A 144179-nucleotide genomic window follows, 5' to 3' on the forward strand; every position below is an offset into this window, starting at 1 on the left:
AGCCCTGTTTTGGAACTTTAGTTGAAATTGGGGTAAAAAGGAAAAAAAATCGTATTTGATATCATTTATATAAATAGCCCTTTAAAAATATTCTTAGAGTCTTGTTTTTTATTCTAAACTGACCTTTGTTCTAAACTTCTCAATGTTTCCCTCTTTCTTGCTGGACATGTTTGGACAGCTTAGTCAAACAGAAGTTTCCATTAATGTCTCAGACTTTACATTTTTCTTGATAGACTTGGGGACATGTTATTGGCTCAGTGAATTACTAAGAGAAAATAAATACTAAATATTTCCAAAAAGCCAGGGTATGTTCAATAAGAAATCATGGTAGACTGATCTCATTCTTTTTCCTGAAGAATTCTTAGTGGTTCAGGGTGATGTTAACATATTGTGAATATATACTGCAAGAAAATATTTAACAAATACTTTAATGAAATTCTTGTGAACATGGTGAAAGTATTGTCTTGGATACAGGAACAGTAGTGTCTAGATGATACATAAGATGTAGGTTAGTAACTAATGTGTAAATAGAAGAAAGTTTGAAATGGTGTTATCTATATATGCATGCATCTGAGTCTGTAATAGGGAAACACACATGGCTTTATAAAATTAACAGGATCAAATCAAATCAAATATGAAATTTAGCTTCTCAGTTTTTTTTTTTTTTTTTGGCCAGTCCTGGGGCTTAGACTCAGGGCCTGAGCACTGTCCCTGGCTTCTTCCAGCTCAAGGCTAGCACTCTGCAACTTGAGCCACAGCACTACTTCTGGATTTTTCTATATATGTGGTGCTGGGGAATTGAACCCAGGGCCTCATGTATATGATACAAGCACTCTTGCCACTAGGCCATATCCCCAGCCCAGCTCCTCAGTTTTTAGAGCCACATTTCAAATGCTCAGCAGCCAAGTGTGGCTAGAGATTGATTACTAAGTAGGAAGGACATGGCGCAGTGATAGAACATGTCCTCATTGCAGAAGGTTGGATTGCATTGGACAATGTTGATTTGGACTGCAGATGGGGTAATGTTTTCCTGCACTGCATTGCTTGCATTGCACCTAACATATAATTATCCTAAGGTAACACTTTTTTTTTTTTCTGTGCCAGTACTAGGGCTTGAATTCAGGGCTTGGATGCTGCCCCCCGAGCTTTTTTTGCTCAAGGCTAATATTCTACTGTTTGAGCCACACTTCCACTCTCGACTTTTTGGTGATTAATTGGAGATAAGAGTCTCATGGACGTGCCTGCTCAAGCTGGCTTTGAATCTCAGTTCTCAGATCTGAGCCTCCTGAGTGGCTAGGATTACAGGCATGAGCCACCAGCACCTTGCAGGTAAAACTTTTTTTTAAAGCACATATTGAAAGGACATAGACCAAATGGAGCATGTAAGATTAGAGGTCCTGGAGCCCGAATCGTGTCATATGAGGAGTGTTGAAGAAACAACATCATTATCTAGGACAGGAGACATCACCTCTTCCTGTGAAGCAAGGTTATTATGTGGAAGGGGAATTAGGTGCTCGGTGGACCTATTAGCTGACATTAGAGAAAGCAGGAATGATGGTGTGTAGACCAAATAGTTTAGAGGGCTTCTAGACCCAGACAGCTTGTGTTCAAATCCTATGCATACTGCTTCCTTGTTGGATGACTTTGGGCAAGTTACATCATCTCTCTAATATAGTGTCTTCCCGATAGAATTATCAAAGAGAATAAACACAAGTGTGTGTGTGTGTGCGTGTGTGTGTGTGTGTGTGTGTATAAATGCTTAACTGAAGTTAGTTAAGATGCTGCTATACTGTGGCTGAAGAAGAATGAGTTAAACATTGAATGAGTTGCTTTTGAGTTATTAAGTTCTCTTCACTAGAGGTAATTAAGACTTTTTGCCATGGAGTATAGAGGCTACAAGATCACTAAGAGGCTGAATTCAAAGCTGAAAGTTGCTTCCTATGTTAGAATTTGCTTCTCACATTAAGACCTGTGGTTATATTACTTTTATTTTGTTTCATTTCATGCTTGTTTTCTTATAAGCCTTGAACATTGCTTACTTGGTCAGATGACAGTTAACAGTCTCCTCCTTACCTTGAAGGAGGAGTCAGGAGGAACAAGAAGGAAGAGGGAAGAAGAGCGGTAGATTGCTGAAGCTCAGCCTCTTGTCCCTTGCCCAGTAATTAGCAGCTTTGTATACCTCAAAAAGAGACACAGATCAATTGCAAGGCCTATCCTCAGAGCGGTGAAGATCCTCTCACAAGAATGGAGTGGCCTCAGTGTTTTGTGATTTAGGGTTGCAAGTGCCATTCAGAGGTATATGAGCTGTCCTCTCATCATGTCTGATGATTGTGTGTGGACTTGGGACAGCTGACAACAGCCTGGGGTTTACACGGTCAGTGCTCTAAATCCCCCCTTTAACTGAATCATGGGGATTAAGGAATAAAGCACCTAAGAAAACTCTCATAGGTCAGCAGCTAAAAGATGGCATGAGAACCTATCTTGAAAACTGCTTTTCACAGAAGCTTGCAGAAAGAAGGGAATGAGAATGGGTGGGAAATGTACTAACTATATGATTCTTACATTTTTTGCCTACCTACACTGTTTTCCAAAACTGAAAACAGTACAATCTCCAAAACTTTTGTAGGAATAATAGCCTACCTCATCCCGCTTTATATATGATTTTTACCCTTGTAGTTAAAGAAATCTTTAATTCATTTATGAATGTTGCAGTCCACATTAACTACGAAGCTGATACTGCTTTGCTCAGGTCCCCTTGCTTGGCTTTCTTGTTCATGGCTGGTGCTCTAGTACTTGAGACATGGCTTTAGTCTCTCATTTGTTTCTGGTGAATTAGAGTTGGAATGACTCAGACTTTTCTGCCTGGGCTTAGTCTTATAAATAAGTAGGATTTCAGGTGTCAGCCACTGTCAGCCAGATTGCTTTCTGGCTTCTGTCTTTCATTTTTTGAATTATTATTAAAAAGGTGATATACAAATGGTTATCAGTTCATAATGCTGCTTTTTTTTCAGTCTGTTGTGGGGCTTGAATTCAGGACCTGGGCATTGTCCCTGAGCCTCTTTGTGTTCAAGACTAGTGTTCTACCACTTGAGCCACAGCACTATTTCCAATTTTTGAGTGGTTAATTGGAGATAAGAGTCTCATGGGACTTTTCTGCCTGGGCTGACTTTGAACCTCATTCCTTAGATCTCAGCCTCCTGAGTAGCTAGGATTACAGGCGAGAGCTGCCAGTGCTGGCTTAATGCTGCGTTCTTATGGTGTGGTTTTGCTCCTTTTCCTCTAGAAGAGCCATCACGCCTGTATAGTTACTTTGTATATATTAGGGTGGCAGTTGTGTAGAGTGGATGAAGCACTGGTGTCCCTCCACAGGGGACATTCTGCTGCTCACCTGCAAATGTATGACAAAATAAATGTGTGGCAAGTCCTTGACATAATAGGGTGGCCTTTATGTGTGCATGCACGCATGTGCGTACGTGCGTGCGTGTGTGTGTGTGTAGATATGCATACAGAAGTAAGGTCTTCTGATAGTAGACACTCAAAACACTAAAAAATATTGTCATTGTTAGAAGTATGTTTGCAAACAGTATAGTATATTTGTGAACAGAGGAGAATTTTCTGGGAAGATTTTCCAAGAGGCAGGGCAAGTAGATGTTGAGGGCATCTGTAAAACAATTTCTAGAACAAAATCCTAACTATGTTAGAAGATGCTTATTAAAATCGTATTGGTGAGCTAGGCACTGATGGCTCACACCTGTAATCCTAGCTACTCAGGATGTGAGGTCTGAGGATGGCAGTTTGAAGCCAGCCTGGGCAGGAAAGTCTATGAGACTCTTATCTCCAATTAAATCACTAAAATAGTCAGAAGTGGTGCTGTGGCTCAAGTGGTAGAGTTCTAGCTTTGAGCAAAAGAAGCTCAGGGACAGTGCCCAGGCCCATAGTTGAAGCCTCAGGACCAGAAAAGAAAGAAAGGGGGGTGGTGGTGGTGGTCAGGAAAAGAGGGAGAGGAAGGAAGGAAGGAAAACAAAACTCAGATCTCCTAAATTCTATTTTTGGGTTGTTCTCCTGTGGATTTCCTCGTGTTTTCCCACTGAGGGACTCAGCTGTTTGCTCTCTTTCTGCTGCTCTTTGGTGTAGATCATTCCCCCTTCAGAATCTCAGTGCTCATTATAGGGTAAGGAGTTAGTAATGGCAGTCCACGTTCCTTTGCCTGCCTGCCTGCCTGCCTGCCCAGTTCTCACTCAAATGGAATACAGCCTGGATCTGCCTGCAGTTGGTTTTTTTGGCGAGAGCAGAATACGTTTCCTGAGATCTTTTTCAGCCTGGTGGTGGTAAACAATCACTGAAGTTGGCAGAAGGGGAGGCCTACTTAATCGCTGTACAAAGGTGGTTTTCAGTCCCTCTGCTGGGCATGGAAGCCCTGACAGATGAAGTGGTGAGCAGGTCTGGGCTGGCGGCGCGCTGGCTACATCTCCAGTGGTTCAGTAGGTGGCACTGCTGTTCTCTCTGTGTTGAAGGTGGCAGCTTAGGGGCTCTGTGTTTGGGCAGGCAGGAATGCAAATCAGCAATACCAGAGTAGCCAGTAGCCTTTTTTGGGCAAGTAGCAGCACAAGCCCATTCTATATGTGGTAACAGCTGCTGTTGTCTGTCTCTGCTTGCAGGAAGTTCTAGAGGAAGGGCCTCAGTATCTGTCAGTGAGAGTGGGGTAGTCAGGATGCTAAGCCAGAGTTAAAAGAAGCCAGTTAGGAATCAGTTATCTGGTCCCCTCCATGCATGTTTCAGAGTAGCAGGAATACTGAGGGAAAGGTGGGCCTTTCCCTCCTATAACTGTTTGTTTTTGAAAGTTTGAATTAGGTTAATTTTTTCTGACAGTATTGGATTTGGACTCCATTGGTGCCTGACATATCTCTCTGGTCTTGAGGCTCTTAATCAAAATGGTCAGATCTTTAAAGCACATCTTGGAACCAAGGTAGAAAAAATGTATACTGTTTTGAATTGGTGATACCTATGATACCTTAGTACTGGCTTATCTTAGTCTTGGTTTCTTATGGTCTGTCTTTTTGTTGTTTTTGTTTTGTTTTCCCCGTTCCTGGATCTTGAACTTAGGGCCTGAGCGCTGTGTCTGAGCCCGTTCCTGCTCAAGGATCACACTCCACCACTGAGCCACACTCCCAGCCCCATTTTGTTTTCCAATACTTTAATTCATGAGTTGAATGTCTGACATGTTAGCAAATCCTTATTCACCTTGAAGAGAATAGCTGGGTGCCTTTAAAGTTGGAATGGATGCAAAACAAGTGTGTAGAATGGTGGGTTTGCTTGTGGCCGTCAGATATAGCTTGGCCGATGCCTGCCATACATAGGCCTGCCACCCTCTTCTAGGATGGGTATTTTTGTTTGTTTGTTTGGCATGGCACACTTTGGTACTGTACCAGTTGTGGCTTCAGAATCTTTGGAATATGGAATAAAGCTCACATGTTCAATCTTTGAGGTTTCTATTATATAGTATGTCATATAAAAGGCTAAAATCTTAGCTAAACAATGCATCAGAACCTTCAGTTCCTAAAAGTATCAGGAACTCAAAGAAGCCAATGTCATAAGGAATCACTTACATTTAGGGATCCAAAGAACTATGAGGAGTCACCAGAATCTCATGATGGTGAAATTATATGCGGAAAAGACAAAGCTGGAAGGGCCCTCAGCTTCTTTTCACACTTGCTTGGCAAGTATTCTAGAACTCTACTACTTGAGGCATGTCTCCAGCCCTTTTAGCTTTGCTTTGAAAAAAATTCAGGTTTTATAGTTTTGCCTGGGTTAGCCTAAGACTATAACCCTCCTATCTCTGCCTCTCAAGACACTGAAATTACATATATGCACCACCAATCCCAACTTGTTTGTTTAGATAGAGTCTTGATAGTTCTTTTTTGGCATGTGCTAGCCTTGAAATGCAACTTTCCTAGCTCTACCTCCCAAGTAGGTGGGATTACAGGAAAATTCTGCTTTATGAATAGGTATAATCAGTTGTTTCAGGGACATCTTTCAGCCACCAATAACTAGGAAAGCTTGATACAATGCATAGGCTGTCTATTTGAAGGTACTAGATAGTTCTGTAGAAAGAAAAATTTAAAGAGTCAAGAAAAGGACAAAGAAAACGAAGCAACAGCCAAAAATTGCAATGTCACTTTTCATTCACCAAGATAGAAAAATCAATCCAAAAATTCATACAAAACCATCAAAGACTCAGAATAGGCAGAGCTATTTGGGTACAAAGCTTTGGGTACAAAGCTCCAACACTAGAAGTATCATAACACCTGACTTGAAATTACTCCACAAAACAGCATGGGACTGGTATAAAAATAGATAGGTAGACCAACAGAATAGAATAGAATGGGATCCAGAAATAAACCCACATACCAACAGCCCACTGATTTTTGACAAAGGAGCTAAAAACATATGTTTGAGAAAAGACAGCCTAGCCTCTTCAGCAAACAGTGCTGGGAAAACTGGATATCTACATGTAGAAACCTAATACCAGATCTCTGTTTTTTTTTCCCTGTATGAAAATCAGTTCAAATACTTTATTCCTATACCTGAAACATTGAGTGCTACATAAAGCTACAAGGAAAATACTGGAAATCTTATGCACAGGCAACCACTTTTGAGTGGGATATCAATGACTCATCAAATAAGAGCAAGAATTGACAAATAAGATTGCATCAAGTTAAAAAAGCTTCTGTACAGCAAAAGGAACAGTTTTCAGGATTAAGAGACAACCCACAGAGTGGGAGAAAAATCTTTGTAAGCTATTTATCAGACTAAGTATTAATATCTAGAATAGACAAAGAGCTAATAGATTAAAAAACTAACCAATTAACTAACCATTTATCTGATTAATAAATGAACAGTCTCGAAAGAGGAAGTGCAAATGGCTAAATACATGAAAAATGATTAATGTCTTTAACCACAAAGGAAATGTGTGTCAAAACGACACTGAGATGCTATCTCAACCCAGTCAGAAGTCCTATTAGAAAAAATGGACAACAGCAAATACTGTTGAGGGTGTGGAGGTGTGGAGGAGGGGCAGGAGGAGATGGCAAGGAACCATCATGAACTGCTGGTAGGAATGTAAATTAGTCCAGACACTATGGAAATCAGTATGGAGAACCCTCAAGAAACTAAAAATAGAACTTCCACATGATCTTGCTATACTGCTTCTGGGCACACATCCAAGGGAATGTGAGTCAACATATAGTTGAGATTCTAAGCCATGTTTATAGCAACAGTATTTATAATGGCCATTATATGAAATGTGCCTAGGCTCCTGTCAACGGATAATTGGATAAAGATGTGGTACATATATACAAAGGGTATTATCCAGCAATAAAGAAGAATGAAATCACTTTGTTGGAAACAAAACAAGAGTAAAAAGCATCGTTGTAAAAGGGGGATTGTTGAGGAGGGCAGTGGGGTGAGGGGGAAGAACAATGAGGGTATTACAGAAGCATATTAAACATATATGTATATATGTGTGTGTGTGTATATATATATATATGTAAAAAAGAAACTGTCCATATGATGAGATAACATGAGATGAATGTTAAAAATAAAGTAATAGTAATTAAAACAATATGGTCTTGGTTGCAAGATTAAACATATATCAAACATAATAGAGAGCCTAGACAAAGACCACTCATACATGGCACTGAATTTATGACCAAGAATCCACTAAAATAGCATGGGGAATATGTTTTGTTTAAATAGATGAGGCTTAATCAATTACATTTCCAAATAGAAAAAAAGTTCATTTGATCTCTATGTCTCTCTAATTTCCAAAAACTTCTACACAGATCTAAATGTAAAAGGTAGAACACTAGATCTTCCAGAAGATAATATGAGAGACTAGCACCACAATTCAGGTATGCATATTTCAAAGGAGGGTATCCTTTTGGCCATTGATTATACGGAAACGTACTCAACATCTGTACTCACTAGGGAAAGGCGAAACTAGAAAACTATAGCAAATAATCGGGCACAACCCCAAATGGCTAACATTAAGACAACTTAACATTATGTGTTGGTGAGGACATGAAGCACCTAGAATTCTTGTACACTGGTAGTGAAATGATGGGTACAATCTCTCTAGAGAACTGTTGGATGGTATCTTCTGTAGCTGAGCAGACACCTGCCACATGCCCCTTGAATCCTTCCCTTCAGGGTAAACTTAGGAAATACCACAGAAACATTACTTGTAATATCCAATTATTCAAAACAACTTAAATATCTGCACTGAAATGAACAAATTATGGTATAGTCATGTAGTATATAGCAATAAAAAAGAATGAGTTACCAAGAGTCGAAGCATATACACATAATATACATGCAACAAATATACTTATATCATACATACACATGTAACTATACATGATATGTATGGTATGTATACTACATGTACATAGAATATACACAATACATAGATTAGATAATATACATATGCATATTATTTATATTGCTCATTTATAATAAATGGGCAATCATTTATGAAATACAAAAATTGCCTTCCCTCATATGCATATGTGTACAACAAACCTAGCTAGATTAGATTGGAAACTTTTTGGTCAGTTTGGGCACATTGGATTGGAAGGGTTTCAGGGCATGCAACAACCACCCATACCTTCCCTCTTCCCCTTCCCTCTCCCAGGTTATATCTCAGTAAAAACAGTGTGGTTGTCGGCAGGCAAACGTAACTTCATGATGAGTCAAAATAACCTCATAACTCTTTTTTAATTAGGCTCTATGGGGCTCTATGACTGACCCTCATCTAGATCACATATAAACCAGGCAATGAGCTTCCTTCAAGGAAGAGGTGCAGGCAGAAAAATATGTGTATATTAGTAGGGTGCCGATGGCTCATGCCTGTAATTCTAGGTACTCAGGGGGCTGAGATTTGAGTATCTCAGTTTGAAGTCATCTTCAACAGGAAAGGCCATGAGATTCTTATATTCAATTATCTACCAGAAAGCTACAAGAGAAGCTGTGGCTCAAGTGGTAGAGAGCTGATCTTGAACCAAAAAAAGAAAAAAAGAAAAAAGCTCAGGTTCTGTGCCTAAGCCCCTGGGTTCAAGCCCCAGGACCTGTACACACACACACACACACACACACACACACACACACACACACACACTATATGTATTCTTTTTTTTTTTTTTTTTTTTTTTTGCCAGTCCTGGGCCTTGGACTCATGGCCTGAGCACCTTCCCTGGCTTCTTCCCGCTCAAGGCTAGCACTCTGCCACCTGAGCCACAGCGCCCCTTCTGGCCGTTTTCCATATATGTGGTGCTGGGGAATCGAACCGAGAGCTTCATGTGTAGGAGGCAAGCACTCTTGCCACTAGGCCATATTCCCAGCCCCACACTATGTGTATTCTTTGCTAAATAATTTTTTAGTATAGTACATTAGAAAAAATAAAAAATCTGCTGCCAAATTGCTGCTTGAAAGAATTCCTATACATGAACAGATGGTTTCATACTGTCTCATCAGTTTATGAGTGTACCCGTTGGCTCTCATCCTTACTATTAATACTGTATTGTTACAATATTTAAACTTTTGTCAGTCTAATGAGCAAAAGTGATGGCATCTCATTGTTTAATTTATTTGGCTGATGCATTTTGGTCATTAGTCTTTCTTTTAGGAGCTTTCCATTGCATCTCATGGCGAGGTATACAACTGGGGGCATGGTGCACTGGAGTCTCCCCATCAGTAGTGAACTGACAAGGAGGACAACTTCTCATTGTTACTACTGAGAATCACAGTGTATGATGAATTAAAAGCAAACTGGCTGCTGGTTGTCAGCTTTATTACTGTTTTAATTCTCTGTAGACAGGTATCTGGGCCCTCAGTCTCTGCTTCCATCTGAGTTGTTTGCCTTTTCTCAATGCTTTGTACTGTTTTGGTTTGTGTTCTGGACATTACTGTTTTATTTATTGTGACTATTTCCTCTGTTCTTGTCTTTTTATTTGTGTGTACTTATTCTGCTCTCTCTAACTTTTGACCATCATCAGTTAGCTTGTATGGCTAGTGATTAATTTGTTATGAAAAGCTCTCACTCTCTTCCTTTGGGCATTGCTTTAAATTACTCCCAGACGGAATTGGAAGGTTTCTGGATGAGTTTCCTAATAACAGGCAAGGAGCAGCCAGATGGCCCAGCTCTGACAGCTCAGCTAGTCAATAGTAGATATTTTAGGAGATGAATTGTATCACAGCAAAAAAAAAAAAACAACAAAATAAAAAAAACAAAAACCTTTCTGCAAAAAAGAATGAGTCATAGGTGTAAGCAATTGCAATCAACTCTGGTTTACTACCTTCTAACCCACTAATGAAAGCAGAAATGGATTAAACACCAATGCTGTTTGGGTTTTAGTTCAGGAAACCATTCTTAATATTTTAGGGTTTGGCTTTAGTAGAGTGATAGCATGGCAAAGATAAGGAGACATATTCCTTCAGGAATGTTACCCCTGTAAGAGACAGAGACCATGTGAAGAGCTCCTTTCTCCCTTTGGAAGAGCAGAGACAACACAGCCTCATTGGTGTCAGTCTTGTGTTCTGTTCCTGCTGTGGGTCTGTGTGAGAAATAGCATGGAGAATTTCTCAAGCCATCCACATCCCTTCCTGGAGACAGGAGCTGTGAGTCAATGGTAGCTGTCATCTTGGGCTGGAAGTGTGTGGGATTATTTCAGGAACAGCTGCCACTGGGCTTGTAGCCTCACTCACCTGCCTGTTGATTCAGAAGGCAGATTGTCAGCCAGAAAAAGTAAGCTCTGTGACACTCACAACCAAAGAGGATTATCTGAAAAACAACAACACAGAATCCTTAACATAATGGGATCTTAAGAAAACCAGTGAGACACATGACTGATGTCACATTTACAATGTGACTTCAGACCTCAAACTCACCTACCTAACTATTTCTACTTACATAAGTCTACATCAACTTACACAAACTATAATCACATGTGAATTGGACACACATCCTAGCTACTCAGGAAACAGAGATTGGAGGATCGAGGTTCCAAACCCTGGGAAAGAAAGTCCATGAGACTCTTATCTCCAATGAATCATCCAAAAGTAGGAAGTGGGGCTGTGGCTCAAATGGTAGAGAACCAGCCTTAAAAAACAAAAAGAAAATAAAACCAAACAAACAAAAACTCAGGGATAGTGCCCAGGCCCTGAGTTCAGACCTCAGAATCTACCTCCCCCTGCCACACATACACACACACACGTACACATTATACCCATACACATACCCTGACACACAAGTATATGCTCACTATGTATTTATGTATATATGTGTATGTATATATATACACACATATATGTGTGTATATATAATGTGTGTATATGTATACACACACATATATATTCACACACAAATATCCACAGATGCTTCATAAAAATCTCATACGGAACCATGGACCTACACTTTTCCACTTTCAGATATTGGTATTAGTTATAATAAAAATGTTCCTAGAGGTATTGGTCTGCTTTGTAGTTTCTGAGCCCTGTAGAGTGAGGGGGTAGACCTTTGCTTGGCATGCAGCTCCCATTGCAGAGGATGGGAATCTTCAGGCTACAGCTTCAGCCAGATGTAGTCACAGTGGAAATAGAGATGATGCCTATTAACCTTTATTCCAGAGACTGGCCTAGAAAGTCACATACCTTTTAGTTGGATAAGTCTTTAAGCTTTCCTTTGTCTGATTGTTAGTTGAATGATTTCTTGTCTCCTTTCTTCGTCTGACTTGTAATATAAGCATCCAAGGCAGTGCAAAGATCTGGAATAGAAATTTCCTTGGAGAGTGGAAAATTCTCCCCTAACTTTATAACCTTGAGGATTTAATCTGAGACACTAAAATCTTCATATATATTCTAGGCCAAGGTTCTCATACAGATAAGTGAATCAAGGTCCAAATTGTTAGTGATTTCTCCAAAGTCACTTAGCTGAGGATTCAATAATCTGCTTCTTTGATTAGTGCTGGCCTGGATTAGATTTGGGTAGTTTTATTCCAGAAATAACTCTTTGATAACAATGCTAAGAAAGAAGTGAATTGAACATAATTTGTTTTTACTCAGAGTATGACAGTAGTCTTAACTGGGAGATTATGCTGGTTTGCATAAGGTATTTAGTATGTCATAATGAATCGGGTCTATGGTATCATACTGATAGCACTCCTATCTAACATATTCAGCCACAAGACTGTAGCAGTAGCAAAAGTATTCCTATTGTACTATTTCTATAAGCTTGAATTCTGGTTCTCAAATTTTCTTAGTATATGAAGTCCCTAAAATCTTAATAGTAACATCTGCATAGCAGATATATCAGAGCAAGCTCATATTCACAGATTCTTAGCCTTGCCTCACTTAACAGATGTGATATGGCTGGTACTGAGACTATCCCTTCACTAGAGTGAATCATCAATTTTGAAGAGCTTAGATTTACTTGTCTTAGAACTTTGACCTCTGGTTAGCTGATGCTGTAATTTGTGGTATTAGCTGTCTTGTCACATCATAAATAGGAGTCTGACTTTTTCTTTTGTTTGGTTGTTTATCTGCACTTTATTTGGGTCTGTCTAGAATTGGATTTTGATTTTTCTGAGCTATGTTGAGCTTGAGCATCTTATGCTGTTCTGTGTCCAGTACAAACTTGGATGTGTGGAATGGGAACTTGCGCGTATGGTGGACTGTTTCAATGCAATGCATTGTGTGCTGTTTACAAACAATGTATATGTATGTTATGCATTCGCATTTTCATAGTCATGTAGATAATAGGAGCTTGTGTATAAGCAAAAGGTCTAAAATTAAAAAAATTAAATATATAGTGTAAATACTCAAATCTGGCAATTATTAATAACTTACATTCTCATTTGAACTACCAAGTCCTGCCTAAAAGAAGAACTAATATAATATTAAACTTAATATAGATATTTTAAAATATGCTATCATTTAGTGAATACTAACCTTGGCTAAGTTAAGGTAACTTATTTTCTGTTTTTTTATGTGTATAGCAGCTTTATTTATAATTTCTTTTTAAAAATTTTGTTGTTATTGTAAAGGAGGTGAGCAGAGGGGTTACAGTTGCATAACCCAGGTAATGAGCACATTTCTTTTTGAGCGATGTCACCTCTTCCCTTGTTTTCACACAGTTTTTCCTTCCCAACTCCACCCCCTCAAAAGTTGTATAGTTCTTTTTCCACATAGTGTCTGGTGAGTATCACTGCTGTATTGGCTTACCCTTTGTCCCACCGTTTCTGTGTTCTGCCTTACCTTCCCCAAAGCAGATATACTTACACACAAGACAAAAGGCACAGAAAACAAAAACAGCGACAAAAGAAAGAGAAAAAAAGGCAAAATAGCACAAAACAAAACCCCCAAAACCTTGTTTCCATTTCTTGGAGTTCATTTTGGTAAACATCATTTTGTATGATCATATGCACATTGCTATTGAGCCTTTGTGATCGTCTCCTAAGAATATCCTCCTTTGGTTTTATAATTTCAAAGCCTGCTTGCAACCAAGTTACTCTCCAATAAGTAAATGGAAAAAAAATACCCATGTTGCATTTATACAATGAAATGCTATTGAGAAATATAAAGAAATGAGCTACGAAACCACCAAAAATTGGAGCCTTAAGTGCATGTTGTTCAGTTAAAAAAACAAACAGGTGATCTGAAAGGCCACCTAATATGAGTCAAACTACAAGACCTTCAGACAAGGCTAAACCAGAGACCATGAACAGATGAGGAGTGATTGTCAGGAAGGAAAAACAAAGGAGTGGAAGCTGAGGATGTCTAGGGAACATTTAGGGAAGTGATGATACTCCGTATGGTTCTACACAGGGGCCCCATGCCATTGTGTACTTGGCAGGGACAGCCAGATGTCCATGCCTACCATAAGCCGTAGACTTTGTGTGCTAGGTATGTGTCATTGCCGATCCATCAGCCCATGCAGCGCTGGGGAGTGGGAATTTCATGGTAGGGGTGGCTGGGCATGGGTATGGGCCAGTGGAAAATGTATTTTCTGTTTAGTTTTGCCATGATCTCAAACTACTCTAAAAATACAAAGCCTAATTTTACGAGGCAAGCACTCTTGCCACTAGGCCATATTCCCAGCCCCAAAGCCTAATTTTAAAAGTCCTCCCTCCCCCCAATTAGGCATCAAATTCTGGGTTAACATTTTTATTTTCAATTGTTTTTCAGTGGTCTTTTAAAAAATAATAACAATAATAATAATTATTATTATCTTCTATCCCTTCGTATCCCCAGAAGAAACCTTCACATACAAAATTCTAAGGATGCTCAAGACCTTTCTATAAAAATGGCAGCATCCAATGCCCAACGTATGATACTGTAACCTCTCTGTACATCAATTTGATAATAAAAATTTGAGAAAAAAATGGCAGCATTCATATATTGCCTATTTGTATCCCCTGTAGCATTTGAATCGTCTTTAGATGACATGTCCCTAATACAGAGTAATTGCTAGGTAAACCGTCATTGGTACCACATTGTGGAACAAGGAAGGGTGCAATCATTGTAGGCCTAAATCCATAGAACACAATCGAGTGAGACACAAGCAAGCAAGCTGTTCACACACATATGCTAGAGAGAAAAAGATGTGTGAACTGGCAGGAGACTGCATTAGGGTACGCGTACAACTTCACGTCCGTCCATGTTGTTTTCTAAAACTTTCTAGAACTTTTTGTTTCTTGAATATTTTTAAGCTCCGCTTAATTGCATGTACACATGCTATGAAGGCTGACTTTAGTTTGTGAATTTGCCTGTTAAAACTCTCGATTCTTTTTACTTTTAATGTGGATCAGTTGCACCAAGGGTATTCACCATGGAATTTTAGATGTGTATATATTTTATTTTGTGGAGTATCCTTCTCTGTTGTTTTTCCTTACTCTGCCTCCCCTCATCCCAGCTGACATTGCTTAGTGATCTATTTTTCTAGGTGTTTTATAATATAACTTTATTTTGACACAGGAATGAACATATTTATTATTTTTAAAAGGAAGACAAGAAGAAAGACAATGATGCAGCAACACTGAAAACCATGTTGATAAAAATTCCTCAGCTTGGGAGATACAGTATTGAAATGCACTGACATTATTATGGCTCTTGCCCTTCAGGGCCAGTCTGCCTCCATGAAAGGGCTCACCAATTTATACGATTTATATGCCTCTTCCCTTTATTGTTTCCAGTTGTCTTCGGGTCTTAACTTTTGTGTGTTCCTTTTGTGTTATATGATAGCTACCAGATTGAAAGTATTTTTTTTCTCTTTTTTCTTTACCTTCTCTTAACATAAGGTCTCTTTGCTTGTCTTCTGTGGTGGTTTTTAGTATTATTCAACATAAAGTGTCATCAATTGCCAATTTAGAAAGCATAAGTTTTTTTTTCCATTTATTGTCAAAGTGATGTACAGAGGAGTTACAGTTTCATACGTAAGGCAGAGAATACATTTCTTTATCAAACTTGTTACCTCCTCCCTCATTTTCCCCCTCCTCCCCTTCTCCATTTCTCTTTCCCCGCCATGAATTATACAGCTGGTTTATACCATATAGTTTTGTAAATATTGCGGTTGCATTGGTTTGGCTTTTTATCCTTTGTCTCTTGATTTTGGTATCCCTTTTTCTTCCCTAGTTCCAATACATGTATATACAATTTCCAGGGTACTAAAATCAGTTACAGTGATATCAGGGGTAAAACTATGGGAAAGAAAGACAAAAGAAAAAAAGCATAATTTCACATGGTATGTTGAAAATATCAACAACAATATACCACTTGTTTCCATAACTTGGAGTTTATTTCACTTAGCATCATCTTATGTGTTCATATGGACATAGCTATTGAACTATTGTGATCTTCTGCTAGGACTATCCTAGATGTGTATAATTATTCCCAATGAGGGAAACCATAGAGTCTATGTTTCTTTGGGTCTGGCTCACTTCACTTAGTATGATTTTTTCCAAGTCCTTCCATTTCCTTATGAATGGGGCAATGTCATGCTTTCTGATAGAGGCATAGAATTCCATTGTGTGTATGTACCACATTTTCTTGATCCACTCATGTACTGAGGGGGAAAATCATAAGTTTTCTATATAGACATGTTTAGTTATGAGGTAATTGACCATTACAATATATCATTGAAAGTGGGATAGTCGTTGGCAATGACAGAAATCTTAGGTTCTTCAATTTATCATGAGTACACATATATACAACATCGGGGGTACCAAAATCAGTTACAGTGACATCAGGGGTAAAGCTATGGGGAAGAAAGACAAAAGGAAAAGTCATAATTTCACATGGTATGTTGAAAATAATAACAACAATGATAAGCCACTTGTTTCCATACATGCATTTGGACTTAGCTGAGCTTGTGTGTGCTGTTGAAGTGATTTACTCATTGTATACTCTGGTAAATGAAACAGTTCCTGGGGGTAATTTATGTGCCATAGATCAATGAATTTATAGGCTTCTATTGCTAGCTAAGTGTTTCTATCAAATATCTTTAGTCACATAGGAAGTAATTGCTTTTTATAGTTTTTCCTTGACAGGGAAGATAATGTTAACAATCTTTTTTTTTTTTTTTTCAAATACCAGTGTCAAGCCTCACCTATAAGAACAGAAGTAAACAGAGGTCAAATTTAATGTCACACTTGTATGTTTGAGGTGTTTGTGCCCCGCTCACTTGCACATACAATAGAATTACTTCCCAAACACCACTGACCTGGATCTGAGGATTGCGATTCTGACACTGGAATTTGAGAAAACACATTCACACCATAGCACCGTGGCATTCTGTGTCTAGCCCTTTTGTCTCGTAAGCTCCAATGGTTTCTGACTGTAGCCTTATTGTGGAAGGACCTCTCTGTCATTGTGTTTTTCCTCTTTTCTCTGAACATGAGTTTCCCCCCTCCCCCCGCCATGTTTTCAGTATGTTGACTCCACATCCATTTTTCACAATGGTCAGTAATTCAGTTGACAATGAAAATGAAACCATAATTTTTGCTACGTGTTGTTGAAACACAGAAGTAACAGAAAGACAAGTGAAAAATTAATAAATAAAACTGCTTCTATAAAATTTGGGAAGAGAAGTACTTTTTTAATAGATACATAAATTATGTTGTTTAATTTATAATCCAGTAACTACTATTTCTAGAAAGTATATTTGGGCATCTCTAAAAATAGTTACACGAACTTAATGAAGAATAGAAACTTCTGCTTTTCAACCTTGTGAGTTATTGTTATAATTACTAAGGCCAAATGCGAATACAGAGGAGTGCAATAAAACATTTTTAAATATTAAAATAATTCTCCTAAAACTAATATTAACTTTTACAAATTTCAAGTAAGATACTGTGTCAGAAAATCTGTATACACAGCACTGAGTAATGTGTTGCCTTGAAAGCCTTTTGAATGAATATAATAAACTTTGGCTATGAGAATGTTTGATTTAGTGGTTGTTGGCCCAGCTGTCTGTTTCTCTTGTTAAACATTCAGACTGAGACTTCATTGTGATTATCTAATCTTATTCCATCTTTGGAAGTTGAACTTCTGTAAACAGAGGGAGAGGAGACCCTCTTGGATTATTATGGGTTGTGAATATTTGGTTCGGAGTGTTTAATTTCCAATAATGTTGAATTTGATTGTATATCCCTGTGGATATAGTATTTTAAACTTTTAAATATGTGTAAATTCTCAAATTAAAGTCATGGTTATTTTATTATTATTATTATTATTATTATTATTATTATTATTATTATTTTGGCCAGTCCTGGGGCTTTGACTCAGGGCCTGAGCACTGTCCCTGGCTTCTTTTTGCTCAAGGCTAGCACTCCGCCACTTGAGCCACAGCGCCACTTCTGGCCATTTTCTATATATGTGGTGCTGGGGAATTGAACCCAGGGCCTCATGTATACGAGGCACACACTCTACCACTAGGCCATATCCCCAGCCCCAAGTCATGGTTATTTCCTGGTTTTTTTCTTTCTCCACTGAGTAGCATTTTTGTTATCTCTCTCACTGTCTACTTTTTAAGCAGTTTACAATTCTTGTAACATATGGGTGCTTCTTTGTGTGCCCTGGCAATCAGCCACATCCAGCACTGAAGAATGATTTCTTGGCTGCATAACCGACAATCTTGCTTTTATTTATTTTTTCTCCATGGGCTCAATTTTTTTTTTTGTACTAGGGATTGAACTCATGGTGGAACACTTGCAAGCATTCTACTTGAACCATGCCCCCATATTTTTTTTACTATTTGTTTTTAATATCATTGATTTGATTAAAAGCTCATCTAATTTAACATTGAATAATGGTTATATTTGATGATCAGAATACATGAAAAGTTAGTAGTTGGTTCTGTTGGCTGGTGCCGTGCTTGGGTTTAACTATATTTTATTTATTTATTTATTTATTTATTTATTTATTTATTTATTTATTTATTTTTGGCCAGTCCTGGGGCTTGGACTCAGGGCCTGAGCACTGTCCCTGGCTTCTTTTTGCTCAAGGCTAGCACTCTGCCACTTGAGCCACAGCGCCCCTTCTGGCCATTTTTTGTATATGTGGTGCTGGGGAATTGAGCCCAGGGCCTCATGTATAAGAGGCAAGCACTCTTGCCACTAGGCCATATTCCCAGCTCACTAACTTTATTTTATCATTATTATCACTGTTATTTTTAGCAAGGATTATTTCAGTCAATCAGGGTCAAAGAAAGGAGAAAAAAGAGAAGAAAGAAATATTTCTTGATCCACAGGCAGGAAAAGGGAGTTAAAGAGTCTAGATTCAACTTTTTTTTTTTTTTTTATCAGATGTGGAGCTTGAATTTGGGGCTTGGGTGTTGTCCCTGAGCTATTTTGCTCAAGGCTAGCACTCTACCACTTTGAGCCACAGTACCACTTCTGGTTTTCTGGAGGTTAACTGGAGATAAGTCTCTCAGATTTTCCTGCCCTGGCTGGCTTTGAACGGTGATCCTCAGATCTCAGCCTCTTGAGTAGCTAGGATTACAGATGTGAGCCATTAGTGCCCAGCTTTTTTTTTTTTTTGGCCAGTCCTGGGGCTTGGACTCAGGGCCTGAGCACACTGTCCCTGGCTTCTTTTTGCTCAAGGCTAGCACTCTGCCACTTGAGCCACAGCGCCACTTCTGGCCGTTTTCTATATATGTGGTGCTGGGGAATTGAACCCAGGGCCTCATGCATATGAGGCAGGCACTCTTGCCACTAGGCCATATCCCCAGCCCACCCAGCTTTTTACATAGAGATGGAGTAAGCATTCTCCCCCTCCCATTCTTTCCTTCCATTTCTTCCATCCTCTGCTCTCTCTCCCTACTTTCCCTCCAGCATTATTGTTGCAGGCCTCGTTTACCCAGGTAGAGTAATTATGTTGCTGATATTGTTAGAACCCTTGTCAAATGATGATAATATGATCCGTATGGAGGCAGCCCCAGATGATTTTAGCTTTTGCCTTTTTTTGAGTTTTCGTCTGTTTCTCACTATTTTGAGTAGGGACCTATTTGTTTTTTACTTTGTATTTCTGGCCTTTAAAAAAAAACAAACACCAAAAAAACCTTCAAAGCAGAAAATGTGTTTGTAAACCTCCTCACTCCTATCAAGACCCTGTGTGGATTTCTACTGTAGAAAAATAACAGCTTTATTTAACTTTAATTGAGCTGAGGGCCAGGTGTAATTCCGTGCTACAAAGGAGGGACATTAGAAGAAAGGCAACAGATGCTTTGAGAATACAGATTGGGTCAGAAATAGCAAGAAGTGAATATCCTGTTGTGAGACATAAGTAGCATAAGAGGAAGGGACCTGGGCACAGCCTCGGACCTCAATCTCTCGCCCCTTTCCAATCCTTTTTTGGTGGCTGTCTTCTTATTCTGGGGGTGGGGGAGGTTGGGAGGACGCTGGCTGAAGAGTGAAGAAGCAGCTGTGATTCTTTCCCTTTCCCTTGGCGGCTTCCTGTGGGCACCTTTGTGTCCGTGCTGGTCACAGACTTGCAGTCTAGCACAATTGCTAGTTTGTTTGACCACTTGGCTGAATTTATTGATCTCCTATTCTGTCAAATATTTTTGCCCCATATAGTGATGCCCTAAACAAATAATATTCTGAACTAACTTCTGATTCTTAAAGCTTTAGTCTCCTATAGCCCCAGGGACAAATAAGAGGTAATTTTCTGATTAGCTTCTAAAGATCTTGTATAGAGAAAAATACATAATGGGTGAGAGAAATAAATTTGTAATATAAATGTGTATACCTGCATATAAAACATATGCATATGTGTATGTATGTATTATGTATTCACATCGTACATATGTGACATATATGCAAACATCTATTCATATAAGTTCCACTATATTATTTAATGGAAACTAGACATCTGCTATTAAGGGAATTCTTGAGCTATTTATAGAAAGAAATACAACATCACATTGTCCAAATCTTTGTATTTGCAGTGAAAGTCTTGAAACATCAAATCTTACTGCTGATTTAGAAATTGGATAAAGTATATTAATGGAAAGTAATATAAACTTGTTATTGTGTGTTTTGCTGCCCTTTGGGAAAATTATACTATCACTCAATGTTAAATAGAAATGTTCTACTTCCATTATGGATTGAGAACATAGAGCAAAGGCTGAATGTGCTTTGAATAATACTAAAAAAAAAAAATAGGCCTTGATCCTAACTCTCTTTGATTTGCCATACCCATTGCTTAATGCCTTTTCCAGGGAGAGTCTGCCATGATGAGACCCCAAGTCAGAAGGGTAACCTCTGAAGGCACAGTGATGCTTAGTCCACTCCATCCAGGTTGCTGTCACCCACTCCGGGAAGTTGGGCTTGGGCAGGGGACTCTGGGGGCAGTTCCCCAGGGGCTGCTGGCCTGGGCTGCCCCCTGGGCTCGCATCCGGGTACTTTGGCTGCAACTTGATCACTGACTACGGAGGGTGGATCAGGATCATTTGCCTCCACCTGGCGTAGGGAGACCTGAGCTGGAGACTGCGGGGCCTGATCACAAGTTTCTACATGAGCAGGGCCATTTGCCTCCACCTGGGGTAGGGAGGCCTGGACTGGGGGCTGTGGTAACTGACTTGAAGCCTGTGCCCCAGCGGAAAGACCCTGGGGCTCTCCTCCTGACCCTTCGGGGACATTACTGGCCGTAGTGGCAGGTGTTGCACCCTGGCCTCTTCCAGCCTGTGTCTGAGTAGCTGGGGGAGGCAGAGGGCTGTCTGGATCTCCAGTAGGAATCTCAGGGGGTTGTTGAGGTTGCTGGAGGGCAGTGTTCCCGCCTTCCTGAGGACTACTCAGTTCTGCTTGTGCTTCCCGTGGGTCGGGCGTGGCCTCTGGGTGATGGATTACCATGAAGGCGGCAGCCAGGTTCTTCACAGCGTCGCGAACACTGTTGGCTTCCTCGGCGGCCATCGCTTTCTCCGCGCAGACCTTTGACTCTGGCTCCTCATCGGAGGAGTGCTGACTTTGGTCATCTTTCTCGGCCACTTTTGCTTCTCTGATTTTTTTGTAGAGTTCAGTTCTCTCTTCTTGTAGAGCACGGCAAAGCTTCTCCAGCCTCCCAATTTTCATCACGAAGCACTCATATTCCTTGGCTCTCAGAGCTTTCTGTGATTTGAACACATGAAAAACAGAATGTCCAGGATGCTTTGTGGAAGAGAAGCTTTGGCCTAGAATCTGTCTGCTCTGGACAGCCTGACCTCAGAGTGGTGACTGAACAGACCTTTTTTTTTTTTTAATACTGAGAAGCTATGAGTACAAGCTGGTGGGACTCAAACTTGCCCTAAAGCTGTGCCTCAGATACTTCATTGATGAGGCTATAAGTAAGTGTGTGCTAGTCCAAACAACTACTTGATTTATGTTGAAGACCACTCAGCACATATCTTTAGAATTATTTATGATTTGGGACGAATTATTAGAACAGCAGTTATAACCACAGAAGCTTACCACATACTAATTCTTGACTCTAGTGGCCAAACTATTGACTTCTTTCTCTAGAAATAATGGTGTATCTGTGCAGAGACAGGTTCTTCATCATCGTACTGCTCACATACTCATCCTTCTTTGAGCTACTCCATACCTTTAAGACCTTTTTTGGTCACATGTAACATACAAACCCTATTTATAATGTCAAGGTCATGTATATTTGCCATTACAACTGAAAAAGCTGTTTAGGTCCTGGTATAATATTAATATTTGGACTCAGGGCCTGAGCACTGTCCCTGGCTTCTTTTTGCTCAAGGCTAGCACTCTGCCAATTTGAACCACAGCACCACTTCTGGCCGTTTTCTGTATATGTGGTGCTGGGGAATTGAACCCAGGGCTTCATGTATGTGAGGCAATCACTCTTGCCACTAGGCCATATCCCCAGCCCAATATTAATATTTAAATGCCTGTTTAAGGAGTTTAAGAAAATATTTCTCCACAACTGTTTATAATATTACATATACCCTGGGAAAATAGGTTGTTTTCATCTCTTAATGTTTCACATCATTGTCTGGGCTTCTTAGATGCAAGGCATTGGGGAAATTCAAAATTAAGCAAGACCCTTATCTTACTTTATTTTTTTTTGGTGCCAGTCCCAGTACTTGAACTCAGGACCTGGGAGCTGTCCCTGAGATTTTTTTATTTTGTTTTATTTTATTTTGCTTAAGGCTAACATGCTACCACTCGAGTCACAGCTCCATTTTTGGCTTATTGCTGGTTATTTGGAGATAAGAGTTTCACACACATTTTTGCCTGGGCTGGCCTTGAACCATGATTCCCAGATCTCAGCCTCTTGAGTAGCTGGGATTACAGGCGTGAGCTGCCAGTGGCTGGCCCTCATCCTACTTTTAAGCAAGGCATAGCAGGCCTAGTGCTGTTCTGGACACAGCTTTTGTATTAACAAGCATGTGATCAAGGGTCACAAAGTTCTTTTATGACATAGGACTGGATTCTAAATTACCCTTACTTTATTATTTTCATGACAATTTAACAGGTCACATCCCTGAAAAATTCAGCCTCTTTTTCCCCCAAATGTAGTCATTTATACTGTTAGCTTATATTGTAAGTGTGAATATTGTAACTAGAGAGGAGGGACATAGGGAATAAAAATGAATGGAAGAATTTCCTTACCTCTTCAATCATGTCCAACAGAGCTTTGTTACAGTTCTCAAACCGAGCTTTCCATGTGGCCGTGTCCTTCTCCAGCCTCTTCATTTTCTTCGTTGTCTACAGAAATCAGAATGGTTTGTGTTAACTCTAAAGAGTGATTGTATTAAGGAAGCTGCTAGTTCCACATGTGACGTCTAGTGCAGTCCTTCTGTTGTTACCAGAGGCTAAAGCAAACAGATGTGCAATGTCAAGAAAGAAGATTGCGAGAGTCATGGTTTACTTCTGAGTCCTCTAGGTCAATGGTGAATGAATGGATTGGTCCCAGAGCCAATTCAAGAGAAAGGAAACTACTTAGGAGCACATTGTCTTCTTGCTTTTCCTTTCATTCAAAGTCAAGGTTTCTTAACCAAGACCCACGAATAAACTTGCAATATAGATAATTTACTTTCAGAAGACTATCACAGTGATAAATCTGGCATGGCCTTTAGTCCTTACAATGGTGGTACTATCTGGGCACATTGGCCACGTAAAAGCAACTCTCCATGTCCCTCTCTGTGTTTGTTTGTAGGATGAAGGTGAGTTCTCAAAATGTGATTACACATTCTTATTTGTCTTTGAAAGAGTAGCATGAGAAAAGGTTCCATGTTCACCCCTACTTCATTAGTGGGGAAACTGAGGCTCAGAGAAGTGGAATAACATTCAGAGAGTTAACGGAAGAGTGGGCTGGATATGTTCCATTTCAGTTGGTGAATTTTGTGTAGCTAGAATTATAGGCAGGAGCTGCCAGCATCCAATAGTTGGTGGGGGTCTCACTAGCATTGTGCCAGGACTGGCCTTGAGCTGCTGTCCTCCTCATCTCTACCTGTGGAGGAGCTTGGATTACACGTGCAAGCTGATATACCAAGTATTAACTTCCCTAAGTGTGCTCACTTAATTGTGAAATTCATTACCTTATTTCATGAAAACATTTTCTAAAATATGTACACTCACAAATGGATTCATTCCCGAATTCTTTTTCTTTTCTTCTTCTTCTTTGGGGATGGTGGGGGCAGGACTCAGGTCAGCATCTGCAGTTTGCCTTGTTTAGACAGCTGTTCTATCATTTGAGCGACACCCCAAGCCTTTTTAGCTCAAGGTTCTTTTTTTTTTTTTGGCCAGTCCTGGGCCTTGGACTCAGGGCCTGAGCACTGTCCCTGGCTTCTTCCCGCTCAAGGCTAGCACTCTGCCACTTGAGCCACAGCGCCGCTTCTGGCCATTTTTTTTTTCTGTATATGTGGTGCTGGGGAATCGAACCTAGGGCCTCGTGTATCTGAGGCAGGCACTCTTGCCACTAGGCTATATCCCCAGCCCTCAAGGTTCTTTTGAGGATAGGGATTCCCATTCTGCTGGTATCTTCCTGGACTGTGACACTCCCGTTTATCCTGACTGCATAGGTGGGATGACAGGTACTCACTGCCTGTGCTCAGCTTTTTATTGGTTGAGTTGCGGTCTTGGGAACTTTTTGCTTGGCCTGGCTCCTTTACCCCACCTTCCAGTTCGAGAGGACGATTGAATTAAGCTGCCATACCCAGCAAAACACAGTTCTGCTGCTGACATTCTTAGGAAAACACTGGATTGAGTGAGATTTAAATACATATCTAATCCTGGCGCTGATGGCCCATGCCTGTAATTCCAGCTACTCCAGAGGTTACACTCTGAGAATTGTGGTTCAAACCCATTGCAGGAAAGTCCACGGGACTCTGATCTCCAATTAACCACCAAAAAAAAAAAAAAAAAAAAGCCTGAAGTAGAGCTGTGGCTCCAGTGACTAAGTGCTAGGCCATGGGCAAACACATTCATGGACAGTGCCCAGGTCTGAAATCAGGCCTCAAGGCCAGAACAAACAAAACAAAACAAAATGTCCAGGCATAATATACATTCCTACTCATACCATGTATTTGTTAAATACGCTCAAAAATTTGAAACCCCTTTTTTTTTTAAAGTACATTAATTTTTAAGAATTTTTCAATCATGTGAATGAGGAAAGATAATATCTCAATTTATAGGTAAGAAAAAAATTCAGGAGAGGTAAGTGAATTCATTTCATATTCAACAAGCACTGTGCAGTAGTACTTCTGGGTGTATGAGAATACAACCTGAAGTTTAAAGTTGGACTTTTACTTTTTAGTCAGGGGTCTAGAAGGATCCTGTCTAATGGTAATTTCTATTCTAATATGCTTTTATATAATTATATGAAAGGCTTTTATTAACATTTAGAAGGTTAGACTTTTTGAATTTTAACATATACAACATAATGCTGGCCCTTGCTATATACAAGTTAGCCAGGAAGAAGAAAAACAAAATATTGTTCCCCAGACCAAAATGTATCCTAGAATTTTTGGGCTCTTGCTTAGATCAACTCACCACAAATTTACCAAAAAATATGACTCAAATCTCATTCCTACCTTCAAACACTTCATTACTTCATGAAATACACTAAAATAACATGTGGAAAATGAACCCAAAGGAGAGCTGCCTGTCAGAATAGAAAATGTCAATATTTCATAGATGATTAGTAATACTCACTTTATCCATTTCCTGCTTGAAAGTGGCGAACACTTCATTGCTCTTCGTCAGAGTGTTCTGGAACTCTTCAAACCTTCCTGAGTAGAGAGTAAGCTGTAAACAGAGGAAAGAGGAGAACTATTTTAAGACTGCTTCCAGAACAAAACAACATGTCATTGTTCATTATTTGAGAAGAAAAATGATTTAAAGGATTTCTCAGTAGAGTGTAAGTCATTATGTTCAGTTGTGTTATTCACTATAAGATCAACCCAGGTCAGTGAACATGATTGAAATGCTTCTATAAAGGGAAACAATGATAAAATATGTTTTCACCATTTCATTGTGTCATGCCTTCTAACAGCAAACATTCGTTAAGCATTGAACGCATATGTGTGAACTGTAGGCACAAAAGTATTTGACATGGGAATTTTGCTTTTGTGGGACCTGCATTCCTCCCATTAGGGAGGCTCATCTCAAGGACAACTTGACTGTATGATGATGGGTACAAAGTGCCACATCAGCCAGTAGGTGCAGTGGGCGATTGTGTGAGCCATGAGTGGGTAGGACAGGTGTCTTGAAGGGAAGCAGAAGGTAGACAGTGAAAGTGACTGACAAGAATGTGGATAGAAAAGGACCCGGGTCCCTGCCTTTGTGCAGGTCATGATCACTCCAGGCAATTGCCATTTCTCTCTTAGACATTATGCTTTTGTATGCTTATCAGTACAGTATTCTAGCCACTATCTCTTTACAATGCCCCCTTCCAACAAAATCCCAGATGAGAGGAGTGAGTGTTGAGGGAGAGATGCCCTTTCTAATTCACACAAAAACCTCCTAGGGGTTAGCTTTCTTGAGTATGTGGCTCACTGTGGGAGGTGAGGTATTGAAAAGAGACATTGTGTCCTTACATCTTTAATTTCAAGTTTTGCACTGGAGATGATAACAGTGGATAGCACTGGGAAGAAAAGTGTTTAAATCCCTGATTGTGAGTGACACTAAAAAAACATCTAAATCTTGGTTCTGAAAACTGTATTCAAGTGACTTGTTTTGAGTGAAGAGACTTAATAAAACGAATTGACATAGCTAAGCCTCCATTTTCAGCTTAGTAGTCTTCAGTATCCAAAACGGTCCCAGGTCCTCAGATGCCCACAACAATGTCTTAGATGAAGAAGCAAATTTACAGCACTCAGTAACAAATCTGGCTAAACTTGGTGGACTGGGCTGTCTGAAAAGCTGAGAACCTGGTGGGTTCGGTGGGACTCTCTTTCCTAAAGTAGAGAATAACACACAAAATGGAAGTCAGGAGATTGGCGCATGCTCAGTGTTGGGAGTGAGTGTTAGATCCAGTGTATGAGTGGATATGGATAAAGGGTCGCCTAGATCTAAGAAAGCAGATTATCGGTTTCTTTCCAAATAATTCAGAGTAATCGTTTTAGTACAGAAAGCAATAACAAAATATTAATACAAATTCTTCCAATAAGATATAAGTTTTCCAAAAAGAAGTCAAACAAAATGGCCATCAATTTGAAAGCTCTCATTTGCTCTATGACAGAACTGAAATAATGTTTGTTTCTCATGATTCCTTCTCAGAAAGATTACAGAAGACTGAAAGAAGGGGGATCAGGGAATTCATGGTTAGGAAAATGCACTCGGGTTTCACACACACACACACACACACGCACACAAAGATATAATAACCCTAGTGTAAACTCTTGTGGGTCTGGCTATCTATATTGTACATTATCTAGTGGCCTGTTCCCTAAAATGTCTTGGAATCCTCTATCATAAAATTTATTCATTTGCATTCTTGCCCAACTCCATCCTACAAATTTAGTTTTATTATCCCCCCTCCCACCTCCGGCCCCCTGAATCTTTTAATAATTCACTACTAATCCCCAGCAGTTTCACAAATGTGGGGGTACTCAAAAACTGGGGGTTCCCAAACTGGTCTTCCCAATCCTTTCTTACACCCTAGAGTTTCAGGCTTCAGTCAGGCAACCTGCATGGTCTCCCCGACTCCCAGATGTAACATTGACACAGTCGGAAATGACTGTACTCTGAACTTCAACAGTGTTGACAGGCATTCTTTTTTTTTTTTTTTTCTGGTTAAACTGTTTTCATTCAGCTGTTGTGACATCTTACTTTCCTACATGTACTTATAGAGTTGTTTTTCCCTGTCATTTCTCAAAGCAAAAGATCTAAGGGAGAAAACTAGAAATTTTAATTTGTTCTGAATTAATTGCACAAGTGTTTTTGTTCCTTTCTCACATTTTCTTGTTGCTGGCTTGTGGCATGAAGAAGACAGACACAACAGAGTGCCAGTAAGTGTGCCTTGCTCTATTACCACCCCTCTCAGTTTTTCCTAGTGAGTTTTTTTTTCACATCTACTTTTTGGAACCGTTTTAATTATGATACTATGCACATACACAACATTTATCATTCTGGGGTTGGAGGCATAGCTCAGTTAATAGAATGCTAGCTAGTGAATGAAAGCATTGGGTATCAACGTTGAGTTCCAGTTTGAGACAAAAAATATATGTATAATTCTAACCATTTTTGAGTCTACAGTTCAGTATTAACCTCGTTCCTATGGTTGTACATTCAGTCTCTAGAAATTTTCATTTTTTTTCAGAAATGAAAATTTCGGAATGTAAATTCTATAATCTATCGACAACTCTCCATTTCTTCCTTCTAGTGACCAGTATTTAATATTCTGTTTTTCTTTTACTGGACTTATTTTTCCTAAGTGGCAAAACATGTGTGAGTTCTATATTTGTCAGGTAACCAGCTGCAACCCTATATTCTAAAAAGAAAAGAATTGTACTTGCCATTTCCTTAATGCATACTTGTCCAATTATACTTTCCCTTGGAGCATTATGCTGACACAATGCGTGCCGGCGTTGCTGAGGGCCGTTCCTCCTCTCGCGCTGGGGCTTCAGAGAAGCCAGCAGAGGACAGCCAGAGATTGGGTGCAGGACTTTTCCTGCCAGAGGCAGAAATAGAAACAAACTGCTCTATTGTTCAAAGTCATGATAATTGCTTCAATATTTCACTTTTAAATGGGGCAAGGGACTCACGCATTCTTTTAACTGAGCACTGCCTTTTAATTATAAACATCTGTAGAGTGCAGGAAACCCAACTCACGTCCAGGAATTGTCTTTGCTAGCCTGTGAGAACGGTGTGAAGGCAATAAGTACTCTGTGTTACAGAGTCGTTGCAGGGGCTTTCCTCTCATCGTAGATAGACAAGGGGGAGGACTTCTGATTTTAGAGACCATGATTACACATGTTTTACCAATGGACTCCCTGCTTTTCCCCTCTGGTGGTGGTTTGTGCCTGTGCTGTCAGATATTGCTGATTTTCCACATCTGCTGCTGTCCGCATCCTTATTGATCCAATGAACACTTCATGTGTAGTGACAATTGTATGCCATTGATCATTTCTGACACTCAATTCTATTGCCTCAATATATAATTGAAAGCCAGACATCGCTTCCCTAAGTAAGAAACATCTTCCCAACTGAACAGCTGTTGCTTTTTGAATAAAATGTGACTTCAGTTTAAGCAAACAGTGTTATCTGTCCTTAGATTTCTCTTGCTCGGGCCTTAGAAATGGGGACGAAGGCCTTGGGTGGTACCCCTTACATCCCCTTAAAGACAGTGTAGAACCAAAGGACATGAGTGGGTGCTGGGCAGGATTATTTGTGCTAAGTTCTGTTTTTCAAGGTTCTGTGTTTTTGACACAAGGACTTGTTTACGTTGTCCCAGTTCGCCTTGAATGCTCTTCCCGCTGTAGCTCCGATCTTCCCGCTTCGGCCTCCTGAGTAGCGGAGATGGTGTAGGTGTAGTACCACACCCAGCAAAGCCTTATAAATAACCATGCTTATATTTTAGGGGGAACTTGCTTAAACATCACATATAATAATTACAGCCTTTCTTTCCTTCTTGAAGATTAAGTAATTATTGGAGCTTTGAAAGTACTGCTGTAGTCTAAAGAGAAAAACAAAGGAGAGTCATTGCAACCCAAGAAGTAGCCTGCACTGTGGAAAACCATGGGCAAAGGAAGAAAAGTTAAGGTTAATCCCTCAAGAGCCGAGTTCTCGAGCTCTGGAAGTTCTTCACATTCATCCTCTAGAGGCGATTGAGGTCTCAAGATCATTTTTTAAAAAGTTTTTCAACTTAAGACTCTCTTTGTCTTGTATTTCCTTATATGAGTCTTACCTATGAGATATTATACTTTCTCACATACTGGTTACTAGTTAGCATTATGGATAACACCAGAAGGTGAATCAACTCAGACTGTGATTTTTCTGTTCCTTCTGATGACTGTAAACTATCACCCAGAACCCTGACCAGCATTTAGTAAATGTGCAGTAGATATGGGTTGAGTTAATTCTGCTTGTTATGGCCTAGGGACTGTCCTGTGCTTTGCTCAGATAATTTAGTAAACAACTGCATAGGTTATATATTTACTAGTGCAGTCTCATTTTCTTTTTTTGCATGTGTGCTGGCCCTGGAGCTTGAACTTGGGGCCTAGGTGCTGTCCTTGAGCTTTTATTGCTCTACCTCTCCAGTTATAGCTTTTTTGGTGGTTAATTGGAGATAAGAGTCTCATGGACTTTCCTGCCTGAGCCAGCTTTGAACTTTGATTCTCAGATCTCAGTCTCCTGAGTAGCTAGGATTATAGACACGAGCCACCAGTGGCTGGTGTTATGCTATTTTTTTTTTATAACACTGAAAAGCATTGGGCATCCCAGAGGCCTCCAGCTTGGTGTTTCACACTACAGACCAGGAAAGTTAGTCTCACATAGGTTGAGGAGAGTTACACAAGGCCACAGGGAGAGATAGGACCCTGACTTTGGTTCCTGGATCTGAGGGATGAATGAGGATCAAGGACAAATCTAGAACCCTTGGTAAGTTCTTTTCCAAGTTTCAAATGGTAGGGTCTGGAGATTGGATAACACCTTTATGTTTTAGTTTTGCAGATTATTACAACCCTAGATTCTAGTCCCATTTGAATAAATCACTCCTCAGCTCAGAATCTAATCAGATGAATGGACTCTTCTCAAGTTCGCTATCTGTATGTAGCACAGAAGGGTAGAGACTGTATATAATGGATGATGTGAACGTTGCAAAGTTCCAAGTAGTTTCTTGTTCCTCCGAAGCTCTCTGCTTTGAGTGAGCAGAGATAGATCATAACCCCTGGCATGATCTTCTTGCACCTCTGAACAGTAAGTTACAGCTCTTTTCCACTACCCATGTCCTAGCTAGGGACCTGCCACTTCCTGCCTCTTGCTACACTATGATGAGGTGCACTCTGGGATTGCCTGGCACACTCCCAGCTGCAGGCTAGAGCCCCTGTGTGGCCTATGACAAGGCAGTTTTAGACCTGCCCTAGAGGCTCTAGTAACTCCTGGCAAACCTTCCCTGTCAGGTCTTATTAAAAATTACATAAAGCCAGGCTCTGGTGGCTCATTCCTACAATCCTCGCTATGCAGAAGGCTGAAATTTTTTTTTAAGTTTTTATTATAAAACTGATGTATATAGAGGTTACAGTTTCATACGTTAGGCATTGGATATATTTCTTGTACTCTTTGTTACCTTGTCCCTCATAATCCCCTCTCTCGCCCCCTTTCTCTTCCCGCCCCCCCGGAGGTGTTCAGTTCACTTACACCAAACAGTTTTGCATGTATTGCTTTTGTAGTTGTTTCTCTTTTTTTTTTACCCTGTGTCTCTCAAATTTGGTATTCCCTTTGAATTTCCTACTTCCAATACCCATAAACACTGTTTCCAATATACTCAGATAAGATTACAGTGATAGTGTAGGTACAACCACAGGAAGGTGATACAAGAACATCATCAATAATAGAAGCTACAGATAAACATAGGACGTTGAAAGTAGTTACAGCTGTGATATAACAATTGTTTCCACAACATGGAGTTCATTTCTCTTAGCATCATCTTATGTGTTCATAAGGGTATAGCTATTGGAGAAGGCTGAAATTTGAGAATCTGGATCCAAAGCCAGCCAGGGCAGACAAATCTGAGACTCTTATCTCCAATTAAGCAGCAAAATGCCAGAAGTAGGGCTGTGGCTGATATGTTAGAACATCAATCTTGAGTGGAAAAGTCCAGCAAAAGCCCTATGTCCTGAGTTCAAGCCCCAGTATGGGCTTACACAGATACACAGGTAAGAACAGTTTAAGAACTGACTGTTATAAATGGTGCATCTGAGCAATCTGTGTTTTCTTCTTACATTAATGGGAGAAGGGAGAAATAGGAAATCCAGATGGATGGTAACCTGGACCACGGCTTTCTGTGACTGGCCATTTTCATGTCATCATGTTTCCACAAACCTTTGGCTCAATGTTCTTGGTGCAAAACATTTTCTTTTCATAGATGTAATACTATATTGTTATTTCTACTTAAATATAATGAACATGAGGGGTTCCCCCCCCCCCAACTTTTGCCCCCACTTTACCTGAGCCTGCAGCACCGTCTCTTGCTCCTTCAGCACTTTCGCCTGAAGTTTCCACTCTGCTGCCTGGTTCAGCAACTGGAAGAAGACAGAATGCAAGGGATGAACGAAAAAACAAATTTTAATTGTTTTTTCTTTGTGCTGGTAGTGGGTCTTGAACTTAGAGCCTGAGTGCTGTCCCTTAGCCTTTTCAGTCAAAACTAGTACCCTGGGCTGGGAATATGGCCTAGTGGCAAGAGTGCTTGCCTCATATACATGAAGCCCTGGGTTTGATTCCCCAGCACCACATATATAGAAAATGGCCAGAAGTGGCGCTGTGGCCCAAGTGGTAGAGTGCTAGCCTTGAGCAAAAAGAAGCCAGGGACAGTGCTCAGGCCCTGAGTTCAAGCCCAGGACTGGCAAAAAACAAAACAAAACAAAATAGTACCCTGCCACTTAAGCCACATCTCCACTTTTTTTCTGAATAATTATGTATTTATTGTCAAAGTGATGTACAGAGGGGTTACAGTTTCATACGTAAGGCAGTGGGTACATTTCTTGTACAATTTGTTACCTCCTCCCTCATTTCCCCCCCTTCCTCCTTCCTCTTTTCCCTCCCCCCCCATGAGTTGTTCAGTTGGTTTACACCAAATGGTTTTGTAAGTATTGATTTTGGAGTCGTTTGTCTTTTTATCCTTTGTCTCTCGATTTTGATATTCCCTTTCCCTTCCCTGGTTCTAATACCAGTATATACAGTATCCAGGGTACTCAGATGAGATACAGTGATAGTGCGGGGGCAACCACAGGAAGGGATACAAGAGGATCATCAACAATAGAAGCTACAGTTTCACATGGCATGTTGAAAGTAATTACAACAGTGATATAACACTCGCTTCCATAGCATGGAGTTCATTTCACTTAGCATCATCTTATGTGTTCATAATGGCATAGCTATTGGGCTCTGTGATCCTCTGCTGTGACTTGCCTAAACCTGAGCTAATTATTCCCTGAGGGAAACCATAGAGTCCATGTTTTTTTGGGTCTGGTTCATTTCACTTAGTATAATTTTTTCCAAGTCCTTCCATTTCCTTGTCATTCTTTCTGATAGAGGCATAAAATTCCATTGTGTATATGTACCACATTTTCCTGATCCATTCGTCTACTGAGGGGCATCTGGGTTGGTTCCATATTTTAGCTATGACAAATTGTGCTGTGATGTACATTGTTGTGCTGGTGGCTTTAGTGCGTTCTTGCTAGTAATCTGTTAGGTAGATGCCCAAGAGTGGGGCTGCTGGGTGGTAGGGGAGCTCTATGTTTAGCCTAATGAGGAATCTCAGTACTGCTTTCCAGAGTGGCTGAACCAGTTTACATCCCCACCAACAATGTAGTAGGGTTCCCTTTTGGCCACATCCCCTCCAGCATTTGTTATTGTTATTTTCCTGATAAAGGACATTCTTACTGGGGTGAGGTGGAATCTCAGTGTTGTTTTGATTTGCATTTCTTTTATGGCCAGTGATGTAGAACACTTGTTCATGTGTCTCTTGGTCATTCTCATTTCCTCTTTAGAGAAGTCTCTTTTTAGGTCTTTAGCCCACTGGTTAAGGGGGCTGTTGGTTCTTTGAGGTTTTGTTTTGGAGGAATTTAATTTTTTTTAGTTCTGCATATATTTTAGATATGAGGCCTTTGTCCATTGTATGGCCAGTAAAGATCTTCTCCCAGTCTGTGGGTTTTCTCTTTATCTTGGAAGCTATGTCCTTTGCCCTGCAGAAACTCTGCAGTTTGATGCAGTCCCATTTGTCCTACCTTTCTTTGATTTGTTGCATTTCTGGGCCTTTCACTTTTTGCTTTTTTGTTTGTTGTTTGTTCACTGGATGTCAGATTCTCCGGAACTTTTCTACCCTGAGTGGCTTTGAACCACGATCCTCAGATCTCAGCCTCCTGAGTAGCTAGGATTGCAATCATGAGCTCCTCAGCACCCAGCTTTCAAACTGTTTTTAATCACCATTTGCCTGCAATTGGGGTAAAGCTTAATTTCTTTCATATTAACCGTATTATATATTTTTTGGAACTTTAAATAATCTGAGAAAGCTAAAAAACATTTAACATTTTGATTAAAAACTAGTAGTTTTAGTACTGTTTTTTTTTTTTTTTTGGCCAGTTCTGGGCCTTGGACTCAGGGCCTGAGCACTGTCCCTGGCTTCCTTTTGCTCAAGGCTAGCACTCTGCCACTTGAGCCACAGCGCCACTTCTGTTCGTTTTCTGTATATGTGGTGCTGGGGAATCGAACCCAGGGCCTCATGTATACGAGGCAAGCTGTCTTGCCACTAGGCCATATCCCCAGCCCTTAAAAACTAGTAGTTTTAATTTAAGCAACCCTCTCCCAATCAAGCATGAGTCACACAACATTCAACCTTACACCCAATTCCGGAAGATTCTCTAGCAATCCTCTTCAGCTAGCATCAATTTCCCCTTAATCATCTCTTGAGCCTCCCCACCTGGGCACGACTGGCAGCAGCTGTTTCTTTATATTATTCCAGCAATTCTCTGAGACTTTGAGCTTCACTACAGTGAGCGCCATCGTAGTAAGAGATTTATATTTCATCTTTGTACCCCATTCCTGATATGCAGTTTCCAAAATGCATCTGAATGTGCTCAGGGCACATTCAAAGACCGATCCTTCTTGGGGGGTAAGATTTAAAAAGTATAGGGTAAGATTGGATCCTTCGCTTATAGGAAACACCCAGCATCTCAGAGTATTGTCGATTATAATTTGAGAAAAAAACAACAACACAGAAATCTGGCCAACTGTTCTACATCCTGTCCTCTGGATGTTTATAAAGCAAGAGGCTTCATCCTCTCCTACAGGCGGGTACCTCCAAACCCGGTCAGAGCTGGTCAGAAGTGAGTCCTGGCTGGGCTGAATTGTAAAAGGTACCATTAGCATAGCATAAACCTGCACTTATGTAAAATATATGTATCCATTTTAACGTTGAGCTGTGGCTTTGGCATTAGATTATATAAAACTCACAATCTATGATGTGCCATATAAGATGGCTAGTTGTTATTTTTTAAAAACAACCATGCTATCACCTAAAGATTATGCTAAAGTATGCCTGGCGCTAGGAGAGGCCTGGGGTGGCTGCAAGTAGACCTGCAGTGGTCCTTTTGAGCCAGCCAGGTAGGACTGGTGGCATGGCTCCTGGAGCTAGGTGGTAGCTATTCAATCCCCAGCTCAGACGTGGTGCCTACTCTCCTAATGAAGTGGCTCTGCGCTGGAAGCCCAGCCCAGGGACAGCTTTGAGGCCTCAGGGAGCCTCCTATCTTTGACTCAAATCTGCCATTTTGCTAAACCAGGGTAAACAAATCTGGTAGAGAGCTAGCTTCTCCCTAAGGCTGTGTCTCCACATCTGCTCTCCCAGCCCTCTCCCCTGCATCTTTGTCTTATTCTCCCTTTGCCACGCCTCATGTACTCCATACGGAAGTACTGCTGCCCTGTATAGAGGATGCGTTATCTAAGAGGGTGTCGGTTTCCTTGGATTTTGAGAAATACTTGGATGTTTTCTTTCTTTAAGACTAACAAACTCTATTGTTGACATTATATTTAAAGTCCTAGGTGAATTTCCTTTGGCGTATACCACGTATATGTTTTTGGTACACTGTATATTGTATATATGTCTACCTGATCTAGGGAAGGGAAAGAAAAACAAGGGTGTAACATATCACAAGAAATGTATACGCTTCCCTATTATGCAACTGTACTCCTTTTGCACAACACCTTGTCAACAAAATTTAATTAATAAATAAATTTTTTTTAAAAAAGGAAAACTCTGGAGACATGACTTAAAAGGGAGAGTGGCTAGCAAGCAAGGGCAAGACCTTGAGTTCAAACCCCAGTACCACCAAAAAAAAAAAAAGGACTAGATTAGATTCATTTCTTAGAGTGTAACTTTCTGATATGAAATAGCCACACATTTACATTCTCCAAAATTTCTTCTTTTTTGGCACATTGAAGGTATTACACGATTACTATTTGAAGCCATTCTGGAATGATTCTAGATAAATGTGCCCTGAGTAGGGCTGGGAATATGGCCTAGTGGCAAGAGTGCTTGCCTCACATACATGAAACCTTGGGTTCGATTCCCCAGTGCCACATATGTAGAAAACAGCCAGAAGTGGCGCTGTGGCTCAAGTGGTAGAGTGCTAGCCTTGAGCAAAAAGAAGCCAGGGACAGTGCTCAGGCCCTGGGTCCAAGGCCCAGGACTGGCAAAAAAAAAAAAAAAAGCAGCAGATAAATGTGCCCTGAACACATTCAGAAGCTTCTGCTCAAATGTTCATTGGCCAGATTTGAATTATTGGTCCATTGACTGTATTTTAACTTCTCTCTCAGCAACTGATACACCTGCGTGTGAGGTACTGTCTCAGAGAACCCGGACTTTGAAGGTGGTTCCATGTGGACTTGAAACTCAACTTGGTCACTTAGTAGTACATGACTATAAGTGGTATATCTTCTTTGAACCTTGCTCTTTTCATCTCAAGCTTTTAGGAGATGCTTAGGATTAATGAGAGCAGGAAATATGACTGCTTAACTTCCAAAATTCAGGAGTCATCTTTGGCTCCACTTTTCTTCATAATCATCTTTAGGGCAACCACACTGCTTGTTGGTGTTACAATAACTTTTATCCATCTCCATCTTTCCATCTCAGCTGCCAATTCCCTCATCATTTTCCACCCAAGAACCAAATGAGTCCATTACAGATGCAAATCAGATTCTGTCATTCCCTTTCCTAAAAGAGCCCATTAATTTTCCACTATATTTAGGGTAAAATCCAAAATACGTTTTGTTATGTTTTGTTTTGTTTTAGATAGACTCTTCCTATTGTAACTAAGGCTCACCTCAAACTCACTATGTAGCCCAGGATAGATTTGAACTCAAGATCTTCCTGCCTTAACCCCCTGAATACTGGGGTTACAAGCATGTGCCACCATGACTGGCTCTGTGCCACTTTCCAAGGCCTGGAAGACAACGTAGTATTGATACTTGCTTACATCTGCAACTTTACTGTAAACCTTTCCCCACTTGGTCAACTTGCTCTTGCTTCCCTGACTTTTTTGCTATTTTTGGAGCAGGTCAGGCTTGCTTCATGACAAGGGCATGGTCGCTGCTGCAGACTCTGCACTGGAGGTCACTTATTGGGTAAGCTGATGGCCCTTTATTGGGAAGGCTTGGCTTGAGCATTCTCCTCCCATCTGGGAGGCCTTCCTGATCACCCAGTCGAAAGCAGATCCTCTCCTTTGTTTCCTTCTCAGTTCTTCCTTATTTTTCTAACAGATAGCAGTATTATCGAAAATTATTACCTGATTCTTCCTAGCCAGACTCTAATCTGCCTGAAGGGAGATAACCCTTCTCTATCTTGTTCATAACTATACCCCGATACCTAAAATGGTGCTCGGTAGATGACAGCTGCTTAAAAAAATTTACTGAATAGTTGTTGAGTATTTTATGTGAAAAGTAGCATATAGTACTTTGTACAGTGCTGGCCCACGTAGTACTCCAAAGAAGCGAGGAGCTCTTCCTTTACCCATCTAGTGCTCTTTATCTATGATTGTAAACAACTTTGCTAGAGAGTCTATGACACCAAGGTAGACTGGGTATGCACACCAACTAAAAGGGTACGTACATATTCTTTCTCTCGACTGTGTCGCTCCTCTGCTTCCTTCATCAGCTCTTGGGCCTGCTCAAGTTTTGCATCCACCAGCTTCTGCTGCAGTTCTCTGTGCTTAAATATTTTGTCCAAATGCTAAGGAAAAATAAAGAACACACAGGAAATATAGCTTATTATTAGTGCTTAAAACAAAAATAATTCACATGAACACAGATTCTCTGTTTTGAGATTAAAAAAGTGGGGGAGGGGGTGGAATAAATACACTGGCATTGCTGCTTGTGCAATGGTAGCCATGAGGGTAGAGGGGCCAGAGTTCCGCCATGTTGATGCCTAAAGATTTGATCAATTTTATTAATTTGTGTGTGTGTGCATGTTTTTATATGTGCATGCATGCATGCCAGTACTAGGACTTGAGCTCAGGTCCTGGGAACTGTCCTTTTTTCATTCACGGCTTGCATTCTACCACTTAGCCAGAGCTCTACTTGGAGCATTCTTGGGATTACTTGAGTCTCAGAGATAAGAGTCTCAGAGACTTCCCTGCTTGGACTGGCTTTGAACCACAATCTCAGATCTGAGCTTCTTGAGTAGCTAGGATCACAGGCATGAGCCATTAGTGCATGGCTAAGATCCTAACAGTATTTAACAAAACCTAGTAAGTAGTTGACCTGGTGTCATTAAGCTAGCCATCACAAAGATCTATACTGGGAGTGATAGAGAACTATCTCGTAGTATTTTGGCTCTTTTAACCACACATTAACATAATTTATATCATGCATATTATCTGCACTATTGTTAGAAAATCGTGCATTACCACCATGTGGTCCTGTGTATAGGAATGAGTCCCAGGTCCCCAAATTCCATCCTGTTGGTCTGGTGGGCTGGTGCTGTCCTTTGGACCTGAAATGGTCCTCAAAGGCCATGTGTTGAAAGCCTAATGTGTGACTTGCCGTTAGTGGGGTGTGGTAGAAAAATGTCAGAGGTGGGGCTTGACTGAGTGTGCCCTGGAAGGGGATCATGGAGCCCGCCCCTTCCTCTTTTGCTTCCTGGATGCTGTGAAATGAACAGCTTTGGCTCCACGCTTACCACAATGATGATGCTTACCACAGACCCAGAATCCGTGGGGCCAATGGACTTTAGACTGGAACCCCCAAAGCTCTCTAGCCAAATCTCTGTGTAAGTGTACTACAACACATATTTGTTACAGCCACAGAAAGCTGACTGCCACAAGTGAAGATGGCAAGGTCAAGGGCCACAGATGAATGGATTTGCAGATGTGCAAATCCACACACCTACCTCTGGACTTGCTAGATAAAGTGAAGTTTCCACTTTTCCTCACTGAGAAGACTCACTTGATCACGAGGATGTCCCATCAGAAAGAGGCCATGTGAAATTCTGTCCCTAGGCTTCACAGAGAACTGATTGTGGGGATAGACAATTAGTCTACCAGGCGGTTCCTATTTGAAACTCTCTGAAGAGTGTGGGCAATTGCCTTTCACACCTTCCCTTCTTCTTTATCTGAACCTCCATTCTGAACTGAGCTTGATAAAGTGGTTGCATGGCATTTTGGTACACAGTGCAGAGTTTCCTGCTTACCAAACGACTGGGACCATATGCTCTTGGCTCCGGTTCCTTTTTTTCTTTCATGCCATATTGCCCAAAGAGTCACTTTCACTATGTTATGTTATATTTTAAGGCAGATGTAAAATTTGGCTAGGATAGGGAAAGGAATATAATCTTAACAAATTCCCCAAGGGGCCATCTGGGGTCTTAAGAACATCGAAAGCATTAAAAAAACAATCTTAGCTTTTGTGACTACAAGTGACTTTTGCCTCTGAGCCTCTGCTTATCATATGCAAAACATAGAAAATATAGTCTTTTCTGTTTGATTTTTTTGTTTGTTTGTTTTTTTGCTTTTTTGTTTTTTGGCCAGTCCTGGGCCTTGGACTCAGGGCCTGAGCACTGTCCCTGGCTTCTTCCCCCTCAAGGCTAGCACTCTGCCACCTGAGCCACAGCCCCACTTCTGGCCGTTTTCCATATATGTGGTGCTGGGGAATCGAACCGAGAGCTTCATGTGTAGGAGGCAAGCGCTCTTGCCACTAAGCCATATTCCCAGCCCAGTCTGTTTGATTTTTTTTAAAAGAGGCTGAGATGATTAAATGACATTGTATACAAAGTAGAGCCCTTAGCATATTGCCTGACAAAACTAAATGATATCATTGTTATAATCATTATTCATATTAGTATTAGCTTATGAGTTATGTAGATTGGTTTAGATGATGTAGTGATTTTTTGTTAAAAATGAGAGCTATTTTTGTCTATATAGAGAGCATTTTTAAAAGGCTGAGAAATATTATTTCCAAAGATAAGACAGCCTCCCACTTTCTACTGACTGCCTTTACAGTGATTTCTGTTTTGAAGAAATCCAGTTTGAATTTCTGCCAGGCATTTTTGTAAGTACCATCTGTCTGGATGTAAAGGAAATCCAATCCTAACCATTCATCAGTCAAGAGGGTTGGCGGAAACTTTTGTTTTGAAGTAAGTTCCCCACCTTCCCAACCCTGGTCTAGATCTATGTGCAGTTCTTCAAAGAGCTTGATGTGGTTCTCACCTCTTCTCTAAGCTCATACTGATCGATGATGCTTTTCAGTTTTTCTGCGAGCTCCGTGTTCTCCTGACAAAGCTTCATATTCCGCTCACTCTGTTGCTCTATCTGAGCCTGGATATCGGTAAGGGTAGTCTGGAAATGGCTTGTGATCTCTTTCCTTTTCTCTTCTTCCTCACGTGCCCGCTGAAGGGTTTCCTCCTGTGAATAAAAAGCCAAATGTTTTTGTTAAGCTGGTGTGTAGGCCTAGAGAACTCGGGGTAAGATCACCAACAGGACCAAGTGTGTAGCGTAAATGGAATTTTTTCAGTCCTCTAGACCTGAGGTTTTCCTGTCTCAAAAGGAAATATATGAGCAGAGGTTTCCACAGCTAAGTGCACAGTCGCTCTGAGCAGATGCTGGGAGGACCTTGAATTTGATCCTGATGATGAATAGGCTTGTTTAAAAGATGATGGGTCCCCTGCTGCATAAATGAACTGTAGTGATTCTGACAAACAGTCACACAGCTTTGATCTCTAGACTGTGGCCTGGAGAAAAGGCCACTTGACTTTACTGATTGATAGGACAGATCACGAGTTCCTTTTTTCCTATAGAAAGGTACAGGGAGAAGAGTGATAGAGCTAATATTTCTCTATCAAAAAACCATGTCGTATTAACCACATAATTGTCATACCTAGGTTTTATAAATGTGTTATGGTAATGTAAACTTGTTCTTAGCAAGAAAAAAAATCACCAGAAAGCTTAAGGGAAACAAAGATAGCTATATGTCAATAAAAGCTATTCAAAAATAGAAAAGGAAAATTTCTAAGTAAGTTGGATATTTTATTTCTGGAAGAAAAATCATTCTATGGGTCACATTGAGTAATTCAAATATTCAATGTAGCATTTGAATCCAAAAGTAACATTAAGTTTTAAGTCTCTTTAACTCTAAAATAAAACATCTGATCTCTCCCTGCTCCTTGCTTAACAGAGAATTACAAATTAGTTTTATATTATTTTTGTTCTCTTTCCCCCTGAAATAAAAACTCTCCATTTCTTACCATTAATAATATGTCAATTTCCTTCTACATCTATACTGAGAATTATTTGCTTTGTGATTATTCTTTTCATTCTTTTAGAATAAAAGGAGTTGATCTTGGTACATCATACCAAAGATAGACACTTATACTGATGACAAATGATACAGGCATTTTAGGACTCCTTTCAGCTCTGATTGATTGTTAATATGAAAGCTTGCCTCATTGTTGGCAAGTAAAAATATACTGCATTTGGTTGCCTACCAAGTTCAAATTACATAATGGGATTTTTAAAAAAGAAATAATTACTTTAGCAGGAGTAATTGCACAAATTTTTATTATAATAGAATAATGTGATCAAAATAAAAACTGATCCTGAAAATATGTGCTCTGGAAACATTTTATCTCTGGGTTTTCATCTTTTCTATACAATTTTAAAACATTTCCTATCTCTGACATGGCCATCAGTTTTTAAATTCAGTTTTGTTATAATCCTTTGTCTAGCAATAACTCCTCAGGTATATTGTGAAAAGTAGTTATACTTCTAAATATGAAGAAATAAACTAATATATTATTTCCCTGAATTAATGCCTATTATATATATATATATATATTTTTTTTTACTAAAAATGACTATTGCTATCTGTTAAGAGCAATTCAATATACATGCAGTAGTGACTGCCCTCTCATTGTTTCTGATAAGCTTGGAGGTCAAGAAGTTCTGAATTGCAGGACGACAGACCATGATCTGAACTCCAGTTGAACTGATGAAGATCCCATCCCCAAGTGAGTCAGGGAAGCTGGCCACCAAGGGCAAGGAACAGGTGTTAGGATGGCACTAAAGTCCTGGAAAACCTCTGTACCACACTCAATCCTGGCCACAAAATGGACATTTCTTCTCTCTCCTCCTCTTTTCTCCCATCCGCCGTCTTCTCTCCCCTCTCCTCTCCTATTCTGGTGTTCCATTTCCCTTCTTTCTCCATTCTCATCTTTTCTTTGTCTCTCTTTTTTTGAGAAAAGGTTTTACTATGGAGCCCAGTATGTCTCAAACTTTTGATCCTCATGTTTCAGCCTCCTGAATGTTGATATTACAGATTATAGCACCTTACCTGGCTATGTTTCTCGATGAGATAAAAATAAATCTGACTGGGTGCTGGTGGCTCACACCTGTAATCCTAGCTACTCAGGAGGCTCAGATCTGCCTGGGCAGAGAAGTCCCCATGAGACTCTCATCTCCAATTAACTACTCAAAAGCTGGAAATGGTGCTGTGGCACAAGTGGTAGAGCACTAGCCTTGATCCAAAGAGGCTCAGAGACAGCACCCAGGCCCTGAGTTCAAGCCCTACAATGGAAAAAAAAAATTAGAGCCGAGTGCTGGTGGCTCATGCCTGTAATCCTAGCTACTCAGGAGGCTGAGATCTAAGGATCATAGTTCAGAGCTAGTCCAGGGTAGAAAAATCCCTGTGAGACTCTTAGCTCACATTAACCACACAAAAACTGGAAGTGGGGCTGTGGCTTACAGTGGCAGAGTGCTAGCCTTGAGCAAGAGAGCTCAGGGATGGTGCCCAGGCCCTACGTTTAAGCTTTACAACCACTTAAATAAGTAAATCAATCAATCAATCTAGAGATGGATATATTGTCTCAATGAGACAAATCTAGGCCCTATCTCAACAATCACCAATACAGAAAAGTCCGGAGTCTGTGTCTCAACTGTAAGTGTATGGGGTGGGTGGCGGGGAAAGAACTTCAGTCATCATAATTCCAAAAATTCATTAAAATAAAGATCAGTTTAAACAACAAATAGCAACAAACCAGTAAGTGTGCCTATCTGGCAAGGGTGAGGTCTTGAGTTCAATACCCAGTACAGCAAATAAATAATAAATAAATAATCTAGCTCAATCTTACACATATGAGTTCACTGATAAAGATTTTTTGCAATCATTTGGACAGTGAGACAAGATTTTATCTTTTAAAATCAAATACATTATTCAAAGTGAAAAGAAAAATCAATAGTGTAAATAAGATTTAAGGACAGAATTTGGAAATAGTTTTGTAACTTATTGTGCATCTTAGAACTTGCGCTATGCCTGGCACATAGTTTATAGGTACTCAGTTAATATTTATTTAATTACCTGGCAAATTATTAATTTATGCACAGACACATGAGTGGCTTGGATAAGATGACTGCTGTTGTCCTTTGCACATGTAAAATCCAGTGTTATGATATCTAATGTTACTTATTTCCTTTCCAGAATCTTTTCCCTGAGATACATCTTGTACTAGGCAGGCCTTTCCCAATATTATTTTAGACTCAAATTGATTACTTCAAATATATGTAGTGTTTTGTTAAAATTAGCAAGTTATACTTTCACTGTTTTTTTTACACTATTCTAGCTTGTTAAGGTTTTGTGTGGGTTTTTACCTTAATGAGGAGCAATTTTAATAAGGATCCTGGAAGGTTAAAGTTAATGGTGGTAGGAAGATTGACTATGCGTTGTCTGTGTCTTCTCCGTATCCTCACATATGGGTGTTAAATTCAGGAGCTGACACTGTCTTACTAGTATAGCCAAAAAGGCCATACCAAGTTGAACTTTCTGAAGATAACATCTACAATTTTTGGACCAAATAAGGCAAGAAACAGCTACTTAAACCCACTGGGAATGAAAGAAAGTCAGGTTGATCCGGGAGGCAAGTTGATACCTGCCAGTAAAAGTTTCCGAGGAAACTGACCTTCTCTCTGGTCTGCAGAACAAGAGTACAGAATGCTGAGCAATGGCACTGATGGAGGAGAGAGTTCCAGGAAGAGGACAGTGAGAGAGTGAGAATTCTAAATTCCATGAATAAGTCTGGCTCAAAGCTTTGATTCGGAGCCACACCTGTGCAGGGTAGACCCAAAGCAACCCAGCTTAGAAAAAAAGAACTGAACCGAGAGCTAAGCTACTGTCCAAGGAAGGAAGAACTGTAGCTTTCATTTAGCTAAACTGATTGGATGGGAAAAAAGTCAATATTCTTCAAAGGAATACAGTTATGGTTTCCATAGAAAGTTTGTACCCTAAAGGTTCATGTTGTGAAAGATGGGCTTTGGGGAGGTGATTTCTATCATGAGGGGATCAAGTGGACTTATCCGTGGAAGAGTTTATAGCTGAATGGCCTGTTAGGAGGTGAAGCCCATGTGCAGAAAGTAGGTCACTGGGGTGTGGCTCTTGGCTTCCTGGCCACTGCAAGGTGGAATAACCTGCTTAGCCACCTGCTTCTCACCATGAGATTCTGCCTCACCACAACCCAGGAACAATGAAGCCAGTCACCATAGACTGAAACCATGATCCCAAGAAAGCATGTCCTCCTTCAAGTTGATTTCTCAAAGGTATTTCATCACAGCCAAGAAAGGCCAATGTGAGATCCACATTTTCCAGGACATCAGTCACAATAGCCAAGGTATAATTGGCAATGGCTCGACACATGAAAAACTAAGAAAAAGTGACCGCTTGTCAAAAGAAAAGATAGAGTAGGCTTATTCTACAATAGTCTCGATGTGGAAATAGCAGAAATGAATTTTTATATAGGTATTGTAACTCTGCTCAGTGATGTAAAGGAAAAACATGGACTCAAGTGATGAGCAATTTAATATTGTAGAATCAGAAATTTAAAACTACAGGATGGATTTACAATATAATAGAGATTACAATATAATAGAGATTACAGAAGAAAGAAATGATAAAGGTGAAGATAGACTAATAGAAATGATTAAGTCTGAAGATATAAGAGCAAGAGGGATGGATGACCAATGCAGTGAGAGTCTCTAAGGCCTATAGAAAGTATCCAAAGACACACATGGATTTAGAATCTTAGAGGACAAAGAAGGGAGGGAGGGAGGAAAAAGAATATTGGAAGAAATAATGGCTGAAAATCCCCCAAATTTGATGAAAAACATCCAGACACAAAATGCTTAACAAATATCAAATGTGATATATATGAAGAAAACTGTTACTGGTCATAAAATAGTTAAGGTCTGAAAGCCAAAAATCAGTAAAAACCATAGGGGGAAAAATCAACGGAAAGTAGCCAGAGAATGAGATATCATACACTTTCATCAGAAACTATAGTGGCTAGAATATAGTGCACAATTTATATAAAGCTTAAAGAAAAAAACTATAAAGAAGTCCTGTTAATGCTGAACTTTATAGCTAATAAATTTAGTTTCCAGTAGTAAAGCAAAAAAGAAAAAAGAAAAAAGGGTCTTTTGAACTCAGGCCTGGGCTTCTTTTGCTCAAGACTAGCATTCTACTATTTGAGCCACAGTGCCACTTCTGGCTTTTTCTGCTTATGTGGTACCGAGGAATCGAATCCAGGCCTTCATGCATGCTAGGCAAGCACTGTAGTATAAAGCCACATTCCCAGCCCAAAAACAGAGAGAGACATTTTAAAGAAGACAAAGGGGGTCCCCAGAATGGAGAGAGGAAGGGTGAACAAATGCAGTCATGGTATTCAATATGCACTATGTTAAAAAAACGAACAAAGCAACTTATTATGGGCAGGGATAGGAGGGGGGAGGTGGGAGGAAAGTGAAGGAAGGGATAACATTGTCCAAGAAGCATTGTACTCATTATCTGACTTATGGAACTACAACCCCATTTTGTATAACTCCTTAATAATAATAAAAAACAGAATATGAAAAAAAGATGACAATTGATTGCTAGAAGAACTGTACCATTTGACAAGTACTAACAAGTTCTTCAGGCTGAGGGTAAATAAATTAAAAGGCATCAGGAATGTTAAATATCTCAGTACATGTACAAAGATAGTTTTAGACTTTAATTTTTAAAGGAATATGCATGATGGTTAAGAACAAGGTCTAACATAATTGCATGGGCTTTATACAAGAGTCTAATTGTATACACATGGAAGACATAGCTTAAGCAAAATATAAAAAGTAAGGTCTCTTTAACTGTGATGACTCTACATGTTATTTGCGGTGCTATAGTATTGAACTCCAGGTAGACTATGAAAAGCTAAGAATGTAGATTGTAATCACAGAGCAAGCACTGGAGATAATGCAGAGGTAGCATAAAAAAATCTAAGACATTAAATATAATTTAAGAATCTTTAAATTATAAATAATCCAAAGGGAGATAGAAAAAGAGTACAGGAACAGAAAAGAGAGAAGCCATGTCATCTAATCACATCAATCTTTGTGTTCTATGTTAATGGATTGGCACTCCAATTGAAGGAATATATTTGCAAATGAAAAGAAGCAAAGTATAACTATGTACTCCCTATAAGAGATAGACTTTAACTTATAGACTAGGTTGAAAGTAAGTAGATGAAAGGAAATAACTTGGGGGGAAGAAAACTGAAGTGGCTAATTTGATATCAGATAATGGAACTACTAAGACAAAAGAATGGCCAATACATCAAGGAGATAAAACAATTATGACTGTGTGTATACTTAGTAGCAATGCTTCAAAATATGTGAAACAAAAGTTGATATGGTTGAAAGCTGACAGTTCCAACAATTATCTAGAGTAATGTTTTTAACATCCATTCATCACCAATTAGACAAAAATTCAGTTAAGGTATAAATGATCTAAAACTAAATGTCACTGGGGTATACAACTCCACGGTGGTGGCCCAGATGCTTATCAAGACAGACCATCTACAGTGAGCTATAAGATTTAAACAGTATTTCTAAACAAAACCTATGGGTCAAAGACAAAGAACAGCAGAAAGAAATTAGAAATACTTTGAATGTGAATCCTAATTCTGATGCTTAAAGCAGCCATGGCCTAGAATGACTGATTGGGATTGCCATGTCATTAATACCTCCACTCATCACAGGTTGTCTGTGGAGACTGAAGATAGTGAAGGTTAGACTCATCTCTGTCCACAACAGCTGGCGTCATTTCATTGTCTGTAGCCATAAGCAGTTACTGCAGGGATGTGGACACGCCGCCAAGATCTTTGCCACTTCTACCATTCTACCTCTCCATGTCATCGAAGGGCCCAAGCAGTATCATTCTTCCTTTAAATCTCCTTGTTGAAACACTTTCCCACCTGATTGATTTAATCGGCCTCTCCTCACGGTATGGCATTTCCTCAAGCGTTGGGAAACTTAGGCAAGCAAAGAAAACCATACATGGACACCTATCTTAGTTGAGGATGACACAACCATTCCCAGTCCTTCGCTAGCCTGGCTGTCTCATAGTCCTTCGTGCCATCATTTCTTAAAGTATCTCCTTTAACTACATGCAGTAATAACTACCTCACAGAACCATTCGTGTCTAGTTAATTACTGTTTGTCCAAGGCTTTGAAATCTTCCACTGAAAGGAAACTATGGACAAAGGCAGCATTATTGTAGAAGGCCCAGAATCTTGTTTTATTGAATGGAGCTAGTGTCTGCATGTAATCAAATTAACCACACTGCTAGGGGCTTATACTATAATTAATGACCCCTATGCAGACTGAATGAAGTGATCAGTCTATTATTTTTAGATTGAATAATTAAGTCTGAAGAGTCCCAGTGATTTTTTTTCAAGTAGCTCTTTTTTTTCTTACTCCAGCTAGCTATTGACATTTGGCTTTCAATCTCATTTTCTCTTATCAATTAGCTTTGGATCTGTCTCATGTCAGGCAGAATTTAATATCATATAAAATATTGAGGTTTTACTAATGTCTTAAACAGCAAACTAAGGACTACCTTATAAAATACAACACAGTAAGGAGGTAAAAAGACTTGCTCTCGTTTTATTAAGGACCTACTTTGTATCAGGTACTTGTGGGTTCCTAAAATATGGAACTTTACCTAATTTCCCCCCAACCACAAAGGGAAATTCATAGAAATCCTCATTTTATGGGTAAGAGTAGTCAAGGATGAAAAATGATGTGTTGACTGTCACAAGCAAGCAAATGATGAAACTCAGTGCTTTCTGATGGCTAGACTCATGTTCTGTTCACAGGTAGCAGAGGCCAATGTCTATGTAGCCTACAAGCAAGCATGTCACTAATCCAGCAGGGTAACACATACCTTCAGTGTCTTATTGTGTCTCTGTAACTCCCGGCACAGACTCTCCAGTTTGCTTCTAGCAAGGATGGCTCTGCTGTGCTCACTTTGTAACTGGTCCTTTTCTTTCTGGATTTGTACCTGTTTCTTCTGCAGGAGTTTTAGCTTCTTTTGCTCAGTGCGATGTTCATCCAGCTAAAGGTGGGGGATGCAAATGGGAACAAAATTGACTGGAGTCTCTTTGGGGATGATAGAAACACTTTTTCCTCTTATCCATTCTTCTATACCTTTGCAATACTTGTAGATAATGTTAACAGCATAATACCTGTAGGTTTTCTATTTAACTACTAGACGTAGTAGTCTCTTCTTTGGTTGTTGTTGTTGTTTATTGTTGTTGTTCTCTAGAGCTATTTTTCCTGAGTCCAACTGTACAGCAAGACATATCTCAGAATCTGTAAATCTAGCAGAATTTGTGACAAAGCCCTTCATTCCAACAATGGTGAGCAATTTGCTTGGGTTATAATTCCCTTCTTCTAAGTCCTTCTCAAAACAAACTTCTAGTGCTATTTTTTTTAAATAGGAAAGAGAAAAATGACCCACTGGTGAACAAAGGATGAATCTTCTTTATAATTTTAGGCTTTGGGTATGGGTATTTTGGGTGTGGGAAAGGTTCAGAAGAGATGAATTGTCACCAGAGTCAGAAATAACCATGGCATAACTCAACAGCACGAAACACAAATATCTGTGACATACCCTGTTTCCTGCTTACCCAGCCCCCACCCGCTCTCGGTGCCCACAGCCAAGACACCACAAGCACTTGTCTCTGGCAATCGCAGATGGCATGTGAAATGAAACCAATTTACCCCTGTGCTTTCCATCCTGGGATGCTAAAATTCTAGGGTAGGGTTGCCAGATAAAACACAGGACACCTAGTTAAATTTAAATTTCAGATAAACAAGGAAATGTTGGAGAAATATATTCCAGATATTAGATGGGCTACACTTTTACTCTAAAAGTATTTATTATTATTTATCAGAAATGTAGTAACTGGATGCAGTTTTTTTTTTTGTGTGTGTGTGTGTGTGTGTGTGTGTGTGTGTGTGTGTGTGTTTTGTTTTCTACATTTGATAACATCCTCATGGAATACTAATCCAGGTAGGGGATCAACCTTCAGAGTCGCCAGAGAGAAACTAGCAGATGGAATGTTCCAGAGAGACCAGTGGTGTGGCCACATTCATGCAGCAGCCTTTTGTGTGCACCTGTGTATTCCTTTAGTGCCAAAGCCAGAGACGTACTAGTCCAAAGGATGATCTTGTTGGCTAATAGAAAAGACAAACCCTGGGATGCCGCGAGACCCCAGCTGTTCCTGGTACCTCCAAGAAGCTTGTTGCAAATGCATACACATACCACACAGGCTTGGATGCATGGTGTTCGTTTTAAAATGTTTTGAAAAGAATTCATTCTTTGTGAGCTATCTGAATGTTGACATTTTTGCTTTATTCGTCTCCTTCCACCACATGGAAATAACCATTACAAAACGCTTGCCAGCTTAAGCCAAGAGCATGCACATTTGATATTCTTCATACTCATGTACAATTTTTACTTGTTGGGGGAATTAACTTGGGGGGAGCAAAAAACCAAAAAGAAACCCAAGAACCATGTTACTAAAAATATTGATTGAAATTTATGATTTTTTTGGAAATCAAAGATTTTTTAAAATTACATTTCTCACATTAAACTCCTGTTTATATGATAGATGTGTTCTTTGACTTTGTACCATAATCATTCTACAGTGCTGCAATTGATTCCCATGATTATATTGGGATTATAAATGGCATTGTTCCTCGAAATTCACATGTTGTGACTCTCATTATGATTTAGACTTTACCTTTTGAAGATTAAAGTACATGTCAAGGCTACTCAACTTCAACACCATTGACATGTTGGATCACGTATTTTGTATTGTTCAAAACAATGTACATTGCAGGCTGTTTGACAGTATTGACGCCTGCTCACTGTATGCTGATAACACTATCCAGCTCTGACTTCTTCTTTTTTTTTTTTTTTTGGCCAGTCCTGGGCCTTGGACTCAGGGCCTGAGCACTGTCCCTGGTTTCTTTTTGCTCAAGGCTAGCACTCTGCCACTTGAGCCACAGCGCCCCTTCTGGCCGTTTTCCATATATGTGGTGCTGGGGAATCGAACCCAGGGCTTCGTGTATATGAGGCAAGCACTCTTGCCACTAGGCCATATCCCCAGCCCCAGCTCTGACTTCTAAAACCATCTCCAGACAGATACCTGTTGTCCCCTGGAAATGAGCAAAACCATTTCTGGTCAGGAGGAAGAAAAGTGTTTTAGAAGTTGGAAGACTGATGATTTGTACTTGACCAGTTAATATTTCAGTTATATAAAAGATCATATAACGGTAAAATTTAACTGGCTGTACTTCAGTTTGCTCTGAAATAAAACCTCTTAACTTTTTTGATTTTTTTTTGTAGATAATTGCACTCAAATAATTCATGCCTATGTGAATGCATGTGAGTGTATGGGGTTTCTTAATGAATGAAAGTGAACATATTGTAACTGAATCAGCCTCAGCCAAGTGCTGGCTTTGGCTGTGGCTGACTACAGAATCGTAACAGGCATATAGGACTTTATCTGCAATCTTTCAGGTTTTCTCTCTCTTTTACCAAGTTACCAAAGTAAAGTTAGTATCAAATAATAAATTAGAATTGTACTAGTATCATTTCTTATGTACACTGGAACTTTAAAAACTTTTATATACTTAAAAGGAAGTACCAGAAATTCCAACTTAAGAAAATTAAAATACTTTTTCTTAGGCCATTTTTAAGTTGGTCATGAGGTTTCCTCTTTTATGAGTGATCTTATCTATGTTTGCTAATGATTTCAGTGGTTGATAATAGACTGTAAGGATGAGAAAGTCAGAGTGGCAATTTGACTCAGCTTTATAGTCTTAGATTTATTCTGTATTAATTATTACATTTCAGACATTTTCTATGTGAATATCCTAATGTCCTAAAGGATATAGGCTTTCATCTAAAAAAGAAAACCCTTGAAATTCTTTTTTTTTTTTTTTTTTTTTTTTTGGCCAGTCCTGGGCCTTGGACTCAGGGCCTGAGCACTGTCCCTGGCTTCTTCCCGCTCAAGGCTAGCACTCTGCCACTTGAGCCACAGCGCCGCTTCTGGCCGTTTTCTGTATATGTGGTGCTGGGGAATCGAACCTAGGGCCTCGTGTATCCGAGGCAGGCACTCTTGCCACTAGGCTATATCCCCAGCCCTTGAAATTCTTTATGATTTTTTTTTCCATACCAAAAAGGAAATTCAGTGGTTTTGGAGGGCCACTTTTCTGGATTGATTGTTTTGAGTTTTAAAGTTGGCCTTGAACTTGCAAACTTCCTGTCTCAGCCTACAGAGGACTGGAATTATAGGTATATGGCACCATTCTTGAATGAATATGACATAATACTTACAAAATAAGCTTGTGGAAATTGTAAACTACCTGGGAAAATATCTGTGATATAAGCCAGGAAACTGAAAATCAGCTAAGATGTATCCTTAGCAGAACTAGAAAGAAGCATGCATTTAAAAAATTGGTGCTTTAGGTGATGGGATTAGAGTTAAAAAAATAAAGTTTTGTGTACTCAGTGTTCTTTCACTGCCATAATGCAGTTGGTGAGTTAAAAATAATTCAAGCCAGGCACTGGTGGCTCATGCCTGTAATCCTAGCTACTCAGGAGGCTGAGATCTGAGGATTGTGGTTCAAAGCCAGCCAGGGCAGCAAGTCCATGAGACACTTGTCTCCAATTAACCACCAGAAATCTGGAAGTGGTGTTGTAACTCAAAGTGGTAGAAAGAGAGACTAAATAAAGAGTATAGGATTTAAGTCAGAGTGAAAAAGCCTGCAAGTCACTTACTCCACTCCATTCACAGGCTTACGGAATTTGTAGGCCTAAGGTTTAGTCAGTTTTGATGGTCTTCTTAAGAAATGGAAATAATTAAGAAGGAAGAATTAAGTCTAAGATCCTCTAGAGGCTCTAAAAAGTAAGTGGCCCTAAGTTGGAGCTTCTTTACCTGTAAAATAAATCTACCTAGAGATGAGAGGCATTTCAACAAGCTCCCTGAAGGAAGATTTTCTTTTCTAATATTTAAATGTGTGTGTGTGTGTGTGTGTGTGTGTGTGTGTGTGTGTGTGTGTACTGGGGTTTGAACTCAGGGCCTGGGCACTGTCCCTTAGCCTTGTCACTCAAGGCTGGGACTCTACCACTTGAGCCACAGCTCTATATTTCCAGCTTTTAGTTGATGATAAGAGTCTCCTTGCCTTTTCCTTTCTTGGCTAGCTTGGAACTGGGATCCTCAGATCTCAGTTTCCTGAGTAGCCAGGATTATAGATATGAGCCATCAGTGCCTGGCTAGAGTTAAGTTTTTCTTGGATTATGCAGACCTAAATTTCATTTCCTGTCACTGGTTCATGTCTGGACATCTCAACATCTCAGCAATGATTATCCCTCTCCCTCTCACTTTCTCCCTCTCCCTCTCACTTTCTCTCTCTCATCAGCTCAGTAGGTGTGTGTGAGAATTCATCCTCACTAAGCCCCTCCCCCTTTCTTCCATTGGCTGATTCTAGAGTGCTACTCCAATTTGCCATGCCAGAACCCTTGGGTGGACTGGAGTAGCTTTCCTTACTCCCAGGACCCTAACTACTGAGAGTGCAGCTGCCTGTGGAAGGCAGTTCCAGAACTGAGCACTGAAGGACTCACACTGTAGGGAAGGGGAAGAATGGAAGGGAAGTACAGAAATGGGCCAGACCAAACAAGAATATTTCAAGAGGATGGCATTTACCTCAATCTCTGATTTCCTCTCTTTTTAACCCTTGGAAACTCTAAGACTGGATGAAAATGTAAGCTTTGCTTATCATTGTTTTGGGTATGTTTCTGTTTTGTTTTAAAGTCAAAAGGAACTTTAAAACATTCACATTTTCCAATTATCTGTACTTTTCTCTCTCATTCCCCAAATTTCAATTATATAAAACACCATTAACAACAGAGCAAACTCTAATCCTCTCTTCTTTTTGCTGTGATTTCTCAGGTTTTCTTTTCCTTAAAAAAGATTCTTCTTTTAAAAGTTCTAGCTTTGGATTGTATGAAGTAACCAGCTCTAGTGTATAATGAAGTACATGAAATCTAGCAGTCTTCTTTTCTCAGCTCTAAGAAGAGACTAGATATTTCTTCCCCCAAAAAAGATCTTACCAATTCAGCATACTTCTTGAATAAAAACTCAAGCTTTTCTTCGGGTGTTTGCAGCTTGTTCAGAGTCTGCATTAGCAGGTTGGCTTCTTTGCCTGAAAAAAAACAGATATTTTAAAATATGAGTGTTGAAATTGTACTCAGTTAACATGAGTTGGTATCTCAGATTGACTACTTTAAGTTACTACCAATCTTGGCCAAATCACTTGACCTATCTGAGCCTCAGATAGAATTTTCTTCCCCTATAAAAACTGCTACCTGGGGGCTGGGAATATGGCTTAGCAGTAGAGTGCTTGCCATGCATACACGAAGCCCTGGGTTCAATTCCTCAGCACCATATAAGCAGAAAAAGCCAGAAGTGGCACGGTAGCTCAAGTGGTAGCGTGCTAGCCGTGAGCAAAAGGAAGCCAGGGACAGTGCTCAGGCCCCAAGTTCAAGCCCCAGGACTGGCCAAAAAAAAAGAAAAAATGCTACCTGCCATAGAGTGGCGATTAGCGGAGCAGTTTGTGATATTGTATGTAGTACAAGGTCAGATTCATGGGAGAATTGTTACTTTCCCTCCTGGAGTTATACTTTTCAAAAGATACACGATGCATCAAAACACTGACTTTATGAAAAAATAAATATCTTTTCTACAATTAATTTTTTTTTTATAAAACCCTGCAAAACAGCTTCCTGACTAGAGTGAAACAGCCAGTATGAAACATGGAATTGCTAGTTATAGCCCCAAAGCAGAGAACCTTGGCGGGAGAGTAAGCTGGGCACATCCCCCCACCGCCACCCCCTTCTCACAGTATTACTTGTTCCACGTTATTTGGGAACCAATTCTCTCCTCTCTGTGTAAAGCCTATGCTATAAGGTTTGCGTGGTAAAATTCTGATCATAATTTCTACCAAGCAGAATCAAACTGATATAAAAGGGAAATAGAGTTAAGACAGGGAAAGCTGTTTCCATCAGTCTTTTTGTGTCTTTACCTTCTTGGGTCTTCCTTTCTCCCATCCAGGTCTTAATTTCTGTTGGTGGTTTCTTTTTTTTTTTTTTTTTGTTCCTTGATGGACCTCAAAGCTACTTTAAAAACTCATCATAATTATGAATTTCAGCATTTTTCTTTTCTGTCCCCATTGTTCTTCTTTATTCTAGGCATTTTGCCATTCCTGGGGCTTGAACTAAGGGCCCAGTCACCGTCCCTGAGCTTCTTTTGCTCAAGGCTAGCACTCTACCACTTGAGCCACAGCGCTGCTTCTGGATTTTTCTGTTTATGTGGTACTGAGGAACTGAACCCAGGGCTTTATGCATGCTAGGCAAGCACTCTACCACCAAGCCACACCACCAAGCCCTGTGTAGACAGTTTGCCTTCAAGATTTCAAGCAACTCTTCCAAGTTGGAAGGAAGATTTGGGATACCACCTCCCATGTTTACTGCTAATCATATCTTTTCAAGCTATTCACTCAAGATGGAGATCTTTTCTATCCTCAACTATCTAGGATACTTCTTTGTCTAGTGAGAGCAGTGAGCCGTGCCACCCAACAGAGCCTTTGTTTCCTAATATAAATCTCCTGAAGAATGCTAACAACTTTACCACCTTTCCCCAAGAATAGATATTTCTCCTTGGCTAGAGTTTGTGCTTTCCTTTTGTTGAGGCAGAGAATATCGGATTAAGGTGGAGTCAAATGAAAGATGGATGGGACACACTTAGTTATAAAACTTAGTTGTTATTTGCCTGAAATTCAAACTTTACTGGGCACTTTGTATTTTTATTTACTAAATCTAGCAACACTACATTGAATCAAAGAAAATTAGGTCTAGAAGGACCCTCAAAGGCCATCCAGACAGTGGAGTCTTCTAGATAAGTAACAAAGGACTAGGAAAGACCAAAGTTATGTAATCAGTTGTGGCACTGATAAGGCTTGAATTCCAGGTGACTCTTCCTGTTTTAAATCACTACATTCTCATGTGGAAATTTTCGCATGGGGAAAACCTAGAGAAAAAACAAGCAAGAAAATAAGCGAACAAAAACAAAGTGCCACATTCCCAACAGTTAGCTTAGTTTATCTTTACCCAGTAAGTTCAGGCAGGAAACAGGGCATAAGACAAGAGAGAAAGTGGGTTGAGTAGGGGGATAAAGGTGCCCTGGTTCTCCAGTTATAGCCTGTGGCACAAGGCTATGTCCTTTGTACCTAAAGATAATTGCTACTCCACTCGTGCCAAGCAAGTGCTTCTAATTACATCTCTAGAAGCCCACATGATCTGCATTGGTCAGGCCATTCCTTTACCCTTGACTTGACCTTGACGTCAACAGCGGGTGGTGCTCATAGGAAGACTAGGGTCCTGAATCACAGTCACTTAGAAAAGTCAAGAGAGAGTATACTGTTTGATTAGTTTGAGGCCAGGGCTGAGCACAGTTTTTAGCCTTCTGCTAAGTACTTTACTGTTCATAGTAAATGTTTGATAATAAAGCCAAGTAACACAAACTTTAATTGCATTCATCACATGAATACTGTCTTGATTGACTAGAAGTAAAACAGGTCGTTCTGTGACAGTGAATTCTGGGTTACCTCTCATTGTGAGGTGTGACATGGCTTGCTTAGGAAGATAAAAAGTGAATGGATCCAATAGATCCTTCTTCCTGGACAAAATGTGTTTAGATTATTTTCCTTTTTTTTTTTTTCTTCTGTAGTCATGAAGAGTAGCTCTTTCTTTCTTTCTTTCTTTTTTTTTTTTTTTTTTTTTTTGCCAGTCCTGGGCCTTGGACTCAGGGCCTGAGCACTGTCCCTGGCTTCTTCCCGCTCAAGGCTAGCACTCTGCCACTTGAGCCACAGCGCCACTTCTGGCCCTTTTCTGTATATGTAGTGCTGGGGAATTGAACCCATGGCTTCATGTATACAAGGTAAGCACTCTTGCCACTAGGTCATATCTCCAGCCCTTTATTTCTATTGTTTAATATTCATATTTCCTAGGTCTGTCTTTGCTCTGAGGATCTGTTATTTTGGGTAGAAGGTTCCTATTCAGGTGGGTCTATATAGCTTCAAATGTTATTTCTCCCTTTAACAGCAACAGAAACAAAAAAATTTAAGAACTTGGAGAATGTGCAAAACTCACAAGTTTCTGAACTCAGAGACCTTAGATTTTGAACATTTGTTGGTTTTGTTGGACTCCAGAGCTGTGTGAGATGATCATGGTGGAGGGTAGCGGGCAGTGACGTGCTTGTCTTCTAAGAAAAGCTACCATTATATTGCCACAAAAGTAGGGTCATAGTTAACTGACACGAGAAGAAAAATGACTTTCTGTGGAGGCATTCTTCTATCCGGAGGTGATTATTGCTTCCTAATGTGTCATTCCACAGCAAGGTTCATTTCTCTCCCACTAAAGCTGGAAAAGGCATGTGGTGGGAAGTGGTCAGTTTAATAGGAACTCTACAGGAAAGGCAACTACCTGTGTGGCAGGAACCACAGTGTTGCGTATGGCTGGGATCATGGCACAGTTACATGGGACTATAAAGAATTATTTTGACATCAAAGAAATAAAAAAAACTTTTCACCCTTCAAGAAGAAAATTAAAAATCAGAAATTCAAACAATTGGGCCAGAAACGTGGACCAGGATTTTTCTCAAACTTTTAACATAGCAATGATTGTCTATACTAAATTTGATGATAACATGCGGATTTGATGCGCACAGAATTATATCTTTTTTCTCTTCCAAAATTCACATGTTCTATCTTTAAGGTTAAAAGTTGGCCTTGAGGGGTTGGGGATATAGCCTAGTGGCAAGAGTGCCTGCCTCGGATACACGAGGCCCTAGGTTCGATTCCCCAGCACCACATATACAGAAAACGGCCAGAAGCGGCGCTGTGGCTCAAGTGGCAGAGTGCTAGCCTTGAGCAAGAAGAAGCCAGGGACGGTGCTCGGGCCCTGAGTCCAAGGCCCAGGACTGGCCAAAAAAAAAAAAAAAAAAAAGTTGGCCTTGAATATAACATGTGTGCTTCTCTATTCTCTTTCTGATATCTATGCATTGTGATCAAAACCTAAAATAGGAGAAGATTAAATGTCCTCTTCCATCTGAGTATCAATGTTTAAAGCCAACCCAGTAGTAAGTCTGTGAGATTCTTATCTCCAATAAACTACCAAAATGCTTGGAATGGTGCTGTGGCTCAAGTGGTAGAGTGCTAACTTTGAGCAAAAAGAAGCTCAGGCACAGTGCCTAGACCCTGATTTCAAGCTCCAGGACTGGCACACATGTGTGCGTGTGCACACACACACACACACACACAATTAATGGGCTGATTAAATGGATCCCTAGTTCAGCCTTTAAGGTTAGATGATTCTAGAACTGAAATTGTAACTGTAACTGAATTTAAACAACCAAAACCAAAGCAGCATTGCTTAGGCAGTATGTTTGTCATCCCAGAAAGTTTTCATCCACCTTCGAAATTCAGCAAAATTCTTCTACCTAGTACTGTCCTTCTCTTCATCAGAGGTTTTATTTCATTTAGTTTTATTGCCAGTACCAATTTGGAAAGTACTACCCTGCCTGTATTTTCTAGCCACAATATTTCCCACTTGGCTGACATCTTGTGTCCCTTGTATTTTAGAGCCCTTATGTAATTTTATAGCTTCTCATGTAATTGGGGAGTGGACCCTGACTTATTAGTTCATCTGATGATGTACTTAAAATATTAACAATCACAAAGACTTTTTTTTATTAATTGAACATAAATTTTTTTACAAGGTGTTGTGCAAAGAGGGTGCAGTTACATAGTAGGGCAGTGTGTACATTTCTTGTGATATCTTACGACCTGTTTTTCTATTCCTTGTCTAGGTCAGGTAGACATATATGAAATATACAATATATCAAGAACATATACAGTATTCACAAACTTGGTCTCTACTGTCTCTCCGTCTCCCTTTGTTAACAGTCATATATCAGGGAGATCATGCCCCTTTGTTTTCTGTGTTCTAGGCTTGTCTCACTCAACATTATTTGTTCGAGTTCTGACCATTTCCCTGCGAATAACAATATTTCACCATTCCTAATCACTATGTAGTATTCCATTGTGTATAAGTACCATATTTTTTGGATCCATTCGTCTGAGTTGTTTCCATATTTTGGCTATTGTGAATTGTGCCACGATAAACATGGAAGTACAAATGTCTTTTTGATATCTTGGGTTTTGCTGTTTAGGATAGATGCCTAGGAGTGGTATGGCTGGGTCATAGGGTAGGTCTATATTGAGCTTCACAAAGACATTTTTAAAAGTCCAGAAAGAGTAGTGAGGTACTGGCACATTTATTTCCTGCCGTGGTCAGAGGAGATTGCTAATAATTACTCAAAACATACTTTCTCTCCCCTTGTATCTGTTTCTCTAATCTGCCTCTCCATGCAGATTCTGCTCGAAGTTCTAGCTTCCCTAGATATCACAAGTCATTGCCAACTCCTCTTTTCCTTAAATTCCTCTGATGTTCCCTCTTTCCTTCTAGAACATTTAGCATCTGCATCTAACCCACAGATAGTATCCTCTTAGAATATAAAGATAACAGTGGAAAATGGATGAATCAGACTATCTTGGAAAGTAGCCAGTCTAAGAAAGACTAAGTAAATGGGTGTCTGAAGACACTATAGAAATACCAACTTCCTAGTTAAAGACCTCTCAGAAGGTAGTACTGAAACCCACCCCTAGTGTGGGTGAGTAAAATATCCCACTCCAGATATATTTCTTTGACATTGGTTCCTCAGAGGAACTACACCCCTCTGCAGTCACGGAAATGGCTCTGAAAACCTTTCTTTTAGTAATGTAAATAGCAGATGCAGACAGAGTCATTCTGTCCAGGAGGGATCTAACAAGATTGGGATCTGTCCTTTGGTGCAAACAGATCTCAAGAGTTACTGTCACCTGGAGGCTTCTTGAATACAAAATGACCCTTTACTTGGGGTTCCTCCACTCCTCAACCTTCCATAATGGGTTCTACCACTCTTCCCCATAGAAGCTCTTTATAAGGATTATCCATCTTGCTTTTCTTTAAGTCTCATATCCCCATTCCTTGACATGTAATAAAATTCTCAAGTTCCTTTTCCTCTTTTATCTATGATCTGTTTATTTTATAGACTAAAATTATTGACACTTCAGAGAGAAAAGAATAATTGTGAAACTTCTCAACAGCAGGAGGACAAGATCCATTAACTAAGCTGCCGTCAGTACTCTTCAACCAACATGCCAGTTGTTTCTACATACCTTGATCCTGAGATGCGAACACCACTTCCACCCCCTTGCTTTCTTTGTGACTAATCACATCAAGTCATCCAGTACTCTTTTTTTCTTTCTTTCTTTTGGCAGACTCTTAAAGTCCCTGGGCTTTAATTTCCCTGTCTATAAAATTATCAGGTTGAGTAGATAGATTCTGAGCTCAGAATGGACCTGGGCTTTAGCTTTGTTTCCTCAACCCCCAGGTTTGTGCTTCAAACCTGTGATTTCCTGTTTCATCAGTTACAAGTGAAATAGCAGAAGGTCTATTATATGATATCATTGTCTTGTGCTTGTTATTATGTGGTGCTTATGCAGGCAACATAAGGTTGTGAAAGGAGTCATTAGTAAGCCAATGCTGAGTGTAAGCAGTGGGGGTGAAGGAGACCAGGGGGACATGTTAGATATTCATGGGACATGGCAGGGAGCTATATACTGGGAAGTCTCTTTTCTTTCTTTCAGTTCAGATACCAAGGGGAAAGAGACTCTACTTAAAAATGCTCCCAAATGCATAGCTTGCAAGATAAATGGATTGGGAAAAGATCTTTACTGGCCATACAATGGACCAAGGCCTCATATCTAAAATATACGCAGAACTAAAAAAATTAAATTCCTCCAAAACAAAACCTCAAAGAACCAACAACCCCCTCAACAAGTGGGCTAAAGACTTAAAAAGAGACTTCTCTGATGAGGAAACAAGAGTGGCCAAGAGACATATGAAAAAGTGCTCTGCATCACTGGCCATAAAAAAAATGCAAATCAAAACAACATTGAGATTCCACCTCACCCCAGTAAGAATCTCCTTTATCAAGAAAACTAACAATAACAAATGTTGGAGGGGATGTGGCTAAAAGGGAACACTACTTCATTGTTGGTGGAATGTAAACCGGTTCAGCCACTCTGGAAAGCAGTATGGAGATTCCTCAGAAGGCTAAACATAGAGCTCCCCTATGACCCAACAGCTACTTTTGGGCATCTACCTAAAAGACTACAAACAAGAACACACTAAAGCCACCAGCACAACAATGTTCATCGCAGCACAATTTGTCATAGCTAAAATATGGAACCAACCCAGATGCCCCTCAGTAGACAAATGGATCAGGAAAATGTGGTACATATACACAATGGAATTTTATTCCTCTACCAGAAAGAATGACATTGCCCCATTCATAAGGAAATGGAAGAACTTGGAAAAAATTATACTAAGTGAAGTGAACCAGACCCAAAGAAACATGGACTCTATGGTTTCCCTCATAGGTAATAATTAGCACAGGTTTAGGCTAATCACAACAGGATCACAAGAGCCCAATAGCTATGCCCTTATGAACACATTAGATGATACTAAGTAAAATGAACTCTATGTTATGGAAACAAGTGTTATATCATTGTTGTAATTACTTTCAACATGCCATGTGAAACCATAGCTTCTATTGTTGATAATCCTCTTGTATCCCCTTCCTGTGGTTGTACTCACACTATCACTGTACCTCATCTGAGTATCCTGGATACTGTATATACTGGTATTAGAACTAGGGAAGTGAAAGCGAATATCAAAATCGAGAAACAAAGGATAAAAAGACAAAGGACTCCAAAAGCAATACTTACAAAACCATTTGGTGTAAACCACCTGAACAACTCATGGGGAGAGAGGAAAGGGGGAGGAGGAAGGGGAATGAGGGAGAAGGTAACAAATTGTACAAGAAATGTACCCACGGCCTAATGTATGAAACTGTACAAATAAAAATAAAAATGCTCCCAACGGCTTCAGGCTATAGTATGTTGCTTTTAGGAGAATACACATCCTCTATAAGAAAAACAAGTCCTGAATGCTTGGGTCAAAGATTCAGCTGTGAAAAACCAAAAAAGGTCATCCTGGACCAGTAAGTTTAGAAAGAGACAGAATTCATATCCATTATTATTTGATAATCGTGTGATTGTAATTATTTAGTAATAATGTGTGTGTGTGTGTGTGTGTGTGTGTGTGCGTGTGTGTGTGTGTGCTGGTACTGGAGCTTGAAACTCAGAGTCTTATGCTCTTGACTGGCATTTTTGCTTAAGGCTGGCACTCTAGCATTTAAACCACACCTCTACTTCAAGCTTTTTTATTTTGTCAATTGTAGGGCTTACACTCCGGGCCTGGACCTGTTCCTGAGCTTTACTGCTCTGACACTTTGAACCACAGTTCTACTTCTGGTTTTCTGGTGGTTCATTGGAGATAAGCCATATGGGCTTCCCTTTCTGGGCTGGCTTCCAACCTGGATCCTTAGATCTCAGCTTCCTGAGTAGCTAGGCTACAGGCATGAGCCACCAGGACCCAGCTATAGCTGTAATCTTAATATATATTATAAAATAACTCATGGAAGAAAGGCTAGAAGCCAGAACTTTGGACTCTACCCTTCATTTCCTTCTATCTTTCCCTTCAATACAGTATACTCTACAGAGGATTCCTGGGTAAAAGTTTTAAGATGATAAAGTAAAATGGCTAAGGACACCCATTAGGAACATACTGGTTAGAAACACTTGAAATTGTTTACCTCTGAAATAAGTGTTTATGGAAACTTGCTATGGAAACTTAAACATGACTAATTCAAAGGGACATATCTGAGATGTTTTGCTTAGAGAAGGAGGCTTGCTCTGCAATACAGAGCAACTGTATTATCTTAATATTAAAAAATAACTAGATTTGTTCAAACTTTGTACTTTGGAATGGGAAGAAATTTTTAAAGATTAATCTTCATATTGAGTGGGTCGAGTAGGTTATTGGGCGGTATTATTTAGCCCTTCTTGGAATCATAAAAGCAATGACTTTTATTCATCACAGTGCTATCTTACTCAAATGTAAATATACTTCGGGTGTTCCAGATACTAGTCTATTACTGAAGCTAGAATCTAGTTGGAACCCCAATGCCCACTCATTCTTCCAACCTCTCTTCCAGCAAGAAGTAAGATGTCACTACTGCCCTTGATAGGCTATCCATCTAGCATGGGAGACAGTCATATGATTGCTGCAGAAAACTTAATGGAGGAGAAAAGGTGATGTGCAGTTTAGCCCAGCATGATAAGAAAAGTACCACTTAGTGATACTGTCAGTGAAATTCTCCCCAAAAGATAGCTCAGTAGTGGGACTTTACTACATACAGTAACATATTTTCAGTTATGTCTATGAAGTCAATATTCTCACACTATTGTTGGTTTTTACCAGCCTCCCATTCTTAAAAAGAAAATCCTCTTCCTGTTTTGGCACTTCTCTATATACAAAGTAGTTTATATCCATCCATCCATCCATCCATCCATCCATCCATTGCTTCTCTGACCAAAGGAACATGGCTTCTTCATTTTTGTATACTTAGCAAGGTGTCCCATGATGACAAAGCATTAACAGACACTTATTAAGCCAATGAAGTATGTATTTCCTGCAATCAGTGCCAAACATTTCTGATGAGTCTTGTTTATTCAAAATAGGTAGTCATGGAGCATATTACTAAGTGATCTCATTGATAATCATTTTTATGGGAAAAATTTACCTTTATTTTTTATATTTTGCTTAGATGTAAACTCCTCTAGCTCAAGCATTAGCAATTTTCCCAATCAATATTTCCCAATTTTTCCAACAGATATTCATAAATACCTATTGAGCCTAGAATATGCCACTGCTTGACCTAAGCAATAGGCATACAGTGATGTCTAAAAACATACATACTCTACTCCTCAGATAAAAGATCCCCAAATTAAATGTAAAATTTCAAATACTGTTTAGTTAAAGAAAAAAGTGCTTGATACAATGAAGATTTCAAACAGTTAGAACTTTTATCTGGAGTTGACCTAAGAACATGCCATTTTAGTTATAAGCTAAATGATCGATGGAAGAGTCAAGTGTCGGAAGGACTGTGGTGGTGGCAGTAGGAAATGGGCACAGGGACGGACACAGGAGTCTGAATAACTGCAAAAAATCAGAATGATTGCAGTGGTTTTGGAACAGGGCAGGATGTTCAGGAAGGGACTGTTTTGGGGGTACCTTAGTATGAACTAAATTTGGGACTTGGAATTTGACCAAGGCCTTAAAACATATATATTTTTTTAAAAAGTCAAATCTTCTCTCTAAAAGCAAGGGGAATTACCACTGCAATAGGGAGTCGATGAAAAACATGCTGAAAATTTCATGTGACCTCAATCAAGACAAAGAAGCTGGGGACAAACAAAGCAAGAAGCAGCTTAGGGAAGTCCTGCGGGGCTACTATAGTCCAAATATTAGATGTAGTTTTTAGTAAACATTAAAGAAGTCCACTGTTTTTGTAGTTTTATTATTTTTTAAGTAATATAATTGGCTGGCAGCTTATGCCTGTAAAGCTAACTAAGAAAGCTGACATCTGATGATTATAGTTTGAAGCCAACCTGGGCAGTTAAGTCCAGGTGTCTCTCATCTCCAATTACTGCCAAAAAACCAGAAGTGGAACTATGGCTCAAGTGGTAAAGCTCCAGCCTTGCTCAAAAAAGCTCAGGGACAGCACCCAGGCCTCGAGTTCATGCCCTAGTACCAACACACACACACATACACACACACACACACACACACACACACACACACATTAATATAGAGTATAACTACTTGCCTAATCCTTTCAGGATCTTCTTTTCCCATTTTTGCTCTTTATTGCTGGCTGGGTCTTTCCCTTTGGATGGCTCTCCAGGAGCAGTGGACTCTCTTTCAGCCTCTTCAGTTTCTTCACAGTCTCCATCTTCATGGTCAGGTAGTTCTGCACTTTCAGGTTGCTCCTTGGTCTGGGCAGGGTCTTCTTTGTCTGCTGTGCTGGCAGCAGATCCATACAGGCTTAGGATGTCTTCCAGTTGTCTACTCAATTCGTCCGAGATATCGTGAGCTCCTTTCTCACCGTGTACACTTGCCACATGCTCTGGTGCCTGGAGTGAAGTTGAGGAATCCTGGCCATTTTGCTTTCCTGTGACATTTTGATTGAGTGATGATGAACTGTCCTTTGGGGGTGTTGATGGCTGTGCTGGTTTGGCTGAGAGCTGTTTCGAGTGATTAGCCTCCATAAAAGACTGGTATCTAGTGGTAAACACAGTTAAGTTTTAACCCAGTTAGCCCAATGACACATTAATGGCAAGAATATCTTTTAAAAAGATCTCAGGGCTGGGACTGTGTCTTAGTGGTAGAGTGCTTGCCATGAAGCCCTGGGTTCGATTCCTCAGCAGCACATAAACAGAAAAGGCTAGAAGTGGTGCTGTAGCTCAAGTAGTAGAGTGCTAGCCTTGAGCAAAAGAAGCTTAGGAACAGTGCCCAGGACCTGAGTTCAAGCCCCAGGACTAGCAAAAACAAACAAACAACACCAACAAAACAAAACCTCCATGTGGGATGTACCTTCATAAACCATTGGCCCTACAATTAGTAAGGTAGGAACAACAAAAACCATTTTTCAAATCAAGTCCTATTACTGGCATATTTTTTATTTGATCTTCAGATTTCAGTAGTATCCAATATTACTGAGAATTACCTAGTAATAATGTGTTGTTTTGTGACTATTTGTTATTTTATTATGCATTATGATTTTCTTATGTAGTTCACAATCACTAGAGCTACATGGATATATACTTCTTTTTCAAAGTTAAAGTATTTAGTAAAACTATTGTGCTTACTAAAATCATTTATCATCGTTTTGTTCCTAAGCTGAGTGCCAGTGGCTCATGTCTATAAACCCAGCTACTCAGGAGGCTGAGATCTGACGATGGCAGCTCAGAACCAGCCCAGGGAACAAAGTCCTTGAGACTCTCATCTCCAATTAACCACCAAAAAAGCCAGAAGTGGAGCTGTGGCTCAAATGGTAGAATACTAGCCTTGAGCAAAAAAGCCCAAGGACAGCACCCAGGCCTGAGTTCAAGCCCCAAGACTGGCTTAAATAATACATACATACATACATACATACATACATGCATACATATGCCTTAAGCTCTATTTTGTTCCACCAGTCAACAGTGGATTAGTATACTTTGATGTAAACATATTATTATGTCAGTAATAGGAAATATTTATCTCTTTTTCCCAGAGGGCAACATGTAAATATCACTTTAAAAAGTTTTTATGAGGTTCAAACTATTATCATTTAAAAAATGTGATAGAGAATGAGAGAGGTCATAAATAAGCCAATTAATTTGGAAACATGATCATGTTTATTGTATTAATTTTTAAAATATCTACAATATTCTTTGTTCTACTCTAAAATGACTTCCTTCTAGAAGAAAAGAGATGGCAACTTTCTCTTCTAAGTCAAAAATCCATTAGAAAATTTAACAATTTTTTTAAAAAAAGAAATACCCGCGTATAATAAACAGGAAGTAAATCAGTGAGGGAAATAATTCAGATATACCATGAGCTTTTAGGAAATATGGGTTGAGGGAATGAGTTGAGTTAAAGATTCCATGACTTAAGCTAGGCACTGGAGGCTCATGCCTGCAATCTTAGCTACTCAGTAGGCTGAGATCTAAGGATCATGGTTTGAAGCCAGCCCAGGCAGAAAAGTCTGTGAGACTCATATCTCCAATAAACTACACAGAAAAGGCTGGAAGTAACACTGTGGATCAAGTGGTGGAGCGCTAGTTTTGAGCAACAGGAGCTCAGAAACAGTGCCCAGGCCCTGAGTTCAAGCCCCAGGACTGGCCAAAAAAAGAAAGAAAAAAAAGATTCCAAGACTTCTGGTTATTGCCCTTTCTAGGGTGGATAGATTTAGACATTTAAGGTATGATACATTTTATTTGTAAATAATATTTAATAGTTGCTAATGAATTAGCAGCATAAAAAGGTGTCAAGGCCCTCCAGTTCACAGGGTTTTGCTGTTATGTTGGTATCAAAATGAAAACAAAAAATTGTTTCTTCCAACTGTCTGGCTTCCTTCTTCCATGCTCAGGGCCAAAGTCAAATGGGAGAAGTCACTGTTCAGAGCTGACCACCCACCTAGTGCTCACACTCAGTCTGCATGGACTTCCAGCAAGTAAGCTCAGCAATGGTCATTCACCCACGTTTACCAAGTAAAATGGTCTTATCTATAAAGCTGATGGTCTCTAGCACTACAACGTCTTTCTCCTGCTCTCTCCTCATTAGACACACTCATCTATATATAACTTCTGCCTCCCCTGAACTCATGTCACCCACTGTCCAGTCAGGAGCTATTTTAAGCTCTTCTAAAATGAGTCATGGTGTGTAGCACTTTATCCTTGGAAGTGAAGAGAATAATTTTAAAATCAAATTAAAAATAGTAAGCACTGGTTTAAATCCCTATGTGGATTTCAAAATATTTTAGAATGGAAAAAAATCTAAAGTAAACCAAACTTTCCAAGTAAGTAATTAAAATGTGTCTCATAGTTCTGCTGTAATTATGCTACCTGCAATTTTTTTTTCTTTTTTGTCCTTGACTTACTCATTCACCAGATGTCACAATTGTTCAAGTTTTCATACTTAGTCCCATGGATATTCCTTGAACGTCTATGCCACTTTTATTTTAGTGTTGGCATTTCTGTATTTTTGGTGTTGTGCTAGGAACACAGGCCTCAGGTGTCCTAGGCAAGTACTTTACCACTGACCTTTATCCTTGTCCCCTCCACCTGTCTATCTGTCTGTCTGTCTTTCTGCCTACTTATCTCTAAAATAAAATAAAAATGAAATTATCGAGTATATTTATTATATACTTGTCCTGTTTATTATACTAGCTAGTCCTGTTTTCACTTCCCCAAACTCCAAACGCAAAGACAAGGGAGAAGGAACTTTCCCACTTATTTTAAAGCGCCATAACAGTACAACCCCTAAAACAACTTAGACAAATTAGTAGTGGGGTGGGGGTGGGGGAATGGAGAACTTTGTTATTTTTCAATTGTCTCTTTATAGCAATGCATTTTATAGCCAAGAAAATAATTTCTGAATTTTATCTTATATAAACTTTATTGACCCCCCTTCCCTCCTCTGAGAGTTTCCCTTTGTACTGGTGGTCCCAGCGGATGGTCCCACACGGCCCTTCCCTTCCTGAACCACACACTGGAGTGTTCCCACAACAACGGCAAGTTCTTCAGTAGTTCCCTGGCCATCTCCAGCTTGCACCTTTCCAGCACTACAAAGCGCACCTTCTTCTCCCGGGCTCAGGGGAGTGTGTGTCACACTTACCAGAGGGCCAGGAGCTAAGCAGGAAGAGAAAGGAGAGGAAAGAGGCAGCAGAAAGCCAGGCAGAGCAGCAGCAACAGCAGGAACAAGAAGAGGGCTGTGCTCTTACAGGGGAGAGAGAAACCAAATACACACACACACACACACACACACACACACACACACACACACACACACACACACAGAGCCCACAGGCGGCAGGAGGGGGCGGGGAAGGGAACATGGCATGACCCAGCAAGAGAGAAAGCTTCCAAGCTTCAGGAGCTGTCGTCAAGGGAATGTCTTAAGAGAGTAAAAGCAGCTGGTAGATTTTATTCCACGCTCCATGTTTTGTCCTTAAAAAAAAAAATTAAACTTTGGTGAAATAAGCCCCTGCAAGTGCTCCTCTTTACCATGTCATGTTGGGGGTGGGGGTGGGAGACGGGCATCACGTTTGCTGATTTCTTAGCTCTCTCCAGTGTGGTTCAGGAGCCATCGCTCCTTCTTGCCCCCTTCTTGGACTGCGCTGGCTCAGGTCAGGTTTCTTCCAGCCGTCATGGAAGAAGAAAGACGAGGGCATGGCATAGAGGAGATGGCAGATGCCACCAGACCATGGCACTGCTCGGTTTGATTGCCGAGTTCAAATTGCAAATGGAGGTGGCCATCTGGAGCTGGGGTTTGTGTCATCTTCTTGTGCACATGATGGACACAGCCTGGGATGGCAGCCTTGCTAAGGGATGGTGTCTTGGGTGAGCCCCGAGGGAAGAAGTCCCTGAAGGAGCATTGTTCATTAGCTTGAGCTCACCCACCCTGCACAGCAACTCTTCCCCAACTCTTCCCCTCTGCAAATCTCGTCCGCACTCAACACAGCCTGCCTTTCTCTTACCTTCGATTATCTCCTCTTTTCTTGTTCTGGAGAATGTGTGTCCACACTTCTCCCCAGCAGGGGCAGATTTCTTCCACCAGCTTTTGTTATGTGGCTAATCTGGCACAGTTGTAGCAGGCAAAATAATGTCACCTCCCAAAATATCCGTGTCCTAATCACTGTAGTCAGTGATACGTTACTTTATGGCAAATGGGATTTGGCAGATGTGACTAAGTTAGGAATCTTGATGTGGAGGCATTATTTAGAAGTTTCTGAGTGGGCCCACTGTATTCCTAGGGTCCTTATAATTGAGACATGGGAGGTTGGAGTCAGGAAAAAAAAAAGATCTGCTACTCTAAGCACAGGTCAGAGTGGTATAGGCTTATCAGCCAAGAAGTACAAGAAGCTTCTAGAAGCTGGGAAAGAAAAAGAAATGCATTCTTCTGTAGTGCCTCCAGAAAATGCTGTTCTGCTGATAATAAACTAGCAAAATTCATGTTAGACATTTAACAACCAGAATCTTAAAATAGTACAGTTGTATTGTTTTAAAACCACTAAATTTGTGGTCAGTTCTTACAGCAGCAAAAGGAAATGAAAGCTTCCTGTTCTCAAATGTTTTCCTACTTCTTTCTCTGCATTCAGAAGAGACATGTACTTTATGTAGAAAGTGCCCAACAAATAGAGGTCAACATAAAATTTTTTCAGAAAGGAAGACATAAAAGAAAATTACTGAATTGTTTGCTAGTAAAATGTATAAATTAAAATTGTGTTGTTGCCAAGTATTTTGTAAACATTTCAGGTTGGGTAGCATCACATTGTGGATAGGAGCAACGCAGTCGGAGTTCTAAGTAAATCCTAGTGATATGCCCATGCTTCTCTAATTTAAGTAATGTACAGAGTCTTTTTAACAAAATAACTTAAATAATGTTGAAATCAATTTAAAGGAAAAAAGGTGACCATAACCGAACTAAATGACTACTGATACCATTATGTACTCATATGAAAATAGACCTTCACAATAACTTGTGACAAACCTATCATCCTAGAGACTTGAGAGGCAGAGACTGGGGGTTTGTGGTTTAAGTCCAGCTTTAGCATGAAAGCCCACAAGACTCCATCTCAGCCAATGGCTGGGCCTGGTGACACACGCCTGTTTTCTTAGAAGCAAAGGGAAGCACAAATAGGATTGTAAACCAGGCCAGCCTTGGGGTCAAATGAAAATCCTCATTGAAAGTAACCAGTGAAAAAGAGACTGCAGAAGTGGCTCTTGGGGTAGAGCACCTCCTTAGCAAATGTGAAGCCCTGAATTTGAACTCTACTCCCTCAAAGAGAGGGGAGAGTAGGTGTGCATCTTTAGACTCACAGTTTTTACATAATAACATTAAAATAGATATTATTTTAAACCCTAAAAAAAAAAAAAGCAGATGGAAGGACCCAACTTTCTCCAAGGGTATTTCACTGGGAGTTAAGCCCTAGAAACTACTGATAATCATGTTACTTTCCTAGGACTTTATTATAAGCACCTTTTGCTGTTTTAAATGGCAAGCCTTGTCAAGTGTGAGCCAGTTGCTGCCCTAGTGACAGCTGACAGACCCCTTCCTGTGTTCAGCTGCCTTGAGGGGGAGCTGTCTCCGGCCCTTCCTCAGGGGCCTTCCCCATCACTCTGCGGCAACACCACTCCAGTTGCACGGACCACCGCAACTTTGGATACCACAGAAGCCATCATTTCTGCTTCTGGAAGCCTTGCTTTGGCCCATGACTGCCTCAGAAAACTGGCACTAGCTTTATTTTTATTTATTTTGCCAGTCCTGGGCCTTGGACTCAAGGCCTGAGCACTGTCCCTGGCTTCTTCCCGCTCAAGGCTAGCACTCTGCCACTTGAGCCACAGCGCCACTTCTGGCCGTTTTCTATACATGCGGTGCTAAGGAATTGAACCCAGGGATTCATGTACACAGGGCAAGCACTCTTGCCACTAGGCCATATTCCCAGCCCTCTGGCACTAGCTTTAAAAGACTTTACTCTGGGCCACATACGCCCTGGTAAACCCTAGATGGGCTGTCTACCAGGTAGGTGGTCTCACTCAGGACAGGAGGGAAACTCCCTCCTCTGTGACTCAGAACAAAAGCCTGAGAATGATCCATAAGGGAGTTTTGTGATTGGTCTTTATAAAATGTAAATTAAAAATCAATTAAGTATCATCTTGTCCCAGTTAGAATGGCAATCCTCAAAAAAAAAAGACATAAAATAATAAATGCTAGTGAGGACAGGGTGAAGATGAAACCCTGATATATAGTTGTTAGGACTATAAATGACTATAGCCATTATGTTAAATTCTTTTAAAATACCTGAAAACTAAAAATAGAACTAGTATATAACCCAGGAATTCTACTGGTAGGTATGTATTCTCAGGAGATGATTATACCCCAAAAGATATTTGCTTAATGCAACACTATTCTTACTCACTAAAATATAGAATTAACTCAGATTTCCTTCAATGGATGAATGGATGAAGAAAATGTGGTCTATATACACAGTGGAATATTAATCAGTCATAGAAAAAGAATGAAATCCTATCTTTTGCAGCTACATGAATGGAAATGGGTGTAATTATGTTAAGTGAAATAAGTCAGTCACCCTAAGACAAATAACACTCATTTATGGAAACCAGTAAGACAGTTTGGCAAAGAATGGAATGAGACAGTTACTGAAGACTGAGAACGGCAGGATGAAAAGTTCAATAAGAGGTATCAAAGCACAGAAAGCTGAGTGTGGTAGCTCACATCTGTAATCATCGTACATGAGGGTAAAGACAGGAAGATCACAAGCACAAAGCCAGCCTGGGATATAGAACAACTTCTAGGCCAGATGGACTATGATACCGCATTTCAAAACCCAACCAACCAACCAAGCATCAAAAGAAGAAAAAAACAAAGAGAGGAAGAAAGAAAGGAAGAAAGCAACAAAAAACAAAGCAAGTCAGAATGAAAGAATTCTCATTTTCCAGCACAGCTAGAGTGTAAAGTTCCTGATACAGTAAAATGACTATGTTTGAAGAGTGGAAATACTTGTTACTTCACTTGATTATTATGCATTATATACATATACTGAATTACCATAATGTTTTCCATAAGGTCGTACAAATATTATGGATAAGAAAAAATTAAATTAAGCTTGCGAATGGGACTTAATATTTCCCATACTAATGGCATTTTTATTGCTGTCTAGAACCAAGTCAAAGTGGGAGAATCCATTCTGTCATATCATGATACGTAGATATGTATTTTACCTGGGTTAAATCTGGGTTGGGGTAAAGGTGCAAATATCAGAACATTGTATTCTTACTCAGCAGATATAACCACTGTTACTAAAAAAAAAAAAAAATTGTGAAAAATGCAGGCTGTGACTAGCCAGGTATTTTTTTATTAGTCTTGAGCTGTGCATCAAATTTACAATAATTATATTTCTTAAGGTGACAACTCTTTTGAACTAGTTGTGTGTGGTCGATCTCAACATGTGGGAACTATGATTCACTGCCTGTGAAAAAGATTTTATTTTATTTCTGTTAAGCTAGAATTAAGCAAACAAAGATTATTTCCTATAAAGGATAAAGCAGACTGGCTGTCATGAATAAAATGAGCAGTTTGAAATTTGGATAAATGTTGGGTTCTACACTTGTATGCAAAGGGCTCAACTTCAATAGCCTTATTAAATTTCACTTAAATTTTTTTCATAGTAACAATTTAATCACGGACATGTTAGAAGTAATGCAGGCAAGTTTTAGGCTAAGCTCCTTTCTATTGATTCTCTGTTTAATCTGAACTAAGAAGCTCTTCCTGGGTGCATTCTACAAGGGAGAGTAGACTCATGTCAATATTTTCTCCCTGGAAGGTCAGAATAAAAGTCTGTCATCCTGCAGTAATATTGAGCCTTCTCTCCTTGAAGAATCCTTCCTCTGGAAGTGGTAGTTTCAGAAGCATAGGACTGTGTGTCAGCTTTCCTCCCACAGAATAAAGCTGGGCTTTGAAGGCGGCTATGTACTGCTGCAATGACATTCTCTGAAACAGGCTCTGCATTCCAATGCCTGTGTGTCAGAGAAGGGCTCAAGAGCCCATGACGGAAGCATAGGCATTTCTTCTCTTAGTCCTCTTCATAAGACACATGATGATTTCATCGATGGCTTGTTTAAAAGTATTCTGGGCTGTCCATTGGGATAGAATCTGTTTATCAAAAGACTGACAAGCATTTGAAGCCTAACATAACCTTGAGGTCCTGTCTAGAGTCACTCCGATCCATCTTTTGCAGATGACATTTGATGAAAGATCATTTGTCCCTAATAAGAAAGCCCTTCTCCCAATAGTTAAAGAAATAGTCTCCCCAGACGAAAGATCCATGGTGTTTTACTCTGTAAGCTCTTCGACTCGTTTCAAAGGCACTTTTGAGGATTTCTAATGGCTACAGGGTTTACCTTTCCTGTTCTGTTTACTTCCCAAAGACCCTAAATTCTTCTCACCCCTACCCGAGTGTCACAAGCATTTCTCAGGAGTCTAGGGTTGAACATCGACTTAAAGGAGAGTCTGCTATTTTGATGTGATGAAAAAACAATGGTGTGGTATGGTGGTCACCTAGTTAATAGATCATGAATGACTGCTCTTCTCTCTTATGGTGCTGTAATGCTACTGAGGAACTGCATTTATTTTAAAAGTCTGTGTGATTATTGTTCTACATTAAGTTGACATGAAAGAAAAATGGGGGAACAGAGGGAGCACACATTCATACTCTGATTCCTTATCTCTTTGTGCTCCTCATTATATTTCTTCTTAGGCTTGGTTGTCTTAGAAACAGATATTGTTGAATCTGTCTATCTGCCTGTCTGACCTTGGACAGCCTTCCAGTATCTCCTTCTTAACTGTGTTATCCCTAGATTAGATTAATTTAGCATGTAGCTCCTTATTTCAAGTTCAAGATTTAAGAAGAGATATCATAGTTATTATCATTAAACCATTTTATGCTCCCTAGTTTGTATGAATTAGCAACTGTACACGTTACGACTTCAAATTGTAGCTGCATCATGTCTGAGGTGCTTTGTTAGTTCCATGGGTTGCTATTCAAATAAAATAGAGGTAGGCTCCATGGATTTGTGTAACATGGTATTCCTAGATTCAACATGGGACCTAGATAATAAGAATGATAGCTGAATGGAATCATGGTGTCTGTGGGAAGGACAGATTCCTAATTTCTTTCCTATTAAATACCCCAGCAAGGTTGAAGAACATTAAAAAAAGATAAACATGAAGGAAGCCAGGAACCAGTGGCTCATGACTGTAATCCTAGCTACTCAGGAGGCTGAGATCTAAGGATCGAGATTTGAAGCCAGTGGAGGCAGAAAAGTCCCTGTGAGACTCTTATCTCCAATTAACTACCAAAAAGCTGGAAGTGGAGCTGTGGTATAAGTGGCAAAGAGCTAATTATCTTAAGAACTAAAGAATGAGTATTATTTTAAGGGAGGAAGCAACACCAAACAAATGGAGGGGGGAAAAAAATCCCATCAAGTACACACATACACACACAATTGAAACTACAAGCTTTGATTTAAAAAAAAATGATACAAAGAATTTGCCTTTGAATTTTTTGCTTCAATGGACTTGTGTATTTAGCTTGAAAAGAAGATGGCAGTTGTAATTATCTGTTTTGTGTTGCTGTAATAGAATATGCAAAGCAGTCTACTTTTTTTTTTTTTTTTTTTGCCAGTCCTGGCGCTTGGACTCAGGGCCTGAGCACTGTCCCTGGCTTCTTTTTGCTCAAGGCTAGCACTCTGCCACTTGAGTCACAGCACCTCTTCTGGCCTTTTCTATATATGTGGTGCTGAGGAATCAAACCCAGGATGTCATATATACGAGGTAAGCACTCATGCCACTAGGCCATATTCCCAGCCCCTAAATAAATGCTTTTTATATCAGAGATTTAAGCTGAAAAGAAGTTTACTTTTGTGCTGACAAGAAGAAAACAAACCCATAGATAAGTAGCTTAGGCCCACTGAAAAGTCTGAGAGGAAACACAGTGACTGCTTTCAATCTAAGAGCAAAACTTTCAGTTCTAGAAAGATATGGGCCAAAGAATAACAAGAAGTATCAGTCTAGTGGGATTTCTGTAAGGCATACCACAATACACGTTTTTTGTATTAAAATGCTATTAAATGTTGAAAGGTAACAAGATCTATATTGTTCAATAAAACTGTGAGATTTAATGTGATTTTGCATTTTTCCAGAATGGATAGTGACATAGATTTAAATGTCTGTGTAAAAACTGACATGGAAATATGTAATTACTGTATGCAAATGTACATGATATTTCTGTTGAACTGTCTTATTTTGACAGCTCTCTGCTTATTGTCAGATATTTGAAGCTGGCATTTGGAAATTTGAATTCATAAAATATTAAAGTATGAGATGCTTTTCTTTATTCAAAACCTCTGAGAAATTGAAGTTCTATCATGAGAAATTAAATCAACAACATATCTACTTAATATAAGAGAAAATTCATCAGGTGATGTATCCAAAATATATAAATTTTGGATCATAGGTCAAAGGAAAGATATTTGGTCTAAGCCTCAAGAGCTTATATTTTCATGTTTCTTTCATACAAAGTCTGTCTTTGATCTTCCTGCAAAAGGTCAGACACTTTGAATAGACCTGGCACTGAATAGAATCCTTTAGGTTTATAATATGCAAATAAAGCATTCCATGATCTACGAGACTGCTAAATGAATGAGGAAATGTTTCATGGTATATACAAGGAATTATTTATGGCTCAGGTAAGAGTAAGACACATTCAATTTTTTTGATCACTAGGGAAAATTTTTAAAGAGATAAAATTTAATTTTGCTTAGATGCTGGTGGCTCACCTCAGTAATCTTAGCTATTCAGGAAGCTGAGATCTGAGAATCACAGTTTGAAGCCAACCCTGGTAGGAAAGTCCATGAGACTCTTATCTCCAACAAACTATGCAGAAAAGGCCAGAAGTAGCACTGTGGCTCAAGTGGTAGAGCTCTAGCCCTGAGCATAGACACTCAGGGACAGCCCCCAGGCCCAGAGTTCAAGTCCCAGGATCAGCAAAAAGAAAAAAATAATTCATTAATTTAATACAAACTAGACATTACTCAAAATTAGAGGTAAAGGGGCTGGGGACATGGCCTAGTGGCAAGAGTGCTTGCCTCGTATACATGAGGCCCTGGGTTCAATTCCCCAGCACCACATATATAGAAAATGGCCAGAAGTGGTGCTGCGGCTCAAGTGGCAGAGTGCTAGCCTTGAGCAAAAAGAAGCCAGGGACAGTGCTCAGGCCCTGAGTCCAAGCCCCAGGACTGGCAAAAAAAAAAAAAAAAAAAAAAAAATTAGAGGTAAAGGGAGAGGATTTACCTAGCACCAACTAACATTAATGAATTAGGTTGTGTGTGTGTGTGTGTGTGTGTGTGCGTGTGCGTGTGCGCACGCGTGTCACTAGGGGCTTGAATTTGGCGCATGAGCACTGTCCCTAAGCTTCTTTTTGCTCAAGTCTAGCTATGTAATACTTCAGTCACAGCTCCATTTCAGCCACAACTTCACTTCCAGTTTATTTATTTATTTATCTATTTATTTATTTATCTATCTATCTATTTATTTATTTATTTGTAGTTAAGTGGAGATAAGAATCTCACAGACTTTTCTGCTAGTGCTGCCTTTGAACCTGGATCCTCAGATCTCTGCCTCCTGCGCAGCTAGTGTTACCGGCACCAGCCACCAAAGGCTGGAATGGCTTTCCTAATTCTTTTCATCTTTTAATCTGTCTTTAACTCTTCCGTACTTTTCATTATTTTAAATTGCTAAATCAGAATTTCTGTGAGTGAGCTGGAAAAACTTCAATTGTCTTTTGGATCAAGACCTGCATTTTGCACAAGCAACTGTTTCCTTACTTGAAAGACACAGGAAGTCATTTTCTCACTGATGGTGCTTTGGGTCAGCATAAGATGCAGTTAGGCTAGGATCAGTGTGAAGGCTTTTTTGTTTGTGAGGAACCTCTACAGATTTATTGTAGTTAACCCCAAGAAAATGCCTATTTACTGTTTTGTTAATGCGCATAATAATGGCACTGGGGACTTTAAGGAGCACTGCCACTCAGAGTCAGGAACCACAGACTTTGTCTCAGCTTCTTTGTATATCGGCTCCATTTTCCTCTAAAGGCTTCTTACCAATTTCTGTTGCTTACTCATAATTTCTATTTCCTCTTCACTTTGCAAGTGCCATAGCCTATCTCAGAACTTTCTTTTGAGTCAGCTTCCATCCCCCACTTCTGCTTCAGTCTCTCTCAAAATCAGGCCAACTTTGGTTTCCAGTCCAATCCACATATTGGTCTGGCTAGTGCCCACCCCATGTCCATCAGACACGACCAGGGTTTGCAAAGGGTCTGGCAAACCAAAACCTGCCCAGCCCCCAGGAGCTGTGAGCAAGACAGAGGAGAGTCAGCTTCATAGAAATGAGTTGTGCTTCATTTGTATTACTGCATATTTAGCCCTTAGAACTACTCTGTTGACTTTGAAAAGTACTGTGGGATATTAACATTGTCTTATCCTATTGTCAAATGGCAGACATACAGCCTTAATGCTTAAGCTTAACTTTGGGTTTTGAAAAACCTTGTCCAAAGTTTCTAGAAGGTTCTTTTAGCTTCTGTCTGCGCCCAAAGCGCCAACAGTAGCCAATATCTTAAGGAGTGTATTGCATCCATATTATTTATTTCCCATTTTAGGAACACATTTTATAAAATGCTTTTCTTTGTGTATTATTATTTCTGGAAAGGAAAGTTCCATTAAAATTTAATTTGAAGAAAATCCTAAATTGAATTCAAATGTATGCACTATTTTGTAGAGTCAGGTAACATGAAGAAGCTTGGCATAGACAGAACTTGGAATGTTTGTTACTGAGTCATTGGTGATACTGGGGCACAGACTTTGGCCCTTGGATGAACTAAGCAGCCCAGGAACATCAACACCAAAGTCTCTCTGGCCTTCTCTTGCCTCTTGTGTTTCACCTCTCATTCTCCCCAGAAACAAGTCAAAGAAACCGGGACTCCTCTTCCCCAAGATGGACCATGGAAGCTAGAACCTCTTTTCCCCCATGCAAGTCATAAAACCTACAAGTATTTCTCTAGCCTTCCCTTGCCTTTCTGTATAAGGGTTGGCCAGAAAGAAATTATCTGGCCAAACTTGTCTGATCAGAGATCATAAGACCTTCTTTAGAAGGGTCTTGCCCCACACCCAAAGGAAGGAATGCCACCCAGAGAGGCCAGGAAGAATCTGGCCAGACAGGCCTTGCTGGGCTTCCCTACTTTCTATCAGTGCATACCTTTTTGTCCAATCCTATTTCTTCTAGGCTGTCTATTCTCTATCAAATCAGAGAGTAAAAAATAATGGCTTTTCCTAGTTTTTTTTTCTCCTGAATCTTCAATCTGACTGTTGCAATTCTATGCCACATAAAACTTTGATTCAATAAATCCATTACATTTTTCTCTTGTTAATCTGTCTTTTGTTGTGTGGTATTGGCTGTGGGCCTCCTCTTGTGGGTCCTGTCTTCTGCTCTGTTATAGAATTAAACATGGAACACGACATGGAAAAGATAAGAGCCACACAAATTTGGACTCTATTAGTCACACACCATTTTGATTCTGAGCATCCTCTGTAACTAGAAGAGACAATTACTTCCCTTTTTTCTAGGCTTTTTATGACAGTGCATTTGATTCCTAATGTTCTGAAAAATGCTAATCTGAGTTTTTTACAGTGCAAAACTAAAATATATTTCCTTTAAGAAAACAACAGACTATGTCCAACAGTAGAAATTATATTTACTTTGTAAATCCGATTTGTTGCTGGCTGCTGCTTCTGTGGTTAGCGATCGAAACCACTTACCAGCTGCAATAGTTACTTCCTCATTCTTCAAGGGGTACTTATTTTATGTATGCTTAGAACCACTTCAGTTTCTCTGCAATGCATGCGCACAGAGCCAAATAATTAATTAACTATTTTACCTTGTAATTATAAAAAGCCTACATTGTTTTCTTTACACAAGGAGAAACAGGTCAAGACACGCAACCCCAACTTCAAGTTGTAAAATTTCTAAATAAGTAGTACTTCTATTTGTTTTTTGGGTTTTTTTTTTTTTTGGTAGGGGAATGAAATTAAGATCTCTTAGTTAATCAAAAACTAGGCCAGAATTGTTTTGGGCAAGGTTGACATGGTAGCATCAAAGTAGGCCTACCTTGCCACCACAGTTGGCTAACATAGACATGGTCAGCCTCTCTCTATATTCCTTGCCCAGGAGTGATTCCTCTGCCACCAGAAAGTAAGACTTCTACCCTGGGCTGGGAATATGGCCTAGTGGCAAGAGTGCTTGTGTCGTATACATGAGGCCCTGGGTTTGATTCCTCAGCACCACATATACTGAAAATGGCCAGAAGTGGCGCTGTGGCTCAAGTGGCCGAGTGCTAGCCTTGAGCAAAAAAAAAAAAAAAAAAGAAGCCCGGGACAGTGCTCAGGCCCTGAGTTTACGGCCTAAGACTGGCCAAAACAAAACAAAACAAAACAAGACTTCTACCCTGTCCCTTACCCTGTTTCCTCCATACCTTAGTGGTGACTGCTCGGCATTGTTTTTTCTCCTTCTTCCTCTGTGGAGTGTCTGCCTCCCGCAATGCTGAGCTGAGTCCCAGGTGTTGGCTTGTCTTTGTCTTTATCTTCCCTAGATATGCTAGCTGCATGGGAGTAGGGGTAATGACTACCCCATGCACCTTTGTTTATTCATTTTTAACACAATGCAAGTGAGAAATATTGTTAACTAATGATAGCAGAACTCATCAGGAATTGGCAGTAAGGAGACACATACTTTTGGTCTTTTCTTTTTGTGATCCTGGTATTCAACTCCAATTCTTGCACTTGCTAGGCAAGTGCTCTACCACTGAAGCCAAACCTCCCTTCCCCCCAGTCCTTTGCTTTTCATTTGATTTTCAGATAAGGTCTCATGCTTTTGCCAGAGCTACCTGTAGTGGGATTACAGATATGTACCATGATACTCAGGGTACCAGTGGCTCATGCCTCTAATCCTTGCTACTCAGGAGGCTGAGATCTAAGGATTATGGTTTAAAGCAGCCTGAGCAGGAAAGTCAGTGAAATTATATTGATAACCACTAAAAAGCTGGACGTGGGGCCATGACTCAAGTGGTAGAGCACCAGCCTTAAATAAAATATTTAAGGGACAGTGCCCAAGTCCTGAGTTCAAGCCCTAGTATACACACACACACACACCATTATTGTTACCTATAATAAAGTTTTTCTAGAAGACAAGTTATTCTTTGATTTCCTATGATCCATTTGGCATTTTGGTAACCTAAATTTGTACACACTGCATTCCTTGATTGCTTTAAAGATTGTCCTAACTGCCAATCTGAGTCAAGGAGGAATATTGACATTTTCTGATTTCTGGGAGAGGGGATTGTTACCTAACTAGAAAGCCTGGAGTTAAGCCTAATCTTACTATTAAGGAGAACCAAGATGATAGGCTACCCAGGGTAAAGCTGAATAGGGAGATGACTTGACAACATCTTTTTTTTTAAATCATTACACAGGATTTTTATTGTATATGTATATATTGACTACACTGTTAAGAAGAATAAAGTCCTTTTCACAAGAACATAAGAAGGTAGTAAATAAAGTTATTACATAAATGAAGTGACAACAGCTTTTGAGTCTTGAGTCAGACATGTGTGAAGAAATATTCTTCTTACTAAAGCCAGTTTGGGCTCATTTTTATGTTGCAAAAGCAGAAAATATCCAACTAAAAAAGTCATCTTTAGAAGGTAGGGATGCTAATAATCTTAAGTATAAGACCGAGAAACCTAGACTTGAAATCTGGAATCTGTTCTACTTTTTCAAAGATCAAAGATGTGAATATAGAAATGACCTTTCCTTGTGGCCTCGTGTTCTATGGTTTTACTTATCCACAGTCAACTGTACTCTGAAAACATTGTCCTGAATCATTTGAGAGAATGAGACATTCATGTCACTTTTATTATATTGTGTTGTTATAGTTGTTCTACTTTGAATAAAGTTAGTTACTGTCCATCTCTTACTATCCTAACTTATAAGCTCATATGAAGGTACAAATAAGAAAAAAACAAACAGTACATATACACTTTTGCACCACTGGCCAGTTCTGGCATCCATTGCGGCCGGGGTGGGGGTGTCTTGAAAATATTCCCATTGTAAGTAAGGGGAGACTGCTGCTATAATACCTTAACACATGCATATGTGTGTTCTAAAACATTAAAGTTAGAACTGCCTTCAGAGTGTCATACTCATTCACTCGAGTTCTGCCAGAATGTTAAGACACAGTCTGGAAGGAATTCAAAGGCCAGCTGCTTATACCAAGATCACACCCATGAAAGGGAAGCTAGCAAGTGTGTTTAACGAACACCAACATGATCCTGACATTCATCAGGCGCCTTTCAGTGACTGGAAAGAAAGTACAGCAGTTGAGTGGTCAGATGGTCCTGTTAGGGTATTTCCCCTTGTGAAAGACTGGAAAACCCAGATCGGAACTGAAAATTGTGCTAGGTTGTCAGAGAAAAACAAACTGGAGTAACAACAGTGTTCTTTTGCATAGATTATTAATGCCTAATCCCATACAAAGGTAACACTAAATACAGGTGACTCGAGTTGAGTCTTGCCACTCAGCATACTTTCTAAAAGATTTTTTTTTTTTTTGTCAGTCCTGGGGCTCGGACTCGGGGCCTGAGCACTGTCCCTGGCTTCTTTTTGCTCAAGGCTAGCACTCTGCCACTTGAGTCACAGCGCCACTTCTGGCCATTTTCTGTATATGTGGTGCTGGGGAATCGAACCCAGGGCTTCATGTATATGAGGCAAGCACTCTTGCCACTAGGCCACATCCCCAGCCCCTCATTGACATTTCTTGTTCCTTTAGGTGAGGGGAAGCCATCTAAGTATATAGCTAGTTTTAGATGCTTTGGTTCTGTTCTCAAACAATTCCATTTGGATCCATTCTTAGGGTCTGCACTGGGGTGCACAGTGAACTGGAACTTGTATTGTTCTTCTGCGTTCTGTGTAGGGCAGATCTTCCTAAGCATTTTCACAAGTCTGGGGTCTCTCTCTCTCTCTCTCTCTCTCTCTCTCTCTCTCTCTCTCTGTCTAGTTGGTGTCAATGTGCTCCTCCCATGTTTCAAGCAGTCACTGTGGTTGAGGCTGGGGGTGTGGAGGGTGGTGGTAGAAATGAGCTCTGTGCTATAAGCTCCATCACAAAGTACAGTGGATTCAGTTTTTCCTGAGCACATGGAGTAAGGATTGAGTTGTGCCCCCAGAGACAAATTGAGGTACTACTGCAGTAATAAAAGGCAAGGCATGTTCTGGGGAGAACAATCCACTTTCAGGTAGAGCACAGGTGTTTTGGTGGCAGAGCTGGCCACAGTGTGGGGTCAGTGACCTTGTAGGCCTTTTCATGAAACCCCCTTTTACTGACGTAGGGCTTGGAGAATGAAGAATGCATTAGTCAAGGTATTTGTTATCATTGTATCATTGCTAAAGGCTAAATTGTGTACTCCATCCCTAATTCCTGTGTTAAAACCATACCCCTAGTATGATGGAATTTGGGGTTTTAGTAGGGTTGGATAAGGTCACAAGAGAAATTCCTCATGATGGGAGTAGTGAATCCTAAGAAGGAGAGAGAGGAGAGAAAGAGAGAGAGGGAGGGAGAGAAGGAGAGGGAAAGGGAGGGAGAGAAGGAGAGGGAAAGAGAGGGAGGGGAGGGCAGAGAAAGGGAGGGAGGGGGGAGAGGGAGAACGAGAGAGAGAGAGAGAGAGAGAGAGAGACCCTTTCTGTCATGTATGTGTGGATACACTTATACACTTGTTTTGGGCTTCCTAGCTTCCAGAACTTTGAGAAATAAATGTCTCTAGTTTAATCCAGTTTGTTTATAGAGCATTTTATTACAGCAACTTGAGCAGAATAATATAATCATATTGAGGAAATGAATAATTCAATATTATAATGAGTAGTCCAAATATTCTTGTGGAGTATAAGGGATGAGTCTGGGAAAATTCATTTGCTGTTTCATGAGAAGAACTTTCAGGTGTGAAGTTCCCTTTATATATTTCCCTAGCATATATTTTTTTCCATATGTTTTCTGATAGTTTTGTGCAACCTGATCTGTGTGTTCTAAAAATCTATAAAACATCTTGACTTGGAAGCATACACATATTGAAAATATTATCTAGTCAGTTAGAAGTATATCTAATGAGGACACTAGAAGTCTCACATCTTAGCTATTTTGTCAACAGTCTCTATTTCAAGCATTTCACTAATGAGGAGAAAGGGGTTTATATTCAGTATCAAATTTATGCATCAAGCACTTGTTTTACAGCTAATACTTCCTTGTGTTTTCTTTTCCACTTTAATTTGTAGACACCAGGTCACAAGGACCAAGTGACTCATGCAGTCAAATTAGCTGATTCTGCATAAGCAGGGAGAGTCTTCCTTTAGAAAAAGAACAATTCTGAATCTATACCAGAAGAAATGTCATCTATAGGTTATAGCTAGAAGACTTCTAAGAATATCTAGATATTCCCTCTGGTTTTGATTGTGTTCATCTTGAAAGTTTCCATCTAATCGTGGAAAGGTTTGAGTCTTTTGGAAAAACAGCGAGAAAATCAATTATCAGGGTTTCAATTTTCTCTGGGCAATTTTCACCATTTCAGCTGGCCCAAGAGAGGAATAGACTATAATTCTGTTATGCTGAAAAATTTGGCAAGCCTGGCAAATGATTTCAGTAAAAGCAAAGAAATCCCCTTGGTGGCATCTGAGGAAAGGATATCTGAATCATTTGGACTCATTGTATAGAAGATCTATGGGTATTTTCTGGGGGGAAATGGTATCAGAATATTCTTAATCCTCAGACAGATTCATCAAACTCTCTGTTTCATTTAAACCTTTGCCAACTAGGTCTCATGTTCCATCAAAACAGACCTCTCCCTAGACTTCATCTCTCCCCGCCCGTCCCCCAAAATGAACACCAAAAAAAGTCACCTTATGTTTCTTTCCATGCTGTGCTGATCAAATCTGTCTCAAAAGAAAAAAAAATTGTATTGATTTTTATAATCCTGGAGATGGTAGCACACAGGTAAGGCTGTTAGATAGATGCTCTGAAAATGTCCTTTTGAGAGGCAGAGAGGATGAGGATTGTAGGAGAATTGGGTGGTAAACAGCCTAGAAGGGCACGTAGGGCAGAGAGCAAAGCCAAATCAAAGTGAAGTTATTGAACATGGATGATTGTAGAAAGAAATTGAAGCATACATACTACAGAGAAAAATGAGTACATTTTGTATCTAGAAATACTTTCTCTTAAAAAATATTCTCTGTGTGTGTGTGTGTGTGTGTGTGTGTGTGTGTGTGTGTGTGTGTATCTGTCTGTCTGGGGACTGAACCCAGGGCCTTATACATAACCAAAGTGTGTTCATCCTTTAATAAATACTCCAGAAATGCTCTAATGAATAAGTTCTAGTAGCTTGTCTCCCGAGGGAGGGAGGTAAGGTAATAGTCTCTGAAAAGTGGCACCATACCTTTGAAGCATTGGGAACGAGTCTGAACACAGCCCAGAAAGCTTTTCTGTAGGTGTAGAGGAGCCGCCTAAATGCCTGGTAGCTCCTTCTGATCTCCACCCCATTGTGTCTAAGCAGTTAAAAAAAAAATCCTGCTGCTTGTCACTTTCCAATTTAAATTTGAATTCTCCTTGGTCATCATTTTGGTATATAAGCCTTTTTTGGAGGGTTGTTTCTCAAGAGATGACACATTGGATTTGGCATTCTACTACACAAAGAGTTGCACCTTCAAATAATGTCTTAAACACACACTCATGGTTTTTCAAAGTCACAATAATTCCTCTCTATAAGAGGCCTAGACACTAGGCTTGGGTGGATGAAATTCAAAGCCTGAACAATGCCATTTGAAGAAAAAAAAAAGTGAAGGTAAGATTCACTTAAACCTCAATGTAGATTATGGCTTAGATTCCCCATCCCTGTCCCAGAGCTGGCTGTCAGCAGTGCTTAAACCCTAGCTTACAACCCTTTCCTGGGAGCTTGCATGATTCACTCCATCATTGCCAAAGGAGACCAAGAGCCTGGCTCTTCCTGGGTTATGCAAATGTATTCATTCAAAGCTGAATTGTGCATAACATAACACTACATTTTTTCTGTAACTAAATTTAATTTCTATCAGATATGCTAGTTTCTACCTGGTAATTAAAGCTTTAGTTGTTTCAATTTAGAACAAACACAATCAAATTAGGATTTCTAAAGCATTATTTCAAAATAAACATATTCAGTTTAGGCTTCTTCCCCTGAATTTCAATTTTTCTGAAACAGCATCGAATTTTCAAAAGGCATCATGGATAATGTGATCCAAGGTTACACACTTTGTTTTTCTTTTCCTGAGAACGGGATGAATGACAAGTTACAAAGTGCCACTACTCATGCCTGTGATCCTAGCTCTACAAGAAGCTGAGATCTGAGGAGCTTGGTTTGAAGCCAGATTGCCCAGTCTGTGAGACTCTCACCTCCAATTAACCCCTGAAACACCAAAAGTGGAGGTATGACTCAATTGGTAGAGTGCTAGCCTTGAGGGAAAAAGCAATAGGACAACACCAAGGCCCCCATTACTGGCACCAAACAAAATAAAAAACATTGACTACAGATTTGTAAAGGATTAAGTAAAACTCATTTATAGGAGGTAAGCCAGCTTGCTGGAAATGTGTATTTTTTGGTTAATTGCCAAAATTGTGTATGTAATTAAAGCTATTAAAGTTGGATTTTTTTTTTCTGGTCCTGGAGCTTAAATTCTGGGCTTGGGCTTTATCCCTGAGTTCTTTTGCCCAAGGCTAGCACTTGAGCCACAGCATCCTTTCCAGCTTTTTCTGAGTAGTTTATTGGTGGTAAGAGTCTCACAGACTTTTCTGCCAGTGCTGGCTTTGAACCACAGTCCTCAGATCTCAACCTCCTGAGAAGCTAGGATTATAGGCATGAACCATGGGCACCTGACTTAGTGTTGGAATTTTGTTTACAATCTTTGTATGAATCAAAAAAGACAGCACATTGAACATGACTTCATTACTGCCTATTTGATCTAAGAACCCTGGAAGGTAGACATATTAGGAAATATCTAGAGTTTTTCCCAGTGTGGCTGCTGTAATTCAAATGATCATGGGTGACATCCTGCCATTTTGTGAGATGTGTACAAGAATTGGAGTAATGAAGCAGCAGATGCCTGGACTGGCAAGAGCACAAGTTTGAACTGAGACATCTCTTGGCAAAAGAATCACGGTCGTTCTTTTCTTTCATGTCATGTAATTATTTTGAAAATCACCTCCTGTTGTGGGCATAGAATAGTTCATTGTGGGTGGGGGCCGAATCTCCTATCTCAACTGTATTTGACAAGAGCCTTGATTATTTAGAGCCCTCAGCAAATGGCATTTTTGGGCATTCTGTCTCCTACATTAACCCTAGAGTTACAAACACAGAGAAAAAGCAAAATAGACCTTGTCAGGTTTTTGTAAGTGACTCAAGGCAAACATTATCTACAGAGGAATACCAGATAGACAGCATTTGTATTAAATGATTTGAGGGGAGGGATTAATTGACATACAACGAAATGTACGTAATTAAAACACAACATCTGATGTCCTGACATACATCTGCAACTCTGGTATCATGAAAATATACATCATATCCTGAAGGTTCTGGAATGTTCCTTGGAACTCTCTCCTATCTTCTCCTTGCTCCGCCCATCCAAGTACCCACTGATATGCTTGGTAGAAGTTATACATGCAGGCAGCACATATTCTCTTCTTCTCTGTCTCCTTTCATTTGGCATAATAATAATAATTATTATTATTGCTCAAGGCTAGCACTCTACCACTTAAGCCACAGTGCCAACTTCTGGCTTTTTCTGTGTCTGTGGTGCTGAGGAATCGAACCCAGGGCTTCATGCATGCTAGGCCAGCACTCTACCACTAAGCCACATTCCCAGCCCCTTCAGCATAATTATTTTGAGAATCACTTTTTGTTGTGGAAGTGTCAATGGTTCATTTGAGGAGGGGCAGGATGTACAGCTCGTTTGTAATTTATCTAGGACTTAGAGATCAAGAGGACTTGAGTTTGAGGCCAGCCTGGGTGAAAAGTTAACTAAGCTGGGCAGTGCTTCTTTATGTGTATGATCCCAGCTATGCAGGAAGCAGAAGTGAGGGGATATGGCCTGAGGCTGGCCTGGGCAAAAAACGAAAGATCCTCAAAGCAAATAACCAAAGCAAAACAGGACTGAGTGCATGCCTCAAATGGTAGAGCACCTGCCTAGGTCCTGTGTTCAAACCCTATCAGTTCATCCATTATTCATGTTAATCATTACAATTTTTAACTTAATAAAAAAGCATTTTTTAATGCTTTCCATTATATAGGTACTGCCAAAAATTGTTTCGCTACTTACTTATTTGAATGTTAAAATTCTTTCCACATTTTTGCTGTTAAAAATTAAGCTACTAAAAGTATTTGTCTATGAGTCTTTGTAGGAAATAGGCTTTGTCTTCCTTTCAGTAAGCACCAAGGAGTAGATTAGGTACAAAGTATGGCCAGTATATATTTAATTTTGTTGTTGGTAGTGTTAGTTGTGGGGGCTTGAACTCAGGGCCTGGGCACTCTCCCTGAGTTCTGTTTGCTTAGCTACTTAGCTCTCTACCACTTTGAGCCACAGTTCCACTTCCAGTCTTCTGGTGGTTAATTGGAGATAAGAGTCTCACAGACTTTTCTGCCCTGGTGACTTCGAACTGTGATCCTCAGATTTCAGCCCCCTGAGTATCTAGGGTTACAGGTGTGAGCCACCAGCGCCTGGCTATATATTTGATTTTTAAAGAAACTGTCAAATTGCTTTCCAAAATGTTCATGCAAATTTTACATGTTCACCAGCAGTGTAAGAGAGTTCTATTCCCACCGCTGGAGAGAGTTTTAATCCCTCCACATTCTTACCAACACTTTTATGGTCTATCTTTAAACTATCTTTTGAACCACTTAGTCAAGTGTTTAATGTATCTCATTGTGGTTTCAGTCTTTATTTCTCTGATGACTAGTAATATCGAACACCATTTATGCTTATTTACCATCTGTATGTCCTCTTTGGTGGAAACTTTTCCATCAAGCCTGAGACCCTTTATTTATTTACTTATTGCCAGTCCTGAGCCTTGAACTCAAGGCCTGCGCACTATCCCTGAGCTTCTTTTTGCTTAAGGCTAGTACTCTACCACTTGAGTCACAGCACCATTTCCAGCTTTTTCTGTTTATGTGGTACTGAGGAATTGAACCCAGGGCTTCATACATGCTAGGTAAGCACTCTACCACTAAGCCACAGACCCAGCCCTTGAGAACCATTTTTTTTTTAGAAGATGATTTATTTATTTTTAATTTTTAATTTTTTGCCAGTCCTGGGGTTTGGACTCAGGGCCAGCACTGGTTTCTTTTTGCCAAGGCTAGCACTCTGCCACTTGAGACACAGCACAGCACCACTTCTGGCCATTTTCTGTATATGTGGTGCTAGGGAATTAAACCCAGAGCTTCATGTATAAGAGGCGATCACTCTTGCCACTAAGCCATATCCCCAGACCCCTTGAGACCCATTTTTAAAGTGGGTTGTTTTAGAATTTCTTTATATAATTAGAACACCATTTGTCATGAGTGAGCTATGTCAGAAATAGAGGACATGTTTTTATCTTTCCATAGTGTCAGCATTTGTTGAATAATAATCATTCCACAAGGCTTAATTTCAGTTCATTGACTTTATGTACTTAAAAGCTACTGGTTTCATTTGGTAGTCATGACCATTGGCAGTTAGGTACTTTTATTACATTCCTTTTTTTTTTACTTCTTAGTACGTTTTTTTCTAAATAATTATTTATTTATTGTCAAAGTGATTGCAATAATTTTTGCCAGTCCTGGAGCTTGAACTCAGGGCCTGAGGATTCTCCTTGAGTTTCTTTTTGCTCAAGGCTAGCACTCTGCCATGTGGACTACAGAGCCACTTCCAGCTTTTTCTCGAACCCAGGGCTTCATACATGCTAGGCAAGCACTCTACCACTAAGCCACATTCCCAGACCTTAATTACTAACTCTTAAATCACAGATTACTATTATGTACACACACACACACACACACACACACACACACACACACACACACACACACACACCCCTATGGCTAAGAAAGAGTTCAAGGAGTTAAAGTGGCTGTAAGGTTCATTGAGGCCCACTGAAGGTGAGAACAGATATGACACAGTTGCAGAGTCATCACAAGTGGTTACCCATGAGGAATGCGGTAGCAGAGCACTCTTGGTGAGGGCTGGTTTGAGGCACAGGGTTGTTTCTAGGTGCAAAACTGGTCCAGAGTTCCTAGGTCCAGATGAATGGAAACTGGAGTATCAGCACTTGGGAGGATGATGAGCTGAAGCCTTGGAAGAGACTCAGAAGTTTGTCACCTGTGAATTCTCTGCCATGTGCACCAGATGGCCTGATGAGGGATTAGTGGGTGCTGCTTCACCCTGATGTTCTGTGCTTCTCCTTTTATATGGTCTAAGTAAAGAGATTGCATAATTCCTGGATCTGATGTATTTGCAAAGCTGCTTGCTGGGCCTGGTTTCTCTGATAAACCCATGAGTCCTGGGTGCCTTGTTTACTTTGAAGTATTCATAGGTGATGATATTTTATTTGCATAAACAAGTTTTCAGTCTGTGCTTCCTGGTTTATGTTGGACAGATGGTGGTTGTTTACTTGCACAAACAAGATGTGGAGTCACCAGCCTCAGCATTGGTACTCATGTGTAGCGAATGGCTGTTTTGTACAATGGAGTCATTCAGGGCAAGGCAGAGCCCGAAAGATGCTGTTGTACACAATATACAGTCACTTAGAGCAGGCACAGCTTGATCCTCACACCATTTATGAATAGTTTTCTAGTATAAGACTTCTTGTTGCCTTAACATTATCTTTTAAAGAGTAGAATTTCAAAAATATTTCTTAAAACTGGGGAATTGGAATTGAGTGCAGGTGGCTCACACCCTGCTATTCTAGCTACCCAGGAGGCTGATATCTGAGGATCAGAGTTCAAAACCAACCTGGGCAGAAAAAAATCTGTGAGTCTCTTATCTCCAATTAAACACCAAAAAGCCAAAAGTGGAGCTATGGCTCAAGTGGTCTAGTGTTAACCTTCACCCCGAATCCACGCCCTAGTACCAGCACAGAAACAAACAACAATAGCAAAACAAACAACAATACTTGGGTATTTCTCTTTTATGAGAAGACATAAGAAGATAAAGTTGAAGGTAAGATGGAGAACACTGAATCACCAAGAACTTTTAGTGATGCACAGGCCTCATTGATACCAATGAGTATAAGATAATATTCTCCATCAACAAAATCAAATTCAGAACTTGGAAGCCACAGTGAAATTGTACCTCAACCCTGACATACAACTGACCTCTCCACTGTGGTTATGAAACAGACATTCAGTGTCATGAAGAAAGCACATAGAAGTGGCTTGGCTCAGAGTCATAGTCTATAGCTAAGACTTGAATTTTGATGGGTTATTCAAACTGGAAATCCTCTTCAAATAATTAAAACGATAAACTTACACAGACAGGAAAAGAACTTTTCAGTTCTGAGATAGAGTACGCTTTGAGGGAAATGATCACTGAGTGTGTGTGTGTGTGTGTGTGTGTGTGCACACGCATGTGCCTGTACTTGAACTTCAGAGCCTGAATGCTGTCCTTGACCTACAGCTCTACTTCAAGCTTTTTTTTTTTTGTCTTGTTTTTTAATTTTTTGCTGGTTAACTTGAGATAACAGTCTCATGGAGTTCCCTACCCAGACTAGCTTTGAACTGTGATCATCAGATTTCAGCCTCCTGAGAAGCTATGTTGCAGGGGTGAGCCACTGACACCCGGCTGGTCACCCTGTTTGTTTATTGTTCATTGATTGGTCTTGGTGTATCATAAATGGGAAATGCCTTTTGAATTGGATGATTGTTTTTAAGTGGTCCTTGATGAGGTTCCAAATGAAGAAGGAATATTATGTGGGTCCTAAAACATTCCAGGTTAGAACTGGAAATCATCCTTCTCATCCTGTTTGGTGTGATTGCTGGAGGTGGTTGTTTGGGTTCTAATACGTCAACATATGGCAAGGCTCATGTACTATTAGCTATTATTACATACACAGGCAGTGAAAGTGGCTCAGCAGACTGTAATCCATGCATACATGGCAACGCATATTTGTGTGGCATATCCTACATGCTCTTCTCTGTACTATTTTTGGCGTAGTTGGCTCTGTATTGCAACATGGTAGTTTTCTTTTCTGCAACCACTCTTTATGATGTTTACTTTGTGCTTGAAAAACAGATTTGATGACAGGGTTCAAGCAAAGCAAGGCAAAGAAACCTCCTGGTGGGTATTAAAATACCATTTTTACATTAACTAGAGGGAGCCTTCAAAGACAGTGGTGGAAACAGTCAGGATTGATGACAGGATAGCCGACTCATAACTGCAGCCTGGAATAATGGCCAGAAATTGAACAAGTGTTCTAGAGGCATGTCATAGGGACATTTGAGAATAAGAAAGGTGAATGCTAACTTACAGTGCTGAGGAATGCATCTCCATGGTAACTGTCGTAATGATGTCAGCCATGGCTGATGCAGTTAACACTGCCATTTCTGGATGTGTCTTCCTTGCAGCACTATCTGTTGCTACTGGACTTAATTGTATGATTTGGATCCATAAACTCTTACTTAGGACAAAATAGATGGGAACACACTGTAAATAAATAGCCTGACATCCTTTGTAGATGCACATGATAATGATTTATTTATTGTCAATGCAACATCTGCAAATCCACGAAATAGACTAGGGCAATTGCTATCCATATGGTCACAGTTCAGCTCTGTCTGCATGATAGTATCTATCTGGGCCATCTAGAAGACTTAGGCCTCATAGTTATAGGTTAGGGGAGGAAATAGATTATGTTGGATGGTAGGTGTTTCATGTTGACTCCTGCTCACATTTTAATGAACAGAAATAGTCACATGACTACCCATCTTACAGAGGGCTGAGAAGTGAAAGGCTCTGGGCAAGCAAGGGATGGAGATGTGCTCTGGGTACCTTCTTGCTTCCTGAGCTGTTACAGATACTGCTCCATGACTGACTTACCCCTTAACTTGACTTGACTAATACCCTCTAGTATTTCTAACTTCCAGTTAAATAGTTATTTCTCTCTTAGCTAACCTTCCCATCAGACTATAAACTCTAAATTACTAATTCTGTACAATTATATACAGTAACTGGTATCTAATTAGACAGGTATTTGTAAATGGATGACTGCTTTGGATAATAACAGGACCTATCTAGATAGTTTCCTTTTTAAAAAATTACATCTGTGATTTTTTTTTTTTTTTTTTTGCCAGTCCTGGGGCTTGGACTCAGGGCCTGAGCACTGTCCCTGGCTTCTTCTTGCTCAAGGCTAGCACTCTGCCACTTGAGCCACAGCGCCACTTCTGGCCATTTTCTGTATATGTGGTGCTGGGGAATCGAACCCAGGGCCTCATGTATATGAAGCAGGCACTCTTGCCTCTAGGCCATATCCCCAGCCCCGTGATTTTTTTATTTATGGTAAATATGCAAAAGTTATAGACAGTCTGATTTTACAGATGGCAGAAAGAACCTTGGAGACATTTCCATGCCTGCATGTGTACATGCTATTGATTGTGAACATCATTCTAGTTTCTAATGCTGGATTACAGTCTTATTTATTCATGGAGAAATCTTCCACCACAGAATATGGTTGATTCCTAGAAAGATAGAAGAAAGTCTATTTAAACATTTCTTCAGTTTTTTTCATTGACTCTAAATATAATATGTATGCTGTGTAAATGAGCTAGAAAAGGCATCAACTCTTTATTCTAGTGTTCAAAAACTATGGCACTATCATTTTCAGGCTTCTTCTTATCAACATGTACTCTTTGTATGGTTGACAACAGTAAAATCTAGCTTCCTCTTGAAGTTATTAGCATTTTTGTCACAGGACTTCTACTTCTCAATAAACTTCTAAAAAATATCACTTTAAACAGCTACATAATTTTCCTTCCTTTCTATGTTTTTGAACCATATCTGAAATAGTAGGCAAAAGCATTTGCAAAAAATGCTGCGATACATATTAATGCATAAGCATCTGTCTGTATTGTAGACAAGTGTTTCTTAGGATAGATCTAGCTGATAAAGAACATAAATTAAAAAGGTATAGGCACTGATGCATTCATTAATTACTAATTGTTTTTTAAATTATTATTTGTTATTATTAGTAACAAATACTTACATGCTTACTATTTCCCCAGTGAGAAGTATAAATTCCAGGCTATATAAAATACTGAGCACTAGAAAATAAAGTCAAAGCAACTCCTAAATGACCTCATTGGATAGGACAGTAACAAGATTCTTGGCATTCCCACAGTTCCTCAGGTAGCAGCTGCTCAGTGTTCAAGAGCAAGACACCCAAACCCATCTGGAAGCGTTCATGTAATAAAACTGCTTTAACATATAGTTTTCCCTGCACGTTTCCATAACATTGCTGAAACCAATCCCTCTTCCTTCCATATTGAATCAATCTGGTAGAGCTCTTTTTATAAGAGAGCCTAAACACTACTCATTCCAGCGTCCCACTGTCATTTATTCAAGATGGTACATCAACGACTGCTAGTCCTCATCTTTTTATTCTGCTTTATTTTCTCTTCACCCTTTCCTGTGCCACTCACAGCTGGCTTGCTATGGGGGTTCTGCTCGTTAAGGTGCCAGAGAAGATCTTCATTGCTTTAAATTATCATTAAGTAGTTGTACGAGGGAAGTGTCATTGAACAAAGCAGTATCTGAGCACAATGCATCTTAATCTCTGTCACCCCGTTCAACAATCCCACTCCCCTGTGACCCCCCCCCCTTCCCTTACATTTCTTGACTCTGTGGTATACATAATGAATTCCTGACTGCTTTCTCCCCCATCTTCCCCCCTTCATTGTCTACTTCTGTCGCCTTGGCCCCTTCCTTTGCAAGTACTCATTCCTTGGTGCTTTGTTGAGCGTTGACTTAGTTTTTCCAAAAGGAGATTTTCTTAGGGGGAGTTTTTACTGATGAGAGGTTTGATACAAGGCTGTTACCAGGCAGCACAAAACCAGCTCCATCTTCAAACATCCACACATTTCAAACCGCATGCCACTGTGTGTGGCAAGGCCTCCCAGAGATGACGTGTAAAGGCCCAACACAAGCATCCCAGCACGTATCCCAAGGAGCCCCAGTGATGTATGTCAAGACATATTAGGAAGACGCAGCTCTAACTATCTCCTTTGGGTAGAGGATGAAGACAAAGCAAGTTAGTAGATAATTGTCGTGGCCAAGGTCATATAGTCTCTAAGTGAGATGGCTGAGATGAATCTTAGATTCAGGCATGGAACATGCTAGAAATAGAATCTTCATTATGTACATGAGCAGATGGAATGGAGCTGAGTAAGACATTATTCCTGAGAATCAATGAGATGTAAATATAGGTGGAAACAAGAGTAGACAAGAGAATAGGAAATCAAATCATCCTCAAAACAATCCTTACAGAATAATGACTACACAAGAGATGACCTCAATTCACTCATGAAGGGAAGAGAAAATGAACTGATTTTTTTTTTTTTTTTTTTGCCATATGCTGCAGAAGACACTGGAGGAAATAGCAAGCTGATTTAAGCTGAAGGCACATTGCAGGAGCTGACAGCCCAATTTCTTTTCCCATCAATTTTCTCCCTACCCCCCTGCCACCTTTTACGAGGGAGCCTGCCAAAGTAGACACCCAAAATAAATGTATATCTCAGTTAAGAGGAGAATGTTTTGCTGTATAGCAGAAGAGAAAAGTAAAAAAAAAATTTTTTTCCAGTGGAGTCTAGCTTTTCCTTCCTGAAGATTTATAAAATTAGAAATAATAGGTGAGGACTAAGGGAAGGGGTGGGTTGGGGGGGGGGGATGAGAATATTGAAAGAGGCGACCTGGATCAAGATGCACTCTATTCATAAACTGCTTTGTTAAGTGGCAACTTGTTTGTACAACTAAAGATAGTAAAATAATAAAAAGTAAATAGTACTCTATACAAAGTTTAAAGATAGTTATTATTTAGAATGCAATACACTTATTTGTTCACATATAGATATAACTAATTATATACTTTTCTCTTCCCTCCCTCCCTCCCTCCCTCCCTCTCTCCCTTCCTTCCTTTTATTGTGCCAGTCCTGGGATTGAACTCAGGGCCTGGGTGCTGACCCTGAACTTTTTTGCTGAAGGCTAGTGCTCTACCACTTGAGCCACAGCTCCACTTCCCAGCTTTTTCATAGTTAATTGGAGTCTCACAGACTTTCCTGCCTGGTCTGGTTTTGAGGTGTGAGTCTCAGATCTCACTCTCCTGAGTAGCTAGGGTTACAGGTGTGGGCCACCAGCACCCAGCCTTATCTCTGCTTTCTGAATTAAGGTTTCTATTTGAATGCATCAGTTTGGAGTGATACATGATACAATTGCACAAAATGTTTTATTAAGTGTGACTGCCCTTCATTGAGTCCAGAACCAATTGTTCTCCCTGAACTAAAAAAGTCCCTTATTGCTACCATATATACCATAATACTCATTGTGAGCATAAAAGATCAAACCTTATGAGAAATCTCTGCAAAAATAGAGTTGGTGGCGTTGCAATGGATTAAGACGGTTTCAATTTTAACCTCAGCTCTAATATGTGGTATCTTGGAGCTTCCATTTCTCCTCCCAGAATTCCCAGAATGCTGCACTGATCATATAGGACAAGGTGCATGGGGACAATAAAACTCTAAAACAGCTTGGTTCGGCATGGTGACTTAGGTCAGTAATCCCAGCACTTGAGAGGCTAATGCATGAGGACTGAGAACACAAGGCCAGCCTGAGTTACATAATGACACCCCATCTCAAACAAAACCAAACCAGAGCAAGCCAGGAAACCAACCTACTGATGTACGGTATTATTGTTGCCATGGTTACAGTCGTTGTGAAACACAATGGTGGTCCACTTTGGCCATTCAGATGGAGCGTGTGGGAGAGGTTAGATTCGAGCATGGGAGGTGGGGGAGTGACGAGCTGTAGGCCACACAGGGCTGGCTTGGTGCATGTGGGCCCGCAATCCTCTTTGGGAAGGGTTGGAGGTGATGAAATGGGCCGGAAGCAGGTCCAGGGGGCACGGATTGTCACTTCAGCCTTGTTTTACTCCTCAGCATTTGATCTCACGTGCACAGGAGGTTATCAGGTGGATTTTGTTTTTGTTTGCTTTTAGTCACAAATCCACAGCAGGAGATAACAGAAGTGCGGGACTCGGGATGAACCGAAGGACATCCTGTTTCAAAGTAGGGGTGGGGGGGAATATGGCCTAGTGGTAAAGTGTTCGTCTTGTATACATGAAGCCCTGGGTTCGATTCCTCAACACCATATATATAGAAGAAAGCCGCAAGTGGCGGAAGTGGCGCTGTGGCTCAAGTGGTAGTGCTAGCCTTGAGCAAAAAGAAGCCAGGGACAGTGCTCAGGCCCTGAGTCCACGCCCCAGGACTGGCAAAAAATAAAAACAAAAACAAAAATCAAAGTAGGAGGGAGCAGCCTGTCCTGTTTCAGCCATGCCTCCTTTCCTTGGCTGTTGACTTTCTAGTACATTCTGCAAGCATTCAGGAAAGTTGGAACATTGGAATGTGGTAGAAATATCCTGCCATGCTGTTAATGAAGGATGGCAGTGGTTAAGTAAGTGGTTTAGCCTCAAGTGAGTGATACTGCCTACCCCAGCTCATCGATAGCTCTTCCTTACTTATGAATGAACACTTGCATTCATTGCGTATTTAAAGTGACCCACTCCATGTTAGCATTTGGCTTCCTTTTGATTGATCTTGCTCCTCCGAGTGTGAAGATGTTGCTTGCCTACCTCATCTGAAAACTGCACAGGGCATGTTGAAAGTAATTACAACAGTGATATATCACTCGTTTCCATAACATGGAGTTCATTTCACTTAGCATTATCTTATGCATTCATAGTGGAAACTGTAGCTTCTATTGTTGATGATCCTCTTGTATCCCCTTCCTGTGGTTGTACCTGCACTATCACTGTATCTTATCTGAGTACATTGGAAACTGTATATACTGGTATTAAAACTAGGAAAGTGAAAGGGAATACCAAAATCGAGAGACACAGGATAAAAAGACAAAAGACTACAAAAGCAATACTTGCAAAACTGTTTGGTGTAAACTAACTGAATAACTCATGGGGGGAAGGGAAAGGGAGAGAGGGGAGGGGGGAATGAGGGAGGAGGTAACAAACAGTACAAGAAATGTATCCAATGCCTACCGTATGAAACTGTAACCTCTCTGTATATCACTTTGACAATAAATAAGAAAAAGAAAAAAAAAAAAAAAGAAAACTGCATGGGGGCCCAGTGCCCGCCCTGCCCCTCCCCTGCCTCCTCCATCCTGCTTAGCAGAGTGCTGCGGGGGAAGCATTACAGAGTCATTAAGTACTGCCTGGAATGTTCCCTTGCAAGTCCGCATTCTGTGTTCACAGTTCACAGAGGCTTCCTAGGTATGGGGCAGGATGGATATCACAGGGGACTGAGCGGAGAAGCAAAGCCTGAGGAAGGCAAAGGAAGGGGAAAGAGGGACTGGGCAAGGGGAGCTTGCACAATGCTGCCTTGGTCAAGTCTTCTGTTCGCCCCATGAGAAGCTCTGCAAGCAGGGTGGCATTTCAGAGTTGAGTCCCTGGCTCCCTGGGGAAGGGTGGTGGGGGATTCTCATGAGCATACTAGAGGGCTGTCTGCTAGCCACAGTCCCAGAAACAGAAGGGGTGAGCTCTTCATTCCTCAAAGGCAGCCCAGCCTAGCCCAGCAGCCATTACCTAACATGATAATGGTGCAAGAGGACACCAAGAGCGTCCTCTCAGGGAGAAGGCAGAGAAAGGTGGTACTGACATGTCGTGGACCTCATACTATTTACTGAGAAGATCAACTTTAAAGTCACTCATAATTGTAGGTATAAAAAGAAATCCTTCCAAATATATATGGGTTCATAAAGTGAAACTTAAACAAAATAACAGCAGAGATGGAATTTTTGTTACTATTGATGTATTGGGCCAGAACTGGGGCTTGAACTCAGGGCCAGGGTTCTCTCTCTCTCTCTCTCTCTCTCTCTCTCTCTCTCTCTCTCTCTCTCTCTCAGCTCATTCACTTAATGCTGTCACTGTTACCACTTGAGCCAAAGCTCTACTTCTGGCTGGTTAATGGCTAATGGAAGATAAGAGTCTCAGAGACTTTTATTCCCCAGCTGGCTTCAAAACAGTATCCTCAGATCGCAGCCTCCTGAGAAGCTAGGAAACCAGCTTTGAGCCATTGGTGCCTGACTAAAATGGTTTTGTTTTATGTGATGGAACCCAATTCAACTAGTGCAAGAACAGGTCATGATATTTATTGCCTCATTTGACCAAAATTCTGGAAAGGTGAAATTGGAGCAGGGTGTCATGGACTAAGATGGTATGGATTGCTTCTTGATCAGCTTCCTGCTCCAGATTGTCTTGCTTCCCCCAGGGTAGCTACTTCCATACAGCTAGATATTTGACTAGCAGCAGCAGTTTCCAGACTCATGGTTCCATTACTAGACAGGCCTCCAGACAAACCAGGATCTCTCTGTGGTCAAGTTTCAAACTCCAGAAGACAGATTTTGATAATCAATTACAATCAGCACAGTAAGGTTGAGTACTGATGACTTCCCTTAGCTGGTTTTCTCTGAGCACCCCTGACCTAGCCCCTGTGGCTTGAAGGAGGGTCATGTATAATTAAGACAAGTTTTCTTTTGTTATTATAAAGGTGATACACAGAGGGGTTACAGTTTCATAAGCCAGGTAATGAGTACAGTTCTTTTTGAGCAATGTCACCTCTTCCCTCATTTTCTCTCCATTTTCCCCTCTCAATCCCCCTCCCACACAAATTGTACAGTTCCTTTTTGACGTAGTGTCTAGTGAGTATCACTGCTGCGTTTGCTATTCATGGCTACACATGACTGAAGTAGAGAAGGGGGCGTTTTGTGGAAGGATAGGCCAGGCAATGAATGGATTTCTCTTGCCAGCCAGACTAAGTTTGTATTCTTTTTTGACTTTGGCATATGGACCAGTGTGTTTTATCAAGGAAATAGACCATACAACCATTGGCAATTAGTTCATAAATGTTAGGTTCTGTTCACTTGCACTGAGATGAATCACTTGCCAATGTATACATGATTTTCTCAGTTCAGAGAAATTACTTATTAGGCATATTAACAAGGGAACTTTTGAAGGGCTGTAAGTACAGGCATAATAACTGTATAGTTCTTTTCTAGGAGACTAGTTATATTAACAAATATCCCTTTGTAGAAGACATTTAAACCTGCTTTAAATGATTTGTGCTATAATTTTGTTATACATTTTTCTTATTCAAAGACTTGACTACATAAAGGCTTTAAAAAATAGTCTTTTCCAGTTGAAAGTTCAGGAAAAATCTATGTTTTGAAACAAAAATTTCAGAGAAGGTCTGTGTGGCTGTTGACTGTCCTGATAATAGATTTACTGGTCCCTGTCCATTCCATATCCATGGAATGAAATCAGTTATGATAATTCTTTCACATGGCAAACTAGCCTCAGTGGTTGGCTGATTGACCAGTGGGCCAGTGAGATGATTTGCCATGAAAGGGATGTTTCTGCAGAAAGTTTTCTGTTCTCTACATGTTACATGAGCTCTGCTAAAGCCAGCTGCTCCCAGTCCCTGATAGATGATTAGCACAGAGGACATCTCAATAGACAAGAGATGAGAACAGTGTGAAGGTTTGCCAGCATTATGGAGTAAGTGAATTAATCAATGCCAGACTGCACTTGCTTTGACATGACAGGGAGAGATAATATATTTCCTAAGGATTAAACAGAAACAGAGTTTCTGTAACTTGCCAATGAAACATTTCCAACACAAAGATCTAACTGCAAAGTAGAAGAGTGGAGCTTGTTAGCAAGTAATTGTCCTACATAATCAGCACCAACAGGAGAGGTATTTATGACAGATAACCATGCTATAAAGTCAGGAGTCATGTGATGATATTTTTCCAGGGAAGATGCTTGAGGAATACTTCCACAAAGGGATGAAGATGAGGAGAACCTCCAGGCAGACAGCCAAACATACAGTGAACAAAGGCTAGCGAAATGGCTGTTGTCAGAGTAACAGCAAATAAAGCAAGCTCTAACTCTACTCTAAAGGTCTAACTAATGTTAGAGCAAATAAAGAAGATCCAAGGACATCTGACAGCAACGGCAGGTCTGGTCTGATGGGACTTTCTTCAGAAACTAGAATGCTGTCAATGCATCTTCTCTCTAGTTTTACTTAGGGTCATATAATAATAATATTATTATTATATTATACTCACCTGTTGATTTCTGCAGACTAGTTTCTCTGTTCTCCTCTATGTCTATGAGCCCAAAGGATATCCAGGCTCCACTTGAAATGATTTCTCCCTCCCTCCCTCCCTCCCTCCCTCCCTCCCTCCCTCCCTCCCTCCCTCCCTCCCTCCCTCCCTCCCTCCCTCCCTCCCTCCTTTCCTTCTTTCCTTCCTTCCTTCCTGTCAGTTGTGGGGCTTGAATGCAGGGCCTGGGAGCTGTCCCTGAGCCTCTCTGTGCTCAAGCCTAGCACTTTACTGTTTGAACCACAGTGCCACTTCCGGCATTTGAATGGTTAATTGGAGATAAGGGTCTCATGGGGGCTTTTCTGCTCAAGCAGGCTTCGAACTGTGATCCTCAGACCTCAGCCTCCTAGCTAGGATGACAGGCATGAGCTACTGGTGCCCAGTTGACTTCAGTTTAAGCAACATCATATTGTCACTAGAATTTCTGTTTCTTCATTGGGATTTTCCTGGCCAGCCACATGCTAGCCTACTTCAATAATCTCTCTGCCAGGCTGGGAATATGGCCTAGTGGCAAGAGCGCTTGCCTCCTATACCTGAAGCCCAGGGTTCAGTTCCCCAGCACCACATATATAGAAAATGGCCAGAAGTGGCGCTGTGGCTCAAGTGGTAGAGAGCTAGCCTTGAGAAAAAAGAAGCCAGGGACAGTGCTCAGGCCCTGAGTCCACGCAAAAAAAAAAAAAACAAAACAAAACCAATCTCTCTGCCAGTCCCTCGGCCCGTACTCTGATCTGTTCTATGGTTAATTGTGACATAAGCACGACTGCACAGATTTACCATTTCAGTTGACCGGAGATATAGGAATACATCTCTAATTTAGAATTTAGCTCCTAAAAGTAGGAAGCCTAGGTTATGTTGAGTCTAAGTGGGAGGAAATCCTACTTGATGCGTTCTTGCAGTCTAGGAGAGAATAAACTTCTGAACTAAGACAACAGGTGAAATGGAGAAAAAGCAAAATGCATCAATTCACTCACTGGCTCATTCATTTATTCAGCAAATAAATGAACACAATAAGTATTTACTGAAGACATTCCATGTACTGGTTATTCTTTTAGGTACTGAAGGTGTTATTGTATGAACGAAGACAAAATCCTTGTCCTGGTGGAGCTTCTATTTTATTTTATGTTTCCCAAGCTGACAACCACCTTATCTTTTACCCTTATTTTTTTTAATTAGCTGTACAAAGGGATTTTAATTCAACATGTCAGCTTATGAATACAATGCATTTTGATCAGTGCATTTTGCTCTATTTTAAAATAAGGACCAGAGCTTCTATTTTAAAATGAGGCCAGTCATCAACAAATAATTTGCAGAAGAAAATGCATTTCAATGGGAAGATGATAAGTGCTATTCAGTTAGCATCAGTATGTATCAGATGACTCCCAAAGTGGCCATGTGAGTTTTGTGGATGGACTCTGTGAATCACAGATTCAGAGGAAGTGCAGGGGGCCTGGCTTGCTCTTCTCCATCATGTCTGATGCAGGGGGCTCCTCTTGGGAGACTCAGCAGGGAGGGTCACACAGTAGTACCGGCACCTGCACACATGGTCACTGTCAACAGTGCTGTTGTGGAAATGCCAGCACAAGGGCTTTCTATGGGGCCTGGCTTTGGCAGCAGGCTCATGGTAATTGGAATTTATTGCAGCCTTGGTATGTGTCCTAAGCCAACCAAGAGGGAGCCTCTCTCTCTCTCTCTCTCTCTCTCTCTCTCTCTCTCTCTCTCTCTCTCTCTCTCAGAGGTCAAATGACAGAAAAGTCACTAAGTGAACCCTGGATCCAAGGAAGCTACTTAACGCCACCATTTGATAAGTGTCAAAGAATCTGTGAACACCTAAAATCCCAGCGTGGTGCTCTCGAGGAAAAAGAAAATGGGCAAGGTAGGGAAGACAGGGAGTTCTACGGAAGAAGCCTGAGGAGGTCTCCACGGAGGAAGCAAATTCTGACCACGACCTAGGAGGTGTAGGAAGGAACATACTATTAGGCAGAGACTGAAAATGTAAACAAACTTATTGAATGTAGTGGCCAATTGAAGGCATTGAAATTTGTAGAACTCTGACTTATGAGATAAATGAATGATTCATAGTTCTAATGGCCAGGAATTGGCAGAAGAGGAAGGTTGAATGCAGTCTTGAATATATCTTGCTTAAAGGCCATTCAGAAATCTCTCTCTGTCTCTGTCTCTCTCTCTGTGTGTGTGTGTGTGTGTGTGTGTGTGTGTGTGTGTGTGTGTGTGTGTGTTCACTCTCTAGTAGCCCAAACTAAGGTAGGGGGAGGTTGGAATATATTGATGGAAGGGTACATAGAACTGGCTGTTGAGCTCAAGTAGGCGCTAAGTGAACACCAAGGTGGTGCAAAAGGCCTAGTTTGGTACTGGAATTGGGTGGCTTGAAGGGTAAGAGAAGCAGAAGCAAGGAATGATTCTGGGGTCAAAGGTAGAGAAAGGCCTAGAAACCTACAAATTCCTTCTTGGCTGATGTACCAATTCCCACCGTTCAAAACTTCTTTTAGTTTCTATAGTTTTTTCCTCCGGTGATGCGAATGTTTCTAGCAGGGCATAAAAGTGAGTCACTGGCAACGGAGTGAATCAAGGCCAGAGGAGAACACTTCAGCAAGGGAAGGGGATCGAAGGAAGAGGAACAACTTTTCAAATCTTAGTATTTAGTAGACGGTAGTGAGAAATGGTGTCTAGGAAGAATATGTTGAAGGGGGTCTTTGGTTTTCCTCTGTTTTTAAGGCTATAATAGGCCACATAAGATTTTTTTTTTCAATAAAACAAGGGAGGGGGCAGTTCTTTAAACAAGACGACCTTGTTAACTGCTCATGAAGAATGTGCAAATAAGAATTTACAGGCTTTTAGCGCCACCTGGTGCCTAATTCAGAAAACGAACCAATAGTTTAGCCACATTATTTTTACCTATCAGTCAAGAATTATTTCTTGGGCACTTATGTCTTATGATGTATATAGTTCTTTTGTATAAACTATTTTCAACTATTTGTTACATAACTAACTGATTCCCCAAGCTGGAGGACCATATTGGTGGGGAATTGGGGAAAAGGAAATAGGTAAATTGACATAGACATATGATTCATAATTGCTTAAAAACCCTTAGACAGTAGCTGTGGCATTTATCATGTGCTAGTCTCCTCTATTCTAGAAACAGATATGAAAGAAATTAAGAAATAATAGCAATGCCAATGATAATGCCGATGGCCCGGGAAGAGATATTTGAGGAAAGAGAGCTCAAATTATCGATTGAGTGTTGTTTATTTATGACGTTTGAAAAGTGAAGGGAATCTTTAAGAAAAAAAAGGACAGAACTTGAAGAACTGACCAAAGTTATCCCCTTCCACACATGTAATTTAAACCACTGTCCCAGAAAGAATGATATGTAGTCACTCATATCTTCGTGTCATGTTCTAGATATACATAGTCCATGGGTGGTGGATTTTTTATATCTGTGAGGATTGGTAAATCTCAGCAGCCCTGAACTGTGGTCATTATGGCACTGAAGGATGTTTACAGGGCTGACTCCAACGCTTGCAGCACTGACACATGGGTCAAGACCATCGCGCATGGTCAGGCTTACCCTTAGCCTGGAAACAGAATGGTAGGAAATGGTGTAACTGGTTGTTTAAGTGTTTAATAATATCCCCACTTTCCAGAGAAGGACAAATGATAGGAACGGGCTTGTGTTTTTTTCATGAGAATTTGAATACAAGATGTATTAATTAAACATCTTCATTTTACTGATGTAGAAACTTGAGCCAATGGTTCAATTACACAGCTATTAGGTTGCAGAGTTAAGACTACTACCCATGTTTTTTTATTTTGGATGTACTATATAACTATTAAAAGAAGAGCTCTTCATTTTGTTTTTTTAAAGAAAACCAAGGCAAGAAGAAGTGACCTTACCCCTGGTTGAAGGAAGTTTGGATAGGTCAAGGAAGACTAAGTAAATGTGAGCTAACTAAATTCTGCATGTCTTTTATTTTTAAGATAGACATTTCCCTCACAAATTGCTATCCAGAAATCAGCTGGAGTCTTGGTATCAATGTTGATCACTCATTGCTGCCAGGCAGTAGGGCAAGTGGTAAAAATAGTTTTATGTAATAGTTTGTAGAATTAGCAAAGCTGAGGCATTGGCTTAGCATCTGAAAGCATTTTGTTTTCTTTCTTGGGGCCTTAGGTTTGCCAGGCAGGCACTCTGTTATTTGAGCCATACGCTCTGCCCCAAACCTACCTTCTGAAGAAACCATTTACTATCCAACAATATAAAATTCAATCATGGAATGAAAAAAAGTCATAACTTAAGCCACTAGCATGCATTCACTTTTCTGATGATTCATTTGTTCATGTGAGGTGAGACATGAAGAGGGACTTACTCTATGTACTAGAATAAAACTCACGTACTTTCAGGCCACAGTTGTTTTTGTTTCTTGTGTGCCAGTACTGGGACATGAACTCATGGTTAGGGCACTGTTGTTTAGCTTTTTCGCTCAAGGCTGGCACCGTTCCACTTGAGCTGCACTTATTTCCAGGTTTTTGCAAATGAATTGGAGATAAATCTCCAAGATCTGCCTGCCCAGGCTGACTTGGGAGCAGGCTCCTGAGCTCTCCACCTCCTGCGTAGCGCGGATTACAGTGGGGAGCCACCAGCGCCTGCTACCACACTGACACTATAGGAATATTTAGATTGGGTTTGAAAAAGTGTAGACCTGTATCCTGTGACTCTCAGAAGATTTGGTATGTGGCTAGATTACTTTGGACACATATTTGCAGCTGTGTAGTGTATCTTATAATTTATGAGCATGTAACATAGAGACTTTTTTTGTTCTTGAAGTGCTGTTATTAAACAAATTCATTGACAACCAGTGTCTGGGACTCACTGACAACTGCGGTGATGGCTCCGTCAGCCGCTGTGCCTGTCGGGGAATTCCAAAGGCACAACATGCGTTTGCCCTGCTAGTTCTGCTGACCTGAAGAACTTTACCTCCTTTCTAAATGTCATTTTCATTCTCTCAAATTTGAATAATAACACATAGCTTGCAGGAATATCGTGAGCATTCAATAAGATGATGGGTGTTCAGTGCACCCTACAAGGCTGACACATCAGGAGATGTGCAGCCAAGTCAACCACAAGACAGTTAGGGTCAAGAAAGAGATGCATTAAGAAATCTTTACTTAATTTTGTCTCCTGCAATCTAAACAGTGTTTCTTGCCAGTTACTCTCTTTGCATTGTGTTTTTATTAAGCTATTATGTATTCAAACAGTTTTCAAACAGAGTATGGAATATAGTAGTGGGGGTTTTGTTTGTTTTTATTTGCAAATGACTGCTTTCTCCTCTTTTCCTATTCTGAGCCAGCTTCTAGAGGAGTGGCCTGGCCTCATTGAGAATGACTGACTCCCTCAAATGGGGTGAGGTAGGAGTCTCAGGAATACTGATGTATTTATTTGAGGCTCAAGAGCTTAAAAGCAGTTCCATCACTTTTTACCTCCTGGCCCCATTGCTCATTTATTTGCTCAACATATTGGATAGAGAAATCAGGACCTGCCATCATCTTGTTTATTATACTCCTTTCAAGGATCTTCCCAAATAAATATAACAGGGTAATATTTGCCAGGTTACTTAAAAGATGTTAGCAGGAAGATATTAATTATTGAGCAACCAGCACAAACAATGAATTGGAAGAAAGGGGGAAAACAAAACCCTGTGGCCAATTAACTAACTTAAAGGGACCCAGGCTAAAGGGAGACACAAAAGACTTCGGTAGCACCTGATCATGCTTCTGTCATTCCAACACTGTGTCCCACTTACATGCTCATAAAACAATATTGGCAACCTGTAGTTGGATAACTTTCATTCTGATTTTCTGCTAGTTTGAGTCACATAAGTCTAAATTTTACTTCCTACCCAGCTCTTAAGAATGCACCTGGCAAAATTCTTTTAGCCTTATTAACTTTTCAAAAGCCACTGGCCTGCCTATTTGCTTATCTCCTGCAATCCTACCATACAGCCCTCCCTGGACTACTGGCTCCACAGAGACAGAGGCCCTCCCCCGAGCCAAAGGCATGAAGTGAACCCCTATGAGAGAAGGAAGAAAGGGACCAGTTTTTAGCACCACACAGAATTGGTGACACCATGGGGGAAATTCCAAGAAACCTGTGAACCATGGTGCTGACCCTGTGGGCTTCGGTCCCACTGATCATTCCGATTAGTTCAGACTCACCGACAGCAACAACATAGAAAGAAAGTACAAACACTCACTGCATACCTCGCGTCTGCCTTAGATCATTCTTTGGGTCCTGGTTTAGCCAAGCAGAATCCTCCCAAAGTAACACCATCTGTCTTCTGGGCCTGCTGCTCATAGTGAGTGCTCATCTTGGAGTTAAAGGCTGAGTTGATTCACAGACAGTATGGAAGGAAGTTGGTATTATAGTCTTTCTTCCTTGAAGTCTATGAATTTAGTCTCAACATAGTACACTCCTATTTGTCTTGGCTTTTCCTTCATTGTGCTTATATATAGCAAACTAGGATACAAAATTCACACAACTCTTAAACTATCTAAAAATCCATTCTTTAGCATTACTGATGAGGTGAATTCCTTCCTGTAAGGGGAAAATTTCTTTACTTCACATGCCCTAATAGTTTTCAAAATTACAGGTGGGTCTTAAAGTACAAGAAGGCAAACTAAAACTTTGTGTCCATGATACACAGGTTGACAAAAAAAAATGTCCTGATGTTTCCTTTTGCAGTTTACATAATACGAGTGGTCACCAGGAAGAGAGAGTCATTTCTCTCCTTGCTACATAAAAAATAGGTCAAGTAATTTAAGCCATTCCATTGCAATTAATATCCGGTCATGGCCATTGCATTGTTCCTTCTGTTCTGGGGAGGTGCGGGGGGGGGGGGAGTCAAACAGAACACATGGGGACATGGTGACATGGTGAGGGTCCCTTCACCCCTGGCCGTTCTGAGTCTCGGGATAGGAGACAGTCCCCAAAAGGTAAATGCCATTTCAGAAGCAAAGCTGTATGTCATCTATCGTTTCTACCAGGAAAAACACCACCAGAGGAGAGGGGAGAAATGCCAGAGGCATTAGCCCGAAATTCCTTGAATTCTAAATTTATTTATTTGGAGACGTTGTTATCTGCCAGGTTTATGTTAGAGTGAATTTCACTGACTCTATTAGATAGCACCACTCATTCTCATTAAAAACACACACACACACACACACACACACACACACACACACAACAATCCTGTGGCCCTTTTGCACAAGATTAGAGCCAATGGCTTCAATGTGTTCCAATGTGGATAACTACATTATGCATTCCTGGATATGTCTCCCTTCCCTTCTAGTTTCCAAGCTTACCCCTTCCTACTTAGTCCAAACAGTCTGGGCTGGGGTGGGGGATGGGCTGCAGGTGTCTACCTCCTCAACCGGTGGACAGGCGGAAGCGTTGACCTAACCACTGCTCACTACACTCTCAAAAAGAAAATCACTTAGTACATATTTTCAAATAGGCAAATCTCAATTATGCACATTTTGTTACTGGCTAAAGTGTTTGGTAAGTAAAATGCTCTTATTTTCATAAAACCCGCTTATTCTGGAGACTTTGTTGATAAAAATATTGTACAAATATATGCTATTTGTTCAAGGGGGAAAAATCGAAGCCTTCAGCAATGACAGAAAACAAACAATAAAACAAAACCAAACAACAAAAAACCTCCTTGAGGAAATGCTTTCCTTTGACCTTCTAAATAAATTCCACAAGGGGGCGAAAACACCTAATGGTCTGAGACAGTAAAGTTTGTTTTGCAAAGCTGGCCACCCATAATAGATTAGTGGATTAATATTTTGCTCTAAAGGACCTGGCCTTTAATGTTGACATCAATTTATAGCCATCCCAGACATTTACAGTAGTAAAAGTCACAGAGACCGTAAACTTTGCAATAGATGTCAGCTTGCTGGAACTAGTGTTCTAACCTAGCACTCCATAAACAGTGGTGATTAGGTAACTGTTCTTCAAAGACCCATCCATAGCTCTCACATCTTTATCAGCTCCAGCAAAGATGCTACTGCTAGGATTTTATCAGCCACACGGCAGAGGAACACATCTTTATTAATGCAGACTGATTTTCCTGACATGTATCTATGGGATTGTGCTGTAGCTTCTTATTGATCTCTTCCTGAAAATCAAGCATGGAGTGTGTGTTTGTGCACAAAGCTTCAAGAACACAGGCTCCCTTGTACCATATTAGAACTATTTTTTTTTTGACATACAGCCAAGGTGTAGAGGTCAGATTTCCCCATATGCTATAAGCAACTTATTAGGAAGCAAGACCACAGAAGGTTTGGCAAATGTCCGCCAGGAGCCGGGTGATCTAGGTCACTGTGCAGGTTTCATTAATCAGGTTGTTTAAACAAGGACTTATTTTTCTCTGCGTAAAAGACCTGCACATATCACGTAGAATCTGCTCGATTGTTGACCAAAAAAAAAAAAAAAAAAAGAGTTTTAATGACATAGAGATCATTTGAGTGAAGTTGAGGGTGGGGGTGTTGTGTCAGAACCAAGGACAAATTGTGCTTTTAGCTAGCTCTTCTGTCCAGGCAGGAACAGGCCCAAGAACTAATAATAGTTCCCTGAGCACTCCATCTCTACATACATGTTTGGTGATGGAGCAGCAGGAGGAATTTAGTGACAGAGCAGGTGTTGTGGCTTTTTCCTTGCCAGAATAAAGGGTAAAGGGTGACAGCAAACAATTCTTTGCTTTTTTTCTTTATGCAAAGGGGGGAAAAAACCTCCAATAGCAGTATCTTTCTTTCTTTTTTCCTGGCACTAGTGAAAAGAACTAACATTGCTCTCTTAATATGTATGCAAACATCATTTATATATATATGTATGTATATATATTCACTTGAGCTTCTGGGAAAATCAGAAAGAAAAAGGGAAAGAAAAACTGTGAAAATGCTTAGCTTGAAAGATTTACTGCTGATTACAAATTTAGTATTGAAATGTGTTAGTTGAAGAAAACTTCAGCTTTAACTATTAATGGGAAAGTGTGTGTGTGTGTGCACATGTGTGTGTGTTTAATGGGATGAACAGTTTTGGGTGAGTTAATATATCCTCAAAGAACATAATTTTAAATAAGAAAATACCAATTACAGAGAGGTTAAAAAAAAACAGTGGAGCACCTATTTTGATTTTTATGTCCTACCTACAGAATGTAGATGATTTGAATTATACTTACATCTGCCTTTATGCTAGATCTAATGGAACACCTTGATATACCTGTCTTTCCTGATTTATTATCAAGTATGGAATTTAAGAAGAATCTGAGTCTAAAGCATACCCTGAATGATTGTCCTCAAAGTACATTTATTTTTTTACTCCCCCAAGTAGGTTAAGTAGAAGGCAGTACATCTTCTTAGAAGATAAGCCATGTAAACATGAAAGGAGACACCAAATAGATTTCTTTCTCCTTCCACCTGGGATAATTTGAGATCTCAACAATATTATTCTTTTCCCTTGCTTGAGTCTATAAGGCAAAATTTCACCCCCAGCTCAGTGTAGTCAGGGTCCCCTTGAGAGTTCAGTTGAGGAATATTAAAACCATCATCTCCCATGTGCTTTGAATGCAGTGCAAGTCACAGCAGAAAAAAACAAAACAAAACAAAAAACCCCAAACATCTCAGCATGCTGGGTAACAGGGCAGGCTTGAAGAAGGAACAGTAATCTGACCTTTGAATCAACCTTGCTAAGGAAATTTTAAATATTCTAGATCAAACTAGGCAGCCTCAAGGTGGAATTCCACCCCCTCTTCCTTTTAGAACTATAACCAGGCAGAAGCTATTTCAGAGATGAAGCTAAAAAACGTGTGCCTATCCTTAGCACTTTGGAGGAGAAATAAAATTCATCACAAGAGATAAAGTAGATTTATATTTAATACCACCCCCATCAATCACTCAGTATATTATTCCAGTCTAGCTCCTTTCGGTAGTTGAATCAGGTATAACCGGAAACACTTGATTCCCGCCCCCCCCCCCCCCCCAGTGAAAAGGACATTTAGAATGTTTCAGATTGCAAACCTTTGTAACTGGAGTACATTGGAATAAGATGGCAATTTTTAAAAAAGCACTTTGACAAGTCTGCAAGCTTTTGATGAAACCACACCAAGAGGCATTTTACAATGATAACAATGAAGCCTTATACCAATTATACTAAATCCTGCTCTCCCCCCCTTAAGCTCATGGTGACCTGTTTTAGTGTCGTGTAACTTAGCCTTTGGAATGCTTACTCTCAGCTGACAAGTGTTCAACTTAGAGGGAGAAAAAAAAAAAAAACCACCACCAAAACAAACCAAAAAAAGCCACTCAAGAGAAAAAAAACCACCCCCAAATGACAGCTAGAAAACAAAAAAAAGTATTTCTTAACTTTTTATTGACATTGGCAAATTAAAATAGAATAAATTAACAAGTATTTTTTCAAAAAAATGTTTTGTACAAAAATACTGTCAAAATTTCCTAAAAAGCTTTCAACACAGTAGTATCTTTTCATGTACTGAATATAACTATTAGCACAGTGTCAAAAATGTTGAAGACAGAAACAAAATAAAAATCTGTGAAATGTTTGCCACTGACTACATTCCACACCCTACTATTCTGTACATACGGGGGCGGGGGTGGGGGGGCAGCCAAGTTGAAAGTGAACAACAGTATAACTTTTCCTGATCCAGAACGGTTTTGACCCACATGTGTTTCATCTTCCAGTTTAGCATATTATTATTATTATTTTTAAAGTTAAGTCTGTACTCAAATGCATAGTTAAAAAAACGAAGCGAGATGGCAGAGTTTGTGCAGTAATATCTGCCCTTCAAAAGTTCATGCAACCCACTAAATGCAATTATTTTTTTTTCCTTTCCCTCGTAAATCTGAATGCAGCTCAGTCATTTGAGACCATGTACAAAATCCACAAGATTAAGCAGTTTGCCAAGGTTAACATCTAACAGTTGAGCACTGGAGAAAGTGAGGAAATAAGGAGTCAAAACAAACAACAACAACAACAAAAAAGAGACCCAAGTTAGCTAAGAGATATTTCAACTACATCAGGGAAGTCAATGTCAAGGCTACAAAAACGAAACAAAAACAGGAGGAAAAAAAAAGTGGCAGCGATTTCTTTTTAAAACCAATTTGTACAAGTTTATAGTTTACTTTGTTTCCAAGTTCTCAAACCTTTCAGGATCTGAAAAGTGAGATACTGTGTCTAAGGGAATGATTTTCTTTTCTTTTTTTTTTTGTTTTTTTTTGTGTTTGTTTGTTTTTGGGGTGGTTTTTTTTTTTTGCCTTTTTTTTTTTGCCTTTTTCTTGTGGTTTTTTTTTTTGTCTTAATTCACACCGAAGAAGTTGGGGTGGGGGTGGGGAGGGGGTCTGATTTCTCTCGACCCCAGTCAGCAGCTCACTCTACTGGGCTGCTGTTTGCACACGAAGTCCGTCATAAAATCAAACTCATTTTGCCCCAGCCAGAGTTCAGGCAGCTCCTTGATGCGGTCCAAGCCCATTTCGATCACTAAGGACATAAGCACTTCCTCGTCGATGAAATCAGTGTCTATGACATTGGGCGGCAGCATCGCTGCGGGGACGTGGGCCACCGAGGCGGGCATGGCGCTGCCGCCTCCGCCGCTGCCGCCCGCGCTGCTCCCGCTGCCCGCGCCACCGCCCGAGCCGCCGCCGGAGCCTCCGGAGCCCCCGGGGGTGGCGCTGCCGCCCGAGCCGCCGGGGGCGCCGCTGCCGCCGCTGTGCTTGGGGTTGCAATCTCGGAAGTGCTGGTTGGTCCCGTTCATCTGGTGGCCCGCGGCAGGGTGCAAATCCGGCATGTAGTGGTTGTGGGGGTAGGGGTGGTGGTTGAAATACTGGTTGTTGAGCTTCTGCAGTTGCATGCTGGCGGGCAGCGAGCCGCCCTGGCTGGCCACCGGGGGGCCCATGAACTGGGAGTTGTTAAACCTGGCGGCGGGGGCCAGCGCGCTGGCCGGGTGCCCTCCGTTCACCGTCCCCGGCCCCATGGCGTGCCGGATGCCGCTGGTGGCGTTCATGCCGCCCGCGCCGTAGTGTATGTGTTCGCCCATCAGGGCGTTGAAGGCGTGCTGGGGCTGCTGCTGTTGCTGCTGCTGGTGGTGGTGCGGGTTCGGGAACTGCCCCATGCTCATGCGGTGGGCCGGGTGGTGGTGCAGCCCGTTGGAGCCGTCCGGGAAGCGCCCGTGGTTCAAGGCCATCATATGGTCTGCCATTTCCAGTCCTGAAAGTGGAAGGAAGGGGAGGGCGGGTGGCAGGGGAGAGGGGAGGGAGGCAGACGCTGCTGAGACCCGCGCGCCACACGTGTCGCCCACCCCTAGCGCACCCCACTTTCCCCACCACCTTCTCCCTGCACCTCCAGACTCGCCGCCCCTCCCTCCCTCCCTCCAGTCTCCCCCTCGGTCCAGGATCACCACGGCTTAAAAGCCCGTGCCACCCGGGCTTGCCATCTTAGCGGACCTGCCCGCCAGGGCAGAGCCGGGCGCTGCGCAATGTTCCCCCCGGCCGCGGCGATCGGGGTGTGGGGAGGGGGTAACCCGCGCCCACCCCTCCACCTCCTCCTCCTCCTCCTCCGGTGTTCCCCGAAGTGGCCTAATAAAGGAAGTGCCCCGTAGCCCGGCCGCCAACTTCAGGCACCACACCAGCCCTCCTCATCCTGTTGTTGCACATCCTGTTGTTATTCCCCAGCTCCGCCTCGCGCTCTTCCTCCGGGCAAACCCGGCCCTCCTCGGAGGACGGCGCTGGCAGCGGCCCCGGCCGAGCTGCGCCCGCCCGCCGCCGCGCGCTCACCTTCCGTCTTGGCGATTTCTGCTCCGAAGACCGAGGGCGGGATCGACGGGTCCAGGACCGGCTCAGCAGCACATAGGTGTGGGGGGGAAAAGCCCTTCCTGGCGCGCCGGGCGCTCCGCGCAGAGACGTGGGTGCCGAGTTCTAGCAGCCGAATCCCAGCCGTCCCCTTTTATTTCCCCGCGGCTCGCTCTCGCACGGCTCGCCCGCCCGCCCGCTCGCTCCGCAGGACCGCCCGGCAGCTGCCAACAATGAGCTGTGTTTCTTAGGGCTTTGGCCACAGTTAATATAAGGGTTTGCGAAAGGGCGGAGCCAATGCCGCCCCGGAGGGTGGTGGCCAACAGTCGGATTCCGGAGTCCCGGACCGGGTCCCGGAGCTGCTGGCGTCCCCGCGCCGCCAGCGGCACGTGCGCAGAGAGGCTGCGCGCCCCGGAGCGGAGCCGCCCGGCAGCGCCTGGACACGGGTTTCCTGCTAGCTTAGAAACACCGGGGCCGGATCTGCCACCCGGCAGAAAGCAGGGGGATGGGGTGTGTGTGTGTCTGTGTGTCTGTGTGTGTGTCTGTGTGTTTGGATAATCCACTCGGCCTGGCAGCAGAAGGTAGCGCTGCTCTGGAGGAGCAAGGAAAACTCTCCCTACTCCCCTCTGTCCAGATCTCCCCCCCCCCCCCCCCCCACCAACCTCCCCGGTTCTCACACTCGGTTCGCCCAGCGATCTGGCCTGCCCTCTACAGGAACAGGGGGGTTGGCTCGGCGCCTCCCTCTCTGCCTCCTAGACGTTGGAAAAAAAAAAAAAAAAGCCTAATGCTTAGGCTGCGGGGAATGATTGCGTCGAAAGCTCTAGACAAATAATACCCTCCCCCCCCCGCCTTCCCCCGCGAGCGTTCCCGAGCAGTATTCTTTGTGCTTTTCTAGGGGCAGCCAATAAACCGAATGTGGATTATTCTGCGTGTAGACGGATCCTTCCCCGCCCCCCAATCCCCACTCCTTTCAAGGACAGGAGCTCGGGGCGGGGAGCGGCAGGTGGAGCGAGCGTGCTTCCGAGGCCCGGCTGTCGCCATTCCCCGCGCTCGGAAATCCGGTCCACACTTTGGGGCCGGCCCGGCGCTCCCGGGGTACGTGTGCTTCTACTAAGTTTGCATTTGCAGCTCTTGGTAGCTTTGGCATCCGAGCTGAGGCGTCTGTGCTCTGTAAACAAACTCAGCGATCCTCGTCCCCAGATCCACCTTTTTGCACAGACACAGTTACTTTTCTTCTGCTGCTGCCCTTGATCCGGGTGGTGGGGGTGTGTGCAAACTTGCACAACCTCCCTCTGGGCTCTGCCTGACGGTTTAGGGGTTGATTTTTTTTTTTTTTTTGTTTTTAAAGAAGCAAACGGGTTTGTAATTAAGAAATTCGAGGGCTGGGTAAGGCTGCTGCTGGTTGCTGGAAAAGGAAAACAAATAGATAACATGGTAATCGCTTTGTAAATAAAGTCGTTCTGAAGGTGGGCACGTAGCGGCACGTCCCGTATGGCACCGTGCGCGCGCGCGCGCACACACACACACGCACACACACACACACACACACACACACACACACACACTGCTGGGACTCTTTCTTTTCAGTGAAATTGTTCAGTGGAGCAATAGGCGATAATAATAACCTTGCCTGCAGAACGCGGCACTACGAGCTGGGTCGCCCATTTGGCTCATTGACTTGCAAATAAAACCCCTAACACCGGTCTGGGCCACCACCCAGTCAGTCGGAGCTAGGAGCTGGGCTGGCTTTCTCTCACGGGCTAGCCCAGTTGTTTCCCCCACACCATGAGGAGGAGCCTGGCCCCAGAGCTTTTAGATCGCTCTTTATGTGAAAAAAAAAAAAAATCCTCGTTCAGCGCTCGCAATGAGGACTTCGGGGCTGAGCGGTTTCTTCTGAACTCGATAGCCATTGAAGACTTCCTGTTGCCAAGAGGAGTTGTCCCCACCTCCCCCTCCCTCTTCCTTCCCCTCCCCCCCTCCCCACCCCCGTTTTTCTTTTTCTCTCTTTTAGCGCACCAGACTTCAGAAGGACTGGAAATTCAGATGTATTTCCCCCATTCGGTAATTCGCAAAAGACACCCAATCCTGATCATTTTCATCTGTTACTTCGGTGTCTAAATCTAGTTAAACCCCCATCCCTGGGGAAAAATACAGTTTCTCCCCCCCCTCCTTCCCCCCCCACCACACACTTTCCTGTCTTCCTCTCCTTTTTCCTGCTCTTTGGCATGTATAACCAGGCATGCAAATAATTTGAAACCTCAAAAATATTTACTTTGGGGAGACTTGAGAAGAGGCCTCGTTGGATAGCTTGGTCACACAATTCCCTATTCTGCAGCTCACCACCACCCTTATCTATAGGTCAGAAACATGCAAGTTTACAACCAGAGGTTGGGAAGAGACCTGAAGAGGCCTCCTCTCCCCTCCCCCCTTTTATAGATTCGAAAATATTGGTTCACCTCTATTAAAAAATTGCAGGATAGGTTGTTTACTTCCCTTCCTTATTTTGCAGTGTCTTGCGACACAAGGAACAGCTTTTCAATGTCTAAATTCCTCTCGCAACCCTTAAAAGACAGCAGCACCGTCCAGTTCCAGGGCTTCATACCTATTGAGAAATCTCTGGAAAGGTCACCTGCCCATCCCCCACCCCTTAAAGGGGATGGGGGAAGGAATACTTCGGGCACCAGAAATTGGGAACTTGGCATGCCTTGATCATTTATTCTGGTCTATCCTATGGGTGTTTCCAAGTGCCAGGAATTTTCTTAGTGCCCTGAGATACAAACAAGATAGGAGCACATGGTCAAGAGGAGGAGTCAGATAAACAGGTCTTGGACACTCTGTGATGAATGTCAAGACAAGAACTTTCATGCTGGAGTTTCCTAGAGCTCCCTGAGAGACGCCAATGCCTGCCTATCTGGGAGGCCTTGGAAGGCTTCCAGTGGACTTGGTGACTACATTGAGGCCGGCAGAAGAGTACAAGTTTGACCACTAGGCCCAAAGTTGGAAAATACCTGGCCAAAGAGTTAACAAGGCAAAGATGAGAAGCAGATAGATAAACACATGGAGACTGTATCTCTAAGCTGAGAAAATGGGGTTGGGACCTGAAGGGGCAGTTGGTAGCTTGTCAATCTGTGAGATAGTATTGGACCAAGCTATTGAACGGGGCTGGAGGAAGAAAAAAAAAAAAAAGACTGGTAACCGGAAGTCCACTTAGGAGGGCCTTGTCATCAGGGGTCTAGGAGGCCCCTTGCAATCAGGAGTTTGTCCTGTCTTTCTTGGCTGTGGGGGGGTGTTTCTGCCTCTGATCTTTGCAGTGCTTATTGGTTTGCTAGGACTGACATGACAAAATAGCATGCTTCAACAACAAATACTGTCTCACACTTCTAGAGGCCAAAAGTAGAAGATCATGGAGTTGGCAGTGCTGGTGCCGAGGGCTGGGAGGGCAAACCTGTTCCATCACTCTCTCGAATCTCTTGGCAGTTTGCTGGCAGTGTTGGCAACTTTGTGAAAGCACCACAGTGCTTTTGCTTTCATCTCACGTGGCATTTTCCCTTCTATGAGTGTCTCCACATCCACCCCACCCCTTCCTTTCAATCATTGATTTATTCACAAGGATACCAGTTGCATTGGGTTAATTGCCTGTTCCTCTAGACTTCCTCCTCCTCCTCCTCCTCCTCCTCCTCCTCCTCCTCCTCCTCCTCCTCCTCCTCCTCCTCCTCCTCCTCCTCCCCCTCCCCCTCCCCCTCCCCCTCCCCCTCCCCCTCCCCCTCCCCCTCCCCCTCCCCCTCCCCCTCCCCCTCCCCCTCCTCCTCCCTTTCTTGGTACTGGGGATCGAACCCAGGACCTTGCACCTGCACTGAGGTACATCCCAGCCCAGGGTATCATTTTAACTTGATCTTAAATCACGTTCTGAGATGCTATGGTTTGGGACTACACTGTACTGTTTCATGGAGATGCAATTCAAACCATAACAGCTGTGAAGAAACAGAGGAAAAAACTCTCTGGAACTCTTCTCAGATGCCTGGCTGGCCTAACCTTCTTCTCCTTCAGAAACATCTTCCTCAATGCCCTACCCAAATGGCAAGGCCTCTCTTCATTAGTTTACCCTTCTTTCCTATGTCTTTAGTGTTTGTCCTATCTGACTTTACCCCCTTTCCAGATAGACGGCCGCTTTTTGAGAACAGAGCCTGTTTGATCCCTCAGGGTTGGAAACAAGTCCTGGAATGGGATAGGCTTTCACTGACAATGAATGGATGGATGGATGGATGGATGGATGAAACAGTGATGAATGAGTGAAAATTTGAAATACAAATGCAAAGATGGGGAAGATTTTCCTGGAGATCACTTTCAAGAGTGGGGTAAAAACATCTAGTGGTAAAGAATGGTTGATCTGGGACTGGAGATGGGGTTCAGTTGGTAGAGTGCCAGCCAACAAGCAAAAGTGTCTGGTCCTGTCCTGATCTCAGGTGACAAAACAAAAGAAAACAAACAAAAGCACAATTGCTCATTGCTGTGTGCATTCCACCTGAAGTTATTTGCACCAAATTGTCCTCTGTTTGGAAGTTGGCTTACCCAGGGGTCATTGACTACTCAGAAATGAAAGAAGATTCCCATTAGTGAAATAAAAAGCCTGTGAAATAAACATTTTAAAGGTTAGTCTTCAGCTTTAGCTATAACCTGAACTGTGCTCTTCTCTGGGTGCTGGTGGCTCAGGCCTGTAATCCTAGCTACTCTGGAGGGCAAGAGCTGAGATTATAGTTCAGAACTAGTTGAGGGAGCAAAGTCCACAAGTCTCCTATCTCCAAATAACCAATAGAAAGCCAGAAGTGGAACTGTTGCTCTAGTGGGAGAACACTAGCTTTGAGAAGAAAAAGCCAAGCAAGAGCATGAGGCCTTGAGTGCAAGCCCTAGTACCAGTACCATACATAAAAGTAAATAACTTAATAAAATGAAATAATACTTGAGCTAAGAAAAGACCAACTGAAGAGTTGAAATCCAACACAGGCATTTAAGGAGCTCCTACTTGCTTCTGAGGGTTTATAAAGAAATCTGTTCCCTGTCTCACGTCTTTGGGTGGTTTGCTTGTGTTATGTAAGAGTAGGATGGGATCTAAGGTCTCGTTTTTTAAATTACCCAAGTCACCCCACCTAATTCTCAATAAGGAGGAATTTTGAGAGTTTTTAAGAAAATGAAGAAAGGCCTAGCAAGAGGAAGAGGAATAAGGAGAAAGTGGGAGAGCTAGACCTGCTATGTGCCTCTGGTTAATAGAGCAAGAGACCCTTTAGGCCGCTTGATACTGCCTGTATGCTATATACACAATGCCAAAATAATATATGCATATCATTTGTAAACTCAAGAATTTCATTCTAATTAACAGAATAAAAAATCATTGAAATCATTACTATACTCCTAATTGACTTCTTCATACACTTTCTCATTTAATAAAAACAAAAAATTGAGAGCCATGATTGTGTGGGAGGCCAGGGCAACGTTAATGTTTAAAAAGGTGTCATTAAACAGATAAAGTTGGCATGCTGTCATGTACGCATTTAGTTCACGTGAAGATTCTGGGGTCATCCTTGGAGCTCCTTCCTGATTCAGCAGGTGGTGTTGGGGGCACCTGAGGATCTGTGTGTTTTTTACTTTATTTTTGTCATTCTAATAACCAGTTGCAGGGCCATGCCCGTGCTAGGCAAATGAGCTACCACTGAGCTACCTGGCAGTCCTTGTTTTGTTTTTTTAAAGCTTCCCAGTTGGTCGTGGTGATTGGTTAGATTTGCATCTGCAGCAGATGACAACTGGGATGGTTGTCTCAGGGACAGTAGAGGTAGCATGAACCTCATTCATCTGCAGATGACCCTGTTTACCTCCTTTACCATCTCTTCTCATCTCTCCTGCCCATAACTAGATTTTGTCCAGCCTTGAAGGCCAAACTCAGAACCTTTCTGTTCTTTTAAACTTTTCCTGGGTTCCTCAGCTAGGAACCATTCAGACTTCCTTGATGGTTCCAGTGTGTTTCACCCAGATCTTCCTCTCTGACCTATTCTGGCTTACTGGTTCCTTCCTGTGCCTTTTCTGTAAATGGGGGAAGGAGGCTCCCCGGGTTTCATGTCATGTACTGAATAAGGCAACCTTGTATTAGTTTGCTAGCATTGCCATACCAAATTAGGCTGGACGACTTACACAAAAGAACTTTATCTTCTCATAGTTTTGGAGGCTATACCTCCAAGGTTGATGGCTCTTATTTCTTGTAAGACCTCCCTTCTTGGTTTTAGTTGTCCTCTTTGCTGTGTTCAATGTGGTCTTTCTTCTGTGTACAGAAATGCCTGGTGTTCCTTGTGGGCATGTACTTCCTCTTCTTATAAAGACACTAGCTAGATTAGATTGGGACTAGCTCTAATGTAATCTTTGAAGACGTTATCTCCAAATACAGTTACATTTTGAGGCACTGGGGCTTAGCACTTCAGCATAGGAATTTGGAGGGGTGGGGACACAAATCTGTCCATGTTAACCTTTATGTGCAAACTCTTCTTGGCTAATGGCCACTTTAGTAGTCTATAACTTTAAGAATAAACTACATTTGTGTTGTTTCTGAAGCTGGATGAGGTCTGTGGAAAGGCAGAAGGAAAACCCAGTGACTTTAGTTAGAGAAAAAACAAGATTGTGTTCAATAAGAAGTGGTAGAGACTTTACAAAGATACCAACAAATTACATGGGAAATTGTTGAGTGGATATAACAAGTTTATAGTAGGGGAGGGTTGGGGGGGACGGAGATTATGGTTCATCCTGAGTTATATTGGTTGGTTGAATCAGAGGCAGCAATGGAATGCTGTTATTAAAAAGAAGGGGAAAAAACTGGAAGTGTATTAAGAGTAAGAAGATCACCTGACAGGGCTGGAAGTAATCCTTTGGCTCTTCTTAGAGATCATGGTTGGTTTGCAACATTACATTTTAATAAAGAATTACAGAAACCAAAGAAGGTTTATTTTTTTAAAGGAAGTATATTTTAAAGGAATGGGAAATGGTACTTTTGAATGGCTATTTAATCTGGAGAAGAAAAGTCTGTCAGGTGACTTAATCCATATGTTCTGTTGTACACATAGGGAAATTAATATGGTGGATCCTTTCCAGATGTTTTTCTTTTCCACTGAGACTAAAAGAAAAGGAAAGCATTTTTTAAAAAGAGAGCTTTCAATGAGTGGCTTCCAAATTGTGTTCTGCAGATCTTGAGTATCCTCAGTGTTGCTTTTTATGTGCTTTATGTATTAAGGATTACTGTTTTATTTTGTTTCAAAACAGTGTTCTGATGTTAAGCAGTTATGAAAATGAATACTTGGAATAATACACAAGAAAATCCTAGAATTCTGCTTCTGGGTGGCATTTGAAAAATAACCAGTTATCCAAACTCCCTCATTCTCTAAATGAGAAATCTGAGGTTTGTGAGGTTAAGTGACTTGCTCATAAAGGACTTCCTAAACATTAGGATTTTAAAAGATTATCAGAGAGATGAGACTGTCTTTGTGAAGACTTCAACCAAACAGTCTGGAAGGATAGTATGGAATGGTCTGGAGTCAGCCCAGAGTTCTATTTTGTAAGTGGAGCATTGTAGAAGGTGCAACAGAATCCACATCAGTCTACTTTGAAAACAAAGTGGGAAGTAAGCGAGGCACTGGTGGCTCATGCCTGTAATCCTAGCCACTCAGGAGACTGAAGGCTGAGGATTAAGGTTCGAAGCCAGCCTGGGCAGGAAAGTCTCTGAGAGTCTTCTCTCCAATTAAACACCACAACAGTTGAAAGTAGAGCTCAAGTGGTAGAGAGCCTTGAGCAGAAAAGCCTGAGAGAAAACACACACACACACACACACACACACACACACACACACACACACACACACACATATCCTTACTTAGGATTATTTTACCACTTCAAACTGGTAATTTGAGTCTTTGAATGTGTGTTGAGTGAGTACAGAGTTGGCTGTAGGCATCTGAGAAGGTAGTTACTCTCAGCCAAATACCCCTGTTGGAAGGGTGGATTTTAGGGCTTTACAACTTGGACTTGTTTTTAATTCTTTGTTGTGTGTGGATTTTTCTTAAGATGGAAGAATAGTGGTCCTGAATAAAACAAACCAGTGAGACATGTGATCATTATTGACTACACCCAAATCACCTTCACTTTATTAGAAATAATGATTTGATCACTTTACAATGATTGTAGAGGCATGTTTCCAAATAATGGCCTGAAACTACTGCTTTGATCTCATACTTTGTTTTTTCTTTGTGCCAGCCCTGCGGCTTGAAAGTAGGGCATTTTGTTCTCACTTAGCTTTTTCTGCTCATGGTTGGTGCTACACCACTTAAGCCACATGTGCACTCTTGGCTTTTTGCTTGTTAATTGCTTATAGAGCCTAAAAACTATGTCTGCTTAGGCTAACTTTGAGGTCTTCAGACCTCAGTTCCCCAAGTAGCTAGGAATGTAGCTGTGAGCCATTGGTTCCTGACTTCAATCTTATTATTTACAAACAAAACAACATATTACTTCTTCAAACAATTTTATTTTCTCAGTTGACTTTTAAGTACAAAACTTAAGAACTTAAAACCTTAGGACATGAAAATATTTTGTAAATAAATAGAAATATTTGCTATCATAATACATACATGTATGTCAACATGTATTTGTATAAAATTCTAAGAGGATACGGTCTATTTTGAAATTATCAAGAAGTTATGCTTTACTGTAACCCCTCTGTATTTCACATTGACAATAAAGGGGGAAAAAGAAGTTATGCTTTTATTTATATACTTAATTGAAAAATAAGTGTAAATCTTCTATATTAAGATCTGTTTTATATTTTTAAAATATTATTTAAAATTGAGTTAAATTAAGTGTCCCCAAACAAACTTCAGTAACAAAATGATATAAAATACAATATTTTAATGTACCATACAAATCTTTTTAAATGATCTCCAAATGCTTGAGTGATTTGTCAAATAATGCTGAAGACCCCCCAAGACAAAAACGTTGCAAAATTCTGGTTCAAGCCAATGTTTCTCAAGCATATACCTAAATTCTTTCTAACAGAAAAGAGATCTCTAAGGTCTTAAATGTTTACATAAGTTATTTTTATTATATTTATTACTTATATAAAAATAGAAAATAACATGACATCTTTATAGCTCTTATGCAACTATAATACTGGAACAATTTTATATGTTAAACACAAATAAAATTGTAGAACCAATAGCATTTGAAATTAACCTTTATGTGAAAGATTTTGTTCACTATAAATCACCTTTTCTAGGGTGAACCTACTAACAACTGCAACAACATATTTTTTACTACTGAGTTCAGTTTGCTCATCAAATAACTTCTTCACTGGGTGTTGAGGGCTTAAGCCTATAATCCTAGCTACTCAGGAGGCTGAGATCTGAGGGTTGCTGTTCAAAGCCAGCTGGGCCAGGAAAGTCCCTGAGACTCTTATCTCCAATTGATCACCAGAAAACTAGAAGTGGAGCTGTGGTGCAAAGTGGAGAATGCTAACCTTAAGCAGAAAAGCTCAGGGTCTGCACCCAGGCCCTGAGTTCACACTTATATGTAGTATTCCATGACATCATTTGGCCTTCTCATGGAATGTGCAGTCACATGTATTAGAGACATCTTTGTTCTGTCCTTGCTGGTGTTCTATACTTAAGATAATGACACTTGATACTGTCTCAATTATAATTTTTTTTCCAGTCTTGGAGCTTGAACTCAGGGCCTGAGTACTGTCCCTGTCTTCTTTTTGCTCAAGGCTAGCACTCTACCACTTGAGCCACAGCACTACTTCTGGCTTTTTCTATATATATGTGGTGGTGAGGAATTGAACCCAGAGCTTCATGCATGGTAGGAAAGCACTCTACCACTAAGCCACATTCTCAGCCCCCTCAATTATAATCTTAAACCCACATATTGAAAGTGGTTATTGAATGATCCATACTGTGCTTATAATTATTTGTTAAAAATTATCAACAAAATTTTAAAAACACATAAAATTTGAGGATTATTGAAGAGAAAAAGACAACTCTCCGAGAATACTTCAAGGGCTCTGGTGGGTCCATGAACTTGAAGGAATAGGGGGTAAACATTAGTTTTGTTGGCATCCAGTATAAGTGCTTTGGACCATGTAACTAATATGATAAATAGTTTGAATCAATGGCTAAGGCAGGAAAGGAATAGAAAGACTAAACCATTGGGAAGTTGAACATTATACATTTTCTTTAAAACATACAGGTTTATTTCTTATAAAACAGAACTATATGACCCCCAAAATGTCTGGGTTCATTTTCATTTTTAACTATTGTCTCATTTCTTCTCCTATTCATTTAAATACCAGCTCTGTAAAGCAATTCTTTTGTGATCAAGGTAATAGATAAGAATGAGTTGTATTAGTGTATAAATTATTTGTATTTTAATTGAAGTGATTGTAGGTACTTCAATTCTTTTAAGTGTTTTAACTAGTCTTGCTGTTCCCTTAATTTGTAGTGAGCAAGGGATTTCTTGGCTAATTTGATATGTCGCTCAAATTCTAGAATCACTATGTTGGAGTGCTGGGAGAAAGATCCTCAGAACATGGTGACCAAGACTGTCTTCATATGGTCAGCATTCTCAGCAGGACATCCCAGCTTCCTGGCCTCTCATGTATCTTGAAAGTTATGTGTCAATCTGATGAGTGTGAAAGGCAGTTTCAATCTGGACGGATAGATGCATGGATTGGCTGAGTTCAATGAAGACCAAGCTTTGGTTTGTGGTGGCATTGCCAGGGGAAAGGTAACAGGGACAATGCCTAAGTTTTAGCCTCCCTTCTTTCCTGTTATCTCTGTGTTACAGTAGGTCTGGTTAAAAAAGAAAAAATCATCTGAAATTCTGACTTGGTAGAATTCCACTTGCTGACTGATATCTTATGTGCTTTGTCATTGTCATTCTTTTGAAGCTTTACAATGATTTTAGTCTACAAGTTGCCTTTTGATTATTGTCTCTGTGTGTGTGTGCGCGTGAGTGCGTGCATGTGTAGGCACACACACATGTATGATGGGTTATTTAACAATGGGGACAAGTTCCTACAAATAAATTTCACGCAAACATCATAGAATGTATGTGTTTAAACTAAGACAGCTAAGATGTCACTAAATGATATGACCTTTTAGGACCACTGTGGTATATGTATTCCATTGTTCTGAAACATGATAAATGACTCTAATGCCATGTGCTTTGTCATCATAGTCCCTTTCTGAAAATATACTTAATATTCATTGTAATCATGGATTATTGACCTCATGAAGGCAAGAACTAACTTCTACCTTATTCCAAGTATTATGTCATGATATCCTTACTGCAGAAAAAGTACCTATAAGTGATCATGAAACTAAACATTCAAATTCTTTTACCTCTATAGTTTAAACGTTTGAGATTTTTGCATGTCATTTCTTTAATAATAATAAATTTCTTAGTCTTCTGGCTTACCATTCTATGAACCCTCAAATTCTCTTCATATGCGCTAATGTAAGTAATTTAGGAAGATTGCTTTTTTTTTTTTTTTTGGCCAGTCCTGGGCCTTGGACTCAGGGCCTGAGCACTGTCCCTGGCTTCTTCCCGCTCAAGGCTAGCACTCTGCCGCTTGAGCCACAGCGCCGCTTCTGGCCGTTTTCTGTATATGTGGTGCTGGGGAATCGAACCTAGGGCCTCGTGTATCCGAGGCAGGCACTCTTGCCACTAGGCTATATCCCCAGCCCCAGGAAGATTGCTTTTGAAATTGATCATTATTTCTATTTTCTAATCTTTCTTTTCTCTACCACCTTCTAAAGGATCCAAATTCTCCTGTCATTTAAGCACTTCACCGGGCCACTGTTTCTACTGTTTTTTAGTGGCTTTGTAACTCCTTCATAAAGCATCATCAGGAGGGAGAGAATATTCAGAAAGAATTTGTTCTCCACATGTAGGAAAACTATTCTCCATGAGAGCGAACAATGTCTTAGACTGTGTAGGTTCTGATCTTGTACCTTTTATCTAATCCCCTAAGATCTCAGATAGCAGAGTTCATCCAGCCTCACATACTCTGAACCTTTCTCTTTATGTCTCTACTAGTTTAGTCTAGTGTCTTTTCAGGGGGCCCTCCTTGGTAAGCAGAAAAAGGCCTAAGAAAAGACCATTTTTTGGCATTCTGACGCTCTGGAATTTATATTTATATTAACATTTTATGGAGGTCAACATTATAATCTAGCCTGGTGCCAGATAATTTGGAAATACATAAATCTGCTGGGATCGGGGGAGTGACACATGGTTCTGCTGGGTGTGCTCCCATCATGTCCTCTATACGGTCCAACAGTAGACAAGCAATGGAATCCATGAACATTCTACAGCTGAACGACAACGAGTCCATCTCTTTGATGCAGCTCTGCATCAAACAGCCTAGGGAGCTAGGGTTAGAAAGCTTTCTATTTTCTTTCAAGTCATCAAGTTATAACTGCCAACAAAATTCTGGGGCTTGTCATATAGTTAGTATATAAAATAAGACTATAAATCCATGGAAAATATTTCACAGGTTATGCAAAAATGTGCCTGAGGCTAGCCAAACTTTGAATGCTGATGATGGACCTTCCTTCCTTCCTTCCTTCCTTCCTTCCTTCCTTCCTTCCTTCCTTTCTTCTTTCCTTCCTTCCTTCCTTCCTTTTAAAATTGAGGTAGACCCTCAGTCCAGGCTGGTGATGAATTCATGGTCTTCCCGCTTTAGAGTCCCTAGTGCTGGGATTGCAAGCATGTGCCATAGCCAGTCGTGGTGGAGTTATTGAAGTAGGTTCATAAGAATTGTAGAATCACAGTAAGTTACTACTGAGAGGGGACATAAACACTATCCATTCCAACACATTTCATTTACAGATTAGAGAAAGTCAGGCCAAGTGAGGTGAAGTGACTTGCTCAAGGTCACAGAAGGAGAGGATCAAGAGCAAAGCCTGAGAGAGTTGCAAAAGATTATGTGAACTGTCTGTGGAGTTCATGCTCTGTTGTTTATGTCCTGCTGATGAGCCTGAAGGGATCAACTGTGCACCAGCTGCCATCTGAAAAAAACCTGCACGGAGCCAAAGACTTCACTCACAGTACAGACCAAAGACTGCTGGGTTATGAGGCTGGTTAGGGAAATGCACAGTTGTGCTTAGCTTTCTGGACTATCTGAAAAGTTAACTCTCAACCTGTGTATAACAGAACTTGACCTGGGCCATATGTGTGGGTCAGGCTGGTGGCTGGCAGTGTTCTTGGAGAGATGGGGTTAAGGACCCTTGCTTAGCCAAAGGTAAGGACTCTTGGGAAGCTTCAGTATAAAGTGGTGTTTTACAAGATGGGAACTAGGCATCTGGACTGTCTGCAGGTATGACAGACTCTGCTGACCACTGCTCAGAGGGAAAATATAATCTGAAAAAGGGAGGTGCCTAAAAAGGTGTGTGTGTGTGTGTGTGTGTGTGTGTGTGTGTGTGTGTGTGTGTTGTCTGTAGTGGGCTTGAACTCAAGGGCCAGGGCACTGTCCTTGAGCACTTTTTGCTCAAGGCTAGCACTCTATCTCTTTGAACCTAAGCACCACTTCTGGTTTTCTGGTGGATAAGAATTTCTCAGACTTTGCTGCCCAGCCCGGCTTCAAATCATAATCCTCAGAGCTCAGCCTCCTCAGTACCTAGGATTATAGGCATGGTTTATATTGGCCAATGAATCAGGATTTTCCCCCTAACCTAATTGTGTCCCTTACCACTGTGAAAGAAAGTATTCTCCTACCTCTATCCAAGTCCCTGGTTTATAACAAGGGTCTTTTAATTTTCAGAACAGAGAAGTAAGATGGAAGAACCACTGAAATCTAAAAGTGTGAAAAGACGGATTCACCCTCTGAAAGCGAGTATAACTAGGAAAGACCCCACACCTAAGATAGGCTATCTAGAGACACAGCTCAGCCTGTTTATGCAAAGGGTGGTGGTTGGGGGGCCAGGGCAGTAGAGAGGGGCCTGTCTAATCAAGGTGACCAGTGAGAGTCTTAACGAGGGACCTTTGTAACAACAGAGTGATGAAGCTGCTTTCAAAAAGCCACAAAACAGCAAGAGGTGATGGAAGTCTTAGCTTTGGAAGCTGAAGGCTAGCTGAGGAATAAATGGAATCTGAAAAGCAAGATATTGATCTGCCCTCTTCTCTCTCCCAAAGTGAGGAAAGTTTGCATCCCTTGAGAAGGGTGTGCATTGAGTGGGGGCTGGCCCCCCACCCCAGCCGCTGTCATCCACCCCCATGACTGTTCATCTCTCTGTCCGGATTGTGTGTCTATCAAAGACATTTCTGATAAATAATTCAACTTCTCTGAATCAGGGTAGGGTGACAAATACAAGGGGACATTGTACTTGGTGGCCATGAATATTTTAGTTACTGAAAAGCATGTCCTTTTCTCATTAAAAATGAATACATCTAGAGGTGAATATCTATTTTACCTTAATTTTGTCAGATTATATAGAGTGTACTATGCAGTAAGGCAAAGAGAGAGAGAGGGAGAGAGAGAGAGAGAATTTCTGTCCTGAAAGCTAAGAACTCTCTTCTACACCATGGTGACTCTACTGACATACTGGGTGACCAATGTGCCTCCCTATAGAAGGGAGGGGGGAGAGAAAGAGAGAGGAGAGAGAAAGAAGCTCATTTTGTACGAAGATCACACACTTTCTATTTCTGATGCCATTAATATTAGCTTACCTTGAGCCAGGTCAACTAATTTCATCAGAAATGGTTATCTCATTAGCTACCTTGCCAATGGACACACACAGATGAATCCAGTAGTGTATGGAGATAAGCGTCCTTCTCCCCTTCCCTTCCCTTCCCTTCCCTTCCCTTCCTTTCCCTTCCCTTCCCTTCCCTTCCCTTCCCTTCCCTTCCCCTTTCCCTTCCCCTTCCCCTTCCCCTTCCCCTTCCCCTTCCCCTTTCCCTTTCCCTTTCCCTTTCCCTTTCCTTTCCCTTTCCCTTTCTTTCTTTTTTTTTTGTGCCAGTCCTGGGGTTTGATCTCAGGGCCTGGAGGCTGTCCTTGAACTTCTTTTGGTTAATTGGAGTTAAGAGTCAATTAGAGTAAGAGTTAATTGGAGAAAAAGGCTTTCCTGTTCTGGATGGCATTTAACCGTGATCCTCATATCTCAGACTCCTGAGTAGCTAGGATTACAGGTATGAGCCATTGGTGCCTGGCAGGCTAAGCTTCTTAGTGCCTTTCAATACTTGGAAGTCTACAAACCCACCATCAGGCTTGTTCAGGGTACCTAAATAGTAAGTAGTTTTGCTTTTGATTTAAATTATTTCAACAGATTTTGATAAGAATGGGAGCCGCCAGTTGAGTAGGAATTCAAATAGCAAGTTACAGGTTTTATTTCATAAGAAGAAATTTAATTATCAATTAAGTCCATCGACTAGGGATATTCTTCCCCTCTCACACACAGTATTCAGCCCAGCGCCAGTGATTCACTCCTGTAATCCTAGCTACTCAGGAGGCTGAGATCTGAGGATTGCAGTTTGAAGCCAGGCTTGGCAGAAAAGTCCCAGTGAGACTCTTTATCTCCAATTAATCATCAGAAAACCGGAAGTGGAAGTGGCCCTGTGGCTCAAAGCCTTGAGCACCAGAGCTCAGGGACAGCACCCAGGCCCTGAGTTCAAGCCCCATGACAGACCAAAGAAAAGAAAGAAAAAAGAAAACGTAGGATTTAGGGTAGGGATAGGGAGGAGGGCAATAAGAGGTCTTTAGGAATGGCTTGTGGCAATCATCGACAAGCACACTGAACTGACCTACTTAGCCAGCTTCCTGTGTAATGACTTCCACGTGCCTTGGGCAGGAGCGGGTGGGGAGTAAGGGAAAGGAAGGAGGCAGAGACACTGTACCTGCTGGACGTCTTCAAGGAGCCCCACAGGCCACCACCTGCTTCCAGGAACATTCTCTTCCTCAGTCTCAGTATCCACTCTGAGGAGAAGGTGCTATTACCTTAGGCCAAGAGAGGTTAAGTGATTGACTTTAGTTCCTCAACTGTCCAATGACAGAGCTAGGGTTTTAGATAAGATCAACCTGACTCCAAAGTTGAATTTTTAAATTGTTTTTAGAAGGCAGTAACGTCAAGAAGACTCCAAACCCAAAGTTTTGCAAAACGAGGCTGCTTGTGTGGTTGTTTCTCCAAACCCAGGTTTTCCTCAAAGGAAAGGACATAAAATGCAGAATCGTTTTTAGATGGAAAGGAGGAAAGTACTCACTATCCTTCCCTTTTCTACACTCCACCTTCCAGCTTTGAATAAAATAAGCTTTTCAAAAGTTACAGTGAAACTAAAGAACCTTGTTATACAATAAAAACAGCAAAAGGTTAACCACAGAAGAGGAAGAACATTGGATAATGCTTTTAGTAAATCCTAGGGAATGCAAAAAGTTCTCCGAGTTTCCTGGTGGCCAGGGCAAGGAGAGAAACATGTCACACTATATGGCTTTCATTGTCAAATCAGGAAAGGACTACTAATTTATTTAGCAAGATAAACTCTTCTCCTTTGGCGTCTCTTAGAAAACTTACCTTGTGAGTTATCCTAATGGGGACATTAGTGACATAAACGAAAAAATAATAGTTTAAAATGAAAAGATAGAGTAGTTTAAAATGAAATAATAATAACGAGCTAATATTTTTGTCCATTTACAGATAACCATCTGTGGCTAAACAATCAAAACAATCAAAATTGTTTATTCAATTTGACACAATAACTTTTGCTAGATTTTTAGAGGAAGTCTTCCTTTGAAAGTCTTCAGTGACCTTCTACAAGTCTCATGATGTTTATTTAGCATTGGTCTTTTGTCCTATCCTGCCATATTTTGAATGCACAATATGTGTGAAAAGCTTCTATGCTGGCTTATAATGCTTTGTGGAAAATGAACACATACCACACCCACAGACTCATAACAGGTTTTGTGTCCTTAGGAACAAGATTTTCATAATGATTTACCCTTTAATATGTATTATCGACAGTGGCTCATACCTTACTCCTAGCCACTTAGGCTGAGATCTGAAGATCGTGATTCAATGCCAGCCTTGGCAGAAAAGTCTATGTGACTCCCATCTCCAATTAACCAGTAGTAAGCCAGAACAACTGGTAGAACTCAAGCCTTGAGCAAAATGGCTAAAGGACAGTACCTGGGCCCCGAATTCAAGTTCCAGAATGGGCATAAATACACAAAATGGCTTATTGATATTTCTGCTTGTGACACAATCATTCAAGTCATTGCAGTGGTACCCATTTAATAATATCTCTTCCTGCTGCTCTATGCGCTTGTTTCTCTCCCCCCAAAATCTTCTGTTTATATTTACAGATAGATTCAATCACAAATGTTTGTCTTTCTGCTTTCTTCCTTGTTGTAATGGCAGAAATCAAAACATCTACAGAGTCTTAGTTCAGGATTCCATCATCCTAGTTTTTCCTTTCAACCTTTGTTAGAATCTTAAGATTATTTAGAGTTATTTCCAATTTCTCCCATTTAAAAAAAAAACACAAAACTTCAGTTACCATTCCACATAGTTTCTTGTAGGATAGCTCTACATCCACAGATACTTTTTTTCCCCTCTTTGTACTTCTAGTATTTTATAGGCATATAACATTTCTTTATTTTCCCTTGGCATGTTGGGTAAACTTTAATAAAGTTTCCAAGAACACAAAGAGGAAATTGTATAGTTATAGCACAAATAAGTTTATAACTGATTTCTAATACATTTTGTATGATTGTGATAAAGGTGACTGAGGCAAACACATTATAGAGGAATGAAATTTTGTTCTATTGTAGAAAAAAATAACTTTCATAAAAAATACAAAAAGGTGTTTTTTAAAAAAAACTGTGGGACAAAAATGACCCGATTTCTCTAAATTTGATACTTGCAACATTTTTTTTTTTTTGCAGTATTTTTCAAGAAGGACGTTCTCAGATACTTCTATATCTCTGCTCAGGACTGTCGCTTACAAGACCCAGTACCTTGAACTTGCATTTGACTGCAGTTGTTTTGTGGCTGGTTCCTGGTTCCCCCGCCCCCTAGCCCCTCCCCCCCCCCTCCTGGGCTGTAAGCAGCTGCCTTTGTAGATGCCAGCACCAAATTATCACATCACATCGGGGTGGTCTTCAGTGTGGGTAAGAAACTCATTTTTTGTTGTTTTGTTTTTTAACAGACTGTGAAGAAGCAATTTGGCCAAAACACACTACCTTAAAATGTAGCACTTTGCTTTGGGTTCTAAATGCTCTTTCATTTCCTCACCCCCTTGCTAAAATCATTTATTTGTTCATTTGTTTATTTATCTATTTATGCTAGCCCTGGAGCTTGAACTCAAGGCCTGAGCACTGTCCCTTAGCTCTACCATTTGAGCCACAGCTCCACTTATAGCTTTTTGGGGTGGCTAATTGGAGAGAAGAGTCTCATGGACTTTCTTGCCCTGGCTGGCTTTGAACAGAGATCCTTAGATCTCAGCCTACTGAGTAGCTTGGATTACAAGCATGAGCTATCGGTGCCCAGCAAAACTTCAAAGCTGTTGACCTGGCTCCTTTCTTAGTGCCTACATAGTTTAATCATAATTATTATTCTTTTCTTTAGAGTTTATCCTTTTAGAGGAAGGAAATGAGCAGAACTTTTTATCTCACGGCTTAGACACCCATTCCCTAAGGGACTGGTCTCCTACAGCTGTCCCTCTCTCCATTTCTCTATGGAAACCTGGTGTTAGCCTGAAACTGAGAATTGAGGCAAAAGGCAGGTTTGCAATAGGTGCTTTTCTGAAAGCCCAGCTGCTGGGAGGTGGGGACCAAGCTGAGCAGAGGCAGCACTGAGAGGTATTCCAGCCTGGCTTGAAGAATTGTCTCCCCCCCCAATCTCCAGCAGAGCCCTGGGAAGGAAAGTATTTTTCAAGATGCATGTGCATATGAAATGGGACTTCCTGGAGGTTCCTCCTAAGCCATTCTGCATTTCAAAGAGGGTTTATTTATCCCATTAGTTAAGTCATCACATTTAAGGCAAAGAGGCTTTTTCCAGGTGTGGAACTCTTTAGAAAGGATTTTCATAACATCCCCCATGGTGGAGCTAACAACAAAGTTCCCACATTAGTTGCTATGCTAATTCAAAGGATGCTTTGTTGCTCTAAGAAGAAAAACAAACACTTCAGAAAGAGAAATTTTCACTGAATGTGTAGACCTGGTGTGAGTGGACAAAAGTAATGTTTTTCTTCTCTTAACAGATTCATCTTGGCTAGCCTAGTTACAAACTACCATCCGTGAGTGACACTAAAAAGCTTTGGTGCCTTTGTGGTAATTTGACAGTTGTCTCCCACTTAGCTTTCGTCTCCAGTTTCTGGTTTGTTCAGTCCATCCTATCCATTACAGCCAGAGTGATCTTTCTAAACTACCCCCCCCCCCCGGCCAAAAAAATAATATCATTTTATCTCCTAGCCACTAGCTTAAAATTCTTCAAAGACCTACAGAAAGGCAATGCTACCTTTTGAGCATGACAGAAATCCATTACGCCTTGGTCTCTGGCTCCCCTGTACAGCTTTATTAGGTTCATGAGCACATTTTCTAAGACTCAGAAGTCCAAACTGTACTTCTGAACACCAGTGATTCAGGAGCAAGCTGAAGGCGCCACGCTTTGGTGTGTGCTTTGATCTTCTGATAAGTCCAAAAAAAAAAAAAAAAGTAAGTACCTCGATGACCCCATTTGATAGGCAGGGAAATAGAGGCTTAGATAAGTCATAGAAAGTCACCATGGTTTCCAAGTGATGGAGCTTAGAGTCCCTCCCAGGTGGTTGGACATCATAGTTGCCTTTTGATCACGGTGCTACCTGGTTTCTCCTGCAGAAAGCTCCCTGGTTCTGAATCTCCCGTATCCTCTCTCAGGGCTGAACATACACACACACACACACACACACACACACACACACACACACACACATTTGAGAGGTTAAAAATATACACCTCCATTTAATAGATTTCCTGGAAAGTCCTATCCACCTTGTTCAAGTCACTGATTGGTTCTTCTTCCCCTGTCTTAATTCAACTGTGAACTCCCAGACACCTTCCCAGACTCTCCAATGGAGTTAGGAAATGAAGTCTCTGCAAGCAGACAGCCCAGCTCCTGTGTGGAATCCAGCCCTTAATAGATGGCACAGGCCTCCCTTACAGCTGATTCCCTCACTGGACTGTGAGCTCTTTTACATAACTAGTTGGTGCTCCACCAATTCTTGTCAAGTGGAATGGATGCAAGAACGAATGCACAGGAGCTGGGAGCGTGCACTGTGCACAAGATCTGCTTCTCTTAATAGATTCTTGTCTATTCTCTGGTGTAAAAGTTTCTAGTATAAGGTCTCTACATCCCTCAGGGTCCTTGAAGATTATAATGGACTCCTTGAGCTATTTTCAATATTTCAAAAAGGCTAACCGAAACCAGTACATTTTCCTGAGATAAGTCCCTACAGGCTGAATAAAATGTCAAGTTTCTTTGCTTTGGGCTCAAATCTTATCAACTTGGTGTGGAAACAGAGATTCTCTCCTAATGATCAGAAATTCTCAATGGCAACAAGGGCTAGTATGATGAATAAAACAACAAGGAAATAAATGATCTGTTTTTTAAAAAAAACTCTTAATAAGTATGGCCTGTCATGCATAGATATGGAGAAGCCCCTGCCATATTTAATGGACTTCCTCATATTTGTCCTATGAAGGATGATTTTTATTAGCTCTTAAACTTCTAGTCTCACAACCCCTTTTTCAAAAGGCAAAGGAAATTATGATTAAGCAAACATAGCTTTTCTATTGAATGAATATATATATATCTACATATATATATATATATATATCATTGACATTGACAACTGGATGTAAGAATGACCTCGGTCTTTATCTGCCATCTACTGATCATCAGATTTCATACAGCTTATTGAGTTGAGGTTATGTTCTTTTCACTGTTACTTTTCCTCCCAAAGAAAAAGAAAAATAACAGATAAGAAAGCAAAGGAGACAAATGAGTTTTCCTCTCTCCTTTCTGTGGCTTCTGGCCAGCATATTTTGATTATGAAAACTGCCAGCAGGCTAGTTTATTGAAATAAATCCTGAATTTCCAATTTGTCACATTTCTCAGAGACTTGCTTGAGAATATACCATTATTATAAATGATTCTATCCCTGTCAGCGAAGGCAAAAGGTCCTTCATTAGCAGTTCTGGCACTGTCACAAACCTTTCCCTGGGTTCATTTGGCTTCATGATTTATTATAAAATTTATAGTGTGTAAACATTTCCATAACCTTTTGGGTAGTAAACTCATCAAACTTTTTTTTGTAATATCTCCTCAGTCCTTAGTACTATTTGGCTGGTGTCTCTCCCTTGCATTGTAAATATTCTCCCTTTTCTTGTTTACCATCATGCATAGGTAAAGCTATTCATTTCTGGACCCAGCAATGTCATTGTCATCAAGCTCCACAGAAGACAGTAATCAAGCTCTGATGTCTGCAGTACTGAATTCCATTCCCTCTGAAGTGCATCCATCATTTCCTTCTTCTAGTTTACCCTCTGGAGAGGTTGGAGGTGGGGTAGCTGATTCGAAATCTTTGAGGGATCTTCACTGTTACCATCATCAACTCCAAATTCCTCCTTATTTGAGATCCTTGACAATTTGTCTTTCAGACCAACTTCACCCCTCCAGCTACTTCCAAAACCTCCAAATTCTCTTTCTCCCAATGACCTTGGAAGCTCATCTTCTTACTGTATGGCATGGATATCCCTGTTCAGAATGATTTTGCATCTCTGTTCAATTCCCAGTCATCTTCTACAATCTTGCTTAAATGTCACTACCGCCGGGGATTTTTGTTTATTCTTCTATCATAACACATATCCTGCTTTGGTTTTTTATTACAATTAGCTCTTTCTGTGTCTACACCTTTCATTCCTGCAAGCTCCCTGGGGACCGAGGTCAGATATTTTTACATTTGTGTACTTAGGATCCGTGGTTTCCAATCTCCAGGAGGACTATCAATCTGATCGGCCCTGCCACTTACTTATGAGAGTTCCAGTGGGATTTATCTGGATAACACATCCTTCCAGTCACCATAGGCTAAAGCTCCAGCTGCCTTGCAGAACACACCAAGCCTTTCCAAGGTCCCTGCCTTCACCTATTGTCTAATTTGCTCCTCATGAGGCCTCTTTCCTTGCACTAACTCCGTATGGATGCTCTGTAGAATCCCATCAGATTTCCTGAAGTTCCTGGACCCTATCTGCCATCCTTCCCATTGCCACATAGACATTTTTTCTTCTCAGGATTCTTCCTGGGCCTAGTTCTTTAGAGTGGTTTCCCTTTCTTCTGCCACAATTTGATTAGGAGGATATCATCTTAAGGGTTTATTTATGATGCTCCTGAACGTTTAGGACTTTTGCACCATTCATTCTAAAATCTAGAATCTTCTCACTAGCACTCTGGCTTTGAAACAATTACAAGGGGATGTCCGGGATTTTTTTTTTCTTTTGAGGAGAAGAATATCAATGACACATGAAATTATTCTGGAAATTTGGGGGAAATTCTGAGTTTACATGTGACCTAATAAGAAACCAGGTGATACCAGGTGCTTCTGGCTCATGCCTGTAATTCTAGCTACTCAGGAGGTTGAGATCTGAGGATCGAAGTTCAAAGCCAGCTTAAGTAGGAAAGTCTGTGAGACTCTTATCTGTGATTAACCACCAAAATATTGTAAGTGGAGCTGTGGCTCAAAGTGGTAGAGTGCTGGCCTTGAGCTGAGGAGCTCAGGAATAGTGCCAGGCCCTGAGTTTAAGCTCCATGATTGACAAAAACAACAAATTAACAAAAACCCACCAGAAGAAACACAGTAAAGAAACCAAATCACATTTCTTGTTACCTCTCATGATTAACCTTAATCTCCCTTTGGCTTAATTTTTTTCCTTTCTTTCTTCTTTTTCTTCTTCTTCTTTTTTTTTTTTTTTTGTTGGTCATGGGGCTTGAACTCTGGGCCTCGGTGCTGTCCCTGAGCACTCAAGGTTAGCGCTCTACCACTAGCAACACTTCTGGTTTTCTGGTGGTTAATTGGAAATAAGAGTCTCATGGCCTTTTCTGCCCGGACTGGCTTTGAACCACAATCCTCAGATCTCAGCCTCCAGAGTAGCTAGCATTACGAGGCTTAATTTTAACCAGTGTTCCAGATTTGGGGTACTTGCGACACAGGACTTACAGTGGGATGAAATGCCAGCAGAAGGACATGAAATACTCCATTAAAAACTTCATGAAGCCGGGCACTGGTGGCTCACACCTGTAATCCTAGCAATTTAGGAAGCTGAGAAAGTCTTTGAGACTCTTATCACCATTAAACTACCCAAAGCTGGAGATGTAGCTGTAATTCGAGTGGTAGAGCACTAGCCTCGAAAAAGAAGCTCAGAGCTGGGAATGTGGCTTAGTGGTAGAATGCTTGCCTAGCATGCATGAAGCCCGGGATTTGATTCCTCAGGACCACATAAACAGAAAAAAAGCTGGAAGTGGTGCTGTGGCTCAAGTGATAGAGTGCTAACCTTGAGCAAAAGAAGCTCAGGGACAGTGCTCAGGCCCTGAGTTCAAGGCCCAGGACTGGCAAAACAATAAAACAGCAACAAAAAGAAGCTCAGGGACAGTGCCCAGGCTGAATTTAAGTCCCAGGACACACACACACACACACACACACACACACACACACACACACACACACACCAAACTTCATGGAAGTTAAATGGAAATCAGATCTATATGTGTTTTTCTTCCTGGGAAGACTATCAACTGTTTCCTCCTCTTGTCTTACTTCAATCCTTGGCCCAAAAGTGACACCTTCAGCCTGTGGATGCATAAAAATAAGTCAGATGCATTAGAAGGCCCAAGGCCCAAGGTCCTGGAAAGGAGCTGGTAGGCGGGTCCCATTGCCTCCTCCTGACTGCTGTTTTCTTCTATCTTATGGGAGTGCAACTAGAGAATGAGTAGAAAGTAGTCATAATCTCTGAGCACCTGGTAACATGGGACCTCATACTCAAATCTGTGAAAACTATTGAGTGAAAAAGGACTAAAAGCACAACTTGCAGCCGATGTGATGAATGACATCTGGTTAAAAATTTTTAGTGTTCACAAACACTGGCCAAAGGAAAAAGAGAGTAAGACAGAGAAGAATAAAACATGCCAGGGCAATGCACTCAGAGAGAGTATGTATTAGCTTTAAAAGAAATCTCCTGCCAGATGCTAGTGGCTCACTCCTGTGATCTCATGCTGAGATCTGAGGATGGTGGTTCGAAGCCAGCCAGGGAAAGAAAGTCCATGAGAGTCTGTATCTCCAATTAGCAACTATGAAAAGCCAGAGGTGGAGTTGGGGATCAAGTGGTAGGGAGCTAACCTTAAGCGAAAAAGCTCAGGGATAGCACTTGGGTATTGAGCTCAAGCCCTATGACACACACACACACACACACACACACACACACACACACACAGATACACACAATGCTTCAGAACTTTAGTTTGAAATTGCTTTCATGACAGTCCCTTAAATTCTCCAAGATGTCCCTGCCTCAGTTAGGACTATTGAGCAAATCACTGGGAGGTTCTAGAAAAGCAATGAAGAATGAGTTCCCCATCAGAAGATGGTGTTCTGCTGATCCAGACTGCTGGGTAGTGATGTGGGCCATGACGGCCTGGCCGCAGGGGAGGTGGTGTCAGGGATGAGGCTCTCGCTGCTGTGGTTGCCTTACCAGGAACCGGGATCACGAGGCCTAATTCGTGGAGAGAATCATGATCCTGGGTGTAGTGCAATGATAGACTGCATAACTTTTCATGAGTTCTCTTGTCTAAGGTAAAGATGAATGTTTGACAAACTAAAACTGAGAGAGGCACCCGCGTCTAAGAGAGCCAATAGCAGAGCTGGAATCCATGTGCATCTGAAGCCAGTGCTTTGGTTTTCTGGTGGTGAATTGGAGGTAAGAGTCTGATAGATTTTCCTGCCTGACTGGGTTTGAACTGCAATCCTCAGACCTCAACCTACTGAGTAGCTAGGATTACAGGTTTAAGCTACCAACACTTGGCTTAGGATGTCTACAGTTTCCATTTTTTTTTTTTTTTCACTTCAGGATGGTGTGAAACCATCCTTTGAATGTTGAGCTTTCCGCTGGCTAGTGACATGTGGAAATAGACTCTCAAGATGATGGGCAGTGCCAGAGGGTCACAAAGAAAAATAATAGGTGCATGTTCACTTACAATATTTTCAACTTCTGATGCATTTAATGGGGTATAAGCATACCACCAATCAAGGAGCATCTCTGTTTAAGATAGCTTTCCTATCCCCCTGCCCATGAAATTTATTTTGTTTTGTTTTTTGCCAGTCCTGGGCTTGAACTCAGGGCCTGAGTACTGTCCTTGGCTTCTGTTTTTGCTCAAGGCTAGCATTCTGCCACTTGAGCCACAGCGCCACTTCCGGCTTTTTCTATATATGTGGTGCTGAGGAATCGAACCCAGGGCTTCATGTATACAAGGCGAGCACTTTACCACTAGGCCATATTCCCAGCCCCTGCCCATGAAATTTGAATCATTGCCTTATTGAAGATCTCAAACGAGAACTCGAGATGGAAGACTTTTCTGGACCTTCAGAAGAGATGATGCACCTCCAAGCAGAAGACTTTGAGAATTCCTATAGTATATGGAGCTGTTGTGGTCCCAGGCCTGTAGAACTTCTGTCTGCTGTACAGCTACCATTGTCTTGGTTCAGCTATTCATTGTTGTATCCACCCCACTGCCTGGCTAACTGTCCTGACAGTGAACAATATGGCTTCCCCAACAGCAGTAGAACCTGAGTGACTGAATCATGGAGGGCTGGCAGCCTGCCCCGCCCCCCCTGCCCTGCCCCCATGGCGATCCCTTAAATGTTATAGAAAAAGCTTTCTGTTATGGCCTCATCTGCTTTAAAGACAGAAGCCAGGTAGTATAGATTTTGGCAGGAAACCGTTACTTTTTTTTTTTTTTAACTGACTTTCAAACTCAAAATTTATGCCAAAATTCATTTCCCTACTCCTACTCTACTTGCTTTTCAAGAACTTCAGACATTATCAGTTTGGGGAATGTGAGGAATATAGGATTGGAGGCATGGTTCAGTTGGTAGAGTGCTAGCCAATGAGCAGAAGTGGCAGGTACTGAGTTTGAGTCCTGTTCTTGGGCCTTAAAAAAAGGAAACAAACTAAAAAGAAAAGGAACTGTGAGTGGCACTCTGTGTTACTACAATAGTCAATGGGTTTCTGGGAAATGACTCCAAGGTCCAAGGAAAGGACTCAAGAGAAGAATAAGACACACTGAGATGGCAAACAGCCTTTTAAGCCAATGTGTACTGTCTGCCTCCTTCAGTTTTTAAAGATCTGAAAGTCTAGCTACAATATTTTGATAACAAATCACATTCATATTTCAGGTTGGCATTTTTTAAAAGATGCAAGGGATATGGTGCTTTAGGGTCCAAGCTGTGGGTTCAAGTGCAGCCCAGATAAGTTATGATCAGGGGACATGTATCTCTGCAAAATGAACCATTGTTTTAAATCAGATTCTAAGATATGATCTTATAAATATGGCCATGCTGATGGTTTGTTGGCAGACTTAGCAAAAAGACCACTCACGGTGAGCTGAGGCAAATATTAATACTAATCTTAAAATAATAAAAGTATTCAAATTTTGCTGGGCCAAATCATATTAAATCACACACACACACACACACACACACACATACACACACACACACACACAGTGGTTTCTACTTTGCTTTTCTAATTCCATTGCTGATAAGAAATGTTCTACACAATGACAATATTATCAGTGGTATAATTTTTATCATCTACCGTTTTAAGAGCTGTAAAGTCATATTTCTATAGGTAAAGAAGCATTGTCATCGTTTTGTTGGGTTTTCTGCTGTAAACAATCAAACATTTCTCACTAAGAATTTATAAAATGTGAAGTGTTTTTATCCTAATTGGTTTCTTCTCATGAAAGATTCTCTCTTCAAATAGTTTTCCAAGGTAGAAAGGAATGTTTCCAAGAGAAGACTGAATTTACTTTCAACATTCACCTTAATCATTTATTCATTAAGCAAGTTATTAACTTAGTCCCTACGTCTGGCGGTGTGGTTGCTGAACTGGGTGCTGTAGGGGGTTAGAAAACAGGATAACACATGACCCTCACCTTCAAAGCTCTCTCAGTGCAGATGTGTAGTCGGAGCTGACTGTGAGTCAACAGTGTCTGGGCTGTCACAAGGCTGTGTGTGACTATGTATCAAGGGAATGCTACTGATAGTAAACAAATGCTCTGAGTTCCTAAGAAGGGAGAAAATACCGTAACCCAGAGAGGTGAAGCCAGCTCCATGGGAAGCTGAGCCACATAGGGCCTTGAAGTGGTTAGTCTTCAGAGGCGGACCCAAAGACATATTGTGTATTCTAGACCTGGTTTGCCCCAAAGGCTGGCAGTAAGGATGAGCAAAGGGGAACATCTGTCCCACCTCAGAGCTTGCAAATGGCTTGTGCTTTGTAGTTTCTTCACAGTTCCGCATCACCCATAAAGACCGCCTCTGAAACAACATAGGAAAAGGGTGGAAACCAAGTCCCCTAGGGGAGGGGAAGGTCCTGCCCCAAATTCTGTGAATTTTCCTCCCTCCCCCTTTTCTACTTCTTTCCTTTGCAAATAAAAGGGAGGCAAACCTAGTAAACAGGAAGCTCAAAGGTTTTTGCTTTTTTTTTTTTTTTTTTTAAATCTTACCTCCATACCTCGAGTCTAATTAATCTGTGTACGGGCAAAGCCGATTCCAAAGTTTGTCCAAGATTGTGAAAATTTCAGCAAATGGTACCAGTTTTCAGTGGCAAAGCACTCTGAATCTATATGTATGTATATGCATACACACACTCTCACACACATTTATTTATTTATTTCCGATCTTCTAAGCTTGAAAATACTTGTCTCTTCCTCAAACTTTTCTCTCCTGAATGGCTTTGTGATTTTAGTGGCTTCTCTCGAAGGGCTGTTTTTCAAACACGTAATCAAAAAACTATTGATTTTTCCCCCTTGAAAGTCCCCCCCCCCCCATTTTCCATATTGCATTTTAAAACATGAGCCTAAAGATGGCATATGATTTTTTTTTTCTTATAAAGGAGCCTGTAGCCAACACTGAGAATCACGGAAATACCCCCTCGTTTTCTTCTACTAAATCAAGCATGCTTTTAAACCTAGAGCACAAATAGCAATGTGTTGTGTGGGCTATGACCTTCAGATCGTTTTCTTTATGACATCACAGAATGAATCCTGCAATTGTGTGGTTTGTTTTTCTTCCCCTTTGAATTACACTGCACAACCTCAAACAGTTTATGTCCACCCACTTCTCCAACTTATCAAGATCATTTGCACTTCTATCCAGTTTTCCAAAGTGGAATGTACCACACCCGGTTTGATGTCATGACTGAACTTAATAACCATCTTCCCTCTCATCACCTGTCTCACTACTAAAAATAGCACGGGAGGTAAGACCAAACTCTTAGGAATCCTATGAGGTATGCGTCTCTGCGTTGACACTTGACCATTAATAATTACTTACTGGGAAATGCCTTCTAATCTTTTAGATTAGAGGATGAGTTCAGGATGCAGTTCTTTAAATTATCCAATCACAAGCAAGCCAAAATGTTAAAAAATAGTTCAGTAATCAAAACGGTTTAATATCTCTGCCTTCTACTTGGATTTTATCAGACTTGTCAGGCTTTTGAGAGATAACATTTGGCAAATGTGATAGGATTTCTTTTTCAAACAAGAATGTCTTGATGTTTTCTCCCCAGAATGTGTGTGTGTGTGTGTGTGTGTGTGTGTGTGTGTGTGTGTGATTGAAATGTAGTTAGATTGGGTCTGATTATTTTTTAAAAACAATTTCTCTTTCTCTTTCTAAGATACAACTGCGGATTTCTCTTTCAATCTATACACATCTTACCTTAAGTTTGCAGAGATAATTGCTAGTGATTCTGTGATGACTTCATTGAAATGCCATACCCTGATGTTTGCCAGTAATTGTTTATTCATTCCTCCACCAGAGCTTACAGGTCACACATTAGCATATGCATTTGTGTATAATAATGATTTCCAACTTATTGAGTGGAGTCATCATCTGAAGCACTATAAAAACACGAGGATAAAAGCAATTTCTACCTCAGGTTTGTCATTTAACTGAGAGAGACATGACAATTAATAAAGAAAAACATGGAGGAAGGAAAGGTCAATCATCCTGCTGAGGCTTTGTTGGCAGTGAACTGACTTTTTCTTTGGCACAACCTTTGGACTACAGCCATTTTGATTTAGAGGCGACCCATTGTGGAACAGCCTTCCTGGGAATGTGGACTGTGGGAGTTTTGAAAAGTGATCTGAAAAAAGAAAAGACAACTCACTAGGATAGTTGGAGGAGAGAGAGAGAAACATAGGTTCATACAAAAGCGAACAGATTATTCTCATTTCTTTTTGAGAAAGGGATCTTCGGTGGCTTCAAAAGGAATTCTGTGCATGAAGGGTATGTAGAGGAAGGGAGATTGTTTAAAGAAGTCAGCTCTGCTTTACCTGGCTGGTAAACAAAAGAACCTTCTAGTCACAACGGAATTGGTTGCACAACTCCCTACATCTTGGATGTGACACAGGTATTGCTAGAGACTGGTGTCTCTGGGGATTGGACTCTAAAAGTTGATTTCTGCAAGCCATTCGTGTTTGTTGGGTGTCGTGAGTCAAATGTTGATTGTGGGTAACAGGCGCAGACATGGGAGTGGCGGATCCACTGGCTTTTTGCTGGGCCATCTGCCTACTGTTAGCGAACTTGCATACCCACGAGGTCACACCCAGCTGTGTGACCTTACCTCATTTATCCCTCATTCAGCCTCCTCTAACCTAAGAGGCCCAGGAGGAAGTTGGTGTTATTGCTTCTTATTACCTGGGTTTGGATCTTCACCTTAGGGTAAGTGGATAGAAGAATGGCCATTACTTTCTGTTCATCCCGGAAATGATCTGAATGCACCTTAAGGAAGGGATGAGGCTACAAGGGGTTTCCTTTGCTCTTCCCCACTAGCACATGGGATTGCTTTATTGTGTTTCCTAACAACTGAGCCTGGCCCTGAGGTCATGAGATTCTAGATATCTAACTTGCTGTGGAGTGTGAGAGAAGTGGAGGCAGAAGTACTGAAGGTTGGATTAGAGTCCTGGGAAGGCAGGACTTGGGTAGGCAGTGGTAGGCCTTGGAAAGGAGAGACTGGGGATAATCAAACCTTTCCATGTTCTGCTGCTTTCTTGCTTCTTCTCTTGGTCTCTAACATATCTACCACTAAACCTATAATAACAACAATATTAAGTGTCAAAGCATTCTGCTTTGAACCAAGGATCTCTGAATGAGACTACTGTTTATTGTATTCTTTGCTTGGTGAAAGGTTAAAAAAAAAGTGCATGCTATTTTTTTTCTTACCCAGCTCATTCAGGTTTGAATATAGAGCAAAGCAAAACACAATGAGGAGTATTGTATATGAATGGGCTTAGTTTCTTGAAGATATTGAGAGACTGTAGCATTTTGTTCTTGATATAAATTAAAAATAGACCTTCCCAAAGTATTGACTGATAACTTTTTTTCCCTTTTAGTATCAAGCCTTCTGGACATTGTCATGTGATGA

The 144179-nt window shown here is 40.9% G+C and overlaps 2 protein-coding genes across 2 annotated transcripts; both read right to left on the bottom strand.

The window, feature by feature from the left end:
• Positions 1 to 20471: 20471 nt before the first annotated feature.
• Positions 20472 to 68222, bottom strand: Txlnb (taxilin beta). Its single transcript, XM_048354193.1, has 10 exons — positions 68082 to 68222; positions 64528 to 64982; positions 53685 to 53776; positions 48444 to 48614; positions 40412 to 40606; positions 37819 to 37938; positions 32165 to 32239; positions 25710 to 25802; positions 23166 to 23261; positions 20472 to 21656 (listed from the first exon to the last, which is right to left on the bottom strand). Exons 2-10 carry the CDS (start codon positions 64967 to 64969, stop codon positions 20832 to 20834), a joined length of 2109 nt encoding a protein of 702 aa, XP_048210150.1. The 5' UTR covers positions 64970 to 64982; positions 68082 to 68222; the 3' UTR covers positions 20472 to 20831.
• Positions 68223 to 110992: 42770 nt separating this feature from the next.
• Positions 110993 to 113676, bottom strand: Cited2 (Cbp/p300 interacting transactivator with Glu/Asp rich carboxy-terminal domain 2). The gene is made up of 2 exons (XM_048354194.1): positions 113429 to 113676; positions 110993 to 112862 (listed from the first exon to the last, which is right to left on the bottom strand). Exon 2 carries the CDS (start codon positions 112852 to 112854, stop codon positions 112018 to 112020), a length of 837 nt encoding a protein of 278 aa, XP_048210151.1. The 5' UTR covers positions 112855 to 112862; positions 113429 to 113676; the 3' UTR covers positions 110993 to 112017.
• Between the last annotated feature and the right edge of the window lie 30503 nt (positions 113677 to 144179).

The sequence above is a fragment of the Perognathus longimembris genome, chromosome 9 (assembly GCF_023159225.1).
Source record: "Perognathus longimembris pacificus isolate PPM17 chromosome 9, ASM2315922v1, whole genome shotgun sequence".
Classification (NCBI taxonomy): Eukaryota; Metazoa; Chordata; class Mammalia; order Rodentia; family Heteromyidae; genus Perognathus; species Perognathus longimembris.

Excerpts from the sequence above, each read along its gene's own strand:
- Txlnb (XM_048354193.1), bottom strand. The coding sequence starts at position 64,969 with ATGGAGGCTAATCACTCGAAACAGCTCTCAGCCAAACCAGCACAGCCA. Across the intron at positions 53,777-64,527 it reads GAAGATCCTGAAAGGATTAG|GCAAAGAAGCCAACCTGCTA; the intron begins GCAAGTAGTTAT and ends GTTTTTTTTCAG. Across the intron at positions 23,262-25,709 it reads TCAAGCAGGAAATGGATAAA|ACAACGAAGAAAATGAAGAG; the intron begins GTGAGTATTACT and ends TGATTTCTGTAG.
- Cited2 (XM_048354194.1), bottom strand. The coding sequence starts at position 112,854 with ATGGCAGACCATATGATGGCCTTGAACCACGGGCGCTTCCCGGACGGC.